The 126,847-nt window shown below is 43.3% G+C and overlaps 2 protein-coding genes across 10 annotated transcripts; both read right to left on the reverse strand.

Moving 5' to 3' along the window:
• Positions 1-19,961: 19,961 nt before the first annotated feature.
• meox1 (mesenchyme homeobox 1) lies at positions 19,962-96,611 on the reverse strand. 9 transcript variants are annotated; one of them, XM_030401348.1, is made up of 8 exons: positions 96,147-96,611; positions 39,422-39,754; positions 34,163-34,237; positions 31,607-33,988; positions 31,183-31,229; positions 29,103-30,052; positions 24,382-24,554; positions 19,962-20,641 (listed from the first exon to the last, which is right to left on the reverse strand). In XM_030401348.1, exons 6-8 carry the CDS (start codon positions 29,596-29,598, stop codon positions 20,519-20,521), a joined length of 792 nt encoding a protein of 263 aa, XP_030257208.1. In that variant the 5' UTR covers positions 29,599-30,052; positions 31,183-31,229; positions 31,607-33,988; positions 34,163-34,237; positions 39,422-39,754; positions 96,147-96,611; the 3' UTR covers positions 19,962-20,518. The 9 variants fall into 9 exon arrangements, with proteins under 9 accessions (XP_030257208.1, XP_030257206.1, XP_030257205.1 ...); XM_030401346.1 differs by having other exon boundaries at positions 29,103-33,306; positions 33,861-33,988; XM_030401345.1 differs by having other exon boundaries at positions 29,103-33,611; positions 33,861-33,988.
• Positions 96,612-120,855: 24,244 nt separating this feature from the next.
• On the reverse strand, positions 120,856-126,257 carry sost (sclerostin). The gene is made up of 2 exons (XM_030401351.1): positions 125,776-126,257; positions 120,856-122,925 (listed from the first exon to the last, which is right to left on the reverse strand). The coding sequence occupies exons 1-2, from the start codon at positions 126,023-126,025 to the stop codon at positions 122,513-122,515; spliced, it is 663 nt and encodes a 220-aa protein (XP_030257211.1). The 5' UTR covers positions 126,026-126,257; the 3' UTR covers positions 120,856-122,512.
• Between the last annotated feature and the right edge of the window lie 590 nt (positions 126,258-126,847).

Consider the following 126,847-nt stretch of genomic DNA (forward strand, 5'->3'; position numbering starts at 1 on the left):
AGTTTGTTTAGGGCCGACTCCGGTGCCAAAAGTTTGTTTCTCATGTCAGGCTGCGGCGTCAAATGTTATGTTCCAGACCCAGCAGGAGGCGAGCCGAGCCGAGCCGGAGTTTAACAGCTCTTAACGCCCGCCGTCGTCCGCTTCTTCACAGGTGAAGTGACGCGGGAACATTATACGGCGGTCGCTTCACTTTCGGGGGCCATTTGCTTGACGGGCGCTTCCTGTTCCGGGTGTGTTTGTGTTTGAGCGCGTCGAACGTGACACCCCGCAGCTGACAGCAGAGCCGCGTGACAAACACTTTTACGACACCTTTTGTGAGTAATGTGTGCCATTCCACCATCGCACAGCGGCGAGTGTCCTCGTAAATCTGACGCGGTTCTTGTGTGCACGCGGTCGCCTTGGACGTCGCATCTATACAGAGGTGGGAAGTAATGAGGTACGTATACTTTGCTGTGTACGTCAGTAAACGTCTGAACACAAACATTCACTCTCTCCTCCTCACATTTTTCAAAACAGGCCTTGTTACTTTAGTTTTGACACATTCGAGGTGAATCAAGATTTCAACCTATCAGTGAGCATCACTCACGGCGGACGTAGCGAGGCTGAAATGGGGAGAAAAGACGCTTTAGTGTCTCGTCTCTTCCTGGATTTTCATATTTTCTCACTTTTGTTGCTGCTCGGGACACTTTACTGACCCAAAATGTGAGTTTTTGACATCCTGAGTCTCAACAATCAGCTGTCTTTGTGGTGCGTTCAGGAACAGCTGGGACAAAATCCAACTGATTCTACCTTAAAGTTAGCTTCAGTTAGCTTTGTGTCCATCAGTCCAGGACTCCCTCCTGTTTCTGCACTTCTACTGGTTCAAGAATTGTTTTCGAATTTAAGATACTTCCCAATGTGTCAACTTTGAAGAATGCTGGATCCTACATTTCCCACGATGCAACTCTGATGAGCTCAGGTTCTTTCCTCAGCCGAGACGACACGACTGTGATTCCCCCTGTAATGAGTGAACCGAACTTTAAATCGTGAGATCGCCTCTTTAAACCCAGATTTTTTTTATGGCTCGGAGACGCCGAGGCTTTCATCGCACTCATTAAATCACCGTCATGGCCGACGTGTGCCGCGGCCTCTCCTCCGACCGAAGCTCTTTAAACTCGCTGCCCGGTGGCGCTCCGAGCGGAGTGATGAGAGGTGGATGTGTCCTCGTCGGGCTCTGCTGCTGCTTCGTGGACGGTCGGGGGAAGCGAGTCGACTGTGCGCCACATGTGTGAGAACGTGTTGTGTGTGTGTGTCTCTGCGTCCGTGTGAGTGTGAAGGAATCCCCTGGTAGCTGACGCCGCGGCGCAGGCTCAGTGAAGGGAGTGTTTTCTATGCATGTGTGTAATGGATACAGCGGTCTCGTCCAGCACCAGGGCCTTACTGTCCAAAGACTGACTGGTTGCTGGCTGACTGGCTGCTGGCTGGGGGCGCCTGGCCCGTCTGTCCCCATGTCTACCCATCTGTCTCTGGGCTCAGCCTGGAGAGGTGTGGGCTGAAGGATGGGGAGCAGGAAGATGAACAGCCATTAAGCCGTGACATGGTGAGAGTCTCCGGTCTGAGAGACTGTGGGAAGACAGAACCACGAGCTGGTGGACCTGATGGACAACGTTCAAACACAAAAGACACCCACATTTATCTCTGCGTTTCTGTTTTTGGTTGTAGCGCCACTCTGGTTAAAGGAACAGTTCACCCAAATATTAAAATTTCAGTCATTTACAGTATTCACCCTCATGCTAACGGAAAAGTCGGGGGGAAGTTTCGTCGTCCACTAAACATTTCTGGAGCTACGCAGTAAAACATCGTTGCAGCGTTCTTCTAAACAGCTGAAATAGATGGAGACTACACCTGAGAAATAAATAAAATGGCTCCTTACAGCTCATAACACAAGGCTCTGGAAGCCCCGAGATCACAAATTCACTTGAGAAGACCTTAATTACGCTGCTGGTTTTACACCGCAGTCTTCACTGTAGCAGCGTAGCTACAAACGTTAGCGTGCAGCCTGTCGGAAGATTGTCAGGGGTTTGAGTTTGAGTGTGAAGCTCCAGAAATGTTTTGCGGACTGCGAAAGAGAAGTCTGAGTAGATTACGACTGATTTTTTTCATTTTTTGGGTGAAGTGTTCCTTTAAAGTCTGGCTATGTTTAGGCACATTTGGTTCGGGTAAAGAAAAGACAAATTATTTGGGACAAAATACTTTTTTTTACCAGAAAAAAACGGCGCTGGTGTTGAACAGAGTCAAGAAATCATCTGATCTTTGTCATTTTTTTCAAAAATCTACATATTTTGGGGGCTTTTTAGTGCCTTTATTTGTCAGGACAGCTTAGAGAGGCGACAGGGAAGATGATGTGCAGCAAAGGGCCGCAGGTTGGATTTGAATCCTGCGTCGCTGCAGTGAGGACGCAGCCTCTGAACATGGAGCTCCACCTCGAACTACGTCATTCACGAGCTGAATTGTAAAAATGTTGATATGAGTGCAGACAATCAACAAATCTGTGGTTTGCAAAAATGTACAAAGCCATCTGAAATGCATCATTCACCTCCGTTACACCGGGAGCTCATGCAGACTGTATCTCTCGACGTGGGGCCCGAAAAACCAGACAGGCCGCTCAGAAACACATTTTCAAACGTTACAACATCGAACTCTCGCTGTTGTTCATTTGTAAATCCACATTTCCTGAAGCTGAGAGGACGTGTGGGTGCAGCAGCAGCAGCATCTGTCACTGCCGTCTGCAGCTCGGGGAGAAGCAGCTGGCTGGATGAGAGCGCTGAGCTGCAGATCTCGTTTCAGTTCGGGAGGACGAGATGTAAACGGTGTGCGATGGTGCATGCGGCCATGTGTGGTGCGCGTGTGTGTGTGTGTGTGTGTGCGGTTGCATCTTGAATACATAATGTGTGCACGTGTTCGGCGTCTTGTGAAAATATCTGTGTGTGTGTGTGTGTGTGTGTGGGTGGGTGTGTGTCTGGCAGTGTGTCTCCGTATTGTTCTATGCGTGCTGATGTATACGCGAGGTTAAACGATGGCGGCCCCGTCTGAGGTCGCCCCCTCCTCCCCCCAGCCTCCCGAGGGCCGGCGCTGCTCGTTGGAAAAGGGCTTCTCTGACGCTCTTCCTCTGTCTTTCATTCTCCCGGTCCGTCTCTTTCTCTCTCTTGCGGCCTGCGAGGAACACAAACAGAGGTGCTGCCTTCGTGAGGCACAAATCCCCACTTCCTCTGAAACTTCCAGCGCCGCTTTTTTCCTGTCCAAATTCCACAGCCATTAAACTTTCCTGGCAGGCAGTCAGAAAACAACTCAGAAGAGAGAAGGATGGAGGAGGAGGAGGAGGAGGAGGAGGAGGGGAGCACTCTCCACCCTCCCACACCACCCTCCTCCACCTCCTCCTCCTCCTCCTCCTCCTCTTGTCTCCTCTCCTCTGGATATCACAGACCGGCGCTCCTGCTGACTACCTTAAATAAAGATCTGACTTCATTCTTGTTTTCGTTGCTGATCAGGTTTCCACAAAAGTGTCTACTGGTTTTCACAAAGGGTCAAGGCGAGGTGCCTGGGTGCAGCAGCAGCCCCCACCCTCCTCCACCTCCTCCTCCTCCTCCTCCTCCTCCCCTCCTCCTCCTCCACCTCCTCTTTAGACATGTCTGCTTCCATCCGCTCACACGGCTCACATGATATAAACCATGGTCAGATCAGTCTGAGGTAAATATCTCGACTGCAGGCTGCAGTGATTTTCGGGGCTTTATTACCGCCGGTGCTTCGGTTCACCAGCGGTAGTTACACAACACAAACAACATGGCCTCCCACTCAGCGGGACAGCTGAGGGGGAGGTGGTGCTACCGTGTTGGACGGCTTCTCGCTTTCTCACTTTCGGTGGATTGTGTCGGAGGGAAATTACACAGCGCTTAAGTGACTTTATGGAGCGTTTGCAGCGCCACAGCTGGTGTTTCAGGGAGCGAGACTGGCATTAAATACTGCACACACGTTAAAATGTTTTTATTGACCCGTCTGTTGCTCTTTCGTATTGGAATATGGCTGCAGGCCGCAACCGCGGAAAAAAAAAATCCTGTTGAAGTTGAAGTTTTTTTTCTTTCTACGATGTCTTGAAGGTGAAGCAGCCGTAACACCTGTTTCAGTCTGGAGAAGATTCTGGTTTTTGCAAAAAAAAATAACATGAACATGAATTTTAATGTAGGTATGTGCAAGAAAATATCACCGTCTGTGTTGATACTGGTGATCCTTGCCTTTGTATTACTTGTGCCGTCCTTCCGTGACATCTGGCTCTACTCGGTTTGACCCGGCGCGGCAGGGATTCGCATTTCCACCACAAATGGGCTACATGTCTTAAACCAATGACGCCCTCGATCAGCGCAGAACTATCGAAGAATCACCGCTAATAAAGTGGCCCAATTCAGTAACAAACATGTTTGAAAGCCCACTCCGGAGCAGGCTCAGCTCAGCGCAGTAAAACTGGCAATCGGGAAGCAAATCTGCGCGGCTCGGTTTGACCCGGCGCGACTAAAAGTGCTTGCGTAAAAACGGCATCAGTTTCAGATCCAAACCGAACTCTGCGGTTTAGCTGACCACAAGGAGGGCAAGGACGGACTCTGGAGCGGAAATGCAATGCCGTAACTTCAACAGTCTGATCAACGCTCGTTCGATGGTTTGATGGCAGAAATGGAAAAACTCGAACAATTTATCGATGACTTTGGTTGTCCAGACTGAAAGCAGCACTGCAGCGGACAAACGCTGGTGGGAGCATCAAAAAGTGCTGCTCATCTGTAGAAATGTACCGACCCATATGTTTGCTTTCATGCATTGGACTGTTCATCGGCTTTGCGAGAGAAGAACACAAGAACGGACACAAGCAGTTTTTATATCTAAACAGTGGTTTCAAACTACTTTTATAAAGACGGATTGGAGGTACAGCGGTAACAAAGCCGTTAGTCGTCCCTGTAGAAAGAAAGAGTGTGTGCGGTTTCGACAACGTGTCGTGTGTTCGACCATCATCCGACATGTTTCCAATTTTAAAAAAAGCAGCGTAAAGCTGTTTCCACTGACTCAGAAACAGAACAGCGACCTAAAAAAAAAAGTCTGTAAACTTGGTGGACAACACGCGGTTTGGGAGTTCCCGACCCTTCAAGCGGAGAAGCAGATCACAGGGATGATAAATGATTGTAATTGCCACGTATGATGTTGTTTAGAGACTGCTGCCCAAAAACTGTCGTGTTGCACGTCTCGCCTCTTTTTTCGCCTGCAGAGCGATGGCATAAACCTCACGCTGCGGTTGCACGAAGCCACCGTTGTTTTGCTCGGCGTAAATAAACAGCGGCGGCGTGAAGGAGGGTTTGGGTTGCATCGTTTTCTTGCAGGGAAGGTGGGAACAAGTCTCACTTTGTTTCCAGCCTCCACCCAACACCACACATCACACACACACCGACACCAACACCAACCTTTGTAATGTGACTTTGGTGTTGAGCCTTGAACTTTTCCTCTGTCACCTTCCTGCGAGCTTTATCTTTTTAACTGTCCCAAATCCCCGGAGATTTAGCAGCCGAACCAGCTGCTGCGACTTGTAAAACCGAGAGCAGGATTGATGAAGAGAGGAGTGTGTGAATGTGTGTGTGTGTGTGACAGGGAGACGGACAGCATGCGAGCCCCGGGGTCTGCAGCGAGATAGTGAGCCCTGAACTAAATGAGAACAATCTGGGCTGCCCGTGTGAGCCGACTAACCCGGAGAAAGAAGGAGCGAGTGAGAGAAGGAGCGTGGGAGGGAGAGGACGGGGGGAATTAAAGCTCTCGTCAAAGAGGAGAGGGATTGACAGGAGGAGGAGGAGAAAGTCTCAGACACCTGCGGCGGAAGCCCTCAGCACACTGTTTGGTTGGAGATGTCGGGGGGGGGGGGGGAGGAGAGGCGAGGCTCAGCGCCGGGCCGGGCCGAGCCGGGCCAGACCACGCTGGGCTCTGGCTGCTGCAAAACAGCCGCGCTGTAATAACTCAGGGACCGGGGGGCTGAAAGGTGATAGCCTGGCAGGAATTGGTTTACAGCCAAGGCGGCCGACACTTGTGGATGCTGAGACTTCCCCTCAGACAGGCGGACCTGAATGTAATCGGTGTAAGGGTAGCTTTCCTGTCTACCAATGTTTGTGTGTACAGACCTGCGGCGAGTCGGCAGTGGAAACTAGATGATGGAGGAGGACGGAGTGATGAAGACTAACTGTGGGGTTATGAAAGCCGGTGATGATGATGATGTATCGCGGGGAGGTGGCGTGTTTGGCCACCAGCTCCACCAGGTGTTTCGCTGAAAGGCGAAAGGGGTTCTGGACGGTCTCCGTGAGAGTTCCTGTGCGCCGTGGGACGGGATTAATGAAAAGGATACAGGCTGTTGGTTTCACACCAGCTGGTGCCCAGAGATCGTAGCGTGCGTTTGGTTTGTTTGCCACTCTTTTTGATGTGGTGTTAAACGGCCATAAAATTCGGGGCAGTCTGACAGTAGGAAGTGTTGAGACCTTAAGAGATTAATTCCAAGCTGTAACTACAAAATGGACATACTTTTCTGAAGACTTCCTCAGATACATTACAGAGCTCGCGTCCCCGGCAGATTTTCTTCAAAGCTGTCGTTGTGTAGCGCCTCGGGAGCCAAAGTAGAAGGCGGGCCTTACGTTACAGACAGAAGCAACGGGTTGGTCCGGGGCCAAAATCTCCAGACGGACAACAGCAACGTATGAAAAAAAAAAAACACAGCCACAACTTTTATTTGATTGGACCGATGCAGAAACGATCCACCAATAAAACGCAGCAGACCAGCAAGAAAGCAAAGCAACGCCACCCAGTTCCTCATCAGAAAAACAACCTTATATGACGACTGTGAAAGCAGCTTGTTACGACGCATCTTTACTTTTCCTGTCAGCGGCGACCTCTAGTGGACGAAGTAATTATTGTAGCCGCAAAGGAGGAAGTCTGGTGACGTAGAATAAAGAGCGACACAGTCCACAGCGGGAGGAGTTCAGGGTGGATGTTTGGCTTAAACAAGCACGAGACTTTCATCCTGTAATATCAAAAGTCAAGGAGGTTTTTTAACTAAAGTATTAAAGTGAAGTTACATCAAAAAGGCGACACAACATAACAAACGTAACAAATCTTCCACAAAGACGTCCCGATATAAAATCCAGTGATTTGACTCTTACAAATGTTAAAACACTGTCCTGAACAGTGGTCTCTGGCTTCGCAGCGACAGCACCACCCCTCCTCCGCCTCTAACATGAAAGTCAGCTCACATATAATCTGAAACGTATTGTAGAAACGTTGACTCAATCAGTTTGAATCATACAAATCTGACTGTATCGCGGTTTTGTAGAAACATCAAATGCCGACATTTTATTCTAAAAATCCTGTCAGATCATCGTTGAGCCAAAACACTGGTTTCAGAACTCAAACTGGACGTCCCGGATCGTATTTCATCGCCTCCCCAGGACATTAAAAACATGTTCCCATCAACACAACACTCGCTAATTGTTCCTCTGAGATCTCTCACTGCCACGTGTAGTGATACCTCATTTCTTTCGCCGCAAAAATCCTTTTTTTTTTTTCACAAAACAGTAACAAGATACTGCGACAACATTAGCATCTTTCCTTGTCGGCCATGTTCGAGTCCCTCTGGATGGAGCTCGGCGGTGTTTGGAGAGCGGTAGGTCAACACTGACCCGTGTCCACAGATGGTCTGCAGTAATGGCTCGTGTTGCCGCCGGCGGGGGGAGATCAGATCAGCTCGCCCAGAGTAAACAGTCAAACAAACACGGGGGTAATCCCGGGGTTGTTTAGGTTAGAGGCAGAGAGCCTGCAGGCGGCATAACAACCTGTCAGTTTACCAAGACAAGAACAACACGGCGTGTCAGAGAGACTCGTGTAGATCCGACTCGGCTTCTCTGGCTTCACTTGACTGATCCGGTGATAACTACAAAACTTCTATGGCTGCTTTACAATAAAATATGTCATCAAAACGAAACAATTAAAGTCAAAGAGGACACAGCCTTGAGTTTCTTTTTCATTGGGATTAAACGAAGGCAGCGTCTACTTTTAAAAGATAAAGAAAGTCGGATCGGTGGTGATTTTTCTGACTTTTAGCACCACGAATGGACGCAGCAACCTATGAACCTACGCAAAATGTCGTGAATACAAAACCCAGCTCTGTAACAGCTTACGTAACGTAGGAGCTGACAACAAACAAAACTCATCACGTCATAACGATGTTATATGTCTAAAACGTGTATGTATGAGTGCAGCTACCAGACGCTGAACCATCAACATGATTAAGTAATAAATCACTGACTGCTGGCGTGAATAGTTTTGACTCGGCGTATCCACACGGGGAGTATTTGGCGTGTTTGTCGAGGTGCGTAAAGGCCTAAAAGAATCACAACATTGTTTTCCTTTTCCTTCAAACATTCCCGTTTCTTGGCACGTTGCTGCTGAATGTTCATTCCCACCGGTCCGGCCCGCTGCCCTCCTCTTGGGAGTATCTGAGGGGACCGACTCCCACTGAAGTCAGAGGGTGTGGAGGCTACCAGCGCCACACAATGACCCTGGACTGCTAACAATGGCCACACACACATATTGTTATGGTTTGGCCCAGTGTTGCGTCCTCCCCCTCCACCCCTCCACCCCTCTCCTCTTCCTCCCGTGGACCTCCACTGATGGATTGCTTTCCTCACTCTCGGTGCTTGGCGTGTGCTCCAGACGACCACTGGGAACTGCCCCGCTTTCCCTCTCCCCGACTTTAAACCTCAGAAACAATCAGCGACTCCTCTCCTTGCGCGCCGTCCCCTCCTCGCCTTTTTCGACCGTATTGTGTTATTTTTCTGGCTGACACGCCGGGTAGATTCTTACCTCGAGACAATAGGGAGGATTTACGCCAATGTTTGTCCTTTTGTTTCCCTGCTCAAGAGGCAGAAACAAGATGAATATATATACACACACACACAGCGACCGGCTCATTCTGCCAACGTGCTAACATGCATGACTATCAGCTGGAGGCGCACGGAGCTGGTTCTCGCTTTCAGGGAGGTGGAGGTGTCACAGGAAGTCAGATCGCTATCCGCTGGGCGTGCAAGAGGTCTGCAGCTGGAGAACGGCTGCTCTGAGAGGGATAATCCTCGGGGCTTTGAGTGGGATTTGGCTCGCTCGGGGTGCAACACACATACTCGCGCATACATGAGTGCATGCTTCAGGCCTGTATACAGACATAAACACAAATCAGTCTGGCAGACGCAGAAGAGCCTGAACATTGATTTAAAAAGGTCAGTTCTTGGTATTAAGCAAACCGGGTCTTACTTTATAGTTACGGTACAGGAACTGATGGCACGGACAAACTGCTGACTCATTTACAACACATGCTGAGACAGTGCGATCATGACTGCTGGGCTCTACTCCAAAAGTGAGGCTCAAATACTGGCTAAACAAACCAGAAAGACACAAGTTAAACACAAGGTGGGGGGGACAGACAACCAACCAATGAAGAGTAAGAAGAGAACACAGGCTGAAATACACAGGAAAACAGGTGAGGAGCTGAAACAGACAAAGGGAGGAAGTAGAACGTGAGGCAGAGGATGTGATTACCAAAATAAAACAGGAAATGACAAAAAACAACAACACAATGACAGTTTTTGCTCATGAAGGGAAAAATATTCGACTACCTGGGTGTAAAATTACCGGCATCTTCCCTCATCCGACAGTCGAGCGGCTAACTTCCGGTTCAGCCCTCCGCTAAAGCAATTTAATCATGAGGCGCTATTAAACTTTCCGAAAGTTATTAGACTGAATCGCTCAAATTCTGATTGTGAAATTAGCTGTGACGCCCCCAAAAAAATGTATCCAGCGTTTGACAGAGATTTCTTTCACGATGTGAGAAAAAGTCACGTGACGTTGTAATGACACAGTTTGGCCACCGGGTCCGATTGGATATAAAGTCCTGGAGGCTTGAAGATGAAGGGAAAGTCCAGTTCTGCAGATGTTCAAAATAAAGGGAGCGCTAAAGTTGTCTGACATTGTTCAAACTGTATGTCCATCCACACTAGACGAAAAGGTTCAGCAGAGTCATTCGGGTGCATTTTCTGAGAACCAACTTTTGTGTCCATCCATCAAAAAGTTCAAGTCTCGACCGAAGTGGTCATCACCATCGACTTCCCCAAAGCCCTCCTTTAAATCTATCTACACGCTTGTCCACAGGTACACTACTAGATCACGGGAGATATCTAATTTCCCATCATGCAATGAGCTTATTTTCCTTTACACTTGCAGACGCTCCCGTCCGAGTGCACGAGAGCCAAGAAGGAGGGCGGGCGGAGCGTGGGTGGGTGTGAATGATTCTGACATCATCACCGCCTGCCGTCTCGTCCTCTTCCAGTGCCCCGACACTGACAGGTCCTCTATTGTTCCAGCGTTGCGTGGGCTCCCAAGGTTCCCATGTGTTAGAAATCATCCACCCACGTGCTGCAAGCAGACGGAGGCCCGAGACTGTGAAACTGTATACGGAGAGTCTGTGGGCTGCAGGACGGGCCCTGATGAAAGACAGCGAGACTGTAGGGAGAATAACAAACGCCAGGCTCCGACACACACACACACACGTACCTGCAGAGACGCAATGCAGGAAAACACACACACACGCTGTCACGCTACAGTCCAGACTCGAAGGCCCGATGGGAGTCGGAGCGAGCGGGGGGGGGGGGGGGGGGGGGGGAGCGGTTGGAGAGATGGGTAGCCCGGATAGATGGATGGGTGGTGTTGCACTGGATGGATGAGGAGATTTAAAGAATCCCGGTTTTTGCGAACGGCTGAGCCCACTTCTGGTTCTGCTCAAAGCGGGTCTGGACGCGGGCCAGGCTAAGTGTGCTGGCACAGGTGAACGCGGTCACACACGCCGCCGGCTCGCGGTCGCTCCACAGATCGTTAAAAAACGCGGCGAGGACGGCGGCGAGCGTCTGCGTAGCTTCAGCCGCTCACTGTGTGGCGACGTCTGCACGCTGGATGAAATACTATTTGCAAATATTTGCGCAGATATTTTTCTTCTTTTCCTTTCTTCAGCACCAGATGTTTGGGACATTTTAAAGGATTTGAAAATGAATTTAGCATTAACATGTGGCCACCGACGTTACCGACGCTAACAGATGTTTTCTGCAGCTCCAGACTGAGTTTAGCTGTAACGTTCATTCACATTTTTTTTTAAAAAAAACACCAGGATAGTGTGTGAATATTGTTTTTTTCCGAAGCGCAGCCTTTTAGTTTTCACCTCGAAACCCTCTGACCTGCTGGTGTTGCTGCTGCGACGATGCACTTTTCTGCTGGCGTTACCTCATCCAGGCTGCTCACTGTTGGATCCCGTTCATCTTTCTTTCCTTCTTTTTTTATGACAGCACCTGTAACTCCTCCGCCATCTTACGTCTGAAACGTTTTGAATGGAAACCCAAACCCCTCGGAATTTACTGGGGGCAGTAAACGTGCGGCTGATGGTCAGAAACCTGCTATTTATTGATCGGCCTGAGAGCGTTAAACGTCTTCCCTGTCGCGCTCACACAAAAGGCTCTTTGGATCCCGCGCCTGACGTAACGTACGAACGATGTGAAGCCGCTCGCATTTCATCATTACAAAACCCGACAGCCTCTAGTGCTAAATTTGTCTCTCTGTTTGGATTTATAAGAGCTTTTCAAGGGAGGGACAAGACAAGAGCTGCCTGCTGCAGCTGAAAATGAGGCTGATGGGAGCGGTGAGGTGACCTCGCGGTGCAGCTGGATCCGTGAGATCACGTGACGCGAGCTCAAGAATCCATCCTGGAAGGCAGCGAGAGCGGTGGGTTCAAAACGCAGCGGATGTGTCCTGTTTGGTGCCCCTCCGGTGGACAGAACCTGGTGAAATTCCCTCTTTTCACTATAAATATATCATAACTTTCTGCATGCTGGTCCCCTCAAACGTCCCGATCAACTTATCAATACAACTGGATCAAAGTGTGGAAATAAGATTTGATTTGATCTCCAGTCACTTGTAAAACCTTGTTGACTTTGCACTTTCAGATGCCTCTGAAACCAGAAACCGGACTCACATTGGACCCTGGCGGTCCAGAGACGTGGCCGTCTTTGTGTTCCTTGGTTCGGCTGTCTGGCAGCCATGACACCTTTATGACAGCGGTCTGATCCCAGAGCTCTCCGGTAACTCTCGTGTTGATGGACAACTCCTCCGCTGCCATCGCCTCCAGGACAGTTTCTCCGGCTTGTTTGGATTGGGGGGACCTGCCAATGGAAGCCGGGTCGGGACGGCTGAAAGAGCTCTTGTGTGTGATGGGTGGCACCAGAGGGTTGGAGGTTCTAGACGTAGGATTGGTTTGCCGTTCAGCAGAGAGAGTGAGAAGCTGTTGATGTTTTTGATTGACGTGTTTTTCTATCGACGTGTTTTGCTGTTACAGTTCTCAGGTAAGCTGCAGCGCTGCCACATAAATATGGAGATCAAGTTTATGATCGTTCTGAAACGTGACCTTCATAAATGTCCTGGTTCAAGTTCGGCGGAGGATTATAGGTCAAGCAGACTGTGTTACTTCAGCACTGAAGGCCTCAGTAGGTTCTGTGTCCTTATAACAGGACATATTAAGTGTAAAGGTGAACTTTCTTTATCAGCTCTTTTTTAGCCTAAAATTGTATAAAGTTTTAACTTTAAGGTTTAACTTTATCACTTATTTTGTTGTTACTGGAACGACGGTGTCCTGCAGCGTCAGAAACTCCGACGTGCACCGTGATTGTTTTCCACCGGTTCTTGTTGTCGTCTTTGAACCGGACACTCTCTCACTCTCCTGCCTTCCCGCTGTGTGTCCTCGCTGTGTGCTTCTCCGCGGAACAAGGCCCTCTATGTTCACTCCGCTCAGCGAACAGCGTGATTGAGTGCTCCTCTGTGTGATGGTTTGCAGAGTCAAACTGCTGCTGGATTTCACCCCCCCCCGGCTCCACAGCGGGTCACGGGTACCAACCAGAGGGAGCCACAGACCTGTGAGTCCTCCAGGTCCGGGAGGTTCTGGGATCCACGTCGCTTGAAAACTCAACATCCAAGAGGAGCCTTTGTAGGAAGTCTCAGATAATTTAATGTCGTGCAGCGCCTCAACTTTGGCCCGCCTTGACTGATTGTGCAATGGAAATGGAAGATTTATAACTCCTGCAGGAGCCGCTAATCACCGGAGACGAGAGGCCGAGAGGTTTGGACGGCGGGGGGGGGAGGATGAGCAGAGGCGGGCTGCGTGAGCGTCCAGCGCCGGCTACACACTCGCCAGGCTTGTTCGGTCACCCACAGGTACACCGACCGACCGACCCGCACACATGCAAAACACGCAAACACGTGCTCCTTGTGCGCCTCCATCAACACAAACGGCCGTCTTGGGAGGATGTGCGGAAGAGATCACATATTTCCGCCTCCCTTTCTCGCTGTCCGGCGGGTTTCTGTCTCGCGTGTTTCGAGAGGCTCTAAAACACGACGAGAGGAGGGCCGAAGCAGACAAAACAGATTCGCAGGTGGCTTAAAACAACAGACGGGGATGAAAGGAAAAGAGACGGTTTTCAGGTAACTGGATAGGGGATCTCGGAGAGGAAGGTGGGAGAACAGTCGTGTAACATTAAGTCTCTCCGGGGTCCGTTTGGTCTGACAGAACCCAGCTTCCTCTGGTGTTCTGCAGCCATCGGCGAGGTGAGACAGAGACGTTCATGACAGACTCTCGCTGTCGGACTTGGGAAGATGAGAATTAACAAGAGGCAGAGGCTGAAAACGGTTCTGCTGAGTATTCCTGAGGTCACGTCCCCCTTCCTCCTCCTCCTCCTCCTCCACTATATGATCCCATCATGATGTTGTCTCAACTCTCCCTATCTCACGTTTTCCACAGCGGTGTCCGTCCATATCGGCCTGTCAGAGTTTCTGCAGAAAGCCTCTTTGAAGCGACGCCGCCGCCGCCGTCTCAGCACACAATAACAACGTGCAGATGGAGCTCCCGCGGCACAGCGCAGGGCCCGGCGGGGGGGACGACATGCTTTAATTTCTACGCTCGCCTCTTGTAGCGCTGACCTTCACACCTCCGGCGATCCATCAAGAGTTTCTTTTCCCGCCAAGTAGCCGCTGGAGCCGGCGTCAGAGCAGCGCAGGGGTTTTCAAAATAAATGCGCGGAGGACTGAGGGAGCAGGTTGACGACGCTGGACACGTACCGACGTCTTAAAAGGATCAAGTTAAGCTGATGATTCTTGCAGCATGTCACTCCTTCACTTTCTCCTTCCAACTTTCCTTTCAGTCAAAATGGAAACACATGTAAAAAGGGAAAAAACTTACTCCAGTACATTTTTTTAACGACATCGAGAAAGGTTTTGGTTTTATCAACTAGTAAACTTTTGCCCAAATAAAGTTCTCCACTTCGAGTTGTTTCTGCATCAAAATGTCTAAAAACAAACCGACGTTTCTCATATTTTGTTGAGTTGTGTGCTGTCGCCAACAACGTTCAAACTCAGAGAAATCAGTTTGTTCAAGGTTTCATTTGATCGCCTGTCACTTTGACTTCTGAGAGAGTCGGAGAGTCAGGAGGGAAGTCAGTGAACTAAACATGATGTGAATAAAACTTTCAAATGTTTCCTCTTCCCTGAAAATTTGCTCGCTAATGAAAATTTTCATCAGCAATGTTGGTTCTTTATTTAGAAACTCCTCAGAAACTACATCCTTTTCCCAGTCAAAACTCAAAACTCTTAGATCAGTGTTACAGATAAAGATATACTTTATTAACCAAAATATATTTCAAGAAAATTCAGCTAAAAATAGAGGACTGAGGTCATGTTTTCACCCGTGTCCGTACATTGTTGGTTTGTGACCAGGATTACACAAAAACTACCAAACGGATTTCCACCAAACTTGGACGGAGGACGAGTCTCAGCCCAGAATAGACCCGGTTAACTTTTGGTGTGGTTCCAGATAAAGAGACAGGTCCAGGAATGTTTTCTCTGCGTGGCTGTTTTTGCCATTTTTGTTCATTTTTCAGGGAATAATGCACGGATCTTCATGGAAAAAAGAAAATCAGGCATAATTAGCTGGCTGGCATCTATGAGTGAGTATAAAAAGGGGCTGTTGGGCCCTGGTGGAGGTATGCACTCTACTGAGGGACACTCAGTTCTAACTGTTATCAGCACGACAGTTGGGAACCATGGTGTGGAAAGAAAAGGAACAAAAGTGACAAAACACATGAACATTTGCTCCAATATGCACAGTTCAATGTGATATGTTTGGAAACCTGCAGAGGAAAAACACTACGTAGTGTCTCACGATGTTACAAAGTCTACAAATACGTGTTAAAAATACAACGTCACATGTTTAAATACTCATTCAACCTTTCTGGCTCACGCCGCGTTGGGATGCTGGATTAAATATAGTGACATGAATCATGTTTGTCACTTGTAACAACCTGTATTTATAGACCGCGTTGCCAACTTCAATACTTCTGAATGCTCTGAGGTCGCAGCAAACTTTTCATTAATACCGTTTCTGAAGGATTCACAACTGGAAATGTTTTAAAAATGGAGACGGCGCACACAGCTGCTCGTGTAACCACAGGTCGCCTCCGTCCGATGACGTGGTCCACTCGAGAGCGTTCGGCAATCTGTGTTTTTAGTGGCAGGAACCCTCCGCGTGTTGGTTTCTGCTGCCGAGCGCCGAGGGTGAAGTCACCGACGGCTGCGAACTCCGACCAGTGTTTTCGCAACGCTCTTCGCTTGTATTCAAAAGACGAGGAGTTATTTCAAGAATGTTTCCTGCAGCTGAGTCTGCTTTTATAATCACAGCTCCGGAGGCGACGCTGGCGCCGAGTCCGTCCTTATTTCTGGTGGCCGCTGCCTTAAATTCTGAGTGACGGTGAGACTCAGAGTTGAGCGGTGGAGAGTGGTATTGTTTTCATTCTTCGGTCTTTTTAAAACACGAACGCAAACATCTACAACGCACGGCGACCACGTCAACACAGCATCCATGTGTTATACCTGCACACGTGTGAGGAAGAACTTCCCAAATTTCGATGCCATATCCTAAAACTGAGAACCCTCACCTGATTGCTTTATATTTCTACTCGTCCCGTTTCATCTACAGAGTAATATTCTTAGAAATGTGTAGCCTCAACCTGTTTGAATTTATCCTAAATCAATAAAAAAAAAAAAAAGAGAACAGGGTGTTCGGAGCTACTGGCGAGGTTAGAAGAAGTGAAAAAGGAAATCCCAGCGTTCTCTTCCTCCCTGCTCGGGAGTTTTGGCAGGTCGAACATCCCACAATCACAACACCGCCAATTAAATCTAATCCATAAATTTGACCACCCCTGCGCCTTTAAAAGGAGCCTCTATGGTGGAAGAACAACATTCCAGTTTCATTAGTTTACACTGCTGATATTAATACTATCATTACAATTGGACACGGTTTATTTTGACTACTATTACCACTAATACAATAATAGAGCCTAATAGAGGCTGAGTGCGAGGGGGGAAACGGGCACAGGACCGACTTGGAGTTATTCCACCCCCAGCAGCTGCAGCGGGGGCCCACAGAGGTCAGACGTACAGTAACACTTGACCCCGACTGTGTGTGTATGTGTGTGTGTGTGTGGAACAACCACCCCACCCCCTCCTCCAGCTCCGGTCCCTGCAGACCAGCAGAAAGGGCAGTAACCTCTGTAGGCTTTGTTTGGTTGGCCGGAGTCTGAGCATAGGCCCACCATTGTAAGTCTGGGGACTCCTCTGCTCGGGCTCTTGTTTTCTTTGGGAAGCAGGAAATTGGATGACTGGCTACCTGCTACAACAACATCCTGTACTTGAGAAGCCGTCTTTTCACCCATACCCACCTATTATTTCCCTTTTCCATCATACGCAAGTGGTCAGCCAGCGAGCTCTCTTCTCTTTTTTCTTTTCTTTTTCCCCCTCCCTCCTCTGGTCCTGGGGGCCCCGTGCGTGGGTTTGTCTAGGTTCCACTCAGGTTGAGATCAAATTGGCCCCATCCAGATGCTTCCGTTGAAAATAGCAGAGCTGGGGCCAAATACTTTCAGCTTTTCTGGAGCCTGACTCCACCTTGTCAGGTTAATGGCCCTTTGTGAGCTGACTGGAAAGACAAGCGATGGTGTGTAAAAGCAAAACACACACACACACACACTCGGATCTACTTATAGCGCTGTCAGGTCACCTCAGACCAATCAGGCTGATCTGCTGCGGGCCTGAAGGAGACCACTTGCCATTAGGAAAACATTCTTAAGGATTAAGGAGCTGTAGACAGGATCTAGGTGGGCGTTGATGAGTGCTGGTTCTGATCGGACCCCCGGGGGATATCCGACCTCCATGCGAGATTTTATGAAGATAATTATGGCATCATCGGAAGGGATTTGGTGTAAAGCGTGGCCGGTCGCAGGGGCTCAATCCGAACACCCAGATTACACACCGAACCTGATAAGATTCTGTGGCTGCGACGCCCAATACAGGAAGAGAGCGAGCTGGGAATAATGAAACTGAAATATACTTTTTACCACCTCCTAAGTCCACAATGTGATTAAAGGGATATTTCGGTGTAAATTTAATCCATGGTCTAAATCACCGTGAAACTGTGTTAGACTCCCTCTCGAGAGATCAAGTTAGCAGACCGCTAATTTACGGAGTTTTATCAACCCCAGAAACGACCGCACGACAACAACACACTGCAGTAAATGGATCCAAATATAAACCGCCACCAAAAAGCCACAAATAATGCTCAGAACAGCACCAAACTTCAGCAACAGTACAAATAGGGTCTCAGCACATAGTCCGGGGCATCTAACCTCCGCTAGCTTAGCTGGATTTCTATTGTGAAGCTAAAAACAGAGTTCAACTCTCCTCCATCAGCTTCCGGGTCGGGGAAGTCCCGACGCGACGATTACCGAGTGCGGTTAGAAATGCTCAATTCCGTTCTTTTCACTGTCCGCTCTCGATAATAACTGTTATAAACTGGCAGGTAAGACACATATGAACTTTGATTGCTTTTCCATGGAGTCATAATCATACATTTTCATCCATGAGCCGCGGAACTCTACTGCACTCGGTAATCGACTCGTCGGGACTTCCCGTCAACAGGAAGCTGCTGCAGAAGAGTGGTAAATTTAGTCAGCTTTTCAGTAGAAATCCAGCTAAGCTAGCGGAGGTTAGATGCCCCGGACTATGTGCTGAGACCCTATTTGTACTATTGCTGAAGTTTGGTGCTGTTCTGAGCATTATTTGTGGCTTTTTGGTGGCGGTTTATATTTGGATCCATTTACTGCAGTGTATTGTTGTCGTGCGGTCGTTTCTGAGGTTGATAAAACTCCGTAAATTAGCGGTCTGCTAACTTGATCTCTGGAGAGGGAGTCTAACACAGTTTCACGGTGTGTTAGACCATGGATTAAATTTACACTGGAATATCCCTTTAAACTTAAACATGTGGACGAGCTTGTATACCAAGGGGTTAAGATAAACAACAAATCTAAAGCACAGCTCTGATGCAGGAAGTCTAATGAACAGTGACTTCTGATGATCTTTCAACTAAGGACAGACAGAATCAGAATGACTCCACCTGTTCTTAAGCCTTCGCCTGAGGGCGTCTTCACACCTTGATTAGCTGGGAGAGGGAAGTTTCCCAAGCTGCTTTCACTCTTTAATTAGGAGCCTGTGTCCACAGCGTGCACACAGGTAATCTGAATCCACCACAATCGATCCAGAGGGACCTTGAAACTCAGCTAAAACAAAAAGATAGGAAGAATTTAACAATGAGACAGACTTGTTTATGCAGCAGAGTCATTTTTGTTCAGTCACCAGCTAATCGCTAAATGTGTCTTTGGGGTCTAATTGAGCTTCTTTTATCAGATAAAGATGCAGACAGTGACGAAAAACAAGGTGGACGACAGCAGCCGGAGTGAACCAAAATATTAAAAGATGTCAAAACAATACGCTTAAAGACGCTAAAACGCTCTTTAGAGGGAAGGCGGGACTGTATGGAGTCAGAAGAGTGACAGTGAATTTAGACGTGAGAAACAAAACCTGAACGACGAAGAAAACATCAACATTGAAACGATTGTATTGGCATTGAAACAAATTACACTGAAAATAAAACATGGATATTAAAAGTCATTTAATTACTTTAGATACATTTTTTAGAATTTTTATGTTTCAGTGACGATGATGAGATTATTTTTTGTTTTGTTTTTTACGTTGTCAGACGAGAGGAGGAGTCTGATGGAAGTTTTGAGGTTTTCCTCTGTGAGTTGATGAGTTTTGACCCCCCATCATTTGATCCACTGCTCATGTAAAATATATTGATTAGTCCAACTTTAATTTTGCCATCTTAAAGTTGTAATTTGTAATGTTATGTTGACTTACAACAACCTCTACAGCTGCTTCAGTCTTGTCCCTTGTCTGGCTCTGGCACAAAAAGATGATGAAGCCATTTTTTGATGACGCCTCAACAGCTACGACTGGCTGTCTTTCCAAACAGGAAACAGCCGTCGATGAGCTCAACAAGCGTACCTGTTTTTAAATCCCTCAAATATAAATAGCCTAGAGACTCAGAGATATGAGTGATGTATCTCTGGAACCACACACAGACACACACACACGATTTATTACCTTTTATGTCAGCCGCCAACATCAAAAGAAAAGTGGGAGCAAACCTCTCCTCAGTTATTTTGTTGTCAAGGGATTGTCACGTCTGACCGAAAGATCCACGCGTGATAAAACCACGAGCCAAGACTTCAGATCGACCAACCGTCCAATCGTAACTCAGGGTGGAAGAAATTATGAAGATATTTTTCCCCGTTTTGCAGCAGATGATTTATTCTATTTGCAGAAACAGGCAACATCTGTGTTTTATCAATAACATTCAACATGTATAAAAAAGAATAGTAAAAAAAAAAAAAAAATGACAGAAAAAAAAACACAATCTAGGAGAAAAAGAAACTGACAAATGAAAAAAACAAACCATCTGATTCGGAGGCACTTATGGCTTGGCAACACGTGTGCAGTCTGAGTTTTCCCAGGTGGTTGTAGTCAAGCGTCAAAGGCCATGATTACAATACTGGAACCAAAGAGGGATGCACTCAAACACAATCACATCAGGCTCTGATATGTCATCGCTGGGCCTCAGAGCTGCTGTCTGGACTCTGTCACTGATCTACAATGACCTGCAAGTATCATCTCTAATATTTAAACACAGTCACTGCAACACGAGGACGACTCTCCGACACGTTATCTATCAATAGTGGATCAAAATGCAGTTCATAATGGACATAAATCGACTATTTACAACAGCAAGGATCTGGAGATGCTCAGTGATTTCTTCCAGGGGGATTTTAAAAAAAAAAGAGTTTGATTCCTGCAGCTTTCCAAGGAAATGGTCGAAGGGTTGCATTGTGCTGCGTTAGCTGGCGTCCAGTCGAGCCCCCGTCTCTCTGCGTCCGACCGCCTCCGTTCATTCAGAGCTGGGCGAGGCGGCCGAGTCAATGTCGTCGTTTTCCAGGTCGTTGGGCGAAGACGACTGCCCTCCCTTCACTCTCTTCCACTTCATCCTCCTGTTCTGGAACCACACTTTCACCTGATGTGGAGACACAAAGGAAACGACACATTAGAATATATGTCAATGCTGAGAGAACAATTAATCGATTCTGATAACGGATCAAAACAAATTCTCTGCTTCCAGCTTCTTGGACGTGAGTATTTTCTGGTTTCTTTCCTTCTCTGTGACGCTAAACTGAATATCTTCGGGTTGTGGGCAAAACAAGACATTTGATGACATCATCCTGACATTGTTCACCATTTTCTGACATTAAAGAAACAACAAATCTATTAAATGATTGACCAAGTTCAAATAACTTGTTGATGTGATATGGAATTGTGTTAAAATATTTAGGCAGTGTCATCAGCATACATGGAGAAAAATATAAAGTGGAATGTAAGCTAGAAATTTAAGGTGAATGAATTGTGAAGTAATCTGTCTTTTTGGGAAGAATAAACACATAAACACGAATGATCCCTGTGTCAAATTTTAACGGGATTAACGAGAGATAAAAATTTGCTGCGCTGGTCGTCAAGGCAACAATCACTCCTGATGGAAATCGATCTGAAGATAATGTTTTAGTTTCACTGACGTTACTTTAAGTTTCCTCGACTCTCCTCTTGGACTCTAACCTGGAGTATACAGTGTCATGCAACAGAAACGAACAAATATACTTTGTTGGAAACATTTGGGGTAATGTAAGTTTTCTGTACACTTTGATGCAGATTACTTGCATATTATCTTTTAAGCAAATATTTCCCAAATCCACTGGTTCTCGCCTCTCAAATATAAATATTTGCTGGTTTTCTCTGAAAGTAAGAACATCTTTGGGTTTAAAGGCAGTTAATTAAGAAAATAATCATCACGTCAATGAATAAATGAGAAATAACTTTTGGTTGCAGCTGAAATAGAAGTTGAAAAAGTATTTATACTAAATAAAACTCAAACAGACTCAGCAGAATATCTCTTTTACCGTGTTTGAACTTGAAACAGGATCGCTGTGGCTTTTCTTTCTGTTTTACAATTTTTTTTACTATTTACAACATGGTCAGCAGAAAAACAGACAAATAATCCCCCACAAATCTCCCAGCACTGTCTAAATTGGCTCGGTTTGCGTTGGCCTTGCATGAAGGAGGGTGGATTGTCAGGTCCTGGCACAGAAAACCTCTGCAAACGCAGGCAGGAGAGTATCGTATAGACAGTCGGGTCAAGAGAGTCAACAATCAGGATGTCAGCCTACACAGGATGTACTCATAGTGTGGAGAGTGCTCATCTGTGTCATTCGCACTGCGCTGGAATGAGAATGATATCATACTTTTACTGTCCGGCCAAGAATAGCAGTGAAAACACACACTTCCTGAGATTCCATAGGATTACAGGGAAAATGAGGCAGGAAGACAAGTGAGGGGGGAAGCAGTTGTTAATGTGATGGACCATAATTCACTCCTCTGAAACACCCAGACAAATAAAAGTTATAGAGGGCTTTATCAGTTGATTATTGATGGAGCAGATAAAGAGATGTTCATGTTTTATGAACAGAGAATGAATCTTATTGTCAACAAATCCCATAAAAAGTATAACCCTCTCTGTTGCTCTTTGTCGAATCGTTCCTTAAGACTTTCATCTTTAACAACGGGTCGTCAATATTTGGTTTATTTAAAAAAAAGGCTTTGTTATTATTTATAACAGCTGGAAGCCAGTGTTACTACAAAAGGAGTGAATAGTATCAAATTTGTCAGGGACTATTCTCAGCTGTGGAGTAAGATACTTGGATACTGTGATTATTAGAAATGTGTTATGTGTTAAATGACTGTTAATTATAAAAATACCCAAGTTGTCATATTTTTTTTTCCTTTTTGCTTCAGGTATCAAGTATCTTTTTCAATACTGGTATTGTGTTGAAGATATATGAGGCTTTAGATCCACAGGTTGTTAGTGTGAATGTTTCCAAAGTATCTAAATGCTAAATCATTGGTGAAATGCAAACAGCGTGAATTCAGACGCTGTGCCTTTAAATGAGCCGTCAGAACATCTGTAAGGTTGTGATGTCACACCTGTACCGCCATCGCCCTCCACACGGCCGTGGTTGCAAAAACACTGAAAGAGCTGATGTGGAAACATGGTGGGCGGAGCCTGCTCAGGCCTGTGAGAGCTGACCAATCAAAAGCAGACAGAGCCTTTTGGAAGCGGGGCTCTAAATTAAAGAACTAACCAGCTTCATATGAGCCCTTTGATATGGGACCTTTTCATAATCGTAACGATTAAACGCCAAGTGTTGAACTAAACTCAAACTGTGAGATGACTGCAGCAGCTCGAGGATCTATTTCTCTATTTCAAGCTAAGAATTTCAGGTCAGTGAAGTTTTGGGTGACCTCTGCACATCCCACAATTCATCCGGGGATTCAGATGAATCTCTTCCCACATTCTGGAGCCTCCTCGTCTCCCAGAGTTTCTCTGCTCGTCGTGACTGATTGAAAGGACGGCAGAACGCCAGAGCATGTAGGATGAGTTGGAGAAGTTGCAGTGGGAGCTCAGAGTGAAGATGGAACCTGGCTCTGTGTGTGTGTGTGTGTGTGTGTGTGTGTGTGTGTGTGTGTGTGCAGCAGAGGTCTGGGAAATAGATTTAGCAGCAGACGGCAGTATGTGTGGTCACTGTGGCACCGTGGCCTCATTAGGAGGAGCTGGGACACTGGGCCTGACAGGCAGACTGGGGTCTAATCCAGCAGCATCCACACATGTTCGGCCCATTTCATCAAGTCTGGAGCCGCCGCCCACTCATTAAAGCTGCACGACATTCTGCCGCAACCACAGGATGACGAGTATTCAGCGGGGGGAGAAGTACTCAGATCCTTTACTCACGTCAAAGTACAAATAGCATCATCTAAAAATACTCTATTACAAGTAATACCTCCACTACATTTTGGACACTTTTTACTCCACTACATTCATTTGATAGCTTTAGTTACTAGTTAACGCTGCATCAGAACAATAGGTGCTCATTTTTAAAGTCATCTTTTTTATCAGCAGCTGGATTAAAAACAAAAAAAAACCAAAACAAAGATTGGGATAATCATCATCAATGACTCATAGTATACAGCAGTAACCAGGTACATTTACTCGAGTACTTTTCCACAGCTATATTTACCTTACCTTGTAACTTGTAACTGGGAGAATAATTTTAACGTAGAAAAACAACAACATTTTCCTCGGAAATGTAATGTAAATGTAAGTATCACGTAGAATAAAATGGAAATACTAGATTGAGGAACTTTACTTAGTTACATTCCACCACAGGAAGTATTGTGGAAAAAATAAAAAGCTATTAATCTGAATTTAAATGCATATTATTGTTATTATTATATAGTAGAACGAGAGATATTTAAAATATCGTACACATTGATTAACGTGTTTGAAGATTTATTTGTTTTATTTATTTTCTCAGATTTTCTATTTAATGCACCTGGAGATGAAACCAGTCGAGTTATTTGAGAATTTTGCCACTAGAAAAATCTGACGGTGGGAAACGAGTAACATCGTAGTCAGACGATCGTTCTGCTCTCTTTCCATATGTTTGAGTTTTTATGACATTAATGTGTCTAACAGACTTTTTTTTAGAGGTGATTTTTTTGGGATCAGAGATTTGTTTTCACCTTTAAATCTACAGAAATAAGAATAAAAACCTTTTTGATAGTTAAGACATTCGATTCATAAATAAAAGGGGAGTTAATCTGGAGGGATGGATTAGGTAGGTTATAGGTGAGGGGGAAAGGCCGGCGTACCTGTCTCTCTGTGAGGTCCAGATTGACGGCGATCTCGTAGCGGCGGAGCCTGGTCAGGTAGTTGTGGTGGGTGAACTCAGCCTCCAGCTCTCTCAGCTGCTCCTTGGTGAACGCTGTGCGCTCTTTCCGGGCCTTGCAGCTGGAGTCCACCTTAAAATTGGACTCCTGGATATCTGAAGGGAAGCAGAACGTTTGTTTTGTGAAGTTTGAGGTGTTGTAGATATGACAGGAGATATTCTTTCAACACGACAGGTCTTAATTGGTGATTCGAGCACCCAGAGCTGATCTGATTTGAATTAGCTCTGCGCTCGTTTGCTGACCAGCCTCTCGTCGACTGTTAACCAGACCTGAAGGACCTTTCCGACCAACAAACCACAACTCCAAAGACCCTTAAGTGGGAGGCCCCTCATATAGTAAACACTTAAACCAGCGCTTTAAAAAGAGACCACCCTGACCTGAGCTTATGAGTCCACCTGCAGCGTCCGCGCGCACAGAAATTCACGTACATTTCTGTGTTTGCCTTCTTGCTTTCTGCCACACTGAAGTCGTGCATTTTGAACATTTTATTCTTGGTTTTGAGTGTGAGAGCACATCGGAGCAGGGCAGGGGGCCACCAGACCGGCCACAGAGGGACTGAGTTAGGGGAGGAATGCAGCGGAACATCGTTAAAGCCTCTAACAAAAGAACAAAGGTGCGGATGTGTCCAGGTCTACGTGGGTGAGTGTGTGTCAGGAGATTTCCCTCCGGAGCACTCGCATTAACTCATCTCTACATGACAGCAAATTGCGTCAAGGAAAAGCCCGAGATATCTCTATGAATGCGGCGGGGTCGGGTATTATCCGAAGCCCTCAGAAGAGTTTTGCCGTTTTACTGCTCAGATTTATGGCGCTCTTTGCCTTCAATATCCTCGGAAATAGCAGAATTACAAACCTCATTTACCACAATGAATAAAAATGAAAGCTAGTTGATCTAACTCTCAGTAAAAACCTCTCTTGCGTATTAAAAAGGGGAGACGTCGGGTTATAATTGTGCATTGGTAGCGACACCGGCAGCTGATGTAATCTTTAGAAAATGGTTCTAATTTGTCAAAGTGAGAAGTTCTGCTCGGCGCTTGCCAGAGCAGCGGGCCAACATGTGGAATGGTCTGCAGTACCTGGACCAGATGTGACTGGGCAGACCAGGACGTATGTATGAGTGTGTGTGTGTCTATGTGTCGCGCCAAAAAAGAAACGAAAAAAAAAAAAACAACCCTGTCGTATTGTTGTCTAAGTGTCATTAATGACGCGCTGACCCAGAGTGTGCCGGCGCTGCTCGGCCTCGTCAGGTCTGGTCTGGAGCTGTGTGGAGCAGGTTTGGTTGGACTGAACACCTGGCGGGACTCATACTGGTTCCCACTAAACAGGCCCCCAATAAATATCCAGCACAGCCTGAGACCGTAAACTTGCAGGGAGAAGGCTTCTGCACCCAGCAGGGTTTCTAACACAAACAACATTTGGTGCCCTTTTTTTTTTTTTTTTTTTTTGGGGTTGCACGGTGCAAAAAAAGTTTACACGAGTTTGTCTTCATCAGGACGGAATTAAAGCTGCCGTTAATAAATGATTGTTTTAAGGGGAAACCGCACGTGTGATTCGTCGCAGATTATGTGTGAAAGTGAGATTTTACAATGAGCGAGGATGTTTTTATACTTCGGTGTGTTTTGGGTTGACGGTGCAGAAGATTTGTCTTCATCAAGTCTGAATTAAAGAAAGCAGAAAGCGAATTACTGCACGTTGTGTGATGGATGTCAGAATTTCACAGCGAGTGAGGATGTTTTATATTTAAAGTAAACCTTAATATTAATCATTCGTAAGCTGTAATAAATGAGGCAGATGGTTTTTCCTCAGCAGGACTGAATTAAAGCTGCTGTAAAAAGACTGATTGTTTTAAGGGAGCTGAAAATAACACGTGTGAGTCAGTAAGTACGTTTAAAACTTTATTTAAACCTCATTATTTAGCATATGTGAGAAATAATCAATTAATAAATGGTGTGTGGCACATTATAATGCATTTGTGAGCTGATATAAGGTTTCATTTAAGTTATGTGTTTAATCCTGAGGCATTAAACATTATTTGAGTATTTCCATTTTCTGTTACTTTATACTTCAGACATTTTAGAGGCAGATATTGTACTTTTACTCCTATATAAATTTAACTTCAGTAACTAGTTGTTTCTAGATTGCTGTTGTGTTTTTTGTTGTTTTTTTAATATATAAATTTGTTTTAATCTGAAAAAAAATGTCCATCAGTATATTAGCATTCAGTATAGTTATACATGTAAAATGTTACTTTTACTTGCATACATTTAATACTTTACTTTTAGACTTTTACTTACTATATATGGTGACTGTTACCTTGAGTAATATTCTAACTACATATCTTTACTTTTACTCAGGTATGACTTTTGAGTTATTTTTTCAACACTGCATGCTGTAATATGAGATATTTATTATTATTCACAAAAGCAGTTAAAGTTAGGGGACCAATAAATAAATAAATAATTATAAATACATTCCATAACATGCAGCAAAATCAGCAGATTTTTTAATAGTCCTCATTTTAAATATTTGATATTTTATTAGTTTATTATAAAGTCTTTATATTTTGCTACTAAAAGTGTTTTATTTGATAATAAATCTGAACTTTTATTCATTTGTTTTTGTCACTAATTTACGTGAAACTACAGATTATTCTATTTAATAACAACAATAACGCCTCTAGAAGCTTGTTCTGTATGCTGGACAGAATTACTGGTCAAACTTTGGATTAAAGTCGATATCAGACACCAGTTTGAGTTCATGGTCTTGGAGTCGTCGCCACATTTCCATATCTGTAAAAACAGACTGCACAGCAGCTCGGTGCCCTCAGGACATTTTCCTAATATATGCTCCTCCACCACCAGCGAGTCGACGCAGGACTGAAGACTGAACGTCTCTCCTCTGAAACCGAGAGCTGATGTAGTGGTCAGACATGTTGCATGCGCTCAGTGGGAGATTGTGTTACGGCTTAACGACAGGAAAATGTCAATGGATAAGAATGTAAAAAGTGGGCTCGCAGGCAGAGTGAGTTTACCAGACGTGGTCTGGCATGTTTTCAGAGTAGTGAGTGGAGGTTACAATAAGGTAAGAAGGAGAGGGGGAGGAGCGGGGGTCCGTACGCCCCCACCATCCTCTGCAGATGTCGGTCGTGTAGTTTTTCCAAATAATTATTCATGCTTCTAATAATCAGACATGGCTGATTAGGTCTGACGAAGGAGATAACGAGACTGAAGCACTTAAAGTCCCATGACAATATCAGAGGTGTCACTGTGAGTAACTAAGTAGATTAACATTAACATTGAGATTTGTTTTCTTTCTGCAATCAAACCTCATTAAAAAGAAAAAAATATAAAAAAAAACTTTCACAGTTTTCTTCTGAGGCTTCCAAATTTTCCAAAAGTAGAAAAACATCCCGTATTTATTATAAACTTTTCTGAATTCTTTGCAGTCTCGTTTCATAAATCATCCTCTGTGTGATGGAAACAGAGTAAACAGGCCGAGCAGGTTCCCACAGATGAAACGTGAATGTTCCAGATGTGCTGGACGCGGTTTTGTTTTCAGTCTGTCGGGGTGAAATTCTGCACATTAAAACTTTTACACCTTTAGATTCAGTTTAAAAATAAACACTTCCGTCAGCCTGTTGCTCCGGCTGTTAGCGTCAACTTTAAGGTATTAGTTGGTCACAGATATCAGTTACTTCTCTTGCTTCCTATTAGCAAAGTGTGAAATATGACGCGGGGGGGATGAATTGCACTATAATCCAAAAGCTTACAGCTCTGAGGATATTTAAGGACATTGCCGGGAGTATTTTTATAATATTTCGGCTCGCTTCTATTTGACAAAGTGGCTGAGAAACTAAAAAATAACTGTACTTGACCCCTTTTTTCTCTTTAGGAGTTTTAACTAAAAAAGTTAAAACATTTAAAATAATTTGCTGATTTACAAAAGAACTTCAAACTTAATTCACTTTTGAGACTCACACATTTATATTAAGTAAAACCAAATACACTCTGAAGCACCTGTGATGCCTTAAATCACTTTTCCCCTTAATGTGCTCACGCTGTTATAAAACAATAGTCCATTTCCAACGGATACGGGAGCGCAATCAAATGTTCACGCGTCCCCGTTAATCATTTCAGCCTTTTTGAGGCCCTGGAACAATCAGAGGATGCAACTGCTACTTACAGCGTGTGTCCTGAACACAAAAGTCTTCTCACCTACTCACCTTTCGCATAGCGATGTGGTGAGAGCGCAGCTTTAAGATGAATTCAGTGAGGAAATAGAGAATTTGTGTCAACAGGGCTCTGAACTGTAAACGGAGGAACAATGGTATTTTTTTTTTTTTACACCTGTGTGCAGATGTTTGGCGACTCGAACCATGTGGTTAGAATCAATTTCACATTTTGATTCTTTGCCAGATCAAGAGTGCTGCTTCCCCTGGCACGTTTCCATGTTTCCTCCTCATCTTTTCTTTATTTCATATACACCAGTGTACAGTAGAAATAGAGGAATGTCCACTATCATTTTTTAATGCTCCCAAATGTGCATTTTATCAGTGTGTCTTTCCTTTTCTAAGCCTCCTCGGTGAGTTTCTGGATGCAATATTTTACACACCCCAGCTGACTCCCATCCATCCCACTGACTCACCTGTGACATCCCTCTTCCTCTTATTGGAGCTCTTCTTGTCCGAGTCGGCCGACGCCACGCTCTGCGGTGAGTACTCTCCCTCCAGACACCCGGGCACGGCGCCTGGCAGCCTGTCTCCACCTACACTGTCCAGCTCAGGCCCTCCACCTCCACCGCCGCCCACTACTACAGGGGCGACGACGGGCGGGCAGGCCTCGGGCGCCCTCAGCCGCGTCTCGCAGGGGTTGAACTGCCAGTCGGTTCTCTGGTAGCCCCCCTGGCTCTCTTGGTACGGTCTGTCGTCGCGGGGGTAGGCGGCGTGAGGCGCGGTCGGCACCAGGCAGGAGCTGGTGAAGTCTGTGTAGGCCAGGAACTCGGGCTTCTGGTGGAGGGAGAAAGGGGCCTGCTGGTACTGCAGGTTGGGTCCAGGCACCCCTGAGTGAGGGTTCCTCATGCAGCCCCAGATCGGGCTGCTGGAGTGGGCGCTCCGCATACAGCTGCTGGCTGGCTGATCCATAATGCAGGAACACTTCACACAATCTTGCCTAGCGTCTTATTACGAGTCTGCAGAGGAGTCGAAACCTCCACCTCAAGAAAAGCGGTTCAAGTCTGAATGTGTGTCTTGAGAAAAATCCACTAAACGCTCATCGTGGTCTCACTGCATCCACCTTCTGTCAGAGGCTGTTGACTCTTCCACAGCCCAGAGCGCGTGAGGATAGACGCCTTCCTGTGACAGCGTGCTTCCCCGTCTCTCTGGGAGCGTGCGTGACGTCCTTCGGAGCCTCTGGTCCTGACACGCTCTCACACACTTTCCCCCTCTCGTCCTGCTCTCACACACCCTCTTCTCCCCGGCTGATCTGACTGGCTTGTGGCTCGGCGGGAGAGCTGCGTCCGCAACTGCATGACTCCCCTCCTCGGGCTGGCTGTTTTCACAACTCTTCTAAGGCATTCTTGACAAGTGAGCCCTCCTCCTTTTTTAAATGTATAGGTGGGAAAGAGTGGCAAGTTTATGGAGTGTAACGTGAGATTGCAGAGGAGGAGCCCTGCCGGCCACATGTTGGTAGTACCCTCCAACCAACCCTGCCTCATCAACTATTAATCACGGGGGAAATTTTATATGCACATCTAATGGGCTTTCCAGACGCGGGGCTTTTTTTAAAGGGACATTGTCTGTAAAATATAAAGCGAGCACCCACCCACATGAGAGCCGGGGGGACCCGGACTTATTTCAGCTCCTTAGCGCTTTCTGACACCCAATTTAGTTCCTTTTTTGACACCCTTTAGTGGAAAGTTAACCCGAACCATTTCCCTCTGCACCCCTGATCCCCGCCTGTCCTCTCCAATCCGAAAAGTCCTTTTTTCTCCCTCTGTTTTTACGACTCTGTGTGTGTTAGTGTGTGTGTGTGTGGACATTAATGCTACACACCCAAATCCACCTGGCTGGACTTTTTCTTTGAGGTGATAGGAGGACTGGATTTGATATAGGCTGTGCAGGCTCTCACACCTCTTGAGGTTTTCTCACTTTAGTGAAACACAATATGAAATTTCAGAGCCATATTTCAAAAAACACGAGCTGATATTTTCTCTGAGCAAACACTGCGACGGAGCGGTTGTGTGTGGGGTTTTTTTTTTTTGTATGTGCACACTGGAAAAAATGCCAATGAATACAAGGTGTTTCTCGCTTGTAAAAAGGTTTTAAAATATCTGCCAATGGAACAAGTGAAAACTGTCCGTAAACAAGTCCTGTTTATTTAGTAATGAGATGGCTTCGACTAGAAATCAGACAAATATTTTGTTTCAGATTTCTTCTTTCTTGCAGCAGCGACTGTAAGTTTAACCGCGTTTGGATCGACAGAGATGTAATTATTTAATTTTCTGATCACTGATCTTTAATCTCTGCAGGCTGCTCGCTCACGATAGAAGCCACTTCCTCCATGAAGTAATGTCTCTAATACCATTAAGACCTTTTTGGCTAAACCCAAATAAATTGGCCTCAATCTCAGCGTATCCGTTACCCAATAAACCCACTGAACCACACTTTACAGAAATGCAGTTTTTCTTCATACTGCTCATATTTGTGAGCTGAGGTTTGTGTCCTCACTTTGCTCCTGACCGCTCAGACGGGAGGGGAGCGGCGGCGGATCACACCTCCATGGAAGGAAAAGAGAAGAAGGCAAGATTTAGAGATAGAGAGGAGGGAATATGACATTTACAAATAAAATGTTGTTTTGTAATTTCAGGTGAGAATTTTAAAAGCCAGAAAGAAAGAGAGAGCCTCTGGATGCTATAATGTAAACTGTGTGGACAAAAGAAAGAGACACATAAGTAAAAGGGATCCGTCCACTGCAGTGAAGGGGAATGAAAGAAAGAAAATAACAAATGACATAAAGAGAAGAATCAGATTAAGTGAAAGCCAACATAAATAGGGGTGGACAAAAGGAAAGACAGAAAGTCAGATAGAGTAAGAGAGACAGAAAAAAGGAGAGTGTTTGAGGTCACACACACCAAACCCCCTTTCCATTTACCCAGCAAATTGTTGAGCCATGAAGCATCCCTCGCTTTTACTGGCAGTCTGAGCCCGGGCCGCACCGCAGGGAGCAGAGGTTACACTACATTTGTGGTCAGAGCAGGGGCCATCTGTGTGTCAGTGTAAATTAGAGAGTGTGTGTGTGCTGTGAAAATATAGTGAGAGTGTGTGTGTGTGTGTGTGTGTGTGTGTGTGTGTGTGTCTCACAGATGAAGATGAAGGGTGTTTGTGCGTTTTTTTGGTGGATGTGAAAGAAAATCCAGAGGAAGGTTTCAGTTGGTATTAAGAGACAAAGTAATCCACGGACCTTGGATATATTCGGCTCTCGAGTCGGGCTGACGTCGTTGGCAGGATAATCGCTAACACACTAGCCAGTCATGAGCATGCTGGTGCTCATCTTAATATCTCTCTGACCGACCAGGGCCAGATCAAATGTATAGATTACGCTAGCTGAGCTGGACGTTTACAGATGCTTCCTACTAACTTACAATAAGGTGAAACTGCTGAAATACTTTTTCCTTACATGTATATTAAGATAAGTGAATATATAACCAGTAAAATAAAGTGTTAAATCAAAGATGTGTTTTTAGATTTTAGACATGATCTAATGCAGGCAGTTGATGACGCCCTCTAGTGGCGAGGAGGCCATCTGCATGTGCCTCGAATACCTGCGCCCAGATCCGGCCCGATCTTTACATTTCTTTTCTTAGGATATTACATTTCACTCAATAAAGAGATTTATTGAAGATGGGAAAAGTTCTCGGAGCTACAGGCGATCTAACAGAAAAGGTAGCAGACTAGCCTGGTCGCTAACAACAAAATGCACTAAAAATACACTGTTTCCTCTTGTTTTAGTGAAAAGCTGTTAACTACCACAGTGCCCAGGTCTGTTACGAAATGACTGAACCTGAAATCAAAACAAAGCTATATGTTTGTGACCTGTTTTTAAAGAATTGTTTTCTCACTCATAACAAATGACTTTGGGGGAATTTGGATTCCTCATGGGATTTGTTGAAAATCAGGAAATGACACTATAACGGTGTTTCTTTACTGTCTTTTTTAAAGACGATGAAACCAGATCTTTCACAGTTTGCTGCTGAATATTTCACACAGTAGTAACGCGTGTGTAGGTGTGTGTGTGTGTGTGTGTGTGTGTGTGCGTTTGAGTGAGTGTTTCTGCAGCTGTATTTCTAAGCGAGTGAGAGCGTTTGTTTGAGAAACTCTGGGAGTATGTGGACTCGCGCTCAGTCATACACACCACAGATTGCAGATAAATGAGCTGGACATGAGTCACATCTCCCCTCACCCTGCCGACAACCTGTTTCTGTCAGTCTACCGCTGCCTCTGTGTGTGTGTGTGTGGTGTGTGTGTGTGTGTGTGTGTGTAAATGTATGTGTGGGAAGAAGAAGAAGGAGGAGAAAGTCAGAGTGTAAAATAAATAAAAAGAGTCAGAGAGTTTTGTTTGCACATATATGTACATTTGGAAAATGTTGCTGTGTTGCCTTATTCTCGTAATTCTAAGTCTGCATTTCTGCATGAATGTGTGTGTGTGTGTGTGTGTGTGTGCTTTCATCTGATCCATCTTCGTGTCACCGGCAGGATTAGGGTCCTCCATCAGTCTCCCGTGTCTGACAGCATGACCCCCCGTGACCCCACGTTCACCTGGACTGTGGGAGCCTCTTATCTCTGCTACTGTCCCTGGAGGAGGAGGGGTGGGAAAAAGACAGAAAAGAAGAAGAGGGTTACTTAATTAAACGCAACATAATAAGACAACGTTCATATTAAAGATTTGGTGAAATCCTCTGCAGTCTCGTGCGATATCACCCAGTCATTGTGTGACATCAGCATCATGGTCGACTGAGCTCGTGTCTGCCGCCCAGCTGACAGACTGACAGGAGCCAATAAACAAACTACTGGTTTCTCTCACTCCTGCAGGCCACATTAGACTGACTGCATCATGTTTTATGAGCTCATCGTAGGCTTGGCATCTGAAAAAGCTTATTCTGAAAAAAGCAAACTGTGCATTAGAACCACGGGATGTATTATTAGAAAATGCAAAACTATCATGTACAACTCCTAGAATGAAATGTGTAATGTTTGAGGAGTCGCTGGAAGTGGTTATCGTGCCTAAACTGTCTCAGTAACAGTTTATAGTGCGTAATGGACGGTATAAACAGCCGCAGGCACTGAGGGATGTTGGTGAAATGGATGGTGTGCTTTTTATTCTGCAGGTTGCCAACAGTATTACCTACAGTCATTAGCCGCGTTGGCTCGGTGACGGTCTGACAAATGGACTGGATTTTGAGGTTTGCGAAAGCCAAAAAGAGAGAAGGATGCTGCCAGAGCGTCTGACTGTGAAAACGTCTCAAATAAAAGGCCCCTGCGAGAAAAAAGAGGCATTTCTTCTTTTTACTATTTTGGCCACATCAAATGTTCGTACTTGGTAGCAGTGCAACACATATTATCACCTTATAAAGTTGATGTGGTGAATGTGTTAACAAACAGCAGACACAGAGCAACATTAGCATTTATTTGAGGTCTCGTCTCGGGCTACCTGGCAAATCTGAGTCCAGTGTTTATCTTTCTTTTTCAGCTCAGCTCAGTCTCCACCCGCTCCTGAGGGAAATATCTGAAAGAGAAGAAACAAAAACAGGCGTTTTACGAGGGAATGAGATCTGGAAATGTGAATCTTTGTGATAGAAACAAGCTGAAACAGATGATCGGTCACGTGAGTTCACATCCATTGTTTCACATCAGAAAACAATGGAAAAGGTGCCAAAGTAAAAGCTTTTTGTTGTGAAGTTTAAACACCAAACTGTGCATAAAATTACATGATGGAAACTTGGCTACAGTTAAGAGGCTTGTAGGTCCAAAACAAAGAGATAAAAGATGCTTAATAGCTCAGAGAGTTCATCACTGTGACCACTTTGTGTACTTTAACTCAACAATGACACAATGTTCGCTTAACCAAAACCCCATAAAAATAACTGTAATTCTAGCTGATGACTGGCCTCTGAGTTTGATCTAAATTCATGAATATTTCAACAATTTCACGTACAAGGTGAAATTCTCATATTTGATCTCTGTTTAAGGAATTTATATTGATGCTACTAATGTACACAGAAGTAATGAAGAGCAGGTGATGCAGATGACTGAACGGCTGTGTTCAATCATCTTTGCTACGACTACCTCCCTCTAAAAATTACACTGTCAATCTTTAACCTTCACCCACATTTACTTTTTGTATAATGCATGTTTTTGTACATTCAACTACATCTTTGTCTCGTATTTGGTTTGTTTTTATTTGTTGTAATTTCTTGAGTTCGATGCAACGTTTCAATATATGTACGTGTGTTAATGTGACAAATTAAGCCTGATACAACCTGCGTGTAATATGTGTTGACTCTAATCTTGCCTTTAAAAAAACTAAAACTAGCATTGATCATATATTGAAACTACTTTTAGAGTCACAGCATGATTTGAACAGCATCTCCAAGTTTTCCATCCATTTGGGCTCAATGGGTTCAGGGAGCTTTTGACACTCGGGTGGATTTTCCCAACTGAAAAACCCTGAAAAGTCTATAAAAGGATATATTCACATACATATATGTGCAGTTGACAGTTTCTTTAGACACAAATAATACAAAGCCAACACTCTGTGATCATTCTGGAGGATTTAGTTTGTGATGCTGTTGAGCCTTGTGTTATTTAGCCTGCATGCATTGATATAAACAGGCAGTACTGTGAATTCCAGCAGGACTAACTGGACCCACATCAGGACGACTCTTTAATAAACAACCCTCGGAGTTCATTACATTACATCACCACACAGACATCACGTTGAGCACACCAGCGAATGAAATCTGTATTAATCAATTAGCGAACACTTGCAAATAATGAGCAGTAACAGTATATGTGCCCACGGCTCAGTTTGGGTAATGTCTGGCTACAGTAACACATCTCTCAGCATTTTCTACTAATGGTTGTGTTTGCAAAGACTTGGCTTCAGATATAAATATAAAATGTCTGCATGTCTGAACCATCCATCATACGAGCTGTTTCTGTTCCAATATTATACCCAAAACTGAGAATAATCTCCAAAATATCTGCTGATTGTTCTTCAAAAATCCTATTGTCTGAGAGTATAATACGTGTGTGTGTGTGTGTGAGGTTGTGTGTGTGTGTGGTTGTGTGAGTTGAGGGGGGAACGACCACAGGTGCTAATAATCACATATGATCACATATGATTGGAATCAGGTGTTGGCAACAGTTTCTTGCTATTGTGAGGGAATATTATAGCTCTCTCAGGCTTCGACCTCTCATCATCTCGCATTGTGAAGTTGTTTACCAGTTTTCCACAGTCCGATTTTTTTTACAGGCTGAAACCAGTTTATACTGAAATGTATCTGTCTGAAATTACAGACTTTGGATCATTCTTAAAGTAAACTCCGGCAACAAAAAAAAAAAGCACGGAGGTCTGAGAAAGTTGGTCAATTAAAATGACATTTTGATGAAACAGTGGGGCTTTGAGATTAATGTCTAATGCAGATATTCTTTAATAACGGACTTTTTGGCCACTTGGATGAAGCAGAAACAAGCTGGACAAGTTTTATATATTAGGCTAATTTTATCAACACTGCATACGCACACGGACGGAGCATTTTGTCTGTATTCTGCATTAATTTCGTCTGTATTTCTGCACGTTTTCTGCAAAAGCCTTCAGTCACAGACCAACGGAGCAGCACTTATGCAAGTTGGTGAGAAGTTTCAAACATCTGTATGATGTTTCTTTGCCCGGGCACAGAGACAAACAGTTAGAGAACAGGGGGGGAGATTATAAGAACTAAATGTGAGTTGGACGGTGGTGAGGTCGATTTGACTCTGACTCTCTGGTGGTTGTATTGCTAAACATCCAATGAAAGGATGCATTGAAGCACGCTGGCAGTGACGGTTAGATTTTTTGAAACAGACGTATTTATTTTCATATGTAAAGGGAGCATGAATGAGCCTTTAGCAATTTGTTGCACCTGATGAATCAAGTCCGATACTCACCCTTCTTTCAGTCATAGTCATGACGTGTACAGTGGGTTTATCAAAGCTGTTTGCATGAACAAGCCTGTGAGAGCGATTACAGCGAACCAAAAGAGTTAGGAAGTAGGGTGTAGAATCAAAACAACGAGCTCAAAGACACTAAAATGCTCCGTTGATGTGACGAACGGCAGAGTCTGGTGATGATTCTGTTGGTTCATCTTGTGGAGGGTTTTAGGCAGGAAAGGTATGAAAGGTTACTGAAGCCTTTTTCATTTTAGTGGAATAAAATAAAAGTCATTTCTTTAAGATAGCTGATTTTTGAGTCTCATTTATGACTCGTCAAATACGGACACTTTGGGATGGCGACCTACAATCCCTTTCTTACAAATAGGATCTTTACTTCTTTACTTCACTGATGGCAAAAATGGATAATAGATGAAACTGTCACTGAGTTTGAGTCAACATTTAAATCTTCCTCCTTCCTTTATACAACAGCTGTGAAGTTATTAACTTCTTTAATGGCAAAAGTTTTAAAATGAGACAAAACTATGTGAAGCACTTGAACTGGGAGCGACCTCGTGACAAACTGTGGTGGTTTGAAGAGTAATTGTTCTTCTTGTTCTGCACTGATTGAGTGAAATTTCTCATATTGTCAGTGAGCTGACCCCAAACATGCCGTCGCGTCTTATATTATAGGTCTCCTGCTTCCATGTTGTGTCACGTTACAACAATGAAAACAGCTAATCTTTACCTCGCCGATGCTCCACCGCAGAAACTAATTTCCCCGCTGCCACAGTATTACCACATGGTGTATAATATGAGGCCGGGTCAGACTGTGGAAGCCGGGCTACTGATTTCACTGGCAACAACATCAGACTTCTGGTTCCAGCCACATTCTCACTCAGCTCGGAGCCACAGGATGAGTCAATACTTCATCCATGGAAAATCAATTGAAGACTGCTCTCTAGTGGTTTTCACATGGAACAGCGGAAATAAACCCAAACTATCAGTCACTGAGGAGTCGGTTAATCTCCTCCTGGACGAACTGTCACAAGTATTTATTTTCATTCAATGCAGTGATTGGATTAGTGGCTTCTGTAATTTTAAATCCCAGGTTGTTTGTCTTATTCAAGACGTCTGTGAAATGGAAGGCTCGTCGTGAATCTAATTCTGAAGGGCAGGTGCTGTGCAGAACAGCCGAGCAGCGGGATGCAAAGATCAGATATTTCCACCTTCTGTGCTTTTGTACTTTTTCCAGAGACAAATAAATCAATATGGATCAAAATAGTAACCTCCCATCCATCAGATTTGAGCGTGCACACCAAATTTTATTCACATTTTAGAGTATTTTACAACCCTGACTCCAAAAAAAGTTGGGATGCTGTGTAAAAACAGACAAAAATAAACCAGAATGTGATCATTTGCTTATCCTTTTTGACATTTTCTCAATTAAAAACACTACAAAGACAATATATGTAATGTTTTACCCCATCAACAACGTGGATTTTTGTAGATATATGTTTATTCTGAATCGAATGCAAGCAACACATTTCAAATAAGTTGGGACAGCGGCAACACAAAGCTGGGAAAACAGGTCAAAGGTTCACCCAAAGAGAAAAATTCACTAATTTACTCACCCTAATACAACTAGATGGTTGGGTGAAGACAAAACATTCTTGGAGCTTCACAGCAAAACAGCACTGCAGCGTTCTACTAAACAACTGAAGCAGATGGAGAATTCTTTTTAAACGTACAATACCAAGACGTAAAATGGCTCCATACAGCTTTTCCAAAAACCTGCCAACCTTGTGACCTGAAAAATAGGGAGGATTTAAACAAAACAACAAATGTTCTGGGGATCCTATTCTCAAAAAACTTCAAGGACTGTGTTTCCTGCATTCTGGTGACACATAAAAAACATATTTATGTCAAATAATTCCAATTTCACTTCGAATTCTCAGAAAACAAGGTAGAATGATTCGTCCTTTTGGCTTTAAGTTGCGTAAATTTGTGGCATAAAGTAATATTTATAACTTTTCATTCATTCATTATTTTCTGGCTCTTTGCTTTAGAGAGTCTGTGCACGCCGCTGGACGAGGAGCAACACTACAGCAGACTTTGTGTCAGAAACAGGTTGCTGTAACTAAAAGGGAAAAAGCTTTAAAACATTCTGGAGAGATACAGCAGATTTGTGACCCTGAGAGAAAACTGGGACAGGGCAATGACAAACTGTAAACGCCAAGGAAAATTGGAAGGGTTGGCAATTTTGCCCAGTGTATCAAAGTTCCCTTATTGATTTGAAAGGCTTATTTTTACACCCTTTAGATAAAGACTGAATTTTCATTATTAGGTGAACTGTTCCTTTAACTTGTAACAGGTGACAGTATCATGATTGGGCATCAAAGAGGAGTTCTGACGCGTTTTTACTACATGGGCTCAGGAACACCAGCTGTTGTACTTTTATTTGTATTTTACACAGTATCCAACTTTTTTTTGTAGAATCTGGCCACATGGCTGCAAAGCTGTTTTCTGCTCTGACCTTTAGACACACAGACAAAGCTGCACCACAGGAAACCAGAATCATCCACGCCGAGCTGCTTGTGATCACCTTGGCCATTTAAACGCACCGAACACAAGATAAATCAAGCTAGATGTCTGTGAGGTCCGAGGAACACCCCCCGTTTTTGTGGGTGTCAGGAGGGACTGATCGGATATGCCTGTACGTGTGTGTGCGCTTGTGTTGCTGTGTGGACAGTAGCGCTATTGCGTGTTCATGGATTACCTTCCTTCCTGTCTGCCTCATCTCGTTTCCAAGCAGCGCAGGGCTGGACTTCCTGCTCTGGGAGCTGGGACTCTTTGAAGAGGCCTACTGAGCGCGCTCTCTGGAGGGTTGTCAGGATCAGCCTTGGCCAGCAAACACCTCAAAAGGGAGCAAACTCACTGCAGCCAAACATTTCCTCAATCACTGAACTGACTCTTTGGGGTTTACACTCCCGAGGCGCAGGGGCACCAACTCCCTGATGCTCAGCGTGGGGAGTTTGAGCTGTGCAGAGGAACGGAGCTGTTCACACGCGAGGGAAGACGAATGCAAGAACACATGTGAGCACAGCGCAGCCTGTAAGCGTGGACAAAAAAAAAAAAATGTAGAGGTTACGAGTACATATATGTAAGAAAGGAAGGCACACACCCCAGACAGAAAACACAAAAACAGGAAGGAACATCACATAAAGGGTGTAGAGACGGCCTCACACACATCATTTCCCTGCAGTAAGTGCAGGTATGTTGTGATACATGTGTTTACGTGTGATTCCTGTAAATGGGGGGATGTAGGGAGGGAGGGAGGGAGGGAGGGAGGAGGATGTCTGAACAGCAGCATCCTGTTTACCTTTCTGTGGAGGTTTGTGTTTATGTGTGTGTTTATGTGTGTGCAAATCCTTGACACTGCAGGTGAAGAGTTGTACAATGCGCAATATCGCACCTCACTTCAAATTTTGATGATTTAAGAACTTGTTCCACGACCGCTTCTGCTCTGAGTGCATGTTGTTTTTCAATAAGCTGCGTATGTGACCTCAGATCTTTGCACGTGGAAAGTAATAGCCTTGTAAGACCCTCTGTGCGGTTATGCGAGAGGTTTTCTGCTGGAAATGCTTCGGGGAGTCATGTCATATATTATAAAGACGGACAAACACACCAGTCACAGGAAGACATGCTGGATGAATGGATCCTGTGTGTGGTCAGGCGTTTTTATCGTCTAGACTAAATACATTTCTCTTTTTGGTATTTAAAAAAAACATTTTCTCAGGCGCAGTTCGGTTTTAGGAAAAGATCACGGTTTGGATTAAAATAATAAATCAACGTTCATCTTTTGGTTTCACACGGGACACAAAAAACAAAAAAATCATCTCTGTTGGTTTAAAGTTAGACGTGACGAGACACCAAGTGCAAGCCGACAAAATCGTGAATCAAGAATGAAAAGATGGTGTATGCTCCTGTAGAGGGACACAGGTCGGTTTTATATAATTTAAAAGGTTCAGTTTGTGAGATAGTTGATTGTTGAGTCCCAAATCGTCAAATACTGACGCTTTGGATCGATCTTACAAATTAGACCTTTAAGTCATGAATCTTTGCTGTGTTAAAGGTCTGGTGTCTAGAATTAAGGGGGATCTATTGGCAAAAATGGAGAATATTATTCATAATTACATTTTCATTAGTGTTTCATGACTTTAAACTGAAGAATCGTTGTGTTTCTTCCACCTTAGAATGAGCCTTTAATATCTACAGAGGTCCTGTTTCTACAGTAGCCCAGAAGGGACAAACCAAACACCGGCTCTGGAGAAGTTCTTTTGCGATTTCCATGTTTTTTGTTGCCACCATTTGGGAGGGTGAGGCAAACAACCACAACCCCTAAATACCACTACATCCAGCACACTGGAACAATTTTTATTTATTTTTTCAAATGTGCTCCAAATCCAGTGTTTTATGCTCACAATTCATCTCATAGACGGTTGACTCGGTTCCAGGCTTAAAACTCTTTATGTAAGGACTTTCAGAAACCTCAATTCAGTGAATAAGTGGGGAAATTCACTTTTTTGAAACCGTAACTGTCGAGCTCAGTAGTGAAGAGTGCTCGGAAACATGAGAAAGAGACGGTAAACAATAGGACTAAAAGGCCTGAAGTCAAACTCCAAACCACAATAACCGGATACTTTACACGACTTCAGCTGAAAAATAGCGTCATTTTCTAAAATACGAGACGCGTTTAAGTGCTGAATTACAGACATGATCACTGCAGTGGAAACAATAAGAGCGGCACATTCAGCCGAGACAAGCCAAAGCGCGTTATGGATTGCCAGTGACATTATCCACTGTATGATGACAATGTGTGGGCGCTAGAGCTTTTGGGGTTTCAGTCAGAGTAATGCTAGGGTTAATGCACTGTCTGCCACTGTCAAAGCCGCAGCAGACGAGGCTATGATAAGACACAAAGTATCTGTGATGTGAGGGAAATTGCCAGTGACAGCCTCCATTATGATAATTACCCCGTGTGTACATACAGCAGTGAAACTGAAGAGGGGTTCAGCTCGCGGTCAAGCCAACGGCAGCGGAGGGCATGATATCATGTGTGGTAAAACAGGCAGTGCCAGAGCAGGCACGAGAAAACAAAAATGCCTATATTTAGCTGGCTGACGCTTTTACGATGATGGATACTGTACCGAGTGAGTCAGCCCTCAATCAAACGGGGGGGGAAAAAAGGAAGAAGAGGAGGAAGAAAATAAAAAGGAAAGGGAGGAAAGAAATTCCAGATGTCAACAGTAAAGTTTGTCCAGCTCCGGTTTGTGGCCACTGGAGCTTTGTGTACCTGCCCCTGCTAAAGCCATTACCTCCGGCTGCTGCTCCGGGGAAGCTGCACAACAAAGCCAGAGAATTCTCGGAAGCCCTTCAATCAAGCTCCCCGACACCGCCGCGGCTCGCTCGCCGAAGAACACGCTGTTAATTTGACAGGGTGGAGGTGAGGAAGAAGACGAAGGTGTGTGCCCCGAGCCTGTGGTACGGTGTGATGTTTGAGCATCTCCTTACTTCAGGTAATTTTAATGCAACTTTGAACTTTGCTTTGCTACATTTCAGAGACTATATTGTGCTCTTACTCAACTCCAATCATACCATACTTCTGGCTCCTAATTATCTAGAGATCAAGATTTCACTAGTCGACATACAATGAGCTTCTTAGACACATAAAATGGACATCACTTCCATTTCTGACAGCTGACCAAGGTTGGTCACTGATGGTGGTCAGCTCTGGCTCACAGTCGGTGGTCCAGTTCATCCCAGAGGTGTTGGATGGGGTCAAAGTCAACTTCCAACACTTCTAACTGAGAAAACCATTTCTTTACAGGACTGACTATGACTGGGTGTATTGTCAAATGGAAACAGGCTAAAGGAAACATTAGAACGAAGGGGCTGAGCACAAACAATGAAAGCAGCCATTCCACACCAAACAGGTGTATCCATGATATCCTACGGTCTGGTTAGGTTGAGGCACATAAAGTGAAAAAGATTGGGCTTTGGCTTTAAATATCTGGTTCTGTCACAACAAACATGAAGAAGAAAAACAAGAAAAAATCTTGTTAAAAACATCTGATTTTGTTGCAACAAATGTGGCTTGAATATCTGTTATTGTTGCCGGGAATTGTCCCTGTGTGGCATCAAAACCAGCAGTGGTTAAACGCTTGTCAACACTTGTCAATGTTGAAACACTCACTTCTCTTTCTCTCTTTCTCACTTGGCCGACAACTCGCCCAGTAGATTTCAGAGCCACAGCAAACCAAATGAAAATCAGTATCCTAAAATTACGTATTTCTGTGCGTTTGCAAATTGTTGGTAACATTTAAGATACTGTGGAACAAAGGTCTGGTCGTTTTTAAACATTTTAATGCACATTGCATTATTGTTTTCCTGGTATCGACATTTATCACTATATGGCACATTTTGCAAAATCACAAATGAAAGAATCAAACTGATGTTTGGGATCTTGGGATATTTCAGTGTTTCGCTTGATTGTTAAATCTGAATTTTTCTGTGTGTTTTATTCATATTTTTGTTCCCCAAAAATACTTTTATTGCACATCCATACACAAGCTTATAAGCACCCATATCCTGATATCCCTAACTAAATCTGAGTAGTGTACTGTATATTGAGTTGATCATACATGAGTAAACCTAAATACAAACCCTACATTTACTTTGACATTGTAAATTCTGCAGGGGAAGAGAGGAATCCTGGAACAGCTGACGGTGCTGCTAAGACACAGTACACATTGTAGCCCCTGAGGCTAACGCTAGCTAGCATACGACCGTTAACAAAAACCTAAACTCTCCCCTCAGTTCTTACTGGATAATAGAAAAAACAATCTGCTTTTGTTTGTTTTTCTCTCACCACAACACGTTACAACAGCAAGTTCCATTTTGTTTACGTCTGCTTCCCCATGAGATCATGTGAAAGGGTTAAAGTGGGAGCCGAGCTTCAGCAGTGTTGATATATGAAGTTTATCATACTTCAGTAAGTCTAAATGACACTTCTACATTTACTTTTTAACTTTAAATGCTAGGTTTTACTTTTAATGAGATTATTTTTGCATAGTATTTCTACTTAAAGTAAAGTACTCGAGTACTTCTTCCAACTCTGTCACTGAGTCAGTTTTTCTCTCCTCTTACTTCTGTTTTAGCGCATGTTATTTCTCTCTGTATGTGTGTCCGTGTGTGGGTGTCATGCGTAAGAGATGGGCAGTGGGTCAGATCGCGGTTTCCAAAATCATCATCCTGTCCTCCAAACTCCTGTTTAGTTTGATTGTCACCTCTGTGGATGGACATGCTTCATTTCCAAGATTTTTCCATGTTCCTCTTCCCATGGCCGTGCTGCAACCACAATCAAACCCCCCAATCCACCACCACCACCACCCGCTACACTCCTCCATGCAACATCCCTCCTGGACGGGGGGAAAATGGTCTCCATCACTTTCACTTTGACTTGAGCTGAACCAGACGTTGCTCGCTGAGTGTTGTGTAATGTGATGATGAAGGCTGGGTGGCTCTCTCATGTATCTAATCCAACCGTTGGCTCCCCCGGGGGCTTTCTCAGAGATGTTCTGCAACCACGAAATGAGAGACAACTGCCAAACAGGTCCGAGGAAATACGACTCTGCGTACGGGCCTCGTTACAACGCAGACTGCCAAAGACATCAACGGTAATCATCTTTACTGTGTTTGTTTTTTTAAGACTCACCCCTGAGCATGGCATTCAGAACGTTAGTTACTGACCAACCGTAAGAGTCTCTTGAATAAAAAATATCACATTTTTTATAGTGGAAAAGTGAGAATTTTACAACGCAAAAGACATGAAATTTAAAACTGGAAATCCAGCAACAATATATGACATCTAATGACATTCTAATGACGCCTCTTAAATAAAACCTCACATTTTAAGTCCTGGCTTTACAATATATGAGTCTAATAAAAAATGTTGCCACGGTTCGAACTTGTGAATGATTGTGACATTAAAATGACAATCACATCATCGCTGTTTTCACCTTTTGAAAAATGCATTTTAAAGGTTAAGCCCACACAAGAAAAGACACATTAAACATAGTGATATATTCTGTTGTCCTACATATGTGAAGTATTTTATTGTTTCAGCTAAAATAATGGCCTGTCGCTCCCTCCTGTGTTTCAGTTATTTGGGGGGAGAAATCGGTTAGGTCACCTCGGGAAGTGTCAGTTTCTCAGGTCCAGAACACGCTGTGATGTAAAAAGAGTGAAATGCAGCAGACTGTCTGTTACACCAGACGTGTCATTGTTCTCTGTTTTCATGCAATTTTGCTGTTTATTGTTGATTATATTCTGTTTACACTAGTGTAGTTCCCATTGAAAACTTGCTGTTCAGCACAGATTGTCTAGTAATGTGAGGGGTTTATCGACCCAGATATGGTTGATAGCTACGATTTGAAATCTGTATGATTACATCTGTACTTTCCGATTCAGACCACAACAAGAGGCATCCTGGAACAGCTGACGGTGCTGCTAAGAAACAGTAAACATTGTAGCCCCTGAGGCTAACGTTAGCTAGCATACAACTGTTGAGTAAAACCTAAAATCTCACCTCAGTTGTCGCTGAAGAAAAGAAAAAACAATCTGCTTTCGTTTGTTTTTCTCTCACTTCAACATGTTACAACAGCAAGTTGTTGCATCACACTTAGCTCCACTTTGTTTATGTCTACTTCCCCATGAGATCATGTGAAAGGGTTCAAGTGGGAGCGGAGCTTCAGACGGTGTTAGCTGTTTATTTAAAATATGTTACTACTGGACATTTCATGTGTCCAAACTATATCTCTATATTTATAGCTTCGCCTGAGTGTTCTTGTAACTGAAACTGCACAAAAATATAACCATGATAAATACATAAATACATCATTGGCCCAAAAAATTATTTAATTGAACAAAAAAATAAAGATAAATACATGTAGGCATTAATTAATATAGTCAGACACAAATTAATATTTTAGTTTGAATTCTTTACCTTTGTATTATTTATCTTATTTATTTACTTTCCCATTTAATTTCCCAATTTCTTTATAAATGTATTTAATTTGTTAACATATTGCATTTTTCCCCAATGTATTTCCACATTTCTGAACCTTCTTTTTTTAAATACCGTTTCATCCATTTTAATAGAAAAATTCATCTCTGTCAGATTGTATATGAATGAATGCCTACACTTTTTATTAATAATGTTTTGGTGCGCTTAATCGCATGTAAATATATTTAATAAGTTTGTCAAAAGTCAACCAGATATATTTAACTTCTAATCAAGTTGTTTCCCCCTTTCTTGCTCTTGAGGTTACACCTAAGAATTCACTTTCACGTTCACATCCCTGTTAAACTGACATGTCAGATAATTTGCTGCAGATTTACAACACACACATAACAAGTGTTGTCATGGAACTTCAGCTTCACAGCCAGCTCGTTCTCTCCATGTGCTCTTAATCACCATTTATGTACATTACTGCTGTAGCGGACGTTTCTGCAGGCTAATTCTACAGTGCGGTAAAGACCCGGTCACTCTGTTATATATAAATCTAACCCTGCTTAAGGCCTGTTTGAACCTGCTGACAGCTCAAGGACCAGCGGACAAGAGCACCAATACGTTTCCACAGATGAGAGCGTCATCGTGTGTTAGACAAGGTTTTATACAACACTGCCCTCTACCTGCTGCTGGAGGAGCTCAGTCACTTTCCTCCCACTCAGCACAAACAATACTATTTTTTAATCTGCGATGAAATATAGTAATACAGCTGAACTCATCAGTAGTAATAAAAATACCCCGTCAATATAACTTACAGTACAACAATGTTTTACTAACAGAGGTCATTCTGCATTATGAGAACTTTTACTTATTATATTTGAATATATGAAGCTGATAATACTTGATCCTTTTAAATGCAAGACTTATGGCGTATTTTACATTGTGGTATTTCTACTGTATACACTGTAAAATCTGACACAGTGGTATTAATTACAAAAAATGACCAAAGTTAAGTAGACAAAAAATTCTAAGTTGTTAAACTTTTAGCAAGTACAACTTAAATGTAACGGTCTACTTTGCTTGGTAATTCTGAGGCAATCGGTTTCCTGACTTTTTTAAATCAAAGTCAACTTTTCAAATCTAGTACAAGCAATCAACAGCAACAGTTTGTAGTTTGTTTGTCATATATTTGTTAATATTTGCACTTAAGATATCTACATTCTTTCCTGCTTTTTACTGCACATCAATTCCCCTTACGATAAAACGTCCTGTCTCGTCGTATCTAAAAGAAAACAGCTCAGCACATTTATATAAAATTCTCAGTGTTTTTATTTTAAATGCAGCATTTTTTGCTTGATTTAAAGGATCTGAGCTCTTCTTCCACCTGATAATGTGATAATGTGTCTGTATATCTGCATGTGTTTGCTGTATGTTATTGTTCTTTGTATTCATGTCCCTGTCCGTCTCCTTGGTGCAAGGACATGAAACACATTTCAAACTGAGGAGTGATTGTGGCATTAAAACATTAAACGGCCAAATTATGGCCATTAAATTGATATGGCTTCACCTTGTGAGACATATATCTTAAAGAGTGGGCGTAGACAACAAACGAGACATTAAACATAATGACATATTCTGCTGTCCTTTGTCAAGTATTTTATAGTTTCTGCTAAACGCATGGCGGTTCACTCCCTCCTGTGTTTCAGTTATTTAGAGGCGTAAAGCAGCCAGGCCAGCGCGGAAATTTAATGTTTTTAGCTGCAGCTGTAAAGTAAGAAGTGAGAACCGAGGAGTTGTTACAGACCACAAAAAAACAGACAGTGAATATTGGATGTACTTTCATCAGGTTTACACAAACACAACTACAGATGAATGTTAATGTTACTCTGTAACAGCTGCAACTGTTTGCTACCATCCACCTTTGCAGCAAACAGTGTGTAAACGAATGAAATATGTTATTTTTGGAAAGGTTCTGAAGACGAGGCATCGCATAAAATCATTTGTCTGTGTGTCCATTACCATGAAATATAGCTTGGACTGAGATTGCATCACAGATTCATTTATTTCACATTAAACTAATGGCTTAAAGCGCCAGCTGTCCATTTGTGTCTCTACGAGAGAGCAAAGTGAAAACAATTACGCAAACAGTGCAAACCTTATATAGTCAGGACCAATGGCGAAGAGTCAATCTCGTCCAAGAACATGAAATAAAAAATGTACACCAATTAGGCCACAATAGCTTCAACATGTTTAGTAAATTAAATTTAATACCTAGTGTTCAGAGATGTTTGGAATCGCATAAATTTATATTGAATCGCCTTGTAACTGTGCGGAGAAATTCCGAAATAATTGACCCTTTGGCACAGAAACACGGACCTCGTTTCAGTGAACTCTTCATTTTAATGAAACAAAAAAGTTTGTAAAAGTTTGTGGGACACTGGGGACACTGGTCCTGTCCAGCGCTTTGACTTGTTCCTGCCAGGTAATTTTACAAGTCCCTGTGAAGACAGATCTGACAGCACAGAGAGAGTATGAGAGAGTATAAGAAAGAGAGAGATGATAGAGCGCCTTAACATGTGCCAGAGAGAAAGGAGTTCTTCTGGAGGCCAGAACCGCGTGTTGCAGAACCCGAGCCAGAAGAAAGGCTTCGCTGTGACCTTTCTGCTCCCCGCAGGGAGCGAGAGTGATGGCTGGATGTCAAAAAGAGAAAAAAAACAAGTAGTTAAACGTAAAACTCCTTCTCGTCCTCCGTCTCCTGCAGGTCAGGTGCACCGCGGAGCCTCGGGTTTGTGGATTCACAAGTTGAGCCTGAATCGTGCAGACTCTTCTTGTCCTGCCAAACTCCTGTTGACATGCTCGTCCATGCCAACAGAAACATTTGAGGCTGCGTTTACCGACGCCATGAACAGTGACCCTTGAACAATTTCCCAAAAATGCACTTCAAGCAAAAAGCAAAGCGCAAAAGGAAACCGGAAAAGAAACTGACGATTCGTTCGGGCCAGATGAGCTCTGCTGTGGATCTCAACCTCTCACTCCACAGCTGGATGCTGAAACTTCGATATGATTGTAATTGAAACTGGCAGACGTAATCATGCATCGCTATTTGAAAAATTCAGTATGAATGGAACTAGAAACTTTTTGGGAAGGAAACAATACTTTCTTGCAGTATGCAACAGAAATGATCGATTAATGAGACTGAATGAATTACAGCTCATAGTACAGTAAACAGTCGTAAAAGAACAAACTCTCAGTTCACTTCAGTAGAGAAAAACTGTTAATCGTGGTATTTTATGGTGATATTCCCCATCAGAAAAAAGCTGTGTTTACTGTGAGGCAGGAACATCCATTGGCCGCAGTAGCAAAGGAAGAAGTCAGGTAAAGGAGTATAAAGGTTGTTTGGTCTGTGATTATTTGAATTCACCTTCCCAAACCACCATCTTTTTATAAACTTACCAAGCCATTTTGGTGGCTACACCTAACCTAACTGTGGCCATTTCACAACGTTAACCACATGACTACGAAGATGCATAAATGGTATGCAGTTTTGGAACAAGTTATATTCGGTCATTTAGGTATGAGGACACATTGCAACCTGTATTTAAAGAGGTAAAATGGTACAAAGCCTGGAACCAGGTCTGGATAAATCAAATTTAGATTTGGCCTCTGCAAACACAACATCGGTCTTTTAACTCTGTTTATGGTCTAAATCCAAACAATGAGATAAAAACACGCTACAACATTCTGCATAGCTGGGTAATAACTTTCTTTAGGACTACAACTACAAGCAGCACATTTCTTGTTCCATGCTGTATAATTTGACCCAATATTAACATAAATATATTGATTTATGGTAATTTAGGTTTAAAAGGGCCTGTAGGTGCCATCTAGCAGTGAGGTTGCAGATCGCAGCAAACTGAATAATGTGAACTGAGAAACAGGAAAGGTCCTCTTAAAAGCCAGTGTCTGGTTTGTTCGTTCTAGGCTACTGTAGGAACACGGCGGTGCAACATGGGGGACTGCAGGGACACACTTCCTCTGTAGATATAAACGTCTCCTTCCACGGAAACTAAAATACCCTAATTATTAGGTTCAGGTGATTATACTCCAATATATACTCCATATTATTACCATTAATCTTACAAACTGGAGCTTTAAGTATACCTAATCATATCCTCATACAAGCTAAAACTTGTTTCTCCATTGAAAGAGTAAAAAAAAAATAATTACAGATTTTTACAGATCACTTTGTCCTGAGACTATTCCAACACAATTTGTGGTTCGTTATTTAAAACTGCAGTAAGACTTTCTCATGATTGATTGTTTTGTTATGAACCCCAAATTGGGCAAAATTACTTTCAAATTTAAATACAACTGGTTTAATCTTTAATCTGTAGCAGTTATAAAGAGGTACACTTAGTTATTCATCAAAGAAAGCTACTCCATGAACTGACTTTCAAGTAATTTTGGTTCTTTGGAATAATGTCCAATTTTAGTTGGCAACACAAATTGTTCCTAATGTGGTAAAAACCAGACAAGATAAACTCGCTTTGTAGTGAAGCCCAACACACTGAAAACATGAAGTACATTTCTGACGACAACAAACACAGGTGGGGCAGTAAAGATGGGTTTATACAACACGTCGCTATCATTCCACCCGTTAAACTCGCCCCATATTGTCATTAACCACACCCACATCTGCTTGGCAGGTGTCGCTACATTTATTCAAAGCTATTATTAGAACAACAACCGCTTGGTGTCGTTTCATGTAGAAGTCAGAGTACGAGCAGCGGTTCTGAACTTGCTGAAGTCACTTTAGAGTTTCACTGCTCTGTCAGTGACCCTTGGCCGGTATATTAAACATGACGTAAGAAAGTCCTTGTTATTTATGAGGGGTATGGTTTCAGCAAAGTGTGAACTTGTAATGGCTTATTTATTTTTGTAGGACTTTTTCTCTATAAAAGAAGTCCTGAGGATACACGTGGAGCTGTTTTATGGTATGAAAAATGTCTGTGTAGAATGAAGTCAGTTTAAATCTGTGCTGCACTGTAAATAACGTAAATAATGTTGGGCTGTTTAAACAACTGCTGCCATAAATATTTGAGTTAACTTAACTATGGTTGAATAATTAGCTCAAAGTCTCGTTTGAAGTGTTTTCTTTTTTTATGTGAAAACAACTGTTAATAACCTTGAGACTTAGTCATAAACTTGAGAAACACACATGATTTATAATCTGAAAACACCGGTGCCCAGACTTTTCCCCTGGAGGGCAAAAACTAGAATTTACTGGCGGAACATTGTTTTGTGTTGTATTGTTAAGATGCAAACTGGAGCACAAGGATCCCACGTTCCCTTAATCAAATGTCACTCTGCCCGTCACACTCACGTTCCAAAAAATAATAATAACAATACAAATTGGAGATCATAGATATTAAAAGAGCAAACAGCATAAACAGTGATTTATATCGATTTTCTCACACATTTTTGCTCAAGACATCTGGTTTGCCAGATCAAAATATTGCCTGGGCAGCACTGCAAAGTCACATCAAACATCAACACAAACAAACTTTATCTCCTTTTCCATTTCCCCAGTTTAAAGAGTTATCTTTTCTTTTCACAGGAAGAATTTACTTTGATCCAACATCAGATTTTCATTATTGTGAAAACAAACAATTAAGACTCACCAAAAAATGTTTTAAAGACACACAGCAAGTTTTCATCTCGTATTTTTTTTTGATGGGAAGTCTGTCAGTGTGCTGATCACGTTTCTTTAGTATCCATTTTCATTAAGTCGACTGAGCTCCGTACAGTTTATTTTATCCAACTCATTTCAGAAGAACTCGTCCTAAAGTGGTCTGAAAATAAAACCTAGATATTTTAAGTTTAATTTGATGTAAATAAATAAAACTCTGACATACAAACATTAACATCAAATTAGTGAGAAAAGATTAGTTGATTCCACAAAATCTCTGTAGAAAAGTTATATATTGTCTACAGCAGTGGTATCATATTTATTAACATTAGTCTCTTTCCATGTGGGAAATTCTGATGTATCTGCCATTTTATATTCTATATTTCTATTTCTATTTAATAAAAAGTGAAATCGTGAAATAATGTGCATATGCAACGATAACTAAAATGTGTATAGGTGCAATGAAAAAAAAGTTGTCCAAAATGATGCTTTAATTTTTTGTGCAATCCAGTAGATAAAAAACCAAAAACAAACATATATACTGCTGTTGGGTTGTTTTAAATTGTCCTAACTTCTGTGTTTTACAGTTTCTTCAAATGGTTTCCTTCATGAAGATGTAATAGAGTTTTAATAAAAAAGAACAAACTGTCTAAATATAGTCCCAGCCTTGACCCACACGTCCTCTGTGTAACACCCAATATTACCGTTTTTTTTGCCGTTGGGAGACGCCACAGTGACGAAACATGACTCGGGTGAGGGTCACGCGATGCTTCGGAGAGAGGACCCCTCTGTTTGGATTGACTTGTCTCTCCCCATGTGAGGCTGACCCAGATAACGCCACCCGTGCGTTGCTGTTTTTTCTCCCACATCTGCCTCCAATCGACGGCAAACCAACCGAGACCATGACCACTCATTATTCACAGACGAGTTACTTTCGTGCTTTACACCAGTCCGGTTACGTCATATTTGTTTATGCTGTTTGACAACGAGCCCCTGCTGACTGAAACGGACACACTGTGAAACATTTATTGAGGTTTATTCCCCCAAAATGGGCTTCTCCCCCTCCAACTGGAGTCCTGATTTACACATAGTGATGGTGTGTGTGATTTCGTTCAATCGCTGTCATTTGTTTAGGAGTTTGTGTTGTGCTGAGGGGCAACAGAGTTTTTAATGTATCTCCCGAGTGAAGGCCTGAGGAATCTGGACGGGGAAAGTTGCGTTTCGTCCAACCACAAGTGGGAGCTGTGTGACTGCGTTCTCCACCTCATGTTCAGCCACCTAACCTGAACCACCCTCACTCCCACCTACGGAGAAAATAGATATTCTCTGCTGAAATCCAGCTCATCAATCATGTTTTTCCACAGATCAGTCAAACATAACTAAGTGTATTTACAGAATCCAGCCATGTTAACCAGGCAGAATGAATTGATTTTAATATTCAGGAAAATATATATGCCCACAGGTGCCTCTTAGACTTCAGTACAAATAGAAATCCAGTGAATCTCATAGAGGACTTCAGTGCCTCTTTTCATTTCAGCACTCAGAAGGACTGTTGTAGCTCTTGGACAGGCAGAGCCTCGGATCGATCTGTGATGTGGCCTGGTCAAGCTCTTACAGGAACGTCCCCCGAGCCAACTTGGACGTGTGTTTGGATATCTTTCACACGAGGCACAGTCTGTTTCAACGCTCGGGAACCTCTGTGCTCCCTCGCCAGAGGACAATTTAACATCCGACTCAATAAACAGGAGTCACTGGTGTGTTTGCACGTGTGCTCGCAAGTGCATATGTAATTGAGGAGCGGGAGGTGTACGTTACGAGTCCGTCTGACAGCTTTGTGCTCTCGTGTTTTAGATGAGGGACGGTGCACAGTTCAAGCCCTAAAGCACATCTTGTTTGGTTAAGCATCACAGTGTTTCTGTGGCCTCCCCGCCGCTCATCACTCAGCCGCTGCTAACAAGGGAGACATAAAACTGACTGAGACGCCCACACCCACACACACCCCACTCACACCGTCAGCAAACCTGTACTCACAAAGATTTGTGCACCAACTCACAAGTCTGTTGGTACAAGCTCGCCATTAGGAGCTAATTCAGGCAGCATCTTCCTCCCCTCTGCTGTCTGTGTGTTACTGTTTTCAGAGTTTCCGTCTCTATGGAAAATAACAACAACAACCTGTGCTTGTAACTAGAGCTGGTTAATATCTCAATATATCTATAAATCATCTCAGAATTTCATAATGTTATATTGTGATATGCCAACGTGTTGTCTTTTCCTTGTTTTCCTGGAGAGAGAGAAGACTTTGCCAATCCTGTCTTTCTACCGTCGATGACTGAAATTGGAAGTGCATATCACGGAACGTTATGCATGTCCACACACAGGGACACACACACACAACCAAAACAGGATGTGGTCTCACCCTCCTCTACACCATTGCATCTGAATGGGCATGACAGTCACAGTAACTAAACAGTTCTCAATGAAGCGTATCGGCTGTTTGTCCTGAATTTGACAAATTTTGCCGGAACTCCCTCCTGATAAAGCTGAAAAGGAACAATTGCGTGGCATCGAGTTAAGAAAATAACGGTAATTACAGTGCGAACATTCGCCCAGTTCGGTAGGTGAGTCCAACTACTCCCTGGCCTTCTCCAGACTCTACCTACTTTCCATTACTGGCTTGCAGAATAAACACACCGTGCCACAGGAATGTTATCCCAAACTTACTAATTTGCCTTGATTACATTAATATTTTTTCGGTTGAAATTGCCCTTTTCCCCTTCCTATTGCCGATGTTTATTTTCTTCCCCCCCCCCCCTTTCCCACTGTGCTCCTCCTTTCCCCTAAGCATGCATTGCTTTCACTATTAGCACACAATTAAGGGTGATTAGTTGTCAGGCGGATGCCCTGTATTTCCTGTGTGTGTTGGGGTGTTTATATTGTTGTCTGTTTATGTAATCACGCAAGGAACAAGGAGTCAAATATGGGTGAATCATATAGAGTCCACTGATGAGGCTGAGGGAGCATGCAGGAGAAGACTGAGATACTGAAGTTTACTTAAGGTTACTTTTATTACATGTTTGTGGTTGTATTGAACAAACTGTATATGTACTGTAGACAATGAATAAAGGTCACTCGTCACTCGTCACTCTCAGTCAAAACAAAACATAAGTAGCTTGAGACATGGGAATTTTCTTCTGCCATTCTTCTGACTGTGAAAGCAGGTTATTACGACTTACACTGACATTTCTTGTTAAGGCTCCTTTATGCTCAATGTTCGATACCAGATACAGATATGGACGAAGCCTTCTGTCTGTACTCTGCATTCATTGTGTCTGTATTTCTGCCCATTTTCTGAAAGCTTACTGATACGGACAAATGGAGCAGCACCTCCAGTGGTCATGGGTTGACAGTGTAGCAGGATAGCTCAAGCGAAACACGACCTCAAGATCACGAGACAAGAGGCAGACGTTTTAAAAATGGTGGAACTTTTTGAGAAGAGATTATGCGAGACAAAAATGAGGATACAGGAAATACAGGAATTAAATGTGAGTTGGGAGGAGGTGAAGGAAAAGTGTAGGTCTGTGCGAGACCAACTTGACTGTGAGCGGCGCCCTCTAGTGGTCGTATTGCTAAACATAATGGTTAAATCATTTGAAACTGACTTATCTATTTTCATATGTAAAAAGGAGCATAGATGAGACTTTAGGCAGTGATCTCTAGTGACCTTAGTAATTATTACAGTAGCAAAGGAGGAAGTCAGGCAAAGTGGTATACAGAGCAAGAAAGTCCACATAGGACTGTTCACAACGTGAAACCAAAAGTCAACAGTTATTTTCATTTACCAACATAGTAAAAGTTCCTGTCAGTAATATAGTAATACTTTGGGTTTGAAGGTTCGGTTGACTGCTATCTAAAAGCAGCAGTATTTGACGAGCTGGCAGTGAGACTCAAAAGTCAACTTGTTTTCTAACAGCTTTTTCTAGCAGCTTTGAGTTACATCATGTACATCTAGTAATGTAACTCACTACAGTTACAGGTAGGTACAGTTGTAACTGAAGTTGCTCAAATAACAAAGTTACTGTAGTTATTTGAACCCAAACCTCAATGTTTTCCTAAATCTAATCAAGTTGTTTTGTTGCTTAAACCTAACCAAACAGCGAGTAACAACAGAAGTGTGGTGTGCCCGTTATGTTTCTACAGTCATGTTGTGTTTGGAGTCCCTCGCAATCCACTTATTCAGTTGTTTTCATAAGAGGATGTGTTGGGAAATCTCTCAGACATGAGGCAATGTTTCAAAGTTTTACTGACGTTTTGTCTTGTTCACCAACTTCACTCTTTGACTCTCTATAGTTATAGCAACAGGCGACCAAATGAAACTCACAATGACCTCGAGTGATATTACAGATTCCTCCGAGTTCGGACATTGTAAACATCTGGGATAATGTAGGTACACAACTCAAGAAAACATCTAAAAAGGCTGTGTTGTTTTTGAATGCAGAAATCTTGCGTGTGATATCTTCAAGTGTTGTTTAGATGCAGAAACATGTCACCCTTGGTTGCTATTTATTGATGTTTGCATATCATCTAAAAATATTCTCAAGCTATGATGCATTTGTTTGGTTTTGCAGTGTTTGGATAGCTTCTGATCCCTCCTTGTTAAGTCATCACACAATCCTTTGCTCTAAGATGGAAAGACAGAGATAAGACGGAAAAAGGAGTATCAGCTGGGACACACTTTAAACGACTTTGAGCTCAGTGTCTTGACCTGTTATGATTTCTACAGATTTCTCCACTAAAATATTATTGCAAGAATTCATCATTTTGTGAGACAGATATACCTCACAGTACCGAATACTCTCTGCTCTGCCAGATCAGAGTGGATTACCTCTATATAGTGCAGACTTAAGTCCATCACAGTGGTGGAAGCTCAACAAAGCCCACATGGATCTGCAGAAAAGCAGCAGAAGGTGTCTGAACATAGTAACAGCCTCTGCAGGCTGTAAAGAAATTATGACCCAATCACGTTTCAGATGCTCAGATGTCAGCTCGACATGCGTCATGATTTTGCGAGGCCGTGAATCCCTTTATTGCTATTTGTGTGCAATGAAAAGCCTCCGCTGGCTCGCCGAAGATATTAGCAGGTGTTTGTCTGTTATGTGAATCTGTTGCAGCTGCATCATGTCGAAAGCACACTTCTTTACATTGCGACTCGGGTCGTAATACCGCCGCTATTCAACGTCGCTTGAAAACATATGGTGCTCACAGCCTTGACCGATACCTTATATGCTCAAGTAGGCCTAATTTTCCCGATGATTGTTTATACAGATTCAGGATTGAGACCATTGCTCTTGGTGAAAAAAGACAGTCCATAACTCACAGCGGGCCTGAGAATCAAGACTTTTTTTTTCCTCTTATCGTAATCCCATTAAAATCCACTTTGATTTATTGTGTTCTGAATTATGCTCAGCTTGTCAACGATGTCATTGCTGGGAGGAAAATGGCAAACGGTTTTAAAAGCTTGTCTGCGTTCCTCACTAGCACACTTGCCGGCCAAAATGCAAGGCCAGATCTCGTCATAAAAGGCAGATCAGAACCTTCCCCCCTGAGCTTGACCTCACTGAAGACGTAAACATCAAGAGCGAAACGATAAAATCACAGATAAGTATAGGAGCAACTTAGTGACTTTGAAAGCCCCGCCAGAGAGGGACTATAACGACAACAACTCCTGTTTGTTTGTGAGTCTTCTTTTACATTAGAGACATTCTTGTCTTTGATTAAGGGGCTGGCATTCAGGCAGAGAGACAAGAAGAAGAAAGAAGAGGGGGAGCGCAGAAGAAGAAGAGCGAGAGATAAAGTGTGTGGTTATTCTGGCAGAGCGCAGAGGCAGGACGCCAACAGAAACTCAGTGTGTGACGCAGACACTAAAGTTCTGCACAAAGAAACCTGGCTAAGTATTATAACCACAGATACACACACACACACACTTTGCTGTCCAATTGGATAACTGTGCATGTGTTTGTAGAAATGTTTTATTAAATAATACACAACGTAATACAAACAATTTAATACACAAGCCCAAATATTTGGAAAAATCCATATGGCACACTCTCAAAACTAACAGTGTTGCACAATAGGTGAGGCGGTCTCACCAGGCTTAACAATGTTATGCTAAGAAGCGATCGATATCAAAAATAATGTTTGAACAATTGGGGAGACATTTAAAACAAGCTTTTGAGATTAAAATCAGATTTCACAGTGGAGTTAAGATTGCTATTGAAACACCCATAAACAGCCCTTCCTGAGCATGTCTGTATTTTCACAGCAAACAAAGCAATTACCAGGAAAAATGAGACTTCACAGAAAAGTTGCTTTCTGGCCCACTGCAGCATCATTACAGTCAGGTTCTGTTGACTTTTGATGCCCTTTTCATACATTAAACACAGAGTACAGGCTGCTTTAATAGCTGGCACTCAGTACGAAACACTAATTACACACTAATAACTGCATTTCGTCAGGTTATTGAGAGCTGTTTATCTGATAAATTGAGATTTACTCATTCATGTAATGATGCGGTGTGCAGTCTTAAAGGCAACACACACCAACAGCATCTTGATACAGGTTTCTGCATGTCACTGTATTATTCCACAGGAAAGTATGACATTAACTCCCTGGATTTGCACATCCCGGTGACTGTGCCCTAACTGCTTCTGTCTGGATAACATGTAGGGTGGTGAACTATGGTAGTCACTTAATGCCCACCAAAGCTTGATGCCCAAAAAACAAGCATTCAACCCCCCAAAATTTGCAAGCATTTCTCACTGCAAAAGCTTCAAATACAGCAGCCTGGGCAGTGGCCCAATGCTTCTGAGTTTGACGCTGCAGTGACCCCTCAATCATCGCATCTTGACGCACTCCTTTACTGCAGAAGTTAAAAAATAATGAGAAAATTAGCGGCGGGTCACTCACAGCACCTAACCTCTGTTGACTGAGGTTTGCATCCCATTTGTGACCAACAGTCAAGATGTCAGAGGGGCCACTATAACGTTAAACTAAAAACCTTGAGTGGCCTGTCCTCTTCCAGGTCACCAGGCTGGATTGGAGGCTTCACTTGGCGATGACTTCACCTGATAAGTTGTCCTCCTGGATCCACACTCTTCACATATGTTTAATAAAATGTACTTGTATCAGTAACTTGTAACTTGTAAATCTGTTATCACCCTCTATTCCCCCAGATCACAAACTCCGTCCTCCAACCAGTAGGAGTCACTAGTGTCATCACAAGCTCATGATTCCTCACTGGCTTCTAAATTTTGTTTGTTGGACCACATGACTAACGTTTCTGTTATTTTATCAGAGTTCCAAGATCCACCAAAGTGCTTCCTCAGTCTAGGGTCATGCTGATATGAATTCCTGGTGATGCCAACTTTGAGATATGTTAATTCACCATGATATCTCTGAATGAGTAAATGTCATAGGAAGGTCTCTTCATGTCGTCTGCGTGTGCTGTGCGTGTGGAGCTGCATTCACAGAAGCCTACGGGGGATTTGCCTATTGAGCTAAATCGTGGCTCTCTTATCTCGCCCATTTCGTTATCTCCAACGCGGTAATTGCTGACTTCCAATCGCGCTTGTTTTCCTCTGATAGGGAGACTTTTCCTTCTTCGCAGTGAGTTCACCCCGACTTCCCTTCCGAACTTAGAGCGGCTCCACCTCCACGCTGACACACAAGGAATACCCACAGGAATACATGAACACGCAGAGACAGAGAGACACATTCCTGTGTGCCCTCTGTTCATGCCAAGGCTGAGGGGGAAATCATTGACTTCTACTGAACCCATTACAGGACACAGCGTTTCTCAGGGGGCTGCAGAGGGCTCATTATACTGTATGCGAAAAATACTGTAGCCTTTACAGCATCAGCAGGAGGCTACATTAAGTTTTTCACATAAAAAGCATCATTAAGAGGATGAAATCTGGAATAGTTCAGCTTTGTCTTCGGTTCACAGAAACAAAGAGCAGTGATGTGTTCTTCAAAGTGTTTGATTCTGTGCGTCAAACTCTTGAAACACGTGCCGCTCTTCCAAAGGAATTCCTCATCCTTAAAAATAGAAACTCGCCTTACGAACAAGCGCATCAAACTGTTTGCTTACCATGACCATGATACTGAAACGTACACATACACACCCCTCTGTGAAACGTCAGCCAGTGTGTCAGAATTTCTCCTCTTTCTCCCAGGAACACACAGCCACAGCCCTGCGGTCTTTGGCTTCCCCATGCTGAAGAGAGAGGGGGGGGGGGACTGCACCACATGTTGTGTCGTGGTTAACCAAAGACCGACCACTTTAAAAGAGCCTAAATTGATGCAACCCATCTTGAACTAATCCTCTGGTTGGGGATGAGAGAGGGGGGGGATTACCTGGGGGATTGATTACTTCACCACAGATATGGTTTGTGTAACCTGGGCTGGTTACATGTTGGTAGACCACAACGACCAGCCGCCACCCAAGTATCTGTTGGTGTCTGTTGGAAGTGGTCGGTGTCTGACAACTTCGTTCTGTGTGAAAGGGCAGACTTGGCACTGAAGGCCAAACAATTCCATGTGACGAGATGGAAATTTGACACCTGAAAGTCAAGCAATAAGACGTCGATTGTTTGAGTTGAGAGATCAGTGTTAAACAGTCACTCATTATGAGTAGCGTGTTATATAGAATAACAGTGAAGAGATTGGTCTTGGCAGTAAGTCCAAGTTGTCTTCTATATATGTGGTGTCTTCCCACTGTTAAACATTCAGGAATCAAAGCTATGCCGTGGGGTTGGACTGTGTCAGTCACTGGGGCTAAGCTTGCTGTTAACGGGCAGTTAATATCTCCAAAACCACAAGGTCTCATAGTGATGAACCCACAGTGAATTATCACCTGGCACTGTAGTTCCCCTCAGCTTGAAATGTTTTGGCGTTTGTTGAGCTCATTGTTTTGAATTTCTGGCAAAAACGATTATGAAAAATCGACTGTTAAGTATTTTCCCAGCACTGAATGGGAGACGGATAAAAGGGCTTTTCACAGTGCACTTAGTGCGTCTTTAGCCTAGGGCTGCCCGGCTCCTTAGCAAGGTTAGCTCAGAGTGTGCAGAGTTATCCCCTGAAAATCCATGTTCTTATGGACACTGGCCTAGGGCTAGTCGAAATGCAGTCTGAATAATATATAGTGAAATCAGTGGAGGAACTATCAGCTAAAGAGCAACATATTTCCCTCAGGAGGTGTGGAGAAGGAATATCGGACTTCTTAGCTGCTGGACGGTTAAATAATCAACTTTTTGGATGGCTAATGCTGATGTTTCCTGTTATCCATTTTACTTTGGTCGTTAGTTATTCTACCTTTTGTGCCAGGGAAGCACTGAACTGTTCAAGTCATTAATTCCTTCATTACACTGTCTCTGAAACAGCTCAAATTCAGAAACACAAATGTAAGACCTTTAGTTTAACCTTCTTTCACATGAAGAGATTGTTTTTTTGACAGGTTACCACTTCAAAAGCTTTTGTAGGCCACTATCTATACAACTACATACTCAAAGATTTTTAAAAAAATGTCATTACTTTGCCTCAAAACTGATGGCAGGATGCAGCAAGCCAGTAGCCAGTGTTAAATCGATGTGACACAACAGATAAACATTGGCCACTGCTTTTGGGTAATGTCATTTTATAGCAATGTTGAGCTTTTGTACCCGACCCAGCTGGAATGATTTTAACTTTAAGGAGAATGCTCCAACGCTGTTTTGCTGTGAGGCTTCATAAAATTATTTGTGGACAACGTAACTCAACCTAACTTTCCATCGGCATGAGGTGAGTGATCATAACTGAACTTATTATAACTATATTATAACTTATATTTGGGTGACTTTTCCTTTCATTAAGTTATGAGTGATAAATTCATGCAACTGACCAAAACAGTAACACACATACAGTAGGACCCTGTGACGGACGAGAGCTGTAATTGATAAGCACCGGCCACCCAGAGAAAATCGTGAGGGCTCAGAGAGCTTATTGGAGATGAAACCATCACTCCCTGCTTCGCCTCAGCCCTTGGTATCGATGGCAGGGCGTTTATTTTGCATGACGCGGCAGGAGAAAGAAGGTGGCGATGGAGATGGGAGTTTGGCCACACCACTGGAACAGTTGAGTTCACAGAGAGCGCTGCCTGCGTGTGATTAGCAGAGCTGCTGTGGTGTTTCGCCAGCTCCAGCGAAGCCAGTTCTCATTTGTCAGTGTGTGTGTGTTTGTGTGCGTGCGTGTGTGTTTGTGAGTGTTTGTATACGTGGGTGTGTTAGGAGGGGAGTGAAAGGAGAGGAAAAGAGCAACAGACAATGAGAACAGAGAGAAAGAGGAGGGAGACACTGTAAGGATCGGTATGTCTGACTGTCATTTGAAACTGAAGCGATGTGTGGCCCGGCACCATGGTTTCAGAGTTACACCCAAAACAAATAAACAAAAGGAGTTCGGGCAGCGTGTGTGTTTGAGAGAGAGTGAAAGATCTGAAAACCTCCATGAATCTCACACACGATCATGTGCAGCGACACATTCTTCTCTGAGATGGATTTTCCTCCTAAAGCAACATAGCGTCTAAAGAAATCCTGCGGTGTTCCGGTTCGTCAGGAATCTCTTGGAAACCGTCACATTCCTAACACTCAACAATACGTGTCACCGTTTCCAAATATGTAAATATAGCATCTGACGTCCGTGGTGTTTTGGAAATGCAGGTACAAATGCGCCAAGGGAAGGGCGTGATGACGTGACAGCGCACGAGGGAGTAAAATTGATACCAGAGTCTGCTGGTAATGTTTCTTTGATCAAATTTCCTTGTAGTCAACTTATCATGTGTGTCAAGTGTCTGTGTATAACGTTTGTGTACCGGCACCTGCGTTCAGTACACAAGTGAATTTACTCCGGCATATAGGGTAATTGTTTTTTCTTCTTCTGTTTGTGTCTGTATTTACACTCCGGCGGCTCGCTGGGACCTCTTCATCCTCTCCAGATTTTTGTCCGCTAAGGTTTCGAGGGGTTAGCTCATACGGAGAGTTGATTCCAGAGCTTGCTTCATCTCACATGGTTTCAATCACCTTTTTCTCCCGCAGACCTCGCAGGTTCTGAGGCCGACCTCTCGGCTCCTGGAGCGCTCAGACCTGGACCTGGGCGAGCGCAGGGGAGCGAGGAAATGAGGGGGGAAGGAGGCAAACTAGGAAGACAGGTCTCCTTCAGTCGTCTCTCCTCACCTCCTCCCACCTCTTGTCTTGTCTCATATCTTCTTTTCTTTTCTAGTCAAGGCTACTGTCATCTTTTTCTTTATCTTGTTTCTTCACAGCTTCTCTCCGCCTATATGGTCTCATCCTCTCTCCAGTTTTCCCTCTCATTGTTTCCCTTTTTACCTCCTCTCATTGTCTCCTCTCGCCTTGTCCTCCTTTTGCTTAGTTTTTTGTACTCTCGTCTTTCATACAGTCTTCTTCTCTCATCTCTTCCTCTCTAATTAACTCATCTTTCCTCTCCTTCTCCTTGTTCTCCTGTCCCTCCCTCTCATCATCTCTTCTTTTGTCTCCTCTCATCTCATGTTGTGTCCACTTTCCTCCTTCCATCAATCGGTGATCAGCCCCAAGAATCCTGAACTAAGCGCCCTTAGTTTACTCTCCTCATTTCGCCTCCTCATATCTGGTCTCCTTTTTCTCCTGTCACCTTTCCATTTCCCTTGTCTCCTTCTCTCTGGCCTGGTTTCCCATCCTCTAGTCACCTCTCATAACATCATCACCTCTCCTTCTGCCTCCTCTTGTTTTGTCTCCTTCTCTCTTGCCTCCTTTTGTTTCTATTCCTCTTGTCTTCTCTTCCTTCCTCCCTGTCCTTTTCCCAACACTTTTACTTGTACTTGCTTCCTTCCTCCTTCTCTCTGGTCTCCTTTCCTTCTCTTTTATCACTTCACTAATCCAATATTCTCCCTTCCTTTCCTCTCTTCTTGTCTTGTTTCCTTTTGTCTCATCTCCTCTTCCTTCCTCCCTGTCTCTCTTCTCCTGCGTATTCCTCTCCTCACTTCTCTCACGTCTACTTTCCCTACTTCTTGTCTCTTCCCATCTTGTCTTAACTTGTTTTATCTCCTCTTATCTCGTCTGGTTAAGTCTCTTCTTGTCTCCTTTCATCACTCCCGCTCTCTCATCCTCCCACCTATCCAGTCGTCTTATCTTCTTCTGTCTCATCTTGTATCCTCTCCTCCTCATCAAAATGTGATGACAGGCTAAATCATCTGTTGAAATCACGGCTTTCACTCTTTCACTGCTATGGATATCAGAGCAGAATCTAATGCATTATCCAAATGGTGCTGGCTGTCTCGCTGAAACTGTGTTGTGGAGGACAGGCAGCTCCAGCGTCTGTAGACAGACGGGACACGGGCAGGAAAAGGGACGCCGGCCGTCGTATATTTCCTTTGTCTTCCCAAAGTAGCAGCAAAAGAGGAAGTAGGATTGTGTTGTGTGAATGCGACTGAGACAAAATAAAACACAAATCCCTGCTCGTCTCCCTCAACGCCACTCTTGGTGGGATTCATGCAGGCTGAGTGGGTTCACATGGATCCTGTGGAGAGGAGGGGCAGCCAGGGGTCACCTCAGGTCACCGGCAGGCACTGCAGGAGGATGTGACTCTGCAGCCTAACGAGCGTCTGCTGATGCGGGCCTACACATCCCATCTGTCAGTGCAGCTACTCCTCCTCAGTGGCAGGAGCTATGAGGGAGAAGCAGTGGTTTTTCCTGGCCACCGACGAACCGAGCTGCGATTCCCTCTCCTGGCTTTGTTTTCATTCCCGTTGGGGTCGGAAGTGTTATTTGGGTTAGTATTCAGAGTGCTGGTTTATAAACACGACTTCTGTTCGATGGGAACTGGGGGAGTCTGCTCGACACATTTTTGCCTGTTCGCTGTTTTTTTCTGCTCAATTTACTCTGCAGGAGAACAATAACATGTCATGAAACGTACAGAGGATGTCAGAGCAGATGAATGCTGTACCATGACTGCCTGTACAGCCTGTTTTTAAAACAGATCTTGGCATTAAGGCCGTCTTTGTCATTTGGCTTTCAGTCTTATAAATATGATCTAATCACACTCGGGAAAAGCAGCGCTGCATAAAAGAAATAATACATCATTTAAACTGCACTCACTCTTGCCAGGTGTTAAAAATTTTAGTAATTGTGCCTGAAGACAAAGAAGCATGTAAGTTCAATTTAAAGGAATATTTCAGTTTATTATGTTTTGGAGCTTATTTTCATAGTTTTGACAACTGTTTCAGTCAGTAATAATAACACCAGACTCACCAAGTTTAGTGCTACCACTTACCATGTTCATTGCATGCTAACAATTGCTAATAAGCACTAAATAACCATAGCTGAGGCTGTTGGGAATGTCAATGGTCTTAAGGTTTTAAGCTATGAGTACTGGACAAATTAAACTTGAGTTGATAGTGCTGGATTAAAAGTTCAAGGTAAACATATTAAATTCTCCCCGAAGGGAACATCTAAACCAGATTTTTAAAGCAATCCAGGAGTTATAATGCATTTTACTAAAAGACAAAAATGACTGAGCTTTCCAGCTGCTACCACTGCTGGAAAAAAAAAAGTGTTTCTTGGCCCACAAGTGTTGCCAGGGTCTCACTATAGCCCTTTTTACTAGCCTGTTCACGGCGGGACTGTTGCACCTTTATTATGTGTGGGACACACCACAGGGAGATTTTAAAAAGCAGCTAGCATCAGGTAGCAGCTAAGTCAGAGAAGAAGAAAAACAACCAGATATCTCTGCAAATTGAGGGGACAACAAGGTCTAGGAGCGCCTTCCCTCCAAGCACAGGATAAGTTCAACCACTTGAACCGACATATAACATGCACAGTGTATGCTATTGTTTTGAAAAAGCTGCCCAACACATTTGTAAAACATCACATGGACCGCCAACTCTGTTGACACTATGTTAAAACGTGGGCATGCGATCCAAAATCACAAACTAGGGCGGCAATATGGAGGGGTTTTTTCTGCTGTGTTAAAACCAGAAAGGGTCTTTGTTTCGGTGGTACTGAAAGGGCTTCTGATTGTGGTGTTCCAGTGTGTCCTGAGAAAAAAGCACCTAAACTCTAACCCTCACCCTCCTCATTAAAACGACAAGCTGACACTTTACCAATTCAGCTTATATATACCTCAAACAAACAAGATACATGTATTGGTGTGTGGATTTTTTTTTTTTACTTTTCAGTGAGTCAGGCTGGCAGTGTCTCCATGCTTCCTGTCTTCATGCTAAACAAAGCTAATCGCGTTTTGGATCCAGCTCCTAACAGAGAGGACATTTTCATTTCACTCTCAGGAAGTACACCAAACTATACCTTTAAATCTCCACGACAGTTGATTTCTTCATCACGTGCAGGTTATGTATTTTCATGGTAAAAGACTGTTCCAGGTTATTCAATCATATATAACATCCACAGTCAACAACATTAAATGGCTGTTTTGATTAAATTGCCCATTTCAGGAATTCAAAAGATAGCTCTCCAGGGAGAGACCTCTGCGGTTTAACAGCGGTTACAAAATACAGGCTCTGTTTTACCGTCTGAATGGGCCAGACAGGTCAGTTGGCCACGCTGATAACGATCTGCAGTGGAGCTGCATTCTACAACAAACAAGTGCCCCGATAAATGACAGGACAGGGTGGGGGTTTACCCAAAGCAGCAGACATAAACACAGCAACCCTCATGGATGGAGGGAGGTAATTTAGATATACCACCGCCATTAGCCCAATTAGGGTTCAATGCCTATGAATCCACAGGGCTTTCCCTGTTCGCCAGAGAAGGAAAAGGGGAAAAGTACACCGCAATTACATGTGTTCAACAGAGAAGGAAATGAGAGAGGAAGCCAAGGTGAAGTCTGAGCGGTGGAGCTTCTCCTCAGCTGTCCGTAAGTCGGCCATCGAGGTAGGGTTGCATCGGGGAATGGCCAGGGGGCTTTGGTGGAGCGTGCTGGCATTTCTGACACCGATCCTCGACTGACTTAACGGAGATAAGACATCTGGTCGACTCCCTCTCTGGGTCAGACGAGCAAACTTTATCCAAGTTCAGTCTGATTGAATATCACAGTGTCTTCGGCAGGGGATGACAGCCCATATGCTTTTATAAGCCTTCATCTGCAGGGTTAGTTTGCACAGATTTGAATCCTTTTAATATCAGATATTCTAGATCTTTCCTAAACTTTCTGTCGGACACTTTGTGAAAGTTAAAACCAAGTGTCCCCACAGCTTTCAATGTTATTCACACCTCTAAAATTTCTCAGAACTGATTCAGGTATTCAGATTTTTTTGCCAGAGGAAACCAGGTCCAGTGGATCTTTATCAGTTATTTTACAGTAAACAGACAAACGGGTTAAAGTGGTCTGCGAGTTTAAATGTTGTGGCTGTGAGCCAGTAAGTCCTCAGGCTGCTTTGGCGTCTGATGGAGTTGATCCTTGAAGGAGCCAGGCTCTATTTAAGGACTGACCCAGCCCAAAATCTGCCATGACTCGACGCACCCACACAATGGGAACAATTTGTGGGGTTGGGGGTTGGAGGGTGGGGGTGGGGGACATCATGCAGCAGGGTGCGTTTCCTCTGAGGTCAGCAAGCGTGCAAAAGAGCAGCAGTTTGAAATTATATTGATAAATAACATCCAGGTTAAAGGTGTCGATTGGGATGATTCAGTGACCGACATGCTGAATCGCTCAACACACACAATGATGCTTACGCTGTATGTGACGCATTGTAATTACACGCACTGAGTTGTAATATAAATGTTTAGCAAAAAAAGTGACGTCTTACAAATTAATCTGCACAAAATAAAGCTGAACTCCTTCTTCTCTCCTCCTCTTTCGCCGCGAAGATGCTTATCCCGTGGCCTCATTATGAGAGCAGAAGAAGGCCGTGGCCCTGCTCTTTGTATCACATTTTTGGGGGGTTTTAAGGGCTTGTTATGGTTTGCAGATGTCACCCTGCATAGCATTTGGAGGGAGTCATTCCCTGGTGCTGTCAGGCAAGGACCCTCCTTTGCTCTCTCTTCTTCTCTCCTGGGTGCGGCGTCAGGGAGGGGCGTGTGCAGGGAAACCCCACAGGGTGGATACGAACATGGCCTTGAGGTGGGGTAGAAACACTCACACACACAAAGTACGCGCAGACGCTTATTCATGCATACCTGAATAACCAGAAACACGACATCACCCCGTTCTTGTGATTACAACCATTTGAACATGTACATACGTGATAAAGAATCTCTCTTTCCAAGCAATCATTACACTGTGAAAAACTACATTCAGATTTTACTTTGAGATACCACACACCTACATGTGATTATTTTCAGTACGATCCGTGCTTTCTTTCCCTGAAGAAATTAATGAAATTGTTGAAACACAGACTATCTCACAATAAACTTGAAACTGCTGGATCTGCACAAAAAAATTAAAGGGTTCTGTTCTGGGCTGAGACCCGTCGAAATTCTGAGTTTCATTGAAATCCTTTCAGTAGTGTTAGCTGCTTGCAAGACACAGGCCGAAACACAACCTCCTTGGCCGAGGTTATAATCACACTTAAAATTGCGAATAAGTTCTTTTATAAGTTGGGTAAAGTAATGTAATTATAAGTATAAAACTTGACTGTACCATTTTCAATAAAAAAAAAAAAAAAACTGTTAAATTTGTTTTGTGGGTAGGTAAAAAATGGAAATGATATGGATGGAATGTTATGGATATTTTTGTGTACACTGATGCATTTGTCTGATTTGTGCCTCTTCTCTTCTACTTTGCATTCTTTCCTTCACTTTTGTTCAGTGTCATTCCTCGTGCACACACGTATATGAGAACTCATGGTCTCAAACTCATCTAACCCTCCATCCCCACTTAGAAAGAAACTTGTTATGCACGAAGCAGCTGCTACAGCATGTGTTAACGATGCAGAAATCCAGATAAATAATGCAAATTCGAGGAAAAAACTCTCCCTCCTGTCAGCTCAGTCGACCACAACTTCACACCCAGCGGAGGCCCTCGTGACTCCCACACCTTCTCCCCAATCACTGTCACAATTTCTGGATTTTGGTTTGAGGCTATGACCGATTGGTCCCTCCGCTGGGGTTGAAAACAATCAGAAAGATGGAGGGAGGGGTGAGAAAATGACATTGCATCTTCGTATAAATATTTGTAGCATCAAAGCCGCAGTATTGGTTTTATATTGAGTTGAAGAATTGCGCAAACATTTTTATGATCGATGATTTTATGGTGGAAAATGAGCTCCTCTGAAACTTCCAGCTTCTAGTGGCAAATCAAAACAAAAGATATGTTTTATTCCTGTGTTTGTAAACAGCTCTGAACCCCACTTTAAACCTAAAGCCTGGGTCAGTCAGTCAGTCAGTCAGTCAGTCAAAGAATGCCTTCAGCACAATGACGCACGCTGTAACAAAGCCGGCAGGGTGATTTTAATGATGCTGTTTCGAATCTAGCCTGGGCCTTTAAGGGAAAGCAAATGTTCATGCACCACTGCATTATAAATGGATCTGATTTTGAGAAGTACTTAGGCACGGGACCAAACTAGGCTGAAAGGCCCAGGGACTGTAAACTAATATTGGTTCACAACACATGGTCCAGATTTCATAACAGACATTAAGACTCAATCCTGGAGGACACTCCTGTGGAAAAAGGATGATTGATGAGCACAAAGGAAGGTGTGTGCGTGAGTGTGTTCGACTGGATGTGTGTACAATGTGTGCGTGAGTACAGTTGGATGCTATTTTTAAGAAGCGGGTTTGGAAGAATTGATCTAAAAGCTCCTTCTGTGCTCTCTTAAGTGCTGTGGTAGTTCATTGTTGCTTCAAGAGGAGCCAAATAAATATCTTGTGGGTTGACCGAGCATGAGGGGAACGGTTTTGACATTTTAGGAAACACACTTATTCACTTTCTTGTTGAGAGTTAGATGATAGGGTTAGAAATGTGACCTAACAGCTAGCAGGGTTCTGTCGTGACATTTAATATCTGCCTACCAGCGCCTCTAAAGCTCCGCTGGATGCCCGTCACTGATCCTCTCTCAGAAGCAGCGTGCCTCATAAGCCCCCAAACAACCACCAGCTTACATCACTATACTTCATGTAGTGCACAGATTTAACAGGGAAGATATAACATTTTGATTAGTGAGCTTTAAAGGTGATAGTAAGTGGTTAAGTTGCTTTTAGCAGTTTCCCCCCCATTTCCAGTTGTTACACTAAAATAGGCAGGGTAGAAGGAGATGGAGGTGGTGTTACTGCTGCCAACAAGGCTGGCCAACGTCCGAGAGCTGGGGATATTTCTAGCCGTTTATGAGGCATCAAAGCCGGCTGTTTTTACAAGTCAAACATCCGTGATAGAATCAACCAAAACAGGCCAAACCGTTATGTTTTCCTAACCCTAACCGCGTGGTTTTTGTACTTAAACCTGACCAGATCATAAGCACAGTGTCGTGACAAAACAAAGAAAATGTCAGTTTCTTGAAGACGTTTCAGCTCTCATCCAAGAGGCTTCTTCAGTCCACTTACCTACAATATAGCTCTTAGAATCATTGTATAGACAAAAACTCCTTCAGCTTCATAAATCAACTGGTCCATGTCACACTTTAAACAGGAATAAAAATAGAAACATCAAAACTCAAAACGGCGTGGCATTGCACGGGACACTACAATGAAAACAACAAACCAAGAAGATTCTGTTGCTTGTGTCGCATGCAGTTCAGACATGATGAAACTCTGAGCAAGAGAGCGAATAAGTACTTTCCTTAAAACTACTGTGTAACACTAAGCCACCAGATTTACTCATCTATAAATGTACTCATGCATGACTGCACATGTCACATTAAACACCACATGAAATACTAAAAACAAACAAACAAATGCTCATTGTCTTCCTCCTCATCGCCTTGTAATCCAGATAATAATACTGTAATGTTATTCGGAGGTCACGCTGCATGTCTGCACCCAGTCAAACACTCAGACTTGGCCGTGCGCCAGGCTCTGGAGATGGGTATCGGCATGCTCGCTGGCGTTTGCACTCTGAGTCATTACAGTAGTTCTGTAAAAAGCAACCCACCTAAAAGGAAATATCTCGGATCAGATCAGAACATGAGTATTTTTCCCCGAACCACCAACACACACACACACACACACATAGAAGCAACCACAGGAATACTGTACATGCACGCACACATTACAGACATCGGTTTTTTTGATGCTCTGCCTTGTCTCCTGAAGATTAAAGACTGCTGAGACGATCTCTCAACCACACCTTTGCTAGGATCATGTTAACAAGCGATTAAGTACATTTCATCGAACTGCTGCCAAACTGCTTTACTGCCGGCAGACAAGTCCCATTCACACGTTTCTTGATTTAGAGTCAATCGGTCGATATTTTTCACTCGGATTTCAGATTTCCCTCAGTGTGAGCGCAGCATGTCAGGCCATAAGAATGAAGAAGTGATCTCGCTGTACTCTGGAAAGGCTCCCACGAAATGAATTGAGATACTACAGTAAGTTTGCAACACACTTCCCCCCGTCCCAGAGGCTACATCGGCTCTGTAGTGTAGCTGTTAATCTTGATGACACAGGATACAATGGCTCCGCCATGGCTGCACTGCTGACTCAAATCTCTTTTTTTTCCCTCCATTTAGGTGACACGCATCTGATATTTAATTTGTTGTCTTAACTGGGGTTTATTTACGCAAGGCTGACTTTTAACTCCTTGTGGTCCCGAGAAGGAAATGTCTCATTCAAAGCGGTTTTATTCCACAAATTAGGTTGTTTTAATGGCAGTATATCGGATGATGTGTGCTTTTTAATTGCTCAGATCCGAGTATTATTTGACACAAAGATGTTGCTCCTCCTCCTCGCTCAGAAAATAAATGGGAAACCACATTAAAATGTAGGATGTTATTAAGAGACCACATTTGTGCCACAAAATGCTTAAAAACAGATGTGTGTAACCATGTCAATACAGCCCCAGTCCTATGGGTAACATGTCAGGTTTACGCTGAGTGTGTAAATGAAGCCAGTCACATTTGCGTGCATTGAGAGAGCAGTCGTATGTCATTTGACTTTGCTGGAGGTTTTGGTCCGATCCAGGAATGTGTCGGAGGCCCCATATGGTGACATCAGCCTCCTCTGTACGACTCCCAGGAGCTGTAATGATGACCAGGAACAAATGTGGCGGTCATGACCTTTTGGTTAGTCAATGAAGAGCTTGAACACAGAATGATGCAATTAGTTTTAACAAACAACAATCCAACAGCACAATATTTTCAGAAAATTAAAATATGACCAATTTAAAGCTAGTTTACTGATCATTACCAGCGACTTGAAAACATTTGTTGTCTTCCTTTCAGATCTTTCTATCCACACTGCACAGTTTCAAAACAAAAAACTTCTGACTTGGTCTGTTTGTTTGTTGATTAGTCTATCAGCAGTATTACACAAAAACTACTAAACCGATGTCTGAGAAACTTGGACCGAAGATGGGTCTTTTGCCAAGAATAGATCCCATTAACTTTTGGTGTGGACCTGAATAAAAGCACAGATCCAGTGGCCTCGGAAGAACCTAAAGTGGCATCTTGAAATTTAGTTTATTGTCCAACCTGCAGTTCAAAACCCAACACTGTTAATTTATTGTCCTTAATGACAACGAAAAGCAGCAAATTCTCACATTTGAGAAGTTGGAGCCAGAAAATGTTTGAAATTTTATGTCTGAAACAAATAATTAATTGTTAAAATAGTTGTCTATAAATCTTCTTTCAATCGACCATTCAATGAATCGACTACTCCTTGCTGCTCTAGTCTAAGTGTCATGGCAGACCTTCCCCTAGGTGTTGAGATATTTCATATTGTTGATGTCACGCTAGCATGGTTAAAAAGCAATATCATTATTGTTATCACACTGCTCAAGCTGTTACTACTTAATCTAGCTCATTAATTTCTCCTGGAATCAGACATAACAAACTAATTTCCATGTAACACGGTCCAATGCAACACCACAACACAACCGCCTCTAAACACGCCACAGAACTGAGTCAACACACAATCTTTATAATCTCAGCTGTTAAACAGGTTGCACTGCAGGTTTTTTTTGGATGCGATTGTGAAAATGTTATGTGTTTTAGAGAACAGGAGGTCTGGGATAAACTCTGCCAGATCTTTGTGCTGGAGGAGATAAGCGTCACCATTGTTATTGTGAGTCCTGGTGGTCATTGTTGGAGATTGATACGGTAATAAAATATTTAACGGCCCATCAATCACAAAGCCTACACAGTTTTGTAGCCTAGTCCCCGTGCCTCATGCCTAACTTAATAGTTTTAGTTTAAATCAAATAAAAAGGTACATTTGAAAGTCTAAATGCAACAAATACTTATTGTACCAAAAACCCTGCACACATGGTGCAAAGCAGCGGTGGCACATGTGTCTTCAGTGACCACAGCTGTGTGCAGATTATGACTCTGCAGCGGTGGTCTCTCTCTGTGTGTGTGTGTGTGTGTGTGTGTGTGTCAGTGCTGTGGTGGTCTGAACCCCCTGAGCTGGCTCCGTCCCAGCAGCTCCGAGGCAGAGGCGGGCCCCGCTGCCAGGCCGGGCCCCACTGTGGGAAACAGCCTGTGTGTTATTGTACGCGCAATGAATTGCTGATGACGCATTTGTTTATGCGCCTGCTCAAATAATGGGAACATTAAATATTTGGCCTGAATAATAATAATCCATTTCCTTGCCATGACAAAAAAAATCTGACTAATCGTATGGAAATCAAAAATAAACAAACACGCCGGTGAGCGATTGTATTTTGTGGATATGATGACGATTTGTCTGCATCCACCCTTCATGGTGAGCATTACCTCAGATTAATGTGCGCCAGTGAGGGGATCCGCCCTTCACACGAGGGCAACGTACATTCCTATGGAAAATCATCACGCTGTGAGAATGATTGGAAATTCGTCTCACTTCATGTTTGTTGTGTCCTCAGCAGAAGTTTGGAAATTCTGATCAAAATTATGAATCTCTCGCCGCAGCGCTTGGCAGCGAAGAATAACGCCGGGAATTAAAGGATGAATCAAAGCGTGCTGCATGCGTACCCTCAAAGTCAGCATCTTTTGGTGGAAACTACACACTCCCATGCAAATCCTCCCGTCTAATACTGAGAACTTTCCTCTCACAGTGAATCTGACCACAGAGCTGTTATTCCCTTGTGACAGATATTCCTCTGTCAAGAGCGATTACACTCTCCCACAGTCATTCTCACACGCTCCTCGCCTTGCTAATGCAGTGGGAGAAAGTTATGTGAATAAAAACATTATAAAAGCCAGGACATGTGAGGATCAAACACAGGAATATAACACTATAAACATCACACGCATACTATGGGCTCTTTATGGGCCAGCAGCGCTTGACTGACAGGCAGCATGGCGGCTGGCATGTAAAACGGAGGGAGGTCAGGTCGATTCACGAGCTTTCCTGTTTATACGTGGCGTGATTCATCTCGGGCTGCGTTCACCGGCCGAGCGGGAGGAGTGTTTGTAAACGGCTGACTGGAAAGAGAGGAGAAAGAAAAGTGAGAGGAGAGGAGAGGAGAGGAGAGGAGAGGAGCAGCTGGGAGTCAGAGCAGACAAAAGTTGTGTTTCAATTGAAATGTTGCACACATTCTAAGCAAATCTTTTGCACTGTCAGCTAAATAAAATGTAAATTAGTGGATGTTTCCATTCATATGTTTTACTGTACTTTACTGTTCTACTGTCCAGACTTGAAAAGGAGTCCACTTTTAATTATTTTTCACACAACCCCTTACACGCTGCATCAAACATAAATAAAACCAGAATTAGATCATTTTATAATAAACTGTGGTTACCGACAAAGCTTACACAAATAGTTCCTGAGCCCATTAAATAATATCCTCTGCAGAATCCCAGCCCCGTCCTTGCTTGTGATCGACTGAGCCTTCCGAGAATGCAGCTTTCATACCCAATCATTATACCATCACCTGTCACTGATGAACAAACAGGTGTCTTTGGAGCTTTCTACAGTCTTTTGTTGCTCCTGTCCACACTTGCTTGAACCGTGATGGTGGCATTAAATTCCCAATAATAATATCAATTGAGTTTCTGAGGTTAAGCATTAAATGGATTGTCTTTGTACTGTTTTCGGCTGATTATATATCAAAAAAGGGTCCCACCATTCAGATTGTAGTTCAACGATTTCAGTTCAGTGACACAGACTTAATGATGATGTTTTCACCTTGTACACCATCCTATCCAGACCCAGATTACATTTTATTCATATAAATTATTGATAATTATTACATTTTGACCAAGCGTTTCTATTTTAACTGGCACAGCGTTTCTAGTCTTTACAGCAACGGGGGCCCAGTGTACTCACAGGCCAGTCGCATGTGTTGTTAATCACTACACTATGTGTGCCAGTCAAATTTGTGTATCACATTAAACTCAGTGATTCAAGCCAGACAGATTAAACACACAGACGAGAGATGAGATGAGATGATAGACAACCGTTGGGAGACAAAAGACAGCAAAAACAGAGCTTTTAATCAAGAATGGACTCATGTTCATTGCTCCCGCGGGCATTTCAAAATCAGCATCTGACATATCCACGACCACAGTGATTATTAAAAGCAGCGCTGTGATGCACCACTGTTAAAGGATATTTTTTGAGCAAACATATCCAACAAAATCCAAACTGAGCGCACAGGCAACAAAATATTGTATATCTGAATCAAAACACATGTTCTGGACTTTTGCTTTAAATTTTCTCCACCAGGATTTTGTGTTTAAACTTTTGTTCTGTGAATCTCCCGGTTCTGTCAGTTTTATCTTGAATGAAACGTTTTCTTGAGTAGTGGTGGGTTGGGGAATTGTGGGTGGTCAGAAATTTACAAATCAGCTACTTTTACATTTCATGAGATCATATTAGTGACATATCTATGTGATAAATAACGTGCAAAAGATAATGATGGTATTCACAAGTGGGGTTATAATCATTGGTAACAGCTGTGTGGCTGCGTTTGTTGCCCTAAAAGTAGTTAAACTCAAATATATTGTGTGTAAAAATGTGGAATGAGCCAAAAAAAATAAGTTACTCCATGTAATTTGTTATGCATCCAGAGTTTCCCACAAGTAGAAATGCTTGAATCGACTCCTCAACAGATGTACAGAGTTTGTTTTTCCCCGCAGCTGTTATTTATCAGTAGATGGGAGTAAAACAACTCATCTTGCCTGCGTATCTTCGTCATACATCACTACTGATCAGCCCTGATCATTTCGCAGACCAGACTGTGATGAAATACTGTAAGTCGCACACAGCAGCCGCAGGGACGGGATCGTTTTCATAGTTCAGACTGGAGGAATAACCACCCTGATGCACAGCGAGCAGAAAAGCGTTTGATTCATCAAGCTTGGCCCTCCTCGCAAAAAACCCTTTTCCCCAATTTCTCCTTTTGGCTTTCACTTTAAGGTGATAAATGCGCTGGAATTTGTTCTTTTCTGCCCCTGAGAGAAGAAGACGAGGCCTTTAAGAGAAGAGGACTCAGGTTAATACCTTTCTCGCCAGACATTACTAATGAAATCCGTTGTCGGGGGACCTGCAATGTCAGCCTGCCCTCCGGCATTCTTATCATCACCCACACAAAACCTCCCCACCAATCAAACTGGATCCTGGAAAGGAAGTTAAATGTGTCAAAGGCTATTAATTCTGCTTTGTCTGCCTCTCAGAATACTAATCGAGGAGTACAAGAGTGCCAACCCTCCTTTTTTTATACCTTTCTGTGAGGAAGCATGTGAATGAGGCCGTCGATTACAAGGAAAGTTTAAAAAAAAAATCTTTGAAAGGCAAGTGTGGCTACAACTCACCGCCTAGGGGAGCGAGGACCATGTAAAACCCTGTTATTTTAAGATTCAGCCTTAGACCACCAACACAATGAGGTATTCACATCTTTAATAGCAGGTTGTTGGCACTGGTTAAGCCTTGTTTCCTCTTTATTAGTAATGATATCCTGTTCTGCACGCTTTCTTTCAATGGGACTCAGGTAAAGCATGGGTGGGGCCTTCCGTTTCATGACATATTTTGTCGAAGTGATGGCTTTTCTTTGTGCCTCTGCATATAAAGGAGCTCAAGTATACTCTTTCACGCGCTTCCTACAGACACAGAGCCCTTTAAAGAAACTCTATATATGTTTTACTAGAAGCACTCACACTGTGTCTAAACAGTTGTTTTGCTTAAGGCTAAAGTACTTTTAGATCACATGTGCCCAGATATTATCATTTCACTCTGGTTTGTTGCTTGCTCCAAAAAAAGCCTTACATTACTAGATTTAGAGTCATTCAGGGCATTTTGTTATCTCAATGTTGCCGGCCTCGCATGACAGTAAGCAGGGGCTTTTTAAAGAGCAATTGTTCCCATACCACAAACTCGCTCACGTACTGCAGGCGAACATATTTGTTGGATATAACATGTTTTGAATGCGCTCCAAATTGCGCCCTATCTATGTCAAGAGCAATCGTGCTTTGTTACTGCTACAAAGCCAGTGCGGGACTCTGCAGAACACATGTGAGGAAGAGCCTGCTAGGATTTCTCAACCACACTCTATTGAAGATTTATATCTGCAGCATACAGCGTATCTGCATAACATCTACATCAATACTTTTTAGACATTTTAATCGATTGTTTGTTTTTATTACTTGTATTTTTAATAAAGTCAGTCCCTCCAATGTGATTCATCTTTAGTGCTGCCAATCCCTCTGAGAATGAGCACTCAGCTCTGCAGTTTTTCATAGTTTTTTTTTTAGCACGGTTGATTTATTGTTTGCATTGAATGACTCTCAACAACTTCCTCAACCGCAATATAAAAGCTACAAACAAAGAGCCAAAGTAAATAAGTGATACATGCCCATGCCCGTGTTGTTGATTGCTGATTGTTAACATGCTCGCAATAAGAACCTGAGAAGCCAATTATGCATAAAGGCTCTGTTGTTTAAAGCTCTGCACCTCAAATTTTATGTATTCTTTTAAACTGATGTTTGAATCATTTTCTATTACCGCCAATTTCACGGAGAATGAACTACCAAATCTGCAGCTTTTCCCAGTTTGTAACCATGTTTTACGTATTGTTTTGGTTCATCACACTTCACGTGGTTCCACTCGAACAGCTCATCATTTTAAAAAGATGGTTTTACACGATGTTTTTTCCACTACAGTCGGACAATCAGAGAACACACTAGCTGACAGGCGTTAAATATCAGAGAGCAAAAATAAGTAAATGAAGAGAATGAAGTATCGTAAGCCACAGGAATTTTTCTGGCATTTTTGGACCGAACCAAAGCTAAAAGTCCAGCAGTTATTGGTCTTCGATTCTTAAGGGGATGAGAAAGAGGACTCCTGGTCAAATATTGCCTAATGTAGCTTTAAGTAAGTGCAATATAATTAAGTAGAAAAAAGGTGCACTATATGAACTGTGATATTTTGTTTTAGAATTGTAGCTTTCCTTCATCACGCTCATAAATACCACAAGTGACCCTCGCCCTAAAATTGGGGACATTTGTGTCTAATATTTTCCGTTCAGAGAGACAGCGCAAACCACCAGCGTTCACTGCCAGTTCTAATAAAAGAAAAGCATTTCTGTCTCCAGACATGAAAGCGCAACAAAGCCCAATGATAGCGAAGAGCATACTGTTGATGCTGACTTGGAAAACAAACACACAACTAAATGATGAAACAGGAAATCCTTGTGTGTGTGTGTTCTTTCTGCAGTTTTTGATCTGAAATCTAACATCCTTGTGTCATTTGAAGGTTGTTTTGTTGCAGTGTTCTGCGGTCGTGTTGAAAATAAAAATCATCTGTTTAAGTGGCGGTCTTCTTTTGAGGCCATGTAGCCAAGACTGAAGGCTCAGGGGTTGGTTGACTAAGGCAAGACGTAATGCTTGGCATGAAGACACAAGCTCTTTTTTACCCTTCCTCCAAATTCGCTCACTTTGGGGTGCACTGGAGGATCAACAGGCTGAGGTGCACACTGTTTCTGTGTGATGTAAAACGTTGGACTCAAGCTTTTTTCTTATTTTTCTCTTCTTCAATCATCTTCCCTGATGCTCTCCACTGTGTACTGACTAATAAAAAAAAACAAAGAGCATATAAACCTCACTTGTTCTTCTTTTCTCCCAGCCATCCCTCTTCGCTGAGCTTGTTGCTTGGACGCTGGACAGGACTGAGGATGATGGGAGCGTGCTCACCAGACCTGGGAGTATCTTAAAACGGACATATGTGTAGGAGCTTTGTTTGAGCTTGAGACCTCTGGTGGGGTGCGCGTCCACGGTGGCGTAGGCGTTCAAAGACAACCAGGATGTATATCAATGAAGTCATCTCTCACCATAAAAACTGAGCTCCAGTTGAAAGGAATAACAGGTCAAACGCAGAGGTGAAAGAGTTGGATCAGCATGGTTTGCTTCATTTACTCCACACGATCTGTTCCAATGACCTCATTTCCTCCAGGGCATCCCGCTGGACGTACCCTCTTGGATCCTGATCAACCACTCAGGCATGAATGATAGGGTGTGATCTGAACGGGCAGATCCACAAAAGTCCTGCACATCATTTTCCAACTGCAGACAGGATCATTACCCGTGTTACCTGCACCTTCTTCTTTTCTGTCCGGTCCGTGCCAGACCTGACCACGCTGGACCAGACCAGGCTCTCTTCTGTCCCTGGGTGAGACATCTGTTCTGGGCCAGGTGGTTTGGAGAGAGGTCCTTAGAGGTTCATATTTGCTCCGTGCGGCTTGTGTGCAGACTTCTGAAGTTTCAGTTGATTTCAGTTGTTCAAGCTGAACTCTGCAAGCTGTTTTTGTTGAAACATATATGTTTTTTTTTTTACGTCAGCATGGTGGATTGCTGTTAGACTGGCACACTAACTTTACATTCAGTCTAATTGTTCTGTGTAACAGCTCACTACCTTTCTGACTGACAATGCTAATGAAGTATTTTCAAACCAGAGTCAATGTATTCTAAGGATGTTTTCACACCTGTAGTCAGGTTCACCTGGTGCGGAGCAAGGGGGAAAAATGATATACTTGTTGCATTTAAGTTCTGGTTCGGTTTCTGTTCACATGAAGTCATACACACTGACATGTAACTCGTTGATTTGACAGTTTTGTCGATTGTCATCCTACCTCATTGGCACACCATCATGACAGATGTTGGTTTATGCAGTGCTTTAATGCTTCTGGTGTGTATGTTCGTTGGTGTCAAAAAAAGCTCAAGGTAGGGTGAAAACATCCACGAATTGGTGTGAAATGTATCTCGTATTATAAAATCTATGCAGATATTATATAACCATAGTGTGTAATATCACTAGAGGGTTGTTTGAGGATAGATTTTCACCTCCAACAATGTGAGACAACAACACAAGTAAGACAATGAATAATTTACCATGTTTGTAACCGAACTCTAAGTCATATATAAAGATGCACATGTGTCTCCACTACCTCCCACAGTACAAACATGAGCCTGCAATATTTCAGATGTACCTAAAATGACAGAAACCTTTTTTGGGAAAGAATTATTTGATGTGTACTTTGGCCCATGTCTCATTTGCTAACATGGAGAGGAAGGGATTTATGACTTATTCTGCAGCCAGCCACCAGGGAAAGATTGAGATGTTTATACTTCAGTCTTTGGGAGCTGTCATGTCATTCATCTTTTTACAGTGAGTAGTTGCAGTGGAAACATAACGTCAGGTACCTTTCACCAATACATTCCTGAATATCATGGATTTCCGTTCAAATCTGTAATATGTGTAATTTGTGCAGGCAAAATATTTCTCTGCTTTTTTTTTTTGGCCACTTTGTCATCGTAGAAAGTTATTACAGAAAATTTGTTAGCAGATAACTGCTTATTTACACTGGCAGATGCAAAATACTAACACCTAATTCTTCAGCATTTAGGGGAAACACTGGCATTCTTATGGAGCTGTGTTTACAGCCTCCTAACGAACAAGCTCTGTTCTTCATCTAGAACAGTAACTGAGAAAAATATCTGTTTTTTAGCTGCTAATTTCCCACTTTCTTCACAAGCTATTCCCTCACTTTCTCTGCTTGGCATTTGCTGGTGGCCAGGTCATGTACAATGTGTTCATCAGAGCCAGCTGTGTCTGGAAACACGGTTGATGACATCTGAGCTTGCAGGACGAAAACCAAAATACAGTTAAATGTAGCTATAAAACACTTTAGAGCTGAGCATGACTTCAGAATTGACACTTTTGACATCACACATAATCATTTTGTCCATTATTAATGAAATAAAAGGATGAATGTTGCTTTCATTTGGAAGAGTAGTGCAAATGTAATATTAAAGTTGGCATTGAGAGCTAGATTTGACATATGCAGTAAGGTTTCCTGATTTACTGAGAAGGAGCTGAACTGGGGGAAGAGAGAGGCTTGTTGTGTTGTGATGTTGGTTCTGGGTATTGTGAGATTGTTTCCAGAGCTCTTGAATGCTTCAGTGCAGCTCAGTGTATGGAGGTATCATACCACTGCGACAGCCCTTTTGTGAACTAGAGGAACAGATTAAACCCTGCTACGCCCACATTGAAGAGCAATCAAATATTTTTTTTTTTTTTTAAAGGAAGACAGAAACAGGTTTACACCTCTGTCTCGTCCTCACTCTCTCTTTCATTCTCTGCCGCTCTCTTTCTCATATCTATGTTATCTTCAGCACCTGTTACCTGACACACATTGGCCCTCAGCCACAAAGAACTGCTTTTCGGGACCAGGACAATAGCTCAACCCCGTGAGGAGCTGCTAAATCCATAGGGCGGTGTGGCTGTGAGTTTACAGTCAGCTATTGTTGGCCGACACAATACAGAAGCACATCCCCTCCTTTACAGTATTATGCTCTAAACAGCCATTCTGGGGCTATTCCATGCGCCGAGGTGATTTCCGCTTTCAAAGTATCGTTTTTCAGCTTATTGATGTCTCGTTTTGTTATTGGAGGCTTTCACGCAGAAGGTCAATGGCTCTTTTAGAACAGGTTGTCCTGTTGTGTTTGAGTGTGTGAGAACGTGTCTGGGGAGGAAATCGTACAGAAACATAGGATGCAGTCAGCACTTCAGCTTTATCCCTTCGCTCATTTCTCTTTTACTTCCTTTGTTGTTCCTGTCTGCATGTGGGAAGATCGTGTTTTTGTTTGCAACACAGAACGTTTAAAGGCTTATTTCTGCTGTGATCATATTCACCAAAACACAGATGATACATTCCTGGTGGAAAATTTTCAAGAACTAAAATCTAATTTGTTGAAGCTGAATTCTGGAATCTTCAAACCTGAGCCCTGTGTTTACATATTTTGGTGTGTAAATGACTAACAGGTACAAAATGTTTTGGAGTTGGTTTTGTTGAGCAATTCGGCCAGGAACTGTGACATGGGCTGCAATAACTCCATCCTTGTGGGCAACCTCAACCATCAAAGTGTTTGTTTTTGCCACTAACAGGCTCAGATTGTTATTCTAAGTGTCTGACAACAAAATGGAAAGGATCCCTTACAGAGATAGACCACTTCGTCAAAGAGTAAAATCCTTTCTGTTTCACCAGAAGCAGACAACAAGTCGCTCTCGCCAAATCCACCAGACATAATTTACAGAAACAGTAATTTTATCGTTGTGAAACACTCTACAGTCGAACTCAAAAGAAACAACATACAACTCACAGAAACCATCTTGTTTAGTCTTTCCAACAATATCCAACTAGTTTGAAATAAACCCAAAATTCACTCAATGTGAAAGTAGTTTGGCTCTACACGCAGTTTTCCCCTGTTGATTCTCTGATGTCTGACCTCTGTCTAGATACTCTTCCAATTTTAACATCTATCTGGGTGAATCATTTTTGTTTTTCGTCTTTTTTTTTTTTTTTTTAACAAAACCAGAGTTGGTGGTTGTTGGAACAGTGGAAACACAAAACAAGATGGTTTTGGAGAGTTTTATTTTGTTTCTGATTGTTGTCAAGTTTGAATCGAGTCAGTTACATGATGATCAAATAATCGTTTCTGTAAATTGAGGATTTGGCGAGAGCCGCATAGCAGCTGTTTCTGGTTAAACAAAAAGGTCCATCTCTGTAGGGATCATTTCTGTAATGTTTTTTAGGACCGATGGAATAATAGTCTTAGCCTGTCAGTGGCAAAAACAAGCACTTTTAGTAGACGTACTTTGATGGTTGAAGTTGCTGTTAAGGATTACTTTGCAGATATTGTAGCCTGTGTCGCGGCTGCCAGCTGAGGAGATCTACTGGACCATTTCCAAAATTACTAAATATACCAGAATTCCTGTTTAAGTGTGTTGTAAGGTTTGTTGCTTGATGAAAAACGTTTCCTCGACTAGCTTTAACTAGTTGTACCTCATTACATCCCAATCAATCAAACCTCTATTGTGAGTGTAAGTGAGCTTTATTTTGAGGAAGGTTCAAGTGTCACCATGTCTTTAAATGCCTCTGACATAGTGCTTGTTCACCAGTGAGGAGGTGATTGATGGGTGTATTGTCAGGTCAAATAGCTGCATCGTCAATGTGTTTGAACACCGAGACCTTTTGACCTCTGATCATCTGTTCCCACCAACCTACTGCTACTGGTGTCACTCATGCTAAGTTGTACTTAATTGGCCTCAAACGCATCAAGTCATGTGTCTGAAAGGATGATGAGCAAATCAGTTTTGACGGAAAGCTTGAACATAAAATATCAAGTATTTTTTACTGACTGATTTTTCATTAAAGCTGCTCTAATCAATATGTTTGTAATAGCAATTAATCAAATGACTAAAGGGAAAGTGAAAGAGGTCACTTGTAAAGACAAGCACTAAATTATCACCTGACTGGGGGCCATGTTAGTGTCTTTAGGTTCTTTGTTTTTTCAGTTTTACAGGTGTTACTTTATAAGAAATATTTATTTCTGAGTCTCGTTCCCCACTCGTCAAATACTGAAACATTGGGATTGTAGGTCGGGGAGTCCACCACCCTAATGCGTCAGTATTTGACGAGTTGGAAATGAAACTCAAAAAACAACTTTTCTTCCAAATAGCACCTTCAAACAGACTATTGTCTTATTTCAGTCTCATTTTCATCAACCGAGATTCAGAAGGGGAACATTTTCTGATTAAAACTGTTGCACACCACTTACTAGCATCCATCATCACCTATGATCTAAGGACCTAGCTTTATTTTGTTTCTTCTGAATTTCTCTACGTGCATATGCAGAAGTCATAGACATCATCTCTCAACTACAACTCCATTCACACATCTCATCGGATTGTAAACTATTAACGGTGCATGAAAAAGGAAGACTTTGCCTGAATAACTTTGCTAAATTATTGTCTGACGGTAGCCACTGGGTTCCGAGAAAGACCTGAAACTCTGAAACAATGACTCGTCTATCTGCTTTAGAGCTGCAACTAATTAATATTCTTATAATTAATCAATGAATCATTCAATATAAAATGTAAAAAAGTTGTGAAAAATACTCATCACAATTTCCCAAAGCCCAAAGTAATCAACCAACCAACAGTCCAAAAACTCTTCATTTACTGTCACACATAACAAAGAAAAGCAGCAAATCTGAACATTTGAGAAGCTGGAACCAGCAAATGTTTGATATTTTTGCTTGAAAAATGACAGAACCGATGAAGCAACTGCAAACTACTGCAAATCCACTGAATGGCATTGCTTAAAAATTGGGGTTGATATAATTAAAACCTTACTGCAACCACAGCTTTCTACTGATTGTCCCCTAGAAAAACATTTGGAGGCAATTGAGTTTATGTACATGTCCCGGGGCTCTAACTGGTGTCTCTCTGGTCACAAGCCTGTTTTCAAACCTTTAAGCAGCCGCAGAAGTAGTTGAAACAGACAGAACATGCTTGTAACTGCACTCCATTTTGTGAAATGCTCAATTTGTTTTTATTTTCCCACTTCAACATCATTATAAGTAACGAGTGGAGTCCATGGGTCAGAGACATGAGAGTTTCCTGCACAATGGGCAGTTCCTTACCATATGTGTCTGTGGTCATATCTGTTCTTGTAAAATAAGCCATTCATAACTGCTGGATTACAGACCGCACTTAACCAAAGCCTTTGTCTTCAATTAGATCAAAGTTAGTATTTGAATCCGAGAAATGACTTCTAATCACGTGACATGGCCAAATAGTTTCTGGTGTTTACTTGGGCGGTGGCGTAAACATACGAGTGCTGGGCCATATTAGAAGAATATACTTGAAAATATTTGGAAGTTCATGTGGAACCGCTCATTTAACTAATCCTGCAGACGCTGGTTTGGTAGTCGACCTCTCATGTCTGCTCGTTCAAATGTTTGAAGCCATTTAGGTTTACAAATATTTTGAAAATATGTTTTAAGCCGGCCTGTAGCATGCCATCCACTGACAAGGGTCTTGATGGGGCAAGAAGCATATTGGACTTGGCACAAACACAAACACACATACACAGACTCACACGCTGTCTGAGAACCAGCTGGCCCTGGTAACCTCTGGCAGCATGGCACTATGACTTGGGCCTTGTAGCATTGACCCCCAACCAGCTAGAGACAGCCCGGGGAGCCATGGGGACCAGTAATTAAAAATGGGGGGCTTCCCATGAACCCACTCATAGTCCCTAATTAAACAGAATCACATTCCTTTAGCTGGGACGGAGGGGAGAACCAAATTCATCCCTCTAAGTTCCCACAGAAAGTGTCGATAAGAAGCCGGAAAGGTGATTCCATCTTTGCATCGGCAAACAAAATATTTACAAGTCTTTAAAAGCGTAGGCAAGACCATTATCTGCTGGGGTGGCACTGTTGTTGAATCATTAATAATCTGAGCTCCTTAATTTGGCCGCGTATCCGAGAGCAAAGCATGGCTGACTTAAGCCGTGCGGTTCGTTTGGTTAATAAACACAATGAGAGAGGGGCTGGGTTTTTCCTTTAATCTTGCTTTAACAGAGGCTCAATGTCTTGACACTGCTGAGCTTCTGAGAGACGCAGCCGTCATTTAAGATTTATGGACACGAAGCTTTGGATGACCTCTTAAGTGAGTCAACAGAGGGATCTGTCAGTATAAAATAAAAAGATGAGATACTTTCTCTTCTTTGGACAAGACATCTGTGATGTGGAGAATAACGACTCCTCTGTGGTGTAATATGAAAACAACTCTTTTTTTGGAATCCAATCAGTTCATTTCAGGGACATTTTGTCACAGAGCCGATTTCAGCAGTGTGAGTGTGTGAAAATTATGTCATGATCATCCATTAAATCTACTTCCAACCAAGAGCCAAAACCAACCATGATTTGTGATAATTTACATACAAATTAAAAAGCTTTTTCTTGGCCCCTCATCTCGCCATCTCATGGTAAATCACTTGAGCGGTCCATAGGTGAAACTGCAGGTGTGGGGTATTTTTTTTTATAAGATGGAAAGGGGATAAAGATTTAGTAGAGCTCACATCCAGCTTTTCCAATGAGGCGAATCATCACCAGGGATCGACTGAAAGATTGAAAGGTTAAGGTGAAAACTATTGTACCATTAACTCAATTAGAGGCTGGAGTTGCACCAACGTAAACACAGGCTTGATGAAGAAGTGATCACAGATCCATGACAAAAGAACTTCCAGTGTGTGACCTGCATATGGGTTTGTTTTGGCTGATGTTCATGGCTAGCTGCCTCTCAAAAGCACAGGGATCTCTAAATCCTCTCTGCTCATTACACTCTGTACAGACCACTAGCACCTCCTGCATCTACATGCACACATAGGCATGAACACAGTCAGGACTTTCTGACTGCTCGCAGAAGGAGGTCATTCACAAAGACCTGGAATCAGTGGACTAAAGCCAAATTCATACTTTCTACAAGAGATGCCATACAGACGTCTTATCACAGCCCAAAATGTGTGATTGAGCGCACTGTATGCATAATAAGCATGACTGCAATTGCTCCACATAGCATTCCTGCTGTCTTCGGGACAGAAAAATTGATCAGAGTCAATAAAGAATACATTTTGGGGTAGTCACAGGATGAAGGTAGACCGATATTAAGAAAAATGTCTGCGCCAGTCACATTTGAAAGCAGTGTGCCTGTTGTGGCTCTCAGGCAGTTACAATGCCATCCAGAAGCGGTGGTGATGTTTCAAGTTTTTCTTAAAAAACATGTACTGTGAAAGAGACAAAAACAAACTCCTTCTCTTTCTCGAGGTGAGGATGTCAGGAGTGTGAAATAGTTTAAGCTTACAGAACATAACCTCGTCGCATTGGAGCACGCAAGACAGGTGGCCTTCACCACACACACAGTGTTTACAAATGTTAACACAAAGTTCACAGATGCCACAAACAAAACTGTGGGTTTCTGAATTAAATCCATGTGATATAAATAAATAAATGAATATGTAACATGTTTTTTTTTTTATGTCAGAGCCCTGATTCAGCCTAAATAAAACAAACAATATCAGCACCACTTGCTATCTGTCGCACAACCACCTACAACAAACTGCACAGAATAAATGATGCAGACTGTGCACCACACACTTTTTAATCTCAGCATCTCAGCATTAAAGGTTCTTAAAAGTTCAGGTTGTGGGAAGTAACACTACACTTAAAATAAGTCTTTACAGACATACTGCAACTACACTTTTCAAATGGTTGCAGAAGTCTTTACTCTTTTGTGCAAACAGATTTTATAAAGTAAGGTGCATTTCAAGAGCTACTCAACCGTGACAGAACATGTGCACACATATATACGAACATCTGTTCACACACAGGCGAAAGCAAACACACACACACACACACACACACACACACACGGATGAAGAAGCAGAGGAAGTCATCCAGGCAAGGACGCCTAACTCAGGGCAGGGACGGTAAACTGTTTATTCATCACCGGGGCGGGTCAAGGAGAACAAACACAGGAAAATGTGATTCAGGTGTGTAGGAAGTGAAGGTATACAAAGTGCAGCACAACAGGCGCATGGAGCGGGCTGCGGGGACATTTCTAATTCTGTGAGTGGATGAGAGAGACACAAATCAGGCATCGTGTCCTAGGTGTTGTCTTGGAGAATGAAGAGAAACAGAAAAGAGGAGGATCAGATGGCATTCAGACTTTTAAGAGGCGACAGGGTTATTGTTCACGGTCAGCAGAGACTGTTCACTGCTGTTGTCTACTTCACTCTGTCTGAGTTTTTTTTTTTTTTCCGCATAGACCAGAGGCGTTGTTAGCTATTTATTCGACATCAGTGAGTGTGAAGTGACACTGTGTTTATGTGTACTGTTGTGTGGCATGACATCAGCTGTAAAAGCTGGCTCTCAGCTGCCCTGATTACAAGAATTAATGCAGAGCATGAGCAGCAACAACTGATGTGCCAGACTCCCACAGCGTGAAGCCATGTGCCAGTTTCCTGGGAGGCCTTCTACACGCCCAGTCCTTCTTTTAATGTTAAAGAGCCTCTTTAACCCTGGTAATCATTTTAAGATGTCAAAAAAAAAAAAGAGAGCGCAGCCTTTCTGGGTAGAGTATCTATCACAATTGATGTCTGCAGCATTCCAATGGACGTTAAGCTGAAATGATAAAAGGGCTAGTTCAAAGCAAAAACACCCCCTTGTACCTTGAAATCTTTAAAAGCCCTCCTCAAAGCCCATGTTAGCATCTCAACCGGGCACCACCCTTAAATAAATGTGGCTCCGCTGCCGGCAACTGCCAAGAATGTAATTGATGGGGGCTGACCAGTAATACTTTGAATGCAAACACTTTGGGAGGATTGTGATGGTTCAACAGCATTTCTAGGAAGGGCCCTTGGTCTCTGGGCAGTTTACTGGCTCTCTGCGACCAATGAGAGAGGTGAAGCAGGAGGCTGACATGTAATGCACACTGACAATAGGTCCTGGTTTTCATTTGGACCTGCATTTACTACATTTTCTGCCATTAAGCCTCAGAACAACACAGAATCAACCTAAAGCCCCTACAATGGCGCAGGGGACTAGGCATCATGGTGATTTAGACATAAAGCGCTGCATTTAGTTGATGCATGGATGAGGACAGAGTGTATACTGGCATGCACAAGGGACGGACGGTAAAGCTCCATAACGCAGCTTGAATTTATTAACCCGGAGCACATTAAAAACGGAACTAAAAGCTCCATCTGTCAGAGTGGAACAATTCCCAGCGCCCATAAACCCTGCAGGTACACTCAAACAGCCAGTGACCGACGTGACAGCCACTCCAAATATTTACACCGAATGTCCTTCATACTGTAATCTGCTGTGAGTAAATGATGTTGTTCATCTACGCATTTGTGCATGTATACATTTTAAACATGCTTGATTCTCAGTGGGTCACATCCATGTTGCTATGCTAGCACCGGGTGGCAGCTGAGGAATCTGGTCACTACGTTTATCCTCCTCACTCACTCTGCCATCTTTCTCTCCATCCATCAATCAGCCGTCAAAACTACAAACGTATTACTGCCACACCGCAGATCTCCCACACGCTCACATCCTGTGCTACCGTCCAGAACGCTAGAAGATAGATGGACGCTGTTGTTCCTCTTTAGGATGTTGATGAAAAGCCATAACTGAAGTTATCCACTTTCCCTTGTGATATAATGTCTTCATGACCACAGAAAGATATATCCTGGTTGCAACGCCAACATAAAATATTATTTTATGAACCAGTTGCTCTGCTGCCGTCTGGTAACACAGATGTATCCGCAGCTGTACCACCAGTCAACAAGAGCAGAGGCACATGTGAAAGAATCCTGCCAAAAACTGATAACAAGCAGGAGAGAATGAAAAGTAAAGTTTTATTTATATGGGTCTGTACCACATGTTTGTATGCATGTGTATGTATTTTGAAAACAATCATCTGATTGACAGCCAAATCAGTGACCATCTCCCCAGACCCCAAATTTAAAAACAACCAATTGAGGAATTTCTGCTACAATCTGCTTTTATCAGATGAAAACTTTCTTTTCCCTTCACTCCCTACTGATTTGTAAGTAGAAGGTCTCCTAAATGCTCCCAACTACTTATAGACTCAACATGCCCTTATTTAGAGAGCCAGGGGGGATGATGAGTGGGAGACTGGGTGATGGAGGGATGAAGGGATGGTGCGACAGGGGTATGAGGGAGGTAGAGATAGTGAAGGTTTATTGGTTCGGCCTCGACCTCAGGTCGTAAGACTGTCCCAAGGGACGTCAGCGCGGCAGAGCCCAGAGATGGAGCCCTGTGATAAGCCGTTATGTCTCCACCCATTCCCGCTATCTACATCTATTAACCACCACGAGGGGGGTAAAAAGCTGCACATACACCTCCCCTCCCCTCCTCTCCATTCTTTACCATCTGCATTCCTCTAATGCCCACGGGACGGTTTATTTCTTTTCTCATACGGTTGCGTATGTTTCGCACATGTACGCTGCACGGCTCGGTACACAGAGACACCTTGACACACGCACAAACACAGACGCACACACAGGCACAATCACACTCTGATCTCAGATTTGATCGATGTATGAGGCCCTCTGTAAGTGCATAACATGTGTGCCATATGAAGCTACGGCCCCAAAGAGAGATGACTCAATCAGGTTGTGAGTATATACTGACAATTCTAAAGTTGCTATTTAGAATCCGACATCGGCTTTTTACTGCAGTGATGATGTTAGGGCCCTCTGCGGACGGCCGCGCTGCATTTCCCCACATCTGACTTGCATTTGTTTACATTCATTTATCAAAGCGTTCGATGTAGCCTGATTTATTTGCATGAGCATTTTTGTTTGTCCCAGAGGAGATTGTGAACTGAAAGTTTGGAGTTCATCAAGAAATACTTACGCCAAAGCAACATTTATATGAGACGTCCACAGAGGCTGGTAGAAATCTCTGGCCTGTCGCTGACATTAATCTAACAGGCTTTTATAACTTTCTGGATAGTTTTTCGACATTTTGTAGTTATGACATTCCTAATCTGTTTAATATTGAAATAAAAATATTTGTCGAGTGTTGTAATAATGACTTTCAGATCAACTCATCCAGGAACTTTTCGAATGCAAGTTTCTCATCTGTTTCCCTAAAAAATCTGCTTACGAAAATGCTAACACACAGTAGTGAGGCGGCGTTGGAGAAGGAAACAACCCTCACAATAACCCACTTAGAGACTACACAGATACATTTTTAAATCATGAGGCTTTTTTGCTCAAAACAAGGCAATTACTGGGGAACAATTTCTGTATTTCGTCTATCGAATTTCTTCCTCATAGAAAACAAGAATGTCCATTCTTTTCCAGTATGCTGCAGCCTTACGAGCCAGTGATCCCGAGGATCAAAACTGCTTTTCAACATTTGTAAGCGTGCCACAATGGGAAATTTCTCGAGAGACTTTGGGACAATTTGCAGCTGTGTTTGTGATCACAAAAACCACATAATATTAGATGTTGGGACTTCTCCAGCCCTGTTTGTGGCAACAGCACCAGGTATTTTAAGCCAAAAACATTCTCTTGTCCTAACTAACCAAGTGTCTCTTCTACCTAAACCCAACCGGACCATAAGCAACCCATTGCCATAACATAAAAGGGAAAATTCAACCTATAAAATTGCAATATAAAGAAAAGTTTCAACATATCCGTGGTTTGCAGGAACATTAACTGCTAACATTTACTCTGGTGACTGGTTTAAGAAAAATGCAGCTCTGAGTTCCTGCAGGACACCGACAAAATCCCAAATGTGCAACCAGGTGAAGCAGCACAACAACAACAGCATCGCATGCTAATAACACAGGTGCCTGCGGCAGGTACCGCACAGACTGGGGGCTGAACTGGATCTGCTCTAGGCCATGGAGCGCTGCAGGGAGAGGCAGCGATGACGCTGGTGATGATAACTCAATTCTTCCATGGAAAAGCCTGACTCACAGGATGAACATCCTCCGCTACATGTGTCTGTTGGGGCGGACCGCTTGTTCATGGTTATTAAATTACGGCTGTACCTGCTCGCCTCGCATCCCACAGATGAAAGTGGTTAGGACAGCCCAATTAGGAAATTATGCTTGATGTTTCCAATCAGGCGCTGCGCTAGAACAAAGAGAAAGAGACTCACCCTGGCCCATGGGGCAAGAACGCACGGATGTGGCCACGGAACGAGTGTGTGTTTATATGCACGTGAAATGTGGATGAGCTTCGGTCTGTTACTGAAATAAAGAGCATTAGTTCAATCACTGTACTTGTGCAGATATACAACATCATTCCCCAGTGCGTCCCTATCTTTCCCAACAATAATTACAATTCTGAAGATAAATATGGTCTCTATTAACAATCTACAGATTCCACTTGAAGTATGACTAAATATCATGGTCACGGTGGTTGTTAAGTTGTCCATAAGGACCTCTCTGCAGGTTTACATTACTAAACTGCACTAATGAAATAGAAAATATCATGTTCAACCGCAACCATTTAGTATAAATTGCCTTGCTTGGAGCTGCACTCCTTTTAGAGGCTGAAGTTCAACCATAGTGTGCCACAGTTTTGTTCTGACCCGAGTTCAACAAAAGAAAGGAGTGACTTAAAAAAAACCCACAGAACCCAACTGTTGTTTTAGCAATTTAAGAGATTTTGACCACAAGCCAGTGTGCTGTAACAGTATCCGCTTTTATGTGCTCGTAAAGCCACTTTTTCACACCACCATGCTGCCTGTTTGTGAAAACACTGGCAGCAGAGACACTTTTGAAGTATTTTTATCAATAGATGCAGAGTTTAATTACAAGTAGTGCTCTCAGGAATGCACGCCTGGAGAAATAATCATTTGTTTGGCGAATGATAGCTATTTCTTATGGTGGTGTGATCTGTTTGGACTGTTTTGCTGATGACAAATGCAGATCGCAGTTTAAATCAAGTTAAAGGTTTCTATCATAGGTTATGTTTCAGTTTAATCACGAGCATTACACCAATAATTCTACGGTGCGTAGAAACACTAATAAACAGGCTTAAACACTGACTGACTGTACCCTATGATTTCATGCTCTTGACTACACATGCATTTAAATAGAATTGCTCCTAGGCAATTTGCCTGTAACATTATCACAATGTAAATGTCTTGTTGGGGTTCATGTTATCGTAACTACGTTGGGAAACCTTGAATAAATTGACAACAGCGAACAGAGTTGGAACGAACCGTGCAGGGAGAACAGAGAGGTTGTCCATGGGTCACATTATGAACATGAGGGGTCACTGTTAATATCCTCTGTGGGGGAGATCACATCACTCCAGAGGGGGGAGACGTTTGGCAACCGGCCATGACATGTCAGTTTGTCGTCCTCTCACCTCTCAAAAAGGAGGTGTGAGCAAAAAAGTCAAAGCCAGCTTCACTGTACTCACTGCATTAAACACAACTGTTCTGTCAAGGCGGGTGAAATATCGGACCGAGCCAGTCTTCACCTCTTTTTATTCTTTCCTCCTCCTGGCGGCTTTTTCATCCTTTTATCATCAGTTCCTGCTTTTTTTTCTCGGCCACATCAACTGTCTCCCGATCCGTCTCCCAGGACGGCAAAGTGCTGTTTTAATGAAATTGTTCAACTTGACTTTGGAAGCGCACTAAAGGAAGGGGTGGACAACTGTTAATGCTGCTCCTGCCAAGGCGAAACAAAAAACAGCCAAAATAAGTAAGCTGCCCCCTTGGAAGCTGAGCTCAGACACATTCACTTCAGGAAACACGCTGTACATCTCCTCTCTGCCGACATGTAGCATTTATCTTGCTTCTCTGCTTGTACTCACACAGTTTCGGTGCTGGCATGGTTCGAGGAATGTCATCCGTCGGTTTACTACCTTGGTTGAGACTGATATATCTCAACAACTATTGGATGGATGATCGTCATGAAATTTTGAACAAATGTTTGCAGTTCCCAGACAGTAAATCTTAATGTAACTGCTGATCCCCTGATTCATGTACACAGCAGGATGAGATCTGATGTTTTCAGTGATCCTCTGACTTCTCATGAAGCATCATCATCAGCTCAGCACATCAGTTTGTCTATTACTTATGAGCAAATATCTGCAAAACTAATGACACTCCCATCAGCCTCAGCAGATTGGGGGTTGTTGTCGCCTCGGTGGCTGCGGTGGCTTTGGCTGTCGTGGCTGTAGTGTCTCTTGGCTTGTAGGTAGAGCACGATTATGTTAGATCGAGTTATTTCTGACTGAAACATTTTAAATCTATAATTTTTGCTTCACGGATCTGTGCAGACTTTCAAAGATAACAGCAACATCACTGTGTCTCTTCATTAAAATGTATGAGTTACTTTTATATTTATCATTTAAAAAACAAGTTACAAATCGAATACTTGAATGCTCATTATTACTGAGAACCGGGCTCATAACATCGATGTGTCTCAGTAGATCCACAGCCTCGTGGAGCAACTCGCACAGCTGTAGACACTTATTTTTGTTCATTTTTGTTTAAAGCCAAGCATTCTCATAAATGTGGTCATGCTGCAGCAGCACATCTACATCTTTGGATTGTCAAAATAACCCAAGATCTGGGCTCCTTTTTAATAAAATGCCTCTCTCTTCCATGCAAACTTTTCCCCACAAAGAGCAGAGGAGGCCCACTGAATGAAGTCTGAGTCATGAGGCTTAAAGGCCAGTCAACCTCTCCCAGCTGCCTTGTATGAGCGCCGCGAGCTATGGGGTGAGTGTGATGATGTTATGGGATTATTTTTATAGAACTGCAGCATGAGGACACTTTGCCTGTGTTGCCATGAATTATTCAACCCCCATCTGCGCTGTTGGAGAATGCAGTGTTTTTTTTGGGAACCCGGCGAAAGAGGGAGCTGCTCTTTTTTCAAGGAGAGAGACGGAGATTAAACGCTCGTTGCCTCTTTTATATGAAGCGTCACCTCAGATGTACGTTTGGCGGCCATCGCCTCGTCCTCCGTGAGCGTTTAGGGTTTATATTCACGACAGAGCTGTCGGCTCCCACACTCGACACCTTCTCCACCGCCACCATTCAAACACTCGTGTACCTGCATGCAGTGTGCCACACACACTCACAGCCACTTTGCCAGGTTTGCCTCCCTGCCAGCTCTTTCTATGAGCACTTACGCGTCTGAATGCATTGACTTTGTAAGCTGAAGACCACCAGGAAAGTAGATGATGAAAACTGCCAAAGAAGCACAAAAGTTGCCAGATTTGCTAGCTTGTCTGCTCGCTGCCAAGTGCTAAAAAGCCCACAGTGACAGCACGCCCACATACAGGTATTTCAATGCCTCAGTGGAGACTGAAGTCATTTGTTTCCCAGTTTTCCACAACAAAGTCCTGAAACCCTAAAAGACATCAATGTCACGCTTCAACACAACATCATTTTGCGATCTGAGACCAGCTGTGGACAGGTGAAATTGCTTGAAAAATAGGAATAGTCAAAAAGTAAGCCCTAGGGAAAGCCCTCGTTTTCCCTGCATCATTAAATTGAAATACGTCTTGGGAAACATAACTGCTTTCACCACCACAGAGCAGCACGTCTGCCATGTCTGGCAGAGGCCTGAAAGTGTGCATCACCATTTTCCAGCACATCAATAAGTGAGAGTGGCCTGATTGGGTGAGAATAAATATGGCAGGCGCAGCTAATAGTCAGTCTGCATTAAGTAGAATAGATGAGGGCTTCTTACGACTCCTTAGTCACCGTCTCAACTCCCCGCAAGAAATGCTCAGAAAATATAAGGTTACCTCAAACTAAATCTCCATGAGATGGAACAAATTTGCTCCCATATGTATTCACTCACTGGCATTAGATGCTCTTATGTCTTACTGATTCAGGCGAAATACGTGGTAAGAACAGAGATTTCTGGCCAATACAGTGAAATAATTCAAAATATAAGATTTGTGGCCGTGGGACTTTACATGATAAGCACTCAGTCATTGAATTTTAATGAGTAGCAACCTGACACTCTGTTCTTTGTCCAAGACACCACAAACTGATGTAAGACTGGAATGACGTGGTTGTAACTCAAGGTACCCGTCATTATAGTCACAGCCTGGCTGAACAGAAATAGACAGAAAACTGCAGTTTAATGTGTAAAAATACATCACATTTCATGAGCTCTTCCTATGTTTTGTGCACAAAATCTTAATGAGTAAAGTAACTCATAACTGCAGCTGTCAAATAAATGTAGTAATTTCTCACTGACAGTGGTGGCCCGTAACTAAGTACATTTACTCAAGTACTCTACTAAATTTGAAGGTACCTCTGTTTTACTTGAATATTTATTTTTTCTGTTTATATGCACTCCAAATTTCAAGGCAAATACTGTACTTTTAACTCCACTACAATTATTTGTTTGTAATTATTCATTTTAGTTACCAGTTACATTGTACCACTAGTTACTTTGCACTTAACTGTACATGTTAATAAATCAATTGATTTGATCAGCAATACCGGTAGTCGTTTGTATGTAACATGTAAATAATAGTATTTTTGAACCCAAGTACATTTAACATCAGATACTTTTAAGATTATATCTAAAGTACTATTTTTATGGGCGACTTTCAGTTTCAACAAAGTCATATTTTAACATGTTGTCTTAATTTTGTCCACATGTATAGCTTTTGGTTACTTAGAGAGTGTGCCAATGCAGTCACCAACACACATTGAATTAAAAATAAGGTGCCCTTTCACAGAAAGTAAAGAAACAAACTTACAGTTATCTTTTAGTCCATCTGGCAGCAGAGGCTGAAATCTTCATCAGAGAAACCCAAATGTTCACCGATAATATCTGAGCAGTCCAATTCTGTGTTTCTCCCAGGTTTCCCGGTCCATGCAGGTTTTGTCTGACCTTGAAGCTTCCCGTCCTGGCTCGGACATGTCCATGGTTTAGCTAGTAGCCACACAAGCTAACTAGCTAACGCCGACCGTTACTGCCCTTTTAGCTACGTAATTAGCATATTAGCTGCGCGGTTAGCATCTTTATTTCCGCTAATAACTACAGATAAACGGACCTCACACATATTAGCGCATATGTCCGGCCAAATTAACCGAAATTAGGTTGGAAAAGTGCAGACAGTGTCTTTAATGTTACAGCTAATGTTCCTCACTCCCAGCTGCTCAGATTAGCTTCTTTCTGCCGTTACTCTGCGAGCCTGTCCGCCATCTTTGTTTCTTCACCTCCTACCATGACAACAGGTGACTGACCTGCTTTGTCTAAACTACGCTAAACTCATACTTAAAAAGTGTAAAAGTAAAAGTGTAAAAGTGTAGATATCCTGTTAAAATATTACTTTGGTAAAAGTGAAAGTCACCCATGCAAATAGTACTCGAGTAAAAATATCTGATAGTAAATGTACTTTCATTACAAAAGTAACTTTTTGGCGGTAGTAGTATAAAAAACACAAGTAATAGTAAATTACACTCATAATTACATGTATGTATATACTGTATACCAGTGGTGGACTGGTTATCTGATTATAAGAACCTGGTTGTAATCTAATTACTAGAAATTGACTTATAAAATAACTACTTTGGCATGTAATCTGCAAAGTAGCTGGTTACTAATGTTATCAAATAAATGTAGAAGAGTAAAAAGTGCAATTTTACTTCCAAATGCAGTGGATTGAAAGTATAACATAGCAGAAAATGTAGATACTCTGGTAAAGTACAAATATGTCAAACTTGTACTTGAGTAAATGTACTTAGTTACATTCCACCACTGTTTCTAACAGCGACCAATAAACCAGACAGGTAAAAAATAAATGAAAAATCTGTATTTTCTATCTTATTTTATTACTACACATACAAATGTACTGTATTGTTCTGCTAAAACATATGATGGGCTGATCTCTGTTGTATCCAGTGTTTAAACTATTAGATCAAATGTTTCATTACAGTGTAGGAGTAAATCTAGAGCAGCCATAACTTAAAAATATCAGCACCTCCTCTCCTTCTCCTTTGTCTTACATGTCAGCGAGTGTCATCAGTGTTGTCTCAATGCTCCAAACGTGCTGTGAAACCATTATCACTTGATTTAACATGTCGTCCACAGACACCAGTGGATACCGAGTGTCCCACGTCTTTCTGTCATCCACTAATGTTTCTCACAGGATGCAAAGTTTAAGTTTTAGTGTTGCTTGAGTTTTGAGTGTCAAAGTGCTTGATACACTGCAGGCTCCAGAACTGACCATATTTGCATATTCATACATTTAGGATGTAATTTTAAGAGTTTTTAAGAAGGTAATTGAACTGTTTTTGTAGGAGAAAGAAAGAAAAAGCACATTTTTATGCCAAGGACAGTTCTTGTATATGTCTTTAAACATGTTAGATATTCAGCTCAATACATTTGAGTGAAACTATATTAGAATCAAAAGGATAAATTGTGATAAAAAAAGCTCATTAAAGATCATGTCTACAATTTTAACTATTTAAAAGTGTTCCCAGCATGCAGAAGCTTATTTTTCTTACTTTTACCCATCTATTGATACTTAACTCTCCTGTGAAACTGCCTCTGCACAAGTTTGCAAATACTTGTTCTTGTACGATTACACAACATTTGCAAATATACAAAAAAAAAAAGCTTCAAACTTCTGGCTTCACACATGCAAATGTCCTGCAACACAGAGCATAACCTGAGACATTCACCAGGACACCCTCAAGACTCAGAGCTACAGAGAAATCACATTGAATTAATTATTGAACTCTGGTTTCTATAAACACAGTCAGGCATTGATTACATGTCATGAAATCTTTCACTATTGTGTTTTGTATTGGCAGAACTTTTAAGCAATTTTTTTCACGTCTTGAGTTCGTTCTCTGTCTTCTTCTCTTTCTCTTTCTCAACTGGTCTTGCACTTGTGTTTCCACGACTGTAGCGAAATGTGCGAGAGCTCGGCTGATTTACTGAGTGTCAGACAAGCCGTGATCTCTGGACTTTACAGACAGCCAGTGGCAGTAAAACACACTCCCCATATGTAACCCACCTCCTCCGCTAATGAAGCCCGTAAACCAGACTGTTTGACAAGCGGCAAACACAGCTGAGAGAGCGAGGCCGTTTTAATCGGGCCTCTGGAGGGAGACCCGCACCGACGGGGAGGGGACCCCGGGACACTCCGACATACATCAGGCGCGACAGGGAGGCCCCGGGCCCCGTGCATGGTTGGAGCAGGAGGCGTCCCCGAGGTCCTCGCCTGCACAGGTGCATGATGGAGTCACAGGGAAAGAGGTCAGGCTTCACTGCAACTGACTGTGCAGGATCGGAAATGGTTTCTGCTCTTTTGGGTTTTTTTTTTTCTCCTGAGTCAAGTTGTGGATGTGAAAAGAGTTTTGTCATCCTCCAGTTGTGACCACTGACCGGTGCTGTTACCACAGCCGGGGAGAAGTTGTTGTTTTTTTTTTGGTCTTTTAGTTAGCAAGGCAGCTTTTAATTTGAAAAGAAATGTAAAAGTTGTCAGGACACACATATTAACTGTTGGCTAGTTGCTTATTAACATATGTATTGGAAGCATATTGGCTCTTTGTGAGTCATTAAAGTAAAACTCTCGCCAAAAAGCAACCGAGGCTTTATTTGTGATTGAATATGATTCAAACCTTCGTGTAAAAGCATAATTAGATGAAAGAGGCACTTTTGAGATTTACCGTGGTTTCGTTTTCAGGGACGCTAATTTTCAATGGAGTGCTACGGGCACTTTGACGCTAGCAAAAAGAAGGTTTTTGGACAACTCACGTTAGCAGTATCCTACTGCTAACGTGAGTTGTCCAAAAACTTTCTTTTTAGCAAACTCTGTGTACACAAACAATGTTCTCAATGCTCGTGTTCATGTGTAGAGACCCTGGTGATACTACGAGCAAAGTTTCATGTTGTGTCGAGACTTCTTACTGTTTTGAAAATAGCCACTTTGATGCTAGTGTACCAGTAACCCTAACCCTGAAATACGAAATGAACTACGGTAAATCTTAAAAGTGCCTCTTTCGTCGTAATTATGCTTTTACACGAAGGTTTGACTCATATACAATCACAAATAAAGCCTCGGTTGCTTTTTGGCGAGAGTTTCACTTTAACATACTAATACATGCCTAATTCTAAATGCATTACTCATTAATTAGTAAGACCTGTGTTGGTTAATTAGCATCAAACTACTATTGAATTAGTTTTGAGCAAAACCTTGTTTGAGAGTGTGTCAGTTTAGACTTATTTGGACGCTACCACTGACATTACATTTGTAGTTTTGTGCTCTGTCATACAGGATAATAACGACCATATTTATGACGTTCTATCAAATGGAGGCTCAACCGGTAATTGAGTGTAAATAAATATCTTGTATATGCGAATGAGGCATAATCTAATAAAATATACACCACTTTGCAGAACAGAAATCGTAACTAAAATAAGCAACTCAATGTCTTTTTGGACGTTTACTTTCCACCAGTCTAAGAGAAGAAGTCGTGATATGATAGCAAAATAGTCCAAAATCAGAAAATTGATCAGATCATGGAAGAAAAATGATTTTAACCTCTGATTAAAGGCCCAAACACACCAAACCATCGACAAAGAACAAGCAGCAACCGTTGTTTCTCATCCAAAAAGCTGCTCTAGAACAAATCGACAACAGGTGAAGGTTAACAGCTCCGACGTTCTGCACCTGCATGAAAGGAAGTACCTCTCCACACCAGCAGGTGGTGGTAGTCTGCATTCGTCAATTAAAACAGATAAAGCAGGAATCTTTGAGACTACTTTTACTCTAGAGTAGATCTCAGGTGGCTTTCCCTTTCGTTTACCGTTCTTCTTCTTGTGCACTGATCGTGTCATTAGCTTATCTGAGGGATGTCTCTCACTGACGGATTCAACGCATTCAAATCATCCAAAAATCCAAAAAAACACTAACAAAGACTTCTTCACCATCAGAAAGCAGTAATTAGACGGTTAATCGAGGGAAAACTTGTAGTTACAGAACACGATCACGCAGAATAATGATGCTAAAAAGCAACTAGATATTGTTTAGCCTGACACGTGTCCTTTAATACAAAGTGTTACCAAAAAACTGTTATTAACTTAACACATTTAGAGGATTGTGTGTACTTTGGTAGTGAGATTAAATAAGGCTCAGTGGACCATCTGTCTTATATTAATGCCCTGACTAAATTTGTCTCTTCTTATTTTATTAGCGGGGTTTAATCATTTCTCCTTTTTTTTACGACTCCTTTATTTAATTGCCGTGATACCAGACTAAACTTTACCACCAGGAACAGACCGTCTCGTACCAAGACCAGCTATTATTTAAACAAACTCCATTACACTGATAGCACCTCAGGATTGTTTTCTGTTAGTTGCCAAAGCGTTTCATAAAAAAAAAGCACAAAAAAAAACTGGTCTCAAGATGTGGGACGTTTTCAGAAAAATTAAAGCTAAAGTCCCGCTATTACGACGCATTAATCAATTTCACATGGTGCAAGAAATCATTTAGGCGAAGAAGAAGAGGAGGAAGAAAAAAAAAACAAAAAACACGAGAGCTTTCCATTGGAAAATAAAGCAACAGATGCTGAACCACTCCGAGACGCAGCCTGCCAGCCGAGGGGTTTAGCAGAATGATTCCCCGGCCGTTTTTTTTCCCCCGATCTTGCAAGGAAAATAAAATCTCTCCTTGGCTGCAGATTAAGCGTAGATGGAGGGGGGTCAACCTTGCTGATGCCTTTTCATCATAATTTAAACTCCATCTGCCGACTCAATCAGCACCTCGGAGACACCCCGCTCTATTTGTCCACAGAACCGTCATCCCGTAATGGATATCACAGCGCCTTCTGATGACCACCGTTAAAAAACACATAAACTCATCTGACCCATCCCGAGTTCATCCTGCTCTCGCCTTTTTTTTTCTTCTTCTTCTTCTTCTTCTTCCTTCCACTGGTACTGTAGATACAACGGGAGTCAGATGGCACTGTATTTCTCAAGACACAGATACGTTGTGCGATAGTTGTTCCAAAAGGAAGACATTAACTTGCAAAAAAAAAGTTTTTCTTTCTCCCCTCGGTGAGCTAAGGTTTCGGCACGACAGCCCATTTGGACGGCGTTCTGTTGTTATTCACCAGAGGACGCATGTTTTTAATGGCGCAAACATCAGTGGAATCCTGCAGCATGTTGCTTTCCCCCTCGCTCGTTGAACTTGTAACGTGAAGTCAAATGTTCGCCGCGTATGTCAGCTGGTTTTTGGCCGCGACAATCTTTTGCATGTAGTATTTCAGCTAGATCTATGGTTCCGTTACCGTTCGAGGGCCAGTACGTAATGCAAATATGTGTAATTACAGCGAAGATTTGTTAAATTGTGCTAATTTAGTCCGCCGGGGGTTTGGTGATTTAGCAGAGATATGCCTCTGGGCAATGAAATCTCTCAGAAAATATTTGGATTGCAGCTGGCTCGAGAGCAAAAATATCCTCCCAGCAGAGCCGAACAAGACATATTTCAAATGCAGAGCATGTTCGGAGAAAAACCTGTGAGCTGTTCCTTACAGAACATATCCAGACTTGTGACTGATCAACCTGTATTTACACCCGAGAGATCAATGAGGGGTAAACTGCATTCATAATGACATGGAGTCACACAACACAGAGGAAAGAAAGAACAATGACAAGGACACCAGCACGAAGAAGTCACGCCCGTTCTGGTTCGCTCCATTGGACTTTATTTCGGGAAAGAGACAAATGTGTCATGAATCACACATCTGATGTTCGTCAATTTAAAGGATAATATTCCCAAGTGAAGAAAGTTGCGGTTTGTCGCATTTTAATCGCTCGCATAAGTGATGTCGCCTTGTTGAACATCACAAAACCACTTAAACATTGCAGAGTTGGCGGCCATGTTGGTGTCGTGTGCTGGGAGAGACTATTCAGTATTTAACTGAGCGGTTCAACACAAAACTAGATGGAGTTTTACTTTATTTATGACAATCTGTGGCCTTCTTGATCTTTTAAAGAGGCAATTTATGCTCCTGCACTGCCTGACACACCTGATCTGGAGTCGGGCCTTTACTTCCGTAACTTGTGTGTGTCACTACGTAACCAAAAAAGAAATTATAATCTTATATAATTATTATGAAATGTGCCTTTTTCTGACTTCTGACTCACCATTGAATTATTTCATCAAAAACTATTTTTGCTGTTTCACAATCCAGTAAAAACTTTATAGGTTGAAATAAACACGCCGTATTGAACATCAACTATTTTCAGCCTCTCGTCTCGTTTCTCCGTCAGGTCATCAACATTACTCGCTAATTAGCAGCGGTTTGTTCTCTCATGCTGCAGCTATGTAAGTACCCAGAACCTCGTCGTGTTGTTAGCATTTTTTGGGTAAAGCTGTGATTTTTCTGAGCAGGTCTTTACAGACTCAGTGGGACCTTCGGCTGTTTGTCTGCCGAGTGTTTAGTCTGTTTCCTAACAAACCGAATTGCAGCAACAACCTGAGCCCAGTTGGCTCACGCAGACACATGCCATGCCAGTGCCTTTATAAGAAGTCTGTGTGTGTGTGTGTGTGTGTGTGTGTCAACAAGTGTATGCCTGGTGTTTGGAAAGCTATGAAACACGCTAATTGTTTGTCGAGTTATTTACTTTTAATCGCAGCCCTGCTGTTTCGGAGAAATCGCAGCAGTGGAGGCATCGAGTGAGAGAGCAATCGTTTATTCTCAAGACAGCTGACAGCAATACGGGAAAGAGTGTAGGGTACACCGAGAGCTCACCAGCACGCCCGTCACTGCCAGGTGATCAAATATCAATCAAATGATGGAGGCGGGATGGTAAATGGGTCACAGGCCACACACATGAAGGAGAAAGAAAACAGATTCTGGAAAAGTCATTTGGCCTCCGTTTACTTCGCCTTTTATATTTGATTTAATTGTAGTTACCGTTGTGTTTTTATTGTCGCCACTTTCTTCAGGATTTTCTTACAAACACATCAGCATCGTAGTTTTTGTTTTAAAAGACGGGTTCAACATTTTCTCTCCATTTGCTTGTTTCTTTGTTTGTTTTTACAAATTAGCTGTTGTAGCTAGCTGTTTCCCCCTGAGCCCAGTCTTTATGCTAAGCTAAGCTAATGGTTGCTGACTCAAACTGACTGTATGGGACTAGATGGTAAACTGGCCTACAGTGTAGCTGGCAGACTAACTGCTAACACACTGGGCACAAGCTAAATGACAGTTAGCTCATTTGCTAGCTCTGTAAACCACAACTCGTTTGCACACTGAGGTTTTTGTGCAAATTAAAGTGGCTGGCTTTTTGGACTTCTCTTTAGTCTTTATGCTACGCTAAGCTAACAACAGCCTGCTCAAACTACATATTTACCATACAGGGATGGAAGACAGAGTACTGTATAGCCTAGCTGCTGAGCTAAGTGCTGTTACACTAGCCAGCTGCATGTTAGTGCCAGTCAGTCAGAACGGCTGACAGTTAGCTCATTAGCTCGCTAACACAACCCCCCAAGAAAAGCACAACTTCAACCAGTTTTTCTGCTAAGCTAAGCCACATATTTACTGCTCCAAGCTATAAGGTTAATTACTGTAACCCTTAGCTTAGATGGTGAACTAATTGCTAACACACTAGCCAGCTGGAAACATGCTATTGCTAGTCAATAGCAAAATAAATTATATTTTTCTTAATGTTACGTTTACATCAACCTGGCGCTTTGTTCCGGTGATCGTACATCAATTTATTAAATGAAATAAAGTAAATAAAACCTGTCAAACCTTGTCAAAACAAAGTCTTTATGCTAAGCTAAGCTAACTGCTTCTGGCTAAAACTAAAAAAGGTTCATTTAACATACAAATGTGAGAGTTATATTATTGTTTGTATCTAACTCTCACTACTTTTCCTGATAGCTCGGAGCTGCAGCATCTTTCAGGAGACCACCGACTGGTTTTTAAATCTCTCCTGTTTTACGAGTGTATCTCTGCTTCAGCGTCGTCGTCTCGATGCTGCACTATCACCGCAGTGTAATTCAACACCACGCGTTTCTTCTTTGATCCTTCACCCCTTTTTCTCACACACACACACACATATGCTGCTCCTCTCTATAGTTGTTGTCAGATGTGACATTTGATACGGCGTCCGGCCCCGGCTCGCAAGATCTCCTGCTCGCTAATGACTAAACATGGCGTCGTACACTAAGCCCCGCCGCGGCTGTGGAACATCTTGCTGAGTGACGTGATGGACTTCAGCTTAAGGAGAATAAGAGGCGAGGCGGAGGAGGAGAGCCATTTAGGGGCTGACTGGCTGGCGACTCCTTCAGAAACTGGAGGCACCTGCACAGAGTCATGAGACAGCCCGCCTGGGGCCCCAATGGAGACTTATGGGTGCTGTCAGCGGTCCAGGGCCGTGTCCTTACTGTCACGCTGCATGATGGAGCCCAGAGAGATACTTCAGGATCGAGCAGTCCATCCTGCAGGCAGACTCACTCCCTCACCGAGCAGGCAAAGTGTTTTCATTCCCTTCAGTGCAAAGAGTGATTCAAGAGGAAGATAGTTGACATTTTGAACAGGATAGAAGATCAGAAACTTTACCAAATACTTAAAGGGATATTCCGGTGCAAATTTAATCCATGGTCTAAATCACCGTGAAACTGTGTTAGACTCCCTCACGAGAGATCAAGTTAGCAGACCGCTAATTTACGGAGTTTTATCAACCTCAGAAACGACCGCACGACAACAATACACTGCAGTAAATGGATCCAAATATAAACCGCCACCAAAAAGCCACAAATAATGCTCAGAACAGCACCAAACTTCAGCAACAGTACAAATAGGGTCTCAGCACATAGTCCGGGGCATCTAACCTCCGCTAGCTTAGCTAGGGAAGCTATTGTGAAGCTAAAAACAGAGTTCAACTCTCCTCCATCAGCTTCCGGGTCGGGGAAGTCCCGACGCGACGATTACCGAGTGCGGTTAGAAATGCTCAATTCCGTTCTTTTCCCTGTCCGCTCTCGATAATAACTGTTATAAACTGGCAGGTAAGACACATATGAACTTTGATTCATGAGTCATAATCATACATTTTCATCCATGAGCCGCGGAACTCTGCTGCACTCGGTAATCGACTCGTCGGGACTTCCCGTCAACAGGAAGCTGCTGCAGAAGAGTGGTAAATTTAGTCAGCTTTTCAGTAGAAATCCAGCTAAGCTAGCGGAGGTTAGATGCCCCGGACTATGTGCTGAGACCCTATTTGTACTGTTGCTGAAGTTTGGTGCTGTTCTGAGCATTATTTGTGGCTTTTTGGTGGCGGTTTATATTTGGATCCATTTACTGCAGTGTATTGTTGTCGTGCGGTCGTTTCTGAGGTTGATAAAACTCCGTAAATTAGTGGTCTGCTAACTTGATCTCTCGAGAGGGAGTCTAACACAGTTTCACAGTGATTTAGTCCATGGATTAAATTTACACCGGAATATCCCTTTAATCGATGGTTGATAAATGATTTACACTACACAAAATGTGTCGCATTATTTTTAGGGAACAAAAATGTTCACAAAACTCAAAATAAAGATATAGTTACGTCCCAGAATAAACACTAAAGTATCCCAATATCTAGGTTTAACTTCACTTTATTTATAACAAAAAGCAAAAGGGTTTTGTTCACAACCTGGCAACCGCATTAATGGCTTATAGCCGATGTATGTAATTTATTAAACCTTTACCTTTGTAAAGAGTGACATATTAGAAAGTGGTCTCTGGACAGACAGGTAGATAAAAGCCGTTATAAAAGCAGTTGTAAAAACAGAGATAAACACACTCGTCACGGGTGTAAATCAGCTTTTTTACGGACTGTATAACTTCATGGCCTGATGCTGAAAAGTAAAAAAAATCACCACGATAATAAACGTCAGGAAGTTCAAAGACGCTGCAGTTGTTTGATGAAGAAAACACACTTAGTGAAGTCTATTCATCAATCAAGCATCTGCGTCTGCCCAGTGGTGCGGTCAGGAGGAATCCCCGGCATGTGGAGTGTGGTTTTAAGGAGTGCTGGAAGCAGCCGAGGTGCTCAACAACACAATGCCTCGATGATCCGACTTGACTCTCTGGGATGGCTGCGTGAAACACCATGGAGACACCGAGAGTCTGCGGCATTCTCCTTTAATTAATCAGAGCGAGGTGAGATCAAACGCGCCTCCTCCCGCGGCGGGGTGAGGGCAGGGCGGGGGAGGAGGAGGAGGAGGAGGAGGCGTCCTCGAGCTGACAGGAATTTAACTGGGATTTTGCAGCACAGAGAAAATGTTTGTTTTGTTTTTTTCTTGTGATTATGTTTTTCATTTAGATGCTTAATAAAGTGAAAAGTGATGATAACCAAACACGCTCATATCTGGGTCCTGCCCTCGCATTAGGGCTGGCGGGGGCTTTATTAGTCCAGATGCACGCTTTTAAAAAGCTTGGGAATCTACATTGCAGTCCGTCCGTTTCAACACCTGCGCTCCACTCCCTCATAAAAACCACCGCCCCTCCCTCCCGAGGGTGACTTAAGGGCACGTTAGGCGCCATCGCATCCCCTTCGTTTCAGCGACCTGCCGACATCTCAAAAGTCATCTGTGTTTATCGGAGGATCGCCGTCGTCATGGATCCTGCCGACTCTGAGATGACCTCACGATAACCGCCGAGATGCAAAAAAAGGCCCAAAGCTTTCGAGCAGAGCCGCTGATTGTGTAACGTTTCTTTTTTCATCAAGGCGATTTTGATTTAACGCGATAAATATTTGAACGTCCGAACTGTTGTAAACCAATTCCACGTTCCGCCGTTAAAAGCTGTCAATTTGCGTTCAGCGGACAATAAAAGTGAGTTCAAACAGCCATCGGAGTCGATTCTGGATCACTTCTGAACACCTGCTCTGAAGTCCAGTTCAGCTGTATCGTAATTCTCCTCAATAGCCTCATTATGATTCTTAGCCAGCTCACTGACGATGTCAAATTAGCCGTCCGTGCAATTATTTTTAGCATTTTTACCGACTTCGCAGTATTCCACGTCCTGCATTAACACCCGTGCGACTCTGTGTACGTCTGACGATCTGTGTGCCTCCATTTCTCCTATATCAGCAGACTTATGTGACCGAGATGTGCACTAAAACTTTAAATGAAAAACCTGTTGACACGTCCGCGGGGACGGGACGAGAGCTTGTGGGACCGCGGCTCTCTCCCCGGCTCAGCTGGCCCGAAAGCTAACGGGCTGCCATGAGGTGTTTAATGGCTGTGTGAAGTTCCCACAGGGGAACGGCTGCTGGGAACATGGATGAATCTGGATCCCCTCCCTCCTCCTCCTCCTCGCTCCCTCCTGCTCTACAAACACAGCTCCAGACCAGTGATGGATGAAACAGGCCGGAGCCTTCCTCGGACTTATTTATGGGAGCAGAAAGCGCTCTCCCCGTCTGTCCGCGCACGGCGCAGTGAATGCCATTACATGGTGGGGGGAAGAAAAAAAAAAAAGACATCTGACATTGAAATGAACTACACGCTTGTAACAGTTCCTCTGCAGATAGGAAGTGATTGCAGTTTGTAATATGGACATTCCAGAGGTGGAAGCGAGGCAGACCACCAGAACGAACCTGAGCCGGTCTGCTGTTCCGATCACGTTCATCAGCGTCCACGCGGCTGCTGATCCAGATCTCCGGAGGGCTGTTGACCTGCAACATTCTCCGCGGTGGCACCGAGTGGGCTGATAGGAGCGGGTCAACGGTTGGGGGCTTCCACATAAAGAAGGATGTCAGCAACAAAGGAAACGCTCCCTGAAATTCTGTTAATTGTTTCTACTGAGATGTTTACTTCCCCTGGTGACATGGTCACAGCGCCGGTGGTCAGCTGATGGCGCAACTCTGCAGAATAAATGTTTTCTAAGTACGCTTATTTCTTTATGGTGCAACTTTATGTTTGTTTAGCTTGAAGTTTCTATTTCTCTTTTGTCACAAAACTTTGCTTAAGCTCTGGTTAGGTTTATGCACAATACCTACTTGGTTAGGGTGAGAAAACATTGTGGTGTGGCTTAAAATACCTGTTCTGGTCGCCATGGTCAAGACCAGAAAAGGTCCGACTTCCCCTCAGAAATAGTCGATTTTGGTCCACTGAAAACCTGTCAGAAGTGTCCACTGGTCTCTTTAACAAAACACCCTTTCACACCACAAAAATGGACCAAAATATCTCAAGGTGTCCCTAAAAACCTTGACGCATCCTCCTCCTAGCAGTAGCCAGATGCTAATGCTAGTCAGTAACAAAAGCTCCCTGAGATTCTTTTCCATTTTCTCCATCGTGTTCTTTATATGTTCTCATTTTGGTCAATAAAGGGTTTTGGAAAAAGGAGAAAATCTCTCGTAACGAGCTCGCTAACGGCTTGCTTCTTCCATCTTGGACTCTCTGGTTCTGTTTCCTCACGAGCCAGCTCTGTCCAGATGGCTTGCCGGGTCAAGGGCACTGATTTACGAGTCAAAATCCACCAAAGAGCAAATCCACACTGATCCTTTAAAATGAAATGTTTTTGCTGCGATATTTCACTGATTTATACGTGTGATCGGGTTTTTATGGGGAAGGTTTTTCCACAATGATTTGCTCCCATTCAGCCACAAGCACATTCATGAGGTCCGGTACCACTGTTGGTGTTCCAGTTCATCCCAAACGGTGCCGGTTGGCGCTGAAGTCTGCTGCTTTGCACACTTTCGTCTGCAGATATGTGTTGTAGCATTAGACCCACACTGAGAGGTCTCCACAGTACGGGTGGTGTGCTGGTCCTGGGTGGCCCGCTGGTGCCTCAAACTGTGACCTGAGCCATCTCAGACCTGGAGTCTGGTTAAAGAGCCGGGCGGGGGTCTGGACTGTTGGCGGCAACAAGAGTTTACAAGTGTAGTGCCTTTAGGGAACTACACACCAGTGTGCACAAGTGGCTCTCCACTGCTGGAATTCCTCTCACATGAAAAAACAAAAGTTTTGTTTTCGACATCGGAGTGTTTGAGCTTGGAGCTAATCAGAAAAGTATGACTGGAATTGTAAATTCTTCGGCACTTTGCTTATGTGTTTTTTCTTTTTGTTTCAGTTGAACGCTTCGATGAGTGTTTCATCGCCGTCCAGCCTGAGAGAGACTGAGCTCGAACCAGACAGAACATTTATATCGCAGATTGGAGAGAAAACACAGCGGCTACGCCGGGTGATTAATTGTCGACGAAACGGCAATCAGGCTTTATTTATTAGACGCATCTCTGAATGTGATTTGTCCTTGGCAAGCAGCTCCAAAATATGATTGATCGTGTCATAAAAACCTCATCCTCATTGATGCAGCCATCTTTCAAGAAGGTGTTTGGCCTTGCTGTCTGGCAGTCATATTTCATTTGGCACCGCAGTGTTATTCAGATTTGTTGGAATCAATCTCCAGAACAGTGCAAGACGTGCGAGCTTCCCGCCAAAGTCAATTATACGGCGTGAGATTTCCCTTTTAAAGTGCCGTTCCTTGACGTCCTGTGATCGAGGCGCCACACACAGTAGCCCGAGATGGTTTTTGTAATGCGTTTAATTATCTTTATTCTTCTTTCGCTTGTCCGCGAGAGGACCCAGAGGCATCTGCTGCGTGAATCAACTCTCTCCTGGTCCATCCCTCTCCAGCAGAGGTGGAGAACGTACCCCGTGTTTGCCCCGCGTTCCTTCCTGCTGGGTCAGATTCGCTGACTAAGGAAGCGATCTCAGCACACTGTGATAACGACACGAAACGAATCCAAGGCCTCTCCGAGCTCGAGTGAAATCCAGGCCCTGTGAATCCGGCTGAGAGGCAGGAAGAGATCGTCGCCCTCAGTATTTAGAAGCACTTCACTGCAGATGTCAAAGGGCCGACAGTGATATATCATCATAAACAGCAAAAAAAACAAAAAACGCTGTGTGTTATTCTTGAGCGTGGGCCCGGGATTCTACTGATCTCAGCGAGAATTTGGAGATGATGCAAACACTTAATGTCCTAAATGGAAAAGAAGTTCGCTGAAAGACAGATGGTGGAGCGTGAGTCGCAGCGAGAGACACTTTCTCATAGAACTATTTCTCGAACAATTAGCTTTAGCTGTCATAACAGCAATAATCCGGCCCACGCCCCGGAATCAGACTACTCTGCTCCCACACCACACATTTCCCTGAGACCAAGAAGAAGAAGAAGAGTTTCCATGAGGAGGATGATTCAAGCTTTCGATCGTCATGCCCAGCTTTCAGTGAGGAAAGTGTGGGCTGACGAGCAACTATTCAAAGATATAATATGTAGGAATTCTGCAATAAAAGGCCTAAAAATTACTCGTTCTTACATCATCCACAATGTTTCCAACAATCAGCTGTCGATACTTCCAGGGTGGTGAAATCCAGCAACGTATGGAGGAGAGGATGACATCCACTGTGAAGAAAATGTTAAAAATGAGTTCTGACTTTTGTTTTTAAGACTTTAAACTCAGAATTTAAAGCCCCGACAAAGGAGGTCTGTGGATCACTGCTGCAGTCGGGTTAATAAATAGGAGTGAAGATAATCTGTGAGCTCTCCTCCCGTCGGTAAACAGCAGAATGCGACGAGACTCCTGGTGTTTACTCCTCCAGAAGCTCCGCACCAAACTCTCAGTGGCTTTTCTCTCCTGCCGGGGATACAGCGTTGGAACATTTAGCTAGCTCGCTACAGACGAGCTAGCTCGATGGGTGTCGAGACAGACAAGAAGCTGCACAGGGATGTAAATATCATGGCATGTCTTCTGGATGTGCTAGTAGGTAGGCTAACTCTTTGCTAGCATGTTAGCCATAATAAGTCATTGATTTGGAGTCTCTCTGTCCCTTAGGGGCCAAAAATCAGTTAATATAGTCATTTTATGAAGTATTGACATTGTGACGAACTGTGTAGTAGAGATAGCTGCTGAAGTTAGCATTCTGCTCCAAAACACGTGTGCAAATAATGTAAAGACCAACATATATGTAGTCTGAGCTCCCAGCCCGCTAGCATTGGAGATCGACTCGTTCCTGAAGCCATGAAGCCTCGTCTTCCTGATCATACAATGACCCAGATCTTCTACGTTGTGGATGGCGTGCACGCTAGAGGCCGATGTTCGAGCGGGCTAGCTTCCAGTTTAGCCCTCGGCTATCTTGGATAAAACACTTGCAGCTCTTCGAGACTTTCCAAATCTTATCGGACCAGATTCTGACAGTGAAACGAGTCATTTCTCATCCGCTGTGTTGGAGACACTTCTTATGGGGAACAAGTCTTTGCATCACGCGTCGTTGTAATTACTCTTTCTGGGGTCTTGGCTCCGGTTTGGCACGCAGTCTGCAAACATCTTTAGTTTTGATTGAGAGGCCCCTTGTGGCAGAAGCTACATATTGTGTTTTAAACAAAAAAAAGGAAAAGGAAAATATAACTGCTTTCGGGGCATAAGGGGTGACGGTTCCTCCCACAAGCATCTGTTTCACTAAACAACTTGATTTGACCACAATGAAACAACGTACTTTCAGGAGACCTTCGTTCCAACACTGGGTCAAGACCGGGACACTGAATTGGGCCTACAGCTCCAGAGGCTCTTTGACATCTGATAAGGGCTGCAGAGCTGAATTGATCCTGATCTTAAACTCTCCTAAGCTGGAGGAGATTGTGGAGATATCTGGCTGAGCCTCCTCTGGGTCGTGCACCCACGGCCACACGGGATAGGAAGCAATTTCCTCTGCACTTGGAGCTGATTGCGTTGAGCCGGTCCGATGGGGGTCAGAATGAAAAAAAAAAAAGAAACCGACGCCTGATTAATCGGCGGCAGGCCTCAAAAATAAAACAGCTTCCATGTGGGGGGAAAAGCTGAATTTGCAGATTTACTTCTTTCAGAGGAATATCATCAAGTTGAGGGTTGAGAGATGAGGCGATGAAACGCTACGCTTGTGCCCTAAACTAACCTCCTCAGCTGAGGAACTATGACATAAACATACAAACAAGCACAAAGGCACCGGCCTGTCTGTGGAAGTAGCCATAAACCCTCCGGGAAAAAACTCCAGTTTGTTGTTCTAAGACCGAGAATACGCCACTGTTTACTTCTCAATCCTGCACAAGCACTATTTTGCAATGCCAGTGAACTCAGCGTGGTGTCAGTGGTTTTGTTTTGTTTTTTCTCCAAGATAGGCTACAGTAGATATGATATCCTCCTCACGGGCTCACGGCTCAGCTCCTCTAAGCCGGCGTGGTGAAACAATGTCACAGAAATTAATTTAATTCTGACGGGACGGAGTCGCTGTTGTCATCGGCGAGCTCCTGTCCAGAGAGCGTCGTCATGATCAGAATCAGCTGTGAGAGCAGAGCAGGGGAAGGGAAGGGAGGGGACGGATCGCGAGTCATGGTCTGGCTGGCACCGCCACATTAATACAATCAGCATCATTGTGGTCGGCGACGATGACATCAAGAAAATTGGTTTGATTCACTCTGTATTTAATGATTGGAGAGGCGACGGGAGGTTTTGGTTAGAGACTGACTACTGCCTGTCATAAATCTGTTTCTCATGGGCTGCATAACCCCAGACTTGCCATGTCTACCACCCACACAAATACTTTGCTCCTGTTTAAAAATCATCCGCAGCACATTTAATTGTTTCTCTGCGCTCTTAAAGGACGCTGGCTTTAACGATCCCCTCCACTCGCTGTATTTTTCGAAGAAATGCCTGCTGAATTAGCTCGCCTTATTGGAAACATGCGTTCGCTCAAGTGCTTTGGGTGACGGCCAGTTTTATGCGAGCATGTGTGAGCCTCCAATGCGATATTGTGTGTGTGTGTGTGTGTGTGTGTGTGTGTGTGCAGGTTAGGGCCCGTGTGCCAGTGTGCAGCTGAAATTGAAAAGACAACTCCGACCCGTTGCTCGGTAAATTCATCTGGGCCGCACCAACACACATCTGCAGATGACACGGCTGCCGATAGAAAACTCCTTAATGTCACAGAACGAAACATTTTTTAGACATGATGAGAAGCAGCAATTTACGGTACCTCGAAGCCATTTTGTGCTCCACCCTGGGAGGACGCGCTGGGCTGCGCTGGGCCTGTCAAACTGGTTCGCTGTCTTTGGAGAACGATCAGTAGACAGCGAGGGGTGAAGTGAGTCAGCTCATTTCAATGATTTTAAGCAAATGAGTTAAATGTGTGGAAGATGGTTTGTTGTAACTGTCGAAGCTCCACGAACGTGCCGTCTGTGGTTTTCTTCTGTCAGTCTTAATTTGGAGATATTTCATCCATTAACACTTCATTTAAATCATTTTTTTTAACCAGGAAAAACTCTTGTCGTTATTAAAATAGACCTCAACACATGGTAGAAGCTAAATGCTGGATATTAACAGAGAAGCGCTAACGCTACCGGACTTTCTGAGATTGAACACCTTCGTTTCTCTTCAGCTTTTAGACATTTCTGTCTCATTCTCCTTGTTCATCAGTCTTTATGAGTGACGCTAAACTACGTTCGGCTTCTCCAAATAAAATACAAACCCAGTGTACGCTAACTCTCCGGCGTTACTTTAAAGGGGAACATTTAGCTAGCTCGCTACAGACGAAGTTGCCGGATAAAACCAGGGATAAAAAGTATTAATAAGACTGAAATACGATGGGTGTCGGGACAGAAAAGAAGCTGCACAGGGATGTAAATATCATGGCATGTCTTCTGGATGTGCTAGCAGGTAGGCTAACTCTTTGCTAGCATGTTAGCCATAATAAGTCATTGTTTTGGAGTCTCTCTGTCCCTTAGGGGCCAAAAATCATATATAATATAGTCATAGTCATTTTATAAAGTATTGACATTGTGACGTACTGTGTGGTAGAGATAGCTGCTGAAGTTAGCATTCTGCTCCAAAACACGTGTGCAAATAATGTAAAGACCAACATATATGTAGTCTGAGCTCCCAGCCCGCTAGCGGCATGGCTAACTGTGCTAACTAGCTAAAACAGTTGTGATTTTTGCAAAGTTGTTGTGATCACAGAAAGAATTACAGCTTCTTACTTCATAACTTCATTTTGCACAAAATCCAACAAGGCTCTTTATAATGTCAGCTTTCTAAAAACTCGTACATCACTCGCTCGTCTCCGTCCTGCCGACATTACAGACATATTTTAACCACCTCAGCTGGACTCACCTTTTTCGTTCAGCTGTGTCTTTTTTTTCTGCAAAAAGTGGAGGAATCATGGGAAATGTTGTTTGTTATAAGGCCCTAAAATCAGGACTTCTACATATAAACTATAAATTGCCATCCACACTTCGACATATGGAGCAAACCGCATGACACGATGTTGAGAAAAAGGCTCCTCTCCAGTTCTTATTTATTTATAAATGTCAGCCGGACTCTGAATGAAGTTTTCTCACTTCTGTAACTGAACCCAGAGGAGCTGTCTGCTTTGACAGGAGGAGATCTCTTCTTGTACGAACCGTATAAATGCTTTCTAAACGAAGACTTGCTGTTTCACCGTTCTAACAGTTTACAACATGTCAGCCGCGTACAGGCGTTTTAATTGCTTTTGGATGTCGGGGAACCGACCAAGTGTCAGCTTCCCTCGAGTCGCCACTTCCATCGACCTCAAGCTAATTAGCGTCTGACAGGTTGTGTAAACTCCTGATGCTACACGCGTTGGATTGGCCTTTACGTGCCCCCTCAATCACGGCGCACGACACACACCTACGACACCGTGCAGCAGCCGGGCGTATTTCATCTTTACGTCTTTTAAAGGTCTGAAACTTTTGGATATGTTCACACCTCGTTTTTTTTGTTTTTTTTTTGCAGTTTTCCTGTTAAAGCACGACGCTGAAGTGAAATTTTTGTTGACCTTTCTACAAGATGCAGAGCCCATAAGGTGGTGATTAGGCGAGGAAATGCATTCTGCCTCCAGAACCTTGGGGCTTGCTGTGGTTGTTTAGAATTGTTTGTTGACAGCCCTGTTTCCTATCCCCTGCACCTCCTGTTGTCCTGAGCCCATATGGTTGGCTCGCCTCTCTGCATGCCTGGCCTCAGCTGAGAGACTGAGGCTTACATGGCTCAGTGGAAGCCCCTGACCCGTGCAGCGCTACCGTCCATCTTCACAAGAGCGTCGCCAACTTCTACGTCTTTTCTCTTTTTTTTTAACGAACGTACAGGTGGTCTGCTTCGTCTCAGGCGCTTGGAAATTGTGGATTACAGAACGATAACTCTCTGAGATGCAGCCGGAGTGAGCATCAGAGGACGTCTTTGGGTCGGACCCCAGCTCTCTCCCTTCCCCTGCTGAGATTTACACTCTCGGCTCGCGGGGAAACACAATCCACCTTCCAAAGCCCTGCGTCGTTGCAGGGAACACAAAATTAGTTGGACTTTCCGCGTTCCTCAGTCCTGTAGGCCGCCAGACACGTCTTCTGGTTTCCATTTGGTTTTAAAGCTATTAGCGCTCATGACCTGATAAGGGAGTGGCTGGAGGAGCACAAACATCCGTCTCCGAGTACATCCGTCATCGTCCATATGTGTTTGACTTGAGCAATAATATCCGCTCCTGGAAGAGATTGGCTCGAAGGAGCGGAGGTGAAACTACCGGGGTGTAGAAGCATTTTGATTTCGTGTAATCCTCGACGAAGGCCTGAATGTTTTGTGTTCGGCCGATATATATTCCATCTCAGTAAACGTCTTGGACAGCCGGCAACAGGGTTAAGCAATCCAACTGCACAGGCAGCTGACCAGAAACACAGCACTTTAAACACTTTTATAGGGGTTAGTTTCTGGCATGCGAGTCAAAGTGCCTCACATGCTATGAATGTCACCTCAAGTCAGTTTCCACTGCTGCTCTCTGCAAGTCAACAGAGAGAGACTCGCCTGCTTATGCAAGACGGATACCACTGGCAAAAACACTCATCCGTCAAACAATCTCTTTATTTGCAGATGATAAACAAACTATTTTATTCGACTGTCTCTTCTGCGTTTGGCAGAACATCAGTTACGTCTGTGTTGACAGAGCTTAAGCCCTTCAAGTGGCTGCCTGCTAGAAAACTTTCTGGCTAAACGTGCTAAACAATAAGTCTCGCAAACGCACAAGGCTGAAATGAGATATTTTGATGAGCCATTATGTGAGATCAAAGGAGGGAACCGAAAAACATGCATTTTTTGAGCGGTATCCCAACTTTCAATCCACGCAGGTCCTTTTTCTTCAGTCGGTGGAGTTTAAAGGAGACTCACGGCACTGAGAGGACGAAGAGGTTTGATCAGAAACCCTCAAGACGAGATTGCCATGACGAAACGTGACACAAAGTGCCTCATATCACCTTCATGTTGCATGTTTGTGGCCCGTCTTTAATGTCAAGGATTTAGAGTGGATGGTAGTGGAGTCATAGCGACGAGGCTGCCAAGCCAGTGACCGCTGTTTGCGTCTGCGTTTTAACATTTGTGTGACACCACTGGATATTTTTAATGAGACCTCAGGAAGACTTCCAGCTGTGTTTGTGGCGACAAAGAGTTATGTTTTCCGGACCCTAACCAAGTGGTTTTTGTGCCTACACCTAACCCGGAGCGTAATCAAAGCAACGTGTCACGGGAGAGAAATTGAAAATAAGTTGGACGGTAACGAACATTAAGTTTGAGCTCATCTGCGTCTTCTCTCTGTCAGCTGGGTTGTCAGAATAGTTATGTGTTTCCTGTAAAACGGGCCGTTAAGGAGCGACCCGTCACAGATATTGTTCTGCGTCTACAGCAGCCAATCACACCCCCGCCCCTCCCAGACTATCTGTGCTAGTTGTCCGACTCTGTGGACTGACAGCTCCCAGTAGTGAACAAACCCAGACCAGGACCAAGCAACACAGCCTCCAAGAACACAGAGACCAGTTCTGATGGGAGGGACGACAGAACCGAGCCGAATTTGGTGGTTTGGCTCTTGGCAATCCGGGGTGGACTAAAAGTAGACTGATAATAACTTTTTAGCTCGCACAACTTAAATGTAATTGTGTACTTTACTTGGTTATTCTGGTGTAATCGGTTTCCTGCCTTTTTCTTTTTTAAGTAAATCCAACTGTTTTAATTTTCAGTGTACCTGCACGTCTAATGGAGCAAACTTAACGGCAGCAAAGCTTACATTTGGCAGCAATTAGCGCTTATTTTAGAAACAAAGCTGCCGCTATCTGCTCATCATGAAACTCCATTAATCACCTCAGGTACTGCGGCTGGCCTCCATTGTTCATTTTCTGAGGCTGCGTACGGCCTCGGTGGTTAGCACTAACATTAGCAACAGGTGAAGCCATCGGTTCAGCCAGAAGACAAGTCCATTATTGGACCCGATACTTAAACGGCGATTTTGAAGGAAGGAGCTTAAAGAAACCGCCAAAGAGTTTGCACAGAGAGTGGACTGAAGGTCTGATGAACGCGGTGTTATTCTTTTCCTACAGTGCCGTCTTATTATTTCTTCCCCCACATTAAAACAAAGGAAGTTTTCATTCCTTGTGGTCAGTGTGTCGGTTCTATAAATATTCCTCACAGAGGTCATGAGTCAGTTTGGGACCTGGTGGCGTTGTACGTACCTCATCGAGTTTGGTTTCCTACACAGAGCGGGACCTCCGGGGACTTCTGCACCTGGTATCCAAAAGTACATCGATGACATCGAGGCCCGAACGACGTGTCGTGGACTCGTTGCGTTTGTTGGGAATAGATCATCCCTGACTTCTCGTGCACCGCAGTATTCCCCCGGTCGGTGAGGGTCACCTGCAGGTCGCCGTGTGTGCGCACAGTAACGCGGGGCAGATGCTTTGTCAGCATCGATATCTTTAGGTACCGCTCTGACGTATGTGTTCTTGACTTTCTCGGGAAAGTTGTTCCACGCTCTTTGCCTGAGTGGAAGCATGGCATGTCTGTTCTCTCTTGGAAAACAGGACTTGAAAATGACATAATGACTGCACATTACGGATGACGTCGTGAAACCTAATATCTACTGTTCTCCACTGGCACGACTAAAGACGAGCGCTCGGCCCACTGTTTCCACAGAGATCTTTCTGTTTTGTGTTTACGCTAAGTTAATTAAGGGAGCTCTTGTCCCGGTAATTAAGAATCACATTGCAGATAAATCTCCGCGTAAACACCTCATTTTTGTCGAGAACGTTTTCTGTGCCTGGATTGCATAAAAGTCCAAGGCGAGTTCAGCGAGCGCTGTGATAGTACTTTGTGCTCCAGATATGACAAGCATCCGCGGAGCTCTCAAATAAAGCGAAGAGGGATGCGTCGTGAACTCCCAGACTCGCAGTGGATCAAGCCTGAAGCCTGGAGGGAGGAGAGGCGGAGAGGAATGATGTTGAATGATGACTGCGGCTCCGATCCGACCTCATAAACAGAACTGTTGATGCTGCGACTGAGCAGAGATCTCAAGAGCGGCGATTTGTCGTCGTCTTCTTCTTCTTCTTATCTTTTTTTGAGCAGACAGTCCAAAACGGTGATGGACACGAACTTCCTAATTGCCTGAATTTCTTCACACAGACGTCAGACATCCACATTTAGAGATTTCCCAAGCGGATACATGCAGTAAAGGCAACGCAGTTACACTTAACTTAAAAGGTCCAGTTTGTACGAAGTCCCAGCTCGTCAGATCCCAAAGCATCAGTATTTGACTCAAAGAGAGACTTTGCTGAGTTTAAAATGAGCCTTTAAACTCATATTTAAGAACTATATTTAATATCAATAAAGTGCTTGTAAGCTGAGATAATTACATGTTCACTGTTTATGAAGGGACATTATTTGCCAACAGTAATAATGTCTATCAATACATACTTTTTAAATCAAATGTTTTCCTCTATTCGCATATATTTCATCCAAATTTGATACATAAAATAACCCCAAACTAAATTTATGAGACGGGTTTTTTGGTATTGCTCAACATTTGGCTGTAATCTACACTTTGAAGCCACGGCCTGTTGCAAATAACGAGCCGTAACTCTTAAATGATAAATATGACTGAAACCAATTCTGGGTATGTCGTCAATACAGCCGCATTCAGCAAGAGTGTAACATTGTTGTTTTTAAGAAAATGAAAGTTGGTTCAGGAGTCCTCCATGAGAGCAGGACGGTAAAAGGTGAGTTTAAAAACCCACCACTACTGAAACCCTTCATTACATCAATCATCAGAGAGGGAGAAGTGTTTGCGTAACCCTAATCCAGCAAAGGAAATGCAATTTAAGTTCAATGCACGTAAACTTGTACGTATTGAAGTTCTCCATGAGCATGAGAATAAAACGCTGCCGTATCTCTTTAGTGCGAAATTCAATTCCCACAAATTTAGAATATCATTGTAAATCACCAACACTGCTGTGAAATATGATGTTATCCACCTCTTTAACTTACCTTGCTAACAAAGAGTTTTGTGGAGAATTTACCATTTACAGAACTTTAGTTAGCTTACACATCAATCACCAGAAAAGTTTGTGATTGCTCCATCAATCACAAACTTTTCTAGGACATGCAATTTTTGATTTAGACACTCGGGAGTTCTCAATGAGCAATCAATCAATCACCGGAGAGGAAAAGTGTGTGTGTGGTTGATGCAGAAGCAGCAATCACACACTTTTCTCAGACTTTTCTAACAAATTTACGGTTTACAGACTTTTAATCATCTTACAGATCGATGCCAGAAAGCTAATTTTTCTTTAAAAGAGTGTGAAAATTTTGTGAGAGTTTAAACACCCACTGCTACTGAAACCATTTATCAACACATCGATCACCAGGGAGGAAAAGTGTTTGCGTGATTGATGCAGCAAAGGAAATGCAGTTTAAGTTAAATGTACGTATTGAATTTACACACTCTTACATTTTGCTGCAGGAGTTCTCCATGAGCATGAGAATAAATTTAGTGGCGAATTTACCATTTCAGAACTTTAGCGTACACATCAATCACCAGAAAAGTTTGTGATTGCTTCATCAATCACAAAGTTTTCTAGGAAATGTAATTTTTGATTTACACACATGAGCAATCAATCACCAGAGAGTGAAAAGTATGTGTGTGGTTGATGCAGAAGCAGCAATCACACACTTTTCTCAGACTTTTCTGACAAATTTAAGGTTTACAGCCTTTTTTATCATTGTATCGCCAGAAAGCTAAACTTTCTTTAAATGTGTGTGTGAAAATTTTGTACGAGTTTAAACACCCACTGCTACTGAATCCATTTATCAACACATCAATCACCAGAGAGAAAAAGTGTTTGTGTGACTGATGCAGAAGCAGCAATCACACACTTTTCTCAGACTTTTCTGACAGATTTACTGTTTACATACTTTTTATCATCGTGTAGGTCAATCGCCAGAAAACTGCATTTCCTGAAACTTGCAATTTTTGTTCAAACTTGTTTGTGTGGCTCTATAAACCCCGCCCACTGAGAGGTTTTTGATAATAATACATATGTTATAAACCATTCCTTAGACGTCTTCTGGGTTTAAAGTGTTAAACATCCGTGTAAGAATAATAACAAGTACGCCGGCTCTTTCAAATATATCTTCCTTTACTTTATTCATGTACTGTACAGTATTTCATTTCCAAAGTCTCTATCATACTATATGACAACAATGGCTATCATTTACTACAAAAAAAAGTTGCATAAATAATTTAAATGTGGAAATAAAAAATAAATATGCAGTTCATTCTTTATAACAGTCCTTCTTTGTGTCTGTAGGAAACAGCCTGCTTCTCTTTAACGCCCCGTCATCGAGCTGGGTGGGGAGGGGGGGCACCACCGCAGGAGACCACACAGGTATGATATGTACAGTCACGTTATGCATCACGACTCTCAGCTTACACCACAAACCCCACTTCCAGTTGCTATTTCAAACACACAGTCGGAAAAAGAAGCAAACATTTGTCAGTACAGTTTAGACAACCGAAAAATCAGGAAGCAATACGAGCGGAAAAACAGCGGGGTGCTGACAATAAGTGGAAACATGGTGAGTTTTTTTATTTCTTTGTGAGGCTCAAGTCCCGTCCGAAGAAGGAGGTCGACAGACGGACAAACTGGGCATCGCCACTTCCTCTTCCTGCCCCGATTCTATCAGGTTAAAAACTTGGGATTATTGTTTTGACTGCGTTATTTTTATTCCCATCTTTCCTGCTGGAGCTATTTACAGAATGGGAGCAGAGAGTGAAGGGGACTGGAGGTGTCCTGAAATCCTGCACGATGGATTTTTTTTTTGGCCGCGGATGGTTGATCGCTGCTCTATTTGGCCCGGTACGAAAGAATTCCGGTGTGGGCGTGCTGGAGAGCGCTCTGCCCCTAGGTAACAAGACAACCACGCACACATTTTCTGATGCCTCCTACACACATGTGCACTTTTCTTGTGTGCGATTCCAGCAAACAGGAACCGACTATGTCTAGAGAAAATGCTTTTATGACTAGGAATGGACTCATCTGGTAATTGAGGGGAGTCACAGGACTCCTCAGTGCCCGAGTGGTGTTAGTCCTGACAAAACTGCTTTCACCCGCCATTTCTCTTTCACTGTATATGTCGTGGGAAAGGCGCTACTGTAACTGACAGGCCTGGAGCGCTGTCGTGACGAGTGAGGCCTCTTAACGGGCTGTCAGAGAGATGCCTGGACCGCCATACGAGCCAGGGCCTCTCAGAAACCTGTCGACATCCCGCCGTCAGAGCCCCCAGAGCCGCCACCGTCTCCTCCACACACGGCCAAAAGGAGACGGATTACAACCACTTTGGAGCGAAGACGCACCTTTTCAGCTTTAAACAGGGCTGTGGTGCGTTGCAGCGTTGCATCCGCTGGATGTTTGTACAGATGGGCTCGAAGCCTCGGGGAGGACTTCTCATTATGCTTACATGAAATCTGTTTGAGACACAAGTTCAGGGAGGTTTCGAGCTGCTGGGATGATCAGATACTCGTCTCCTGACCGAGCCCCCCCCGACACTGACTCATTTTTGTCATGCAAGTACGCAAAGTTCACAAATATGCCGACAAAAAAAAAAAAATAAAAAAAAAAAGACTGATGACGTAAAACCAGCCCAGCAATTAGCTTATGAATTTGCTCTTTGTATTTTCTTATTGCGTCTCCTCCCTACTCGAAGGAGATATGTTGGTCGGTGTGTTGTGTAGCATGTGCGTGTGTGTGAGTGCGCTTTGGTGTCCGGAGAGGAGCATCAGTACGAGTTGCCAACCAACGGCGTGTTGTTCTTGTTCCGGTCTTGAGACAAACGACTGTTCTTCTTCGTGCGTTGCCTCTTCGGAACCTCCTTGGCCTCCGATTGGTTGTGGTGGGGCCTGAAGCGCTTGCACTTGCAGGAGGTGACCACGCGGATTTTGTAAGTCCGAGTGCTGTTGTTGTTGGGACACTGCAGCTGCACCCTCCTCGTCCGGGAGTGAGCGGGGATGCAGCGGTATTCCGAGCCGTTGCTCCGCCACCACTTCCCGCGGGCGATGGAGTTGGGCATGAGGTGCGAGGGCATGCACTGGCCCGAGCACACCAGCTCCTTGACGGGTTTGGCGCTGCGGCACGATCCGTCGGTGATGTAACGGGTGGAACGCAGCTCCCTGCAGCTCAGCTCCGACGCACCTGGGTGGAAGAGCAGGATATCACAGTTACACTCGTGGCTTCGGCCCAAAACACACACTTTGAAGTGCCGCCGCCCCGACGGAGTGGACACACAGCAGGTTAACCGCTTCAGTGCTGCAGCTGCGTCGGATTCAGCGTGTGCTAATTTCTCTGATTCTGGTTTTTCTCAACGTAGACTCAGAACATTTTCAAACACAGAAGTGCAGCCGAAAACAGCAGTTTTATGAACTCAACTTAAAAAGGTCAACACTTCATCGGAAGAGAACGATCTTCATGGACTGATTCTTTTTATTTTAGCTTCGCACAGTGTAAGAACAGCTTGTTTATTCAGTTATACAAATTAAGAAATTATACATGTTTACAATATGAATGAGGTAATGATACCATAATACCACTTCCATAACTGAATAAACAAACTGTTCTCAGAGGAAAATAAGGTCCTAGAACACTGTTTCAAGCTAGAAAGTTGGCAGGGTCCACCACATATAAACAAAGTAAAACAGTATGAAATTTTGTTGTCCTTCAGTTTGTATATTCAGTTTATCCAGAAGAGTTTGTTTGTTTAGTTTATTTAGGCATAAAAAATATCAGTCAGTGGAGATCCTCCTCTTCTCCAACACTACAGAATGAACCTTTAATGCGGCAATTTGCACATTAAGCCCGAGATCTGATCACAGTTTCTGCATTTGATTCACGATCCGATCATTAACCGCCGACGGGTCCTGACAAAAGAAATCCAGCTGGCAGCAATCAGCTGATAGCAAATCCAGACCAGAGGGCCATTAAACAGCTCAATCAAACCTAATGGAGGTCTGAGCTGGAAGGGAAAAGCTGGCACACAGCGGCGGCCCTCAGGAAACGTATGTGGTGATGGAGGAGTAAATAGCTGTCTGGTTATTTTAAGGCAGCTCTGCAACTGTACGATTCTGCACAAGCTGGACATCTGCCAGACTGATCTGAGCTTGTAATCCGATGTTTTTTAACAGCCGTGCGCATGAGTTATCGTCCTGTGTTGTGTTTTTTTTTTTTACAAGCAGCGTGTAAAAGAGGGGTAAAAGAAACTGTCGGTTAAGAAATGATACACTCAGAGAGGGATCTGTTTTCCTCTGTGGCTTTCTTTGCAAAAAAAAAAAAAAAGGGCTGAACAAAAGGATTTATGTGAGGTGACTTCCTTTTTTTTTTTTTTTTACTCTCCCCCTGGAGAACCTGATCTGGTGTTATTCTGTGGCTGGAGGGACCGCAGCGGTACACAGTGTCTACAGCGCGCTGGGCAGGCGGTTTGCACCAAATTACCACCCAAAAAAAGTCAGCTCCAATGAGCGTTTCAACCTTTACATTTCCTGTTTTTCCTCTCCACTGTCAAGCTGAAAAAATCATTACTAATGATGGTGGCCTGGAAACAAAACAACAAAAAAAAAAAACAGCAGACTACTGTAAAGTTGCCTGAGCTGCTCGTCTCCCCGCAGGCGGTGGGAGGCGAAGGACTGGAGGGAGGCCAGGCAGTGGTCGAAGCTCTGCTGTGACCCCACTGAGACCCAGAGGAGCCGTCCCAGGATGAAAACCGAGAGATGGATGAGGAGAATAATCCAGGAGATTTCTGTGTGAAACGCAACACACATGCTTTCTGATCCGTGTGAAAACAAGGGGATGAGGGGTTTGTTTTTTTCCACCCCTTTTTAGGAGCCGGATAAAAGTTACTTCAAAATGTTGAGTTTGTTTTTTTCCCCCAGAGACAAAAATCAGTCACACTAACGGATCTCGACTGGGTAATTCCTCCCGTCAGCTGTTGATCCTCTAATCTAATCAATCCTCATCTTCTCTGATCAGCGATGATTAAGTGAAAATTGTGGGAACATGAGCGAGAGGATCGGAAACCTTCACAGGGCCACAGGTGGGAATCATTCTCAAAGGCAATGTTGCATTTAAAAAGCAATTTCCCACCAAAAAAAAAAAAAAGAAAGAAGAAGTCAAGCCCCCACTGTGGAGTTTTTTCTTTCTATTTGGGAGACATGTTGTTGCAATCAAATCGTTATGGCGCAAGTAGAGCCTGACTAATAGTATAAGGAGAGCAGGAAACAACCTGGAAGACAATGTGAAACAAAAAAAAAGCCCTCATGTCTCTCTGAATGCTCCACTTCACTTTGTGGAGGCTGTTGGGGGGAGAAACCGCAAGAATGCGCGTCTGTGCCGCTCTCATCACCCTCGACTGTGACGACTGACGATGAAGCAAGAAAACACACTTCCCACACAGCAGATGCTGCTTTTAATCAGGGAGCCAGTGTGGAAATTAAAAAAGGGGAGCTGGTCTTTAAGTCAGATCCACGAATTTGGGAAACGTTTGGAAAGGACTATATTTGATTTTTTTTTAAAGAATTTGAAAAAACAAACAAGACAGGTCAATAATTTACCTCCTTAGAATAAAGACATATTTTAATAACAAGGTCACTTGTCAGATTTAATTTCTGGAGGTATCAAATAAAGACAAATAAAGATTAAGATTGTCCTTTTTTGGAGATTTTGGTTGTGCGCCAAACCAAAATTTCCCAAAAAAGGAAAATATGATCTTAGTACAAAAAACCCCCCAAACGATTACAAGTTTTCACGAGTATAAATTACATATTCTCATGACGTTTCACTCACATGCATTTTGTGTTTTGACGTTAAACGTGACAAAAACACCTCATTTTAACCGTTTTACGCATTTTTACGCACGTCTCCTCACTTTTACGCACCAGGCCTCCTTGAAATTACGCCTTTTTTTATCTAGTTTGACTTGAATAATAATCTAAATATGACGCAATCTTATTCCTCAGGATTCATTTCACCTGTTTTTTCCTTTCCAACACTTACTGTATGAGACCGTGCTCGCCGTCCTCCCGCCGCTCTTCGCCCTGTTGTTCATACTGTTCGTGTTGATGTTGTTGCTGCCGTTGGTCGCCTGCGTGATCGCCTCCTGCGGAGTCCGCGTCTCCTCCCTGTACTCCGGTAAAATCTCCGTGGCGTCGTTCTTCAGTACCTTCCATCCCTTCACGGCCGTGCAGCATCCCTGCAGCAGCAGGAGCGCCGAGCTGGAGACGAGGAGCGCCACAGACACCTGCATGCTGCTGAGAGGTGACCGCGAGGAGGGAGAGCCAAAAGGTGCACGAGGAGGAGGAAGGAGAGGAAGGAGAAGAAGACAGAAAGAGGGAGAGAGAGAGACTGAGATCCTCAGTGGAAGAGGCGCACTCGGTATTTAAAGCGACGAGAGTTTCCGTCAAGACTGACAATTAAGAGCTTACACAGAGTGGGAGGGTCCGACCTGAGAGATTCATTGAGAAACTAGAGGAGGGGAGGAGGAGAGGAGGAGGAGAGGAGAGGGTGAGGGGGGGCGGGGGATTAGGGGAGAGGAGGAAAAGAAAGGATGGGGGAAATAAAAGAGGAGAGACCAAAAAGAGGAGAGGAGGAAATAAAACAAGAACAGGAGGTGAGAGGAGAAGAAAGGAGAAGAAATTAGGGGAGAAGTAAAGAGCAAAGGAATGGAAAAGAGGGTATAGGAAGAGAGGAGAGGAGGAAATAAGAGGACAGGAAGTGAGAGAAGAAGAGAGAGGAAAGGAAAGGAAAGGAGGGTAAGAGAGGAGGGGGGTAGGGGAAAGGAAAAGAGGAGAAGAAGAAAATAAAAGAGAAGAGACAAAAAAGAGGAGAGGAGGAAATAAAACAAGAACAGGAGGTGAGAGGAGAAGAAATAGAAGAAATGAGGGGAGAAGAAAAAGAAAGGAAAAGAGGGTAAAAGAGATGAGAGGAGAAAAGGAAAGAGGAGGATATAAGAGGACAAGAAGTGAGAGAAGAAGAGAGGAGAGGAAAGGAAAGGAAAGGAAAGGAAAGGAGGGTAAGAGAAGAGGAGGTAGGGGAAAGGAAAACAGGAGAAAAAGAAAGGATGGGGGAA

This window comes from Sparus aurata, chromosome 20, assembly GCF_900880675.1.
Source record: "Sparus aurata chromosome 20, fSpaAur1.1, whole genome shotgun sequence".
Lineage (NCBI taxonomy): Eukaryota > Metazoa > Chordata > Actinopteri > Spariformes > Sparidae > Sparus > Sparus aurata.

Coding starts and splice junctions, on each gene's coding strand:
- meox1 (XM_030401350.1), bottom strand. CDS start 29,598: ATGGATCAGCCAGCCAGCAGCTGTATGCGGAGCGCCCACTCCAGCAGC. Junction 24,555..29,102: donor GAGGAAGAGGGATGTCACAG/GTGAGTCAGTGG, acceptor GCTTCCCTTCAG/ATATCCAGGAGTCCAATTTT. Junction 20,642..24,381: donor TGGACCTCACAGAGAGACAG/GTACGCCGGCCT, acceptor TCTCCACATCAG/GTGAAAGTGTGGTTCCAGAA.
- sost (XM_030401351.1), bottom strand. CDS start 126,025: ATGCAGGTGTCTGTGGCGCTCCTCGTCTCCAGCTCGGCGCTCCTGCTG. Junction 122,926..125,775: donor GGCGAGCACGGTCTCATACA/GTAAGTGTTGGA, acceptor TCTTCCACCCAG/GTGCGTCGGAGCTGAGCTGC.